At 42.7% G+C, this 120,564-nt stretch overlaps 1 protein-coding gene and 1 long non-coding RNA gene across 6 annotated transcripts; one reads left to right on the top strand and one right to left on the bottom strand.

Annotated features, from left to right (window-relative positions):
• The first annotated feature begins 7,799 nt into the window (after nt 1-7,799).
• Nucleotides 7,800-86,489, top strand: DPY19L3 (dpy-19 like C-mannosyltransferase 3). Of its 5 annotated transcripts, none has more exons than XM_042920550.1 (19): nt 7,800-7,915; nt 11,762-11,850; nt 14,458-14,591; nt 36,892-36,982; nt 42,958-43,079; nt 44,285-44,430; nt 45,901-46,024; nt 47,756-47,890; nt 59,582-59,713; nt 61,101-61,202; nt 62,945-63,018; nt 63,187-63,345; nt 66,199-66,321; nt 66,702-66,813; nt 67,572-67,628; nt 71,493-71,575; nt 79,967-80,099; nt 82,573-82,731; nt 84,353-86,489. In XM_042920550.1, the coding sequence occupies exons 3-19, from the start codon at nt 14,496-14,498 to the stop codon at nt 84,512-84,514; spliced, it is 2,010 nt and encodes a 669-aa protein (XP_042776484.1). In that variant the 5' UTR covers nt 7,800-7,915; nt 11,762-11,850; nt 14,458-14,495; the 3' UTR covers nt 84,515-86,489. The 5 variants fall into 5 exon arrangements, with proteins under 5 accessions (XP_042776484.1, XP_042776483.1, XP_042776480.1 ...); XM_042920549.1 differs by lacking the exon at nt 7,800-7,915 and adding an exon at nt 9,751-9,987; XM_042920546.1 differs by lacking the exon at nt 7,800-7,915 and adding an exon at nt 9,751-9,987 and having other exon boundaries at nt 11,709-11,850.
• LOC122209025 lies at nt 61,212-63,308 on the bottom strand. Its single transcript, XR_006197410.1, has 3 exons — nt 63,237-63,308; nt 62,628-62,720; nt 61,212-62,054 (listed from the first exon to the last, which is right to left on the bottom strand). It is a non-coding gene; the product is annotated as an uncharacterized LOC122209025 (long non-coding RNA).
• Nucleotides 86,490-120,564: the final 34,075 nt, after the last annotated feature.

The raw sequence follows: 120,564 nt of genomic DNA, 5'->3' as shown, positions 1-120,564 counted from the left end.
CCTCATAGAGTTGCGGGGATTAAATGAGATGGTCTACAAAACACTTCGTCAAGTCCTGGCAGTTCTGGACCATGCTTGGTTCCAAGCCATGTGATCCTGAGTAAGGCATTCAAGCATTTTTGATACTCCGTTTCTTCTTCAGTAGAACAGATGGGAATACGTAAGCCCTGTAGGGTTGCTGTGAAAGTTCATAACCATGTGTATATAGGGCCTGGCCGTCTAGGGGCTCAGCAGCGGTTGCTTCAGTTGATGCGTTCTGTGACAACCTTGTTCTTGTTACAACCTTGGAAGGAACCGAAGAACCATCCTGGCTTGTGTCTTGAGGAAGAGCACTCAAAACAAAACATCCTATCCCTCCAAAGACGCCAAAAAAGTCAAAACCTATTTCCCAGTCCCTAGAATATTGTAGACAGGTCACGTCACATCTAAAAGATAGTCCAGCGTTCAAGATGTCAAAACGCGGACGTGGTGGGTGGTCTGGTGGGAAATTCCGAGCTTCCCCGGGTCTTCCAGTAGGAGGCGATATCAACTGTGCTGACAGCACAGGAGCCAAAAATCTGTGCGTCATCTCTGTGATGGGGGATCAAGGGGCGACTGAACAGGCTTCCTGCTGCTGCTGTGGGGGACACGGTGATGGCCACAGTGAAGAAAGGCAAGCCAGAGCTCAGGAAGAAGGTACATCCGGTGGTGTAATTCGACGAGAGTCATACCGGAGAAAAGATGGCATGTTTCTCTAAGGATATCACAGAGATCATAGTAAACAACAAAGGCAAAATGAAGGGATCTGCTATCACAGGACCAGCTGCAAAGGACTGTGAAGACTTGTGCGCCAGGATTGCATCCAATGCTGGCAGCATTGCACGATTTTTTGGTGTATCAAAACAAATTTTTTTTTTAATGGGGTGCATGGGTGGCTCGGTCGGTGAAGCGTCCAACTTCATGTTAGGTCATGATCTCACGGGCCCGCTTCAGGTTCTGTGTCTCCCTCTCCCTCTGCCCCTTTCCTGCTCGTGCTGTTTCTGTCTGTCTCTCAAAAAAAAAAAAAAAAAAAAAAATTTTAATTTGATAAAAATTTTAAATTATTTGCTCCCTCCCCGCCCCCGCGCAAAAAAAAAAAAAAAAAAAATCCATTAAAGGGAAAAGCACAGCGGGGCTCCTGGGTGGCTCAGTCGGTTGAGCATCTAACTTTGGTTTCAGCTCGGGTCCTGATCCCAGTGTCATGGGATCTGTCCCCTGCATCAGACTCTGAGCGGACAAGGAGCCTGCTTGGGATTCTCTCTACCCCCTCTCTCCCCCTTCCTCGCTCTCTCTCAAAACAAAGAGGGGGAAAGTGTATCTCCAGGGTGTGAGTAGAGCTCCAGCCACCAAAACTTAATCCATACCAGTGTTTCAACCTTTTTTTTTTTTCATTATCACCACCCTAAGGAGCCCTTTTTATGGTTTTCCTAATCAGCTCCCCAACCCCTGAAATTTGAATACCTTAGATATACTGTATATCTGTGCTTGATACATAAAAAGGGTAGGATTTTTTTTTCAACCCCTCCCCAGACCAATTGCCTCCCCATGGCGGGGAGGGGGGGTGGGGGGGGTGGGTATTACCACGGAGAATGCATGCTCTTATATGTAAACGACCTGGTTGATGATAGTTGTGGGGAGAGTAAGATACTACGCCCAACTCAGCTTTCTGGTTTCTGGTCCAGACTAAAACTGCAAAAGGTCGTCAAGAGATTTTGATTAAAAACCCTCTCCAAGATGGCTTTATCTGCTCTTCCATCATGTGGGGATCACAAAAGCACTGAATCCACCCAGTACAGTCTACACAGCTGCTGGGGGTCCAGTGAGTCCTGGCTGACAGGCACACCTGTGAATTCTTCTGCATAAGGAGTCCTTCGAGCTGACTTACCAATGTTCATGGGGGGACCCAGGAGGGTCGCAGAAGAACACTTCATGAAAATCCAACCCAGTGCTAGATTAGCCACAATTTAAGGCAGGATAAAATATCTTAGTTTGAGAGTGTTAGAAACATATACATTTCTGGCTCAAACTCCTACTTCTTCCTACAGAAAAAAACAGAACTCCCAAGCCAGACAATACGCTTTGGCATCTGTTGGTAGGAAATCTGTACTTCTAGGAGTTTTAGACACCTGTTGTGTTATGCCTGTTGCAGGGGATGACATTAGAGCAGTCCAAAGGAACAAACTGGGAAGACCAGCCAAGGCCACTGGACTAGAACAGCCAACATCTAGGAATCATCACATTTGGCAAGAAGCTTATGTGATAAAGCATCACCATCTGCTTTAATTGAATAACTTGACTATTCATGTCCTCATTTGAAATATACAAGTACAACATTATTCTAACCATGGAAATTAGAAAAGAAGGTGTAAGGGGATGGGGACCCTGGGCGGCTCAGTCGGTTAAGCGTCCAACTCTTGATTTCGGCTCAGATCATGATCTCACGGTTCGTGGGATTGAGCCCCAGGTCGGGCTATGCACTGACAGCTAGAAGCCTGCTTGGAATTCTCTCTCCCTCTCTCCGCCTTTCCCCTGCTTATAAATGCTCTTTCTCTCTCTCTTTCAAAATAAATAAACTTAAAAAAAAAAGGGGGTGTAGGTAGGAATAACAGACAAGTAGAGCTAAGAGTGTCGGGTATTAAGGCAAATGAAACCAAATTGGTAATGCTTAAACACTGTTAAGTTTAGGGACGCCTGGGTGGCTCAGTCGGTTAAACGTCCAACTTCGGCTCAGGTCATGATCTTACAGCTCGTGCATTTGACCCCTGCGTTGGCCTCTGTTGCTGACAGCTCAGAGCCTGAAGCCTGCTTCAGATTCTGTGTCTCCCTCCCTCTCTCTGCTCCCTCCCCTGCTCATGCTCTCTCTCTCAAAAATCAACATAAAAAAAAAAAATACCGTTAACTTTAAAAGTCAGATAATTGTGCACCTAATCTGCCTATGAATTTCACCATTTTTAATTTGATCTAATTTAATTTTAAGTAGGCTCCACACCCAATGCAGGGCTTGAACTCATGACCCTGAGATCAAGTGACATATTTTACCAACTGAGCCAGCCAAGCACCCCTGAATTCCACTATGTAAACCACTACAAATCTAATACAAAGTTGATCAAAGGAAGAAAAAAAATCAACACTAACAATATTTCATAACGCCTTTTTTAAAGAATCTCACAGGGAAGGACTCCAGTGTAACGTCAATGCCTGTGCAACTCTGTAATGATCTGTGTGCACTGAGGAAGTGGACCCTTGACTCGGCACAGGTTCCCTAAGACGAAGCACACTGAGCCAGGCTCCAAAGGATGATGCAGGCACAGCCTGTCTGCAGCCTCTGGTGTGGGTTGTACATAAGAGGTGTATAGAACAATCCAGTGGAATGCAGGCAGAACATATTAGGACTTCCCTTTGTATTTACCTCAGTTAAATATATGTATGTGTATACATTGACACAGAGAGGACAAACTTTTTTATCTGATAAAGGTATGTCAGCAAAAAGTCTGCTCCTTTATCAAGACACGTGAAAAGCCAACCGTTGTGGACAAGAGGGAAAAACACGAAGTGCATGAGAGCACTGTTAGAAAAACATATGTGGTTGGCCAAACTGTCTCCAAATGCATAGGTGTTCCTATAATAGCATACCCAGTCTTAAAAAGATCTCACTTTGCCCAAACGTTCCTATAAATTTTATACAATTCTAGTAAAAACCTCCATAGATTCTTTGTTGGAAACTGATAAATGGCTGGAGTTCATCTGAGCCAACAGATATGTAAAACTTGCCAAAACATGTGACTTTTTAAGAAGTGTTTATTTTTGAGAGAGAAAGAAAGAGCAGAGGAGAGGCAGAGAAAGAGAGGGAGAGATTGAATCCCCAGCAGGCTCTGGGCTGACAAGCACAGAACCCGATGCAGGGCTCGAACCCACGAACCGTGAGATCATGACCTGCGTCAAAATCAAGAGTCGGATGCTTACCTAACTGAGCCACCCAGATGCCCTGACATGTGTTTAAAAGAAATATACTGGGGGCGCCTGGGTGACTCAGTCAGTTGAGCGTCCGGCTTTGGCTCAGGTCAAGATCTCACAGCTCGTGAGTTCAAGCCCCGCATCAGGCTCTGTGCTGACAGCTCAGAGCCTGGAGCCTGCTTCAGATACTGGGTCTCCCTCTCTCTCTGCTCCTCCCCTGCTCACACTCTGTCTCTCTCTCAAAAATAAATAAAGATTTTTTAAAAAAAATTTTTTTAAAAAGAAAAGAAATATAATAAAGGGGGCACTTGTTCTCGCAAGTATGAAAGGCTTTCTATAAAGAAACAGTAGTTACAAATATGTGGAACTGTTGCACAGAGTTCCTTTTTAAAGTCACTTAAACATAATAGTTAACAAACAGGCCATATACATACAGGAATTAGTATGTGATACAGGTAATTCGAAGAATAATGGGGAAACAGCTGACCAACCAGCCAGAAAGAATTATATCAGACCGCCATCTCACCCCATATTAAAAAGATGCCATATTTTTAAAAACTGGAAGAAAGTATTTTTAAATTTTTACAATCTTGCAGTGAGAAAGGTTTTCCTAAGCATGATGGAAAAACCCAGAAGCTATAAAGGGAAAGGTGATAGATTTGACAATATAAAAATGGAAAAATTGCTGCGTAACAAAAGACACCTGACGAGGCATACAATAAGGAGGAAACCTCTGCAGGGTACTCTGCAGGGTATGTGACAAAAAGTTCATTTCTATAATCTGTAAATACTCCCTTCACATCAAGATTAAATCCATGACTGGTCAAAGAACACAAAAAGACAAATCATAGGAAAAGAAACACAAACAGCCAATAAGCCCGTGATACAACTGTCTCCACCTCACAAATAGCATTTAAATGATACCTCGGGGCACCTGATAGGATACGGGGTGGCTCAGTCGATTAAGTGTTCAACTCGACCTCAGCTCAGGTCTTGATCTCAGAGTCGTGAGTTTGAGCCCCATATGTTGAGCTCTGAGATGGGGGTGAAGCCTACTTAGTAATAATAATAACAAAAGTGAGACCTCACTAGTCACAGAAGATCGGCAATGACTAAAAACATCCGTTGTTGGATTGTTGGCAAAGGCACAAAGAGATAAGCAGTGGAACACGCATTGGTGGACGTGTAGAATCGTTAACCTTTTTGGAAAGTAGTTTGCCAATGTTTATCATAGTATTTTCAAATGTTTATTTTTGAGAGAGAGTGAACACAAGCAGGGGAGGGGAAGAGAGAGGGGGAACAGAGGATCTGAAGTGGGCTCTGCACTGACAGCAACGAGCCCGGCTTGGGGCTCGAACTCACAAACCACGAGATCATGACCTGAGCCAAAGTCGGATGCTCAACCGACTAAGCTACCCAGGTGCCCTATCATAATTTAAAATAGGAATTCTAGCAATTCTACTTCCAGAAATATGTCCTAAAGAATTACATAAATATAAGGATATTCTTGACAGCATTGCTTGTAATAGGATAAAACTAAAAAATAACCTAAATGTCCAATCCGAGGGGAATAGTTAAATAAAATTATGATATATCCATGCAGAGCAATTGTTTTTAGGTTTGTTTATTTATTTATTTACTTAGAGAGAGAGAGCGTGCACAAACGGGAGGGACAGAGAGAAAGAGAGAGAGAGAGAGAGAGAGAGAGAGAGAGAGAGAGAGAATCCCAAGCAGGTTCCACACTGTCAGCACAGAGCCTAACTCAGGGCTTGATCCTACGCCCGTGAGATCGTGACCTGAGCCAAAATCGAGTTGGACACTTTAGCGACTGAGCGACCCAGGCGCCTCCCCCCCGCCCCGCCACAGAAGAATATTACAGGATTGATCACCTATCATTGTGTAACAAAATTACCCCAAAACGGAATGGCTTAAAACAGTAAACATTTCTTTTCCTGTTATTTCCATGTCAGATATTTGGGAGTGGCAGGTGGGCATTTCTGGCTCAGGACATCTCATGAGGCTGCAGTGTCTGAAGGTTGCCCTGGAGCTGGCAGACCCTTCCTGTAAGGTGGCTCACTCACATGGCTGGCAAGGGGGCGCTGGTTGTTGGCCAGAGGCCAGTTGTTGCCCAAGTGGCCTTCTCCACTGGCTGAATGTCCTCACAACGTGGTGGCTGGGGGCCCCTAAGTGACCGATCCAAGAGGGGCTACGGCTGAAACTGGGAAATTTGAAGACTGACTGGCATGTTAGTCAGGTCAGAGAGAGTGCAAGGAGACACTTGCAAAACCTCCAACAGAAATTTAAGAATGGGAAGTAGAGATGAGGCTGGAGAGATAAATGGAGGCCGATTCATGGCAGTAATTCCAAGCTGTGTTAAGGAGCTTGATTTTTATATGAAGCTGGTAAGATCGCTCTGGTTATTACACGGAGGGTGGAATGAATAGACAAGGACAGGGGGCAGGGATGGAGGTCAGGCCATCAGTTAGGAGGCCATTAAAGTGATCCTGACAAGGAATGGTACCTTGGATTAGAAGGGATGGCAATAGAGGGGGAGAAAAATCAGGGAGCTTCCGAGATATTTAGGAAAAAGTCCAATAGGACTCCATGTTTAGATACGTGGATTACACAACAGGAAGGAACCACGTTTGGCTCCTGGGGTTGTGACTTGACCAATCAGGTGAATGGGGCACACGGGATGAAGAGCAGGTTGGGGATTAGAAAAAGTTTTTAATGAGTTTGAGATGCTTACACATGGAAACGTTGAATCATCAGTGGCCACATGGGACCTGGAGGTCAGGGAATATATGCCTGGACATAAAAACGTATGAGCCATCAGGACATTAGTGGACAATGGAGCCATGAACCAGCGAACCGTTGCTTTGAAAAGGAAGAGTTTACAAGAGACTGAAAAGGAATGCCAGAAAGGTTAATAGGAACACCAGGAGTCTATTGTCACAGAAGATACCGCCGTGATCAACAGTGGTCACACCACTAAGCCAAGCAATTTAAAACAGAACACTGTGTATCAGATAGGAAAAAGAGCGCTCTCCCTCGGTCCCAAGGCGGAGTACTTTTATAGGAAGGATGTCAATAGCATCGATGACTTCTGGTGTGGTGCTTCTCCAAGTGTGATGTACAAATAACCTGGGGACTCTAGTAAAATGCAGATTCTGGCTCAGTAGGTCTCAGTAGGGGAGGGCCTGAGAGCCTGAGTTTCTAAGAAAGTCCCCGGCGATACTGATACCCCTGGCCCACATTTTGAATAGCGAGGTTCTGCTGTGGCTTTCAAACTTTACTGAGCACAGACTCACACGGAGAACATTTTAAAACAGATTATTGGACCCCATCCCTACAGATTATGATTCAGTGGGTCTGGGGCAGGATCTGATAATATGCATTTCCAACAACCTCCTTGGAGATGGTGACAGTGATGCCACAGGTCCCCAAGACCACAGTTTGAATTGCACACTTCTACAAGACCACAGCTTAACCACTGCGGGCCACAACAGGGAGAAATCCATATGGATTTCAAGACATAATGCAAACAAGAAGTATTCCTGAACACCACTGGAGTCAGTCCATGACCAGAGCTCATTGAGGGCAGGGCCTGCTAGTTACCCATCACCCCCATGGTTACTGTATCAAAGCTAAGTACTCATCCTTTTTTTTTTTTTTTTTAATATTTTTTAATGTTTATTTTTGACAGCGCAGACGCGTGCACAAGCAGGGGAGGGGCAGAGAGAGGAAGACAGAGGATCCAAAGCAGGCTCTATGCCATCAATAGAGAGCCCAATGCGGGACTCCAACTCATAAACTTCGAGATCATGACCTGAGCTGAAGTTGGACGCTTACCTGACTAAGCTGCTCAGGCGCCCCAGGACTCATTCTTAACTGATTTATTAATTCTGAAGACTTAACCTTCAGCAGTAGATACTTTTTAAAAGTAAGTCTCAAAGCTTTATCTTGCTGGAAAAACCATTTCATTAATACTAAAACAAAGAGCTGATATTGAGGACTGTTTCCTTTACTCAAGGGACATACATTGCACCACAGACACATTCTTCCCCAGAGCACACAATTTTAGAAATACACAATCTTGGAAAAAACCCTATATACAATAAGAAGGGGGAAAATTCGGGGCGCCTGGGTGGCTCAGTCGGTTGAGCGTCCGACTTCAGCTCAGGTCATGATTTCACGGTCCACGAGTTCGAGCCCCGCGTTGGGCTCTGTGCTGACAGCTCAGAGCCTGGAGCCCGTTTCAGATTCTGTGTCTCCCTCTCTCTCTGCCCCTCCCCCGTTCATGCTCTGTCTCTCTCTGTCTCAAAAATAAATAAACGTTAAAAAAATTTTTTTTTTTAAAAAAAGAAGGGGGAAAATTCTATTTAAGGAGGAATCAGGTCACATATGTATTTATTAAGCACCCAAAAGTATTTTATGGAAGGCATCTAAACGCGAAAAAGATGGATTACAAATACAAGCTCTGCTCTCAAGTCTGGAACATCAAAGACACCAGCAACCAAGTTAAAACATGACAAATGCCATCTGAAAAAACAGCTGACACTTATTTTTCTTAAAGCCACCCAGCAGATACCTCAATCCATTCGCACAGAATGTGTGTTTGTTATTAATAGCAACAGACGCACTGAGAAGGAGAAAATACCCAACAGGGGTGACTGACTTCCTGGATAAAATAATTTCGTGTTGGAATTAGCCAGATGGACAGTCTTTTCACAGGTGGAGGACCCAGACGACCATTCCTTAACTTAAACATGTGGCCTGGGCATCTGCTGACAGAAGCTTCATCTACCCTTCTATGCAGTGTGATTAAGAAACGTAGCCAGGTAGGGGCGCGTGGGTGGCTCAGTCTGTGAAAGGTCCCACTTCCGCTCAGGTCAAGGTCTCATGCTTCGTGACTTCCGAGCCCAGAGTCAGGCTCTAAGCCGACAATACGGGGCCTGCTTGGGATTCTCTCTCTCTTTCTCTGCCCCTCCCCTGCTCATGCTCTCTCTCAAAATAAATAAATAACCAAAATTAAAAAAATAAATAAATAAATAAATAAAAAGAAAAGATACCCAGATAAAAGCACAGTACCTGCCCTCAAAAAAGGCTTCACTCTAGTCCTGGAGACCAAGAGAAGCATATCCTTGAAGGCAAGATTAAGGAAGGGGCGCGCCGCCCCCACCCCAACGGTAGGGGTAGCGGGGAGTCGCCGGAGAGGCCAAAGTGTCTCTGCGGGTGCTCTCTACCGCAGTGGAAGCGCCTTCCAAGCACACACCGGCGGCCACTGGGTCCTGGGGGGCTGCCAAGACCTGCAAACAAGGCGCCACAGGCCTGAGACGCTGGAGGCGGGAGAGGCCCGAGCGGTCAACTGCTTCAGTCCGCCAGACCCTTCACCGAGCCCCCCGCATCCACCAGCACCCGGGAGCAGGAAGCTACGGGAACAAGCAAAAGGTTTCGCGGTCTCTTGCAAGCACACCTGAGGCGACCCTTCCTCGGAGACGGGCCCCTCCTCCCCCGGGTGGCCACCTCTCGCTCTGCCCTGGGGCTGGCGGGCGACCCCGCGGCTGAGGAGGGCAGCCGCGTACGCTCGCGGGAGCGCCGCGCGGGTCAGGGGTCTGTGTGCTCGGGGCACGCAGGGGCTGGACGCGGGGCGGGCGGGGCGGACGGGGCTAGCGGAAGTGTGCCGCTTCCTTCCGGCCGGCGCCGCACGAGACTGGGCGGGGCGCCCCTGGAGAGGGCGGGGACTTGAGCTGACGGACGGCTCCCGGGACCTATGGGCGCGCCCGCGGCGGCCCGGCCTCCCTGGCGCGCCCCTTCCTCGGGGCCGCGGACGCCCCCCAGTCCCCCATTTCTCTGGTGTCGCGCAAAGCTCTTTCGCTGCACGGTGGCCGCGGCCTGGTCCTCCCTGTCCTCACGGTGCATCGCGGGCAGTTGCGCGGCCCTCGGCCCTGCACCCCCGGCCGGCCGGCCTCCTTCCCCGCCCGGAGCTGCGCGCCAGGACGGCTGAGGCCGCAGGTCTGTGACTGCGTGTCGGGCCGCGGGCGGAGCGAGGGGACGCGCGGGTGCGAGGCTTCGGCGGCTGGTCGGGCTGCGCCCTGCGTTGCGATGTTCCGCCGAATCAGCCGCAACGACCGGGTGCCTGCGGGTCGTCCCGCCGCGTCGTGCAATCGGGGGGCGCGGCCCGGGCCCCGCGGCGCCCTGGGGCGCCAGGGTGGGGGACGCGGCGCTCGCGGGTCCGCTCGAACGGCGGGGCGGGGGGCGGCAGGTCGGGAGTGAGGAAGTTTGCCGAGGGCGGGGCGGGGCGGCGCTCGCGGACTACTTCGGGCTCCTGCCGCGCGGGCGGAGGGAGGGCCTGGTTGGTGCTGGCCTCCGCGGCCGCACGACTCTGCCGAGCTGGAGCAAGTGTCTGAACTTGGGCGGCCGCTGCCGGCCCCTCGGTGTCCGGTGGGGACACTCGGCGCTGTGAGGCTGGGGTGCGGCGGGAAGCTGAGTGTCGTGCCCTGCAGTGCCCGGTCGCTCTGTGCGTGCTGGTCCTTCCGAGTAGAGGACGAGCGTCGCTCTCACTTCCCTTTTCCAACGTCGAAGATGGCATTCCCTTTGATTATGGGGAAACTTTTGTTTCCCCAGTTGGTGCGATTATCACATTGCCCGACACAGAGTTGGCGCGGAAATGTTTGTTGCCCTTCTGTCCTGACTTGTTAGAGTGTATCCGATGTGGGATATTTATAACTCCTTCCCGAGCCCTTAGGAGGACGTGATTCTTGGCTAAGAATCCAAGTTATCCAGTTGGGGGATAAGTCCATCTAATGAATGCAGTACGGCTTTGCCTAACACTCCCTTTTTCCTGCCTCGCTGGTCCAGATTCATTTTCGGTGCTTGTACTTAACTGTTTTTGCGTCTCACATTTTTTTTTTTTTTTTTTATGAATGAATGAATAAATTGTATAATGTTGGTTGGTTGGATTGTTCTTTCTCTAGAGCAAGGTGGTTATTAATAAACTGCCCAAACAATCGTGTCCGGTAACTGGGCATATTTAATAGTAATTAGTAAAACGCTGTTCATTATTCAGAGAAGTGAAGCAAGATGTTCCTGGGGACCGTCGCCAGCTTACTCACTGCCACCACTCCCTCGCCTCCCACTCACTGCTTCCAAACCAGGCTCCTGCACCCTGCCTTTACTCCCACTGTTGCTCCCTGGGATAGCAGCTGCCCTGATTGGCACACCCCCGCTGCCATCACCACTCAGGCATATTCCTAAAGTTTCCAGTGTGAATTGTTTTAAAGAACGTCGGTATTAAAATTCAGATACCTAAGACGAAACAATATTTCACTTCTTCAGAATCAGGCTATCAACAGATTTACTACCGAATAGTATGGAACCGTGGAACGTAATATAAGACTGCGTAATTATGTGACCAATTGCGTGGTAACTGCAGTGGCTCGGGATGGAGAAAGATCAGCAGTGGCTGGCACAACCGAGAGAGGAGGGTTTCTTGGAGGAAGGGCAGGGGCTTGTCTGGGATGCTTACCTGTGTTCTTAACTCTTAATAATAGGTATTAAGTAAATGTTTGTGTTGTGCCGTGACAGGAGCTTTGAAGGCTGGTAAAGATTTGATGGGAAAGTGGGAGGGCACGCTAAGCCAGGGACGAGGCTCCCAAGTCACAGAGGAGCAGAGCGTGTGGTGGGGAGACGGTACTGGCGTATGGATGGGCAGTTTACTTGTATGTTGTTTGTAGGAGTGGTTGGAAGAACAATGCACGCAAGTCTTTGACACCATGATATCCATCAGGCAAAGAAGAGGAGTAAAAACCACGGAAGTTCCTGAGGATTATGCAGCGCAAGAAGCAAACGTGACGTTGGAAAGTAAATTGCCATCTGGTAGGTGACTTAAATTAAAGCAGCATCTTGGATTGCTATTATTTCTTCAATATTAAAATATCACTCTCCAATAGGGTGCAGATTTGGTGAGCCCTAACATTTGAGGAAACTTGTTCTAATACCCTGATGTTTTAGTTTGACAGATGATTTGACTGCAGTTTGAATGATCCTGGTTTCACAGTTGTGACCAGATAAAAGGTCACAGAGCTCTGATGGAACCCCTTGTTTGTCAGCTGTCTGTGCAGTGGGTTCTGGTTTTGCCAATCTTTGACTTTCTAAAGTAATGCTTTCCCCCATGCTTCAGATTTTAGTCTGTTTCTAATTTTTCTGGTTTGTGTATGCTGTTCACTCTAGACAACATTAGCTTGGGTGACTTTCTCATTTCGTTAAGGTATTGAAAGATGAATCAAACATTTTTTTATTCCTTATTTGAATTCCTGACATTTTCTCCTCTGGTTTGGGAGGGAGTGGTGGTCAGAACTTGGGTAAGTTGTTTACGTAATGCTGAAGATTCTTGCTAAGTGTACATCAAATGACCTTAATTATGAACTTTCCCAGTGTGGAGTTGCTTTCTTAACTAAGCATGGTCAAAGATTTTTAAAAATAAGCATGAGGGGCGCCTGGGTGGCTCAGTCGGTTGAGCGTCCGACTTCGGCTCGGGTCATGATCTCGCGGTCCTTGAGTTCGAGCCCCGCGTCGGGCTGTGGGCTGATGGCTCAGAGCCTGGAGCCTGCTTCCGATTCTGTGTCTCCCTCTTTCTCTGTCCCTCCCCCGTTCATGCTCTGTCTCTCTCTGTCTCAAAAATAAATAAACGTTAAAAAAATTAAAAAAAAAAATAAGCATGAAAAATTCCTTGTCTCTTCACCATTTTGGATATCTGACAGAATTCATATTAACTCAGCCATGTTAATTCTTATCAGCCAGAGCTAGTAATTTGGGGGGAGCAGTTTTATAAAATAAATCTGTACTGAGAAGTCAAACCATTCAACCATCCAATAAATAAGCAGTTTTGGACAAGATAGAGTACTTTCTGAAGACTTACACAATGTAACTTCACGTTTGCCTTTTTATTTTTATACGCTTATTTATTTTGAAAGAGAGAATCTCAAGCATTCTCTGCACTGTCAGCGTAGAGCCTGACATGGGGCTCGGTCCCATGAACCGTGAGATCATGAACTGAGCCGAAATCAAGAGTCACACACTTAACCAACTGTGCCACCCAGGTGCCCCCAAGTTTGCTTTTTTTAAAATTAAAACATAACTTGAGGATTCTTCATTTTACTGAGGCAGTATTTATTCATGTCAGGAAAAAAAAACCCTGAAAACTAAAGAAAAGCAAAAAAAAAAAAAAAAAAGGAAAGGAAAGAAAGAAAGAAAGTATTCCCACAAACAAACCCATCCTGAGACTGTCATCCATGAAACTTGATGTTGCTGTGGAAACGGTGTTCTTGCCTAGGCACACCTTCAAGCAGTCAGGTGGTTTTACAACGTTGGGATCCTGGCTGTTTTGTAATTTGCTACATTTCTTTTATTATGTTCCAATCATGTCACAAGTCAGTCAATGTGTTTTAAAAATGTTACTGGTGTAGTCACTGTGTGGCTATAGCATAACTGATTTAAGAATTCCTGGTTGAATAAGTGGTTTTAAACCTTTCACCTATACGAACAGAACTAGAGTAAATGTTCTTGTGGCCAAATGTTTGTTTAAAACTTTATTTGGGGTTATAGGCCAAGATTTGGAATTGCTGGTCAAATGGTATGCTCGTTTTGGTAGCTTTTCCAACTTCCTGCCCTCTCGTGTTCCAGCGAGCTGCCACGTTATTCTCCTACTGGCAGTGTTTGAAAACTACTCATTTTGTACCCTTGTTAAAACAGCGTTAACGTTTTTAAGCTGTCAAATTGACCAGCATCTAAAAAATTGTAGCCCATTGTTTTGATTTGCATTTCTTTAATACTAATGACTGTGAATATTTTGGTCTGTCTGTGGCCCTTTTTTTTTCCTGTGCATTGCCTGTTTGTCTCTGTAATCTCTTTCCAACTGAAATATTTAGTTTTTTAATCCTGAAGGTGTTCATCCCATATTGAGGATACTTAAGCTTTCTTATACGTGCCATGAATATTTTTTTCCTAGTTTATGTCCTTTAACTTGGATGTTTTTCTCCCGATGGGTTGTTGAATTTTAGGTAGTCAAGCTTTTTGGTAGCTTTTAATGAATAAATCACAAATTATACGTAGATCATCTGAAAGATTTTCTATATCCTAGACCTGCACCCCACTTAACTCCTCCATTTCACAAACTTCACAGTTGAACTACAGTTATTAAACTATGCCAAACACAGACCGTAGGTACTAAGATAACTAAGGTAATGAATAAGCTCACGATTTCTGCCAAAGTGGACAAGTGAGCAATTAGATACCGTCGGGTAAAAACCGTAATGAGGTATGAAAACAGGTCTCCAGAGTCACAGCAAGGAGTTCCTAACTGTCTCCTGGGAATAGAAGCTTCGCCAGTGACAGGCAGTTGGAACTTAGCATACTTGATAGTCTGAAGTGGCACTATTAAATTCTACGTTGTTTACTGACTTAGTTATGTATTTTTTCTGAAAGGTGGTACCAGTAGAAGATTATGGAAGCTTCTGTCACTTATGGTTGGTGGAACCATTGCCCTTTGCATTGGACTTCTTACATCTGTCTACCTGGCCACTTTACATGAAAACGACTTATGGTTTTCTAATATTAAGGTATGGCATCCTATTACTGTTGTATGATTTCCTCATCAGTATCTCCAGTAGTTAAGTGTGTAGATGAAGGACCAAGATAATGCTGCTTTGCTGTAAAGAATCTAACCTCTTAAAAGGTTTGCCTATAGCGTAGAAAGACTTTGTTATTTAAAATAACATCAGGATGTCTGTCATCAGTGAGTTTTCTCATTTCATGAACTTGCTCTAGTTATGGGACAGTAACTCTAAACCAGTATTTTCGCACTGTACGTTGTGAAATTGGTGCAGTAAATCATGAGTAACGTTCGTAATTAAAATAAGATGCAAGAGGATATCATCATATACACTAGGGTTGAGAATTGTTTGTGTCAATTATATGTTGTGTTAATTGTATAACTGTTGTGTTAATTATATGTATGTATGTACAAGCTGGGTCACAGTATATATATATTTTTTTCTGTTGGGCACAATAAAAAAATCAAAAGCCAGTCCTCTAAACCATGGAGTGTTAATCTGGCTCCATAGACGACCTCAGTGTGTTCCTACCTTTCTAATTGTACATGCAGTGGTTAGAGGGTCGGGGAACCATTATTTTCATCACATTCTCAGGAGGGTCTGTGACTTCTTAAACACCAATTTCCTTGTTCTCTTTTTTTCTCTTTTTAAACGTTTCTAGATGTCTTTTAATTTGCCATTGTTTTCAAAACAAGCATATCACTTAAGCAAGGAGACTTTTATATCACCAGGGGTTTTCAATCCAAATATACTTTGTTTTTTTATCCCAAGCGTCATCATCTTTGACCCTGTTTACTATCGTGGCTTCTAATGACTAGTTGTTATAAAGGTAAAATTCACTATCAAAGGTCAAATATTTATAGGTGAATATTCAAAAGAATCAATGCAGAATCTAAAACAGTTCTCGGGGTACCTGGGTGGCTCAGTCAGTTAAGCATCTGACTCTTGATTTCGGCTCAGGTCATGATCTCATAGTTCATGAAATCGTTTTCTGTCTCAGGCTTTGCACTGACAGCATAGAGTCTACTTGGGATTCTCTCTCTCTACCCCTCCCCTGCTCATACACGTGAGCACACGCCCTCTCTCTCTCTCTCAAAATAAATAAACATTACAAAAAATTTTAATAAAAAAAGTAAAACGGTTCTCAAAGAGAGTTTTCCAAAATATTTTGAACTTTGGTTCCATTACTGAAATGAGTCTCCAAAGGGGACTACTTTAGGGGCGCCTGGGTGGCTCAGTCACTTGAGCATCTGACTTCGGCTCAGGTCATGATCTCACTCATGGGTTCGGGCCCCATGTCAGGCTTTGTGCTGATGGCTCGGATCCTGAAACCTGCTTCGGATTCTGTGTCTCCCTCTCTCTCTGCCCCTCCCCTGCTCATGCTCTGTCTCTCTCTCACTCAAAATAAATACTAAAAAATTAAAAAAAAAAGAACAAAAACAAAGAGAACTACTTTGAATGACAAATTTAATTTATACAGATAACTTATAGTATGTTTATTTTAAAAACCTGTTCTTCTTACTCTATAAGTGTAGCGTGTGTCTATGTATATATTTTTATACAAAAATATCATGGTACAAAGAATAATCCTTATCTTTCAGTAACAGTGGGTAGTTTTTCTTGTCAAGAAAAATTTCACTCACCTATATCTCTTTATTTTTTTTATTTGTTTTTTTTTACTGTTTATTTTAAGAGAGAGAGCATGCGCTAGCCAGGGAGAGGCAGAGGGAGAGAGAGAGAGAGAGAGAGAGAGTGAGTCCCAAGCACATTCGATGCTCAAAGCCTAAGCTGAAATCAAGAGTTAGACTCTTAACCAACTGAGCCACCCAGGCGTCCCTCGCCTATATCTCTTTAATAGAGTGCTTATAAACAGATTCCCTATAACTAAACAATCTTATACTTATTTATCAACACCAACATTTTGAATAAAGACTGAAATATCCCTGTGTGGGCATATAGCTAAAATTAAATGTTAGTAACTGTGTAGTAAGTAAGGAGAAGATGCTAAAAGAGGTCACATGGCTTAATTTCAAATTGTAATTTTAGCTCTTTAAAGTTTTTAGGTGGCCTTCCTAGTAACCTTAAATAAATATACCCCATCATCAAGAAACCTGAGCACCCTTGATTTTCCTTTTTATTCTCACCAGGTTAAAGAAGTCATTATACTTTTACCTAGTGCTTATGGAGCACCCCTTCTGTGGGTAGCATTTATTGAAATACCATGGGGAACATGGAAAGAATAACAGAGACTAATGAATTTGCCAGCAGGTTTTCCAGTGTAATAAATTGATCCAGTAAATACATATTAAGCACCTATAGTATACCTGCAGGGACTGCGTTCAGTTGTAGCGATACCTCCAACTGCAACAAGGCCCCTGCCTGCAGGGAGTTCACACCTTGAGGGTACAGGCAAGTTGGCAGACATTACAGCCCATCCAAAATCAATACCTTGCTGGGGAAAGACATTGCGGGAGCACAGAGGAGGGGTAACCTAACCCAATTTTGGACGCTCAGGGAAGGTTTTCTGGAAGAAGTGATGGTTAAGGAGACCTGAAGGATGAGAAAGGTTAACCAGTCAAATTGGGGAGGAGAAGTGAATGTCATAGGGAAGGGACATGTGCAGGAACTTTGAGAGGCAAGAACGTTGAGAGTGTTGAAGGTGTTGGCAGTAGTCAGCCTGACTGGAGAACAGATGGGAAGAGAGAATGTACAGGGATGGTAAACAGAGGTCATGAAGGTACAGCAGTGTCATTGTCTTGGCGTGCTAGAAAGATGGCTCAGGCTGCAGCGTGGAGAGTGGACCTGAGGAGGACAGCACTGCGGGAAGAGGCAACCACCAAGAAAACCCAATTCAGTGGATTCGGTAATACCTGGATGTCAGTAAATGCACGTCATCTGTGCACCAGACACAGGTCTAGGCCCCGAGAAAACAGCCTTTGAATTCTGTTCAAAGAGGAGGGAAGAAACAGGAACCAACAAGAAATAAGTCCTATGGTAGAAACCAAACAGGGTGGTGACACAGTTACGGGGAGGGAAAGCAGACCATTTTGAAGACTAGATATACATCAACACTGAAATCCTAAGAAGAACAGCCAAGCTAAGATCTGTGAAAACGTCCTAAGCAGAGGGAACAACAACTGGAAAAGCCACAAGGTAGGACAGAACTTGTCCAGCCCGAGTATCAGAGAGAAGGCACGTGTGGCCAGAACTCTAGGAGCACAAGGAGAACAGGACCAGAGAGGAAAAGGCCAGATCATGCTGGAGAGAAGTGGATGAACTCAGAGTTTATTAGAAGGTGGATTTAGAAGGATCTATCGATTCATCATTTGTGTGGATGGTGATTGGGAGGAAGGAATCATCAGTGGTGATCTACTTTCTCCCATTAGCAGCTGAATAGTTGGATGGACATACCATTCACTGTGATGATGAACCCTGTTGGGAGGAACAGGTCTGGGCAGTGGAGTAACTTCTGACAAGAGCTACCCAGAGTTAAGCCAGACTTGACCGGCTAAGGGCACTACAACACCACCCTCACTTCAGATACCAGTCACAAGTTTGGGGATCCTCAGGCCACCTGACTTCTGACCATAAGTAGGCTATAAATTTTGGGATACCCACTATCCCCTCAGGTTCAGTAATTCACTAGAATGACTCACAGAACTCAGGAAAGCGTTACACTTACGATGATAGCTTTAATACAACAATGGGATACAAATCAGAATCAGTGAAAGGCAGAGACTCATTGAAAGTCGGCGGTGGGGGGAGGTCCCCAAATTCAGACTTTCCATTGTCCTTTCCTTGTGGAGTCAGGACATGTTGTTCTCCTGGCACGTCAGTGTATGACAGTGTGTTGACTATTGTCAACCAAGAAAGCTCACCTGGGCTCTGGTGTCCAGAGTTTTTACTGGAGTTTTATTATGTAGGTGTGATTGATTGAACCATTTGGCCACAATGTTGAATTCAATCTCCAGCTCCCTCTCCTCCCCAGAGGTTGGGTCGGTGTCAGCTGGCTCCAAGCCCCAACCCTCTGATCACACATTTCTGGTCTTTCTGGCTTGGCCAGCCCCCATCCTGAGTCATCTCCTTAGAACACACTATCAGAGGTGGTCCCGAGGAACCAACTGTGAATGACAAAGATGCTGTTATCACTTGGGAAATTCGAGGATTTATTGGCTACCTCCCAGGAACCAGGGACAAAGGGCAGCCAAATTCTTTAGAGGGGACGGTGAGACAGCAAATGATAATCCATGTTTGGATACGTTATGAGTCACTTTCGAAACAGTCCAAGGAGGGAGATATGGAGTAAAGGGAGCTGGATCTACGGATGTGGAGGCAGGAGTTCCATCTGTGTTGGAAATGGACATTTTCATATTACCAGCTTATAGACGTGTGGGCAAGATTGTTGGAGGAGTGTGCAGAGTGAGAAAGAGACCCTAGGCTAGTTTCTTGTCTCTGCCTCAGATACCATCTGGAAGAAGCTATAAAACAGGAACGTACTCGAATCTAACAGGTTTCTTCCCACCGACACCTCCATCCCCTGAAATGTACAGTTGAGCTCAGTCTTATTGCATCTTCTTCTCTTTATTCAAGCAATGGCTTATAGCACAGACTTGTTTTCTCTGCATCACAAGAGGAATCCTCAGATGTTTCGACTGTTTCGCAAACCTGATGCTACCTCTGCGTGGGCATTTGGCTTGTTTTTCATCTTAGATCACGTAGACCCAGTGCTGTCCAGTGGAACTCTGTGCAGTGAAGGAAATGATCTTTTTCCACACTGTTCAGTACAGTGGCCACGAGCCAAATGGAGCTGCTAAACACTTGATCCGTGGCTGTTGCAACTTAGGAGCTGAATTTTACATTTTACTGAATTTTTAAATGTGTAAACATTTTCTGTGAATAAACCATGAAGCTGGTAGCCATTAATGATCAAAGACATTGCTCAGTCAGAGGAAAGCTCATTTTCCGAGTTTATATATGCCTTTGTAAATTTTACTCCTGTAATTTACACCATTTTCATATTGGGGGATTATGGGAATACTTGAGAAGTGTAAATCTGTTTTCCTTTTGTACTTGTGGGTTATAACTTAAAATTGCTAGGCTACTTTTTTTTTTTTTTAAGTTTATTTATTTGTTTTGAGAGAGAATCCCAAGCAGGCTCTGCACTGACAGTGCAGAGCCTAACGTGGGACTCGAACCCAATGAACCAACTGCGAGATCATGACCTGAGCTGAAATCAGAAGTCAAATGCCTAACTGACTGGGCCACCCAAGTGCCCTGGCTAGGCTAATTTTCATGAAAATACTTTGATCTCTGAATACTTTGAATTCATTGTAATTATTCAGAGAGTAAAAACATTGCTTATAATATAGACAGGGGCACGTGGGTGGCTTAGTTAAGCATCCGGCTCTTGATTTAGGCTGAGGTCATGATCTCACAGTTGTGAGATCGAGCCCCTACGTCAGGCTTTGCACTGAGCAAGCATGAACCAACTCTGTCCCCAAAATAAATAAATAAATATTTAAAAACATATTGAAACAGGCAAATCATAGAGTTTTATTTATGTGTTCAGAATGATTTTTTTTAAGTTTATTTATTTTGAGAGAGAAAGTGTGATGGGAGAGGGGCAGAGAGAGAGAGGTAGAGAATGAGAATCCCAAGCAGGCTTTCCATTGTCGGCACCAAGCCTGACGCAGGGCTCGAACCCAAGAATCACGAGATCATGACCTGAGCCAAAGTCAGATGCTTAACTGGCTCAGCCACCCAGGCGCCCCCAGAATGATATTTTAAATGTTAGTTGCTGATCATAACAGCATTAGTATTTGAATGAAGAAGATGTTGGTTTTAAGTGGTCATAGGAAATGTGTATATACTATCCTTTCGTGGCATATTTTTAAATTTTATTTTTAGTTTTTATTTAAATTCCAGTTAGTTAACATACAGTGTAATATTAGTTTCAGGTGTATGGTATAGTGATTCATCACTTTCATACCAACACCCGGTGCTCATCACAACAAATGTGCTCCTTAATCCCCATCACCTATTTCATTCATCCCCTCCCCTCCCCTCTGGTAACCATCAGTTTCTTCTCCATAGTTAAGAGTCTGTTTCTTGGTTTGCTTCTCTCTTTTTTAACCCCTATGATCATTTGTTTTGTTTCTTAAATTCCACACAGGACTGAAATTATAGGGTATTTATCTTTCTCTGACTTACTTCACTTAGCATAATACCCTCCACCTCCATTCATGTCACTGGAAATGGCAAGACTTGGGTCTCGTTTATGGTTGAGTGATATTCTGTTGTATGTACGCACCACCTCTTCTTATCCATTCCTCAGTCAGTGGACATTTGGGCTCTTTCCATAATCTGGCCATTGTCAGTAATGCTGCTGTAAACAATGGAGTGCATGTGTCCCTTTGAGTTCGTAGTTTTGTATTATTTGTATTATTTGGGGGAAACCCTAATAGTGCAATTGCTAGATCATAGGGTAGTTCTGTTCTTAATTTTTTGAGGAACGTCCATACTGTTTTCCAGAGTGGCAGTTTGCACTCCCACCAGCAGTGCACCGGGGTTCTCCTTTCTCCACATCCTCGCCAGAGCATGTTGTTTCTTGTGTTACTGATTTTAGCCATTCTGACAGGTGTGAGGTGACAGCTCATTGTAGTTTTGGTTTTCTTTGCATATTTTTTAAATTAAAAGTTCTTCTCCTACTGTGTTAACAACTGTGTTCTATTTTCCTTGCTGGGAAATTGAAAGTATAGTTTTTAAAAATAGCTTTTATTGAATGTCTGCTATGTGCTTAGCCCTGTTTTAGGTGCATTTTGAGCATATTTAATCTGGCTGTCTCCAAGGACCAAACATTCTAACTCTAAATTGTCCTTCATTAAAAAAAAATTTTTTTTTGTTAATGTCTATTTATTTTTGAGAGAGAGAGAGAGAGAGACAGAGCATGAGTGGGGGAAGGGCAGACAGAGAGGGAGACACAGAATCTGAAGCAGGCTCCAGGCCCCGAGCTGTCAGCACAGAGCCTGATGCGTGACTCGAACTCATGAACCATGAGATCATGACCTGAGCCGAAGCCGGACACTTAACTGACTGAGCCACCCAGGTGCCCTTCTAAATTGTCCCTTAAATGCAACCTGCTTTTTTGTTGCCCTTTATTATAAACAAAACAAACTAAAAGGGTTCAACGCCCATGCCTTACTTGCTGTGCTACCCTATGGTGCCCAGCACATCATCAGTGCTGAGTGATAGTGGTCTGTTTGGAGTAGTTCACCTCTACAGGTGAGGGAAGCGGTCTAGGCAGGGGGAGGGGGGATGGGGACAACGGCTGTTGTAAAAGATCTGGGCCAGCACTAGAGCGAGCAGGGGGATGCAGCTTTGGGAGCTGCCTTCAGGCAGAGGACACAGAAGTGCTGGCAAGTGGGGAGCCCATCAGTGTGTTTGTCATGATTTGTGTTTAGTAGACGCTGGAGTGAAAATACACATAACACTGATTCCTTTTAGTTTTTGAACATGTATTGTGTTACTTATTGCAAAAACTATATTGTGACAACAACAAAAAACTTTTAAGTAAAAGACATAACTCAGTTTTCATTACCTCATCAAAAACCAGTTTTCAGTTTTCCCTTCCATTCTGCATCTTACATGTGTATATATTTTACTTATTTATGACTCCAACATAGTTTTCAAAATCAGACTTCTCTGATGTTACATCATATGCTTTTTCCATATGTACATAGGTATACCAACTTCCACAATTATTATGGACATGATTGTTTATATAACTCAAAATTAAAAAAAAAATTATACTCTTAGTTATTTCACTAAGCTCCCCAATTTTGGGGTAGATTGTTCCTGTGTGGGTAAAACCCCTAAAATTGTTTGTTAATCAACTTCTTGTTTTAAAGTGGCCGTGTAAAGATGTCCGTTCCTTCTTTCTTTTGAATTACCTCAAAGCAATAAGGAAAATGAAAAAGAGATGGTTATTTTCCAGCTTTGACAGAACTAAGAGTGGTCTCTGATCTGGAACCATAGTGTATGAGGAAGGGCCGCCTAACCACGTGAAACTCAGAGGAGCATGGAAAGGTAGGGAGAGAGGATTTTGGAGGAAGCCTCCAAAGCTGAGTTCTCCAAGGTTACTGGCATATCCTGAGGGGTGAGACCGAGGTCCGCTGTGGAGAACCACGGGGCCAGATGTGAGCAGTAATGATGGAAGCTTTCCTGGAGACGCCCTGGTATGAAAGAGAAGTAAGCTAGGCAGGCTGAAAGGAGTAATCACAGAGACAAGCCATTTTTGTACAAGTGGAGTTTCAGAAGACCCGGATAAAGAGAGAGAACTTGCGTGTTGCACAGCTCTGAGGCTGCCAATCTTGGTTGGCTAAAATGAGGAAAAGACTAAAGAGCTCACTGTTGTAAACCACGCTGAATCACAAGGAAGATTCTCGCTGGCCTGACTTGTGGCCCTGGCCTGTCCCCCACATGAACTTCCTGCAAGAAGTTGGTTTGGTAAGAACTTGCCACATACAGAAGGGAACTAGCACAGGATCTGTACAATGAACCTGGAAGAAAAAAAGGAAGAGAAGAACCAAGAACAAGTGTTGGTGAAGAGCAGTCACCAGAAAAAATTTATAGCAGGGACATGAAAATTGTGACCAAACAGGTCCCATTAAAAACCAGACACAATAGGGGCGCCTGGGTGGCTCAGTCGGTTGAGCATCCGACTTCGGCTCAGGTCATGATCTCACAGCTCGTGAGTTTGAGCCCCACGTCGGGCTCTGTGCTGACAGCTTGGAGCCTGGAGCCTGCTTCAGATTCTGTGTCTCCCTCTCTCTCTGCCCCAACCCACTCGCATTCTGTCTCTGTCTCTCTCAAAAATAAGTAAACATTTAAAAAAAAAAAAAAACAAATAAACAAAAAGAAAAAAAAACAGACACACCTGGGTAGTTCTGTCAGTCAAGCTCCTGATTCTTGATTTTAGTTCAGGACATGATCTTACCTTCGTGAGATGGAGCCCTTCTGTCAGTGCAGAGCCTGCTTGGGATTCAGTCTCTCTTCCTCTCTCCCTGCCTCTCCCCTGCTGATGCTGTCTCTCTGTCTCTGTCTCTCTCTCTCAAAAATAAACAAATAAAAAATAATAATAAGCATTTGCCACCATAGAAGATGGATTCAAAGCAGGGATGTAAGAAAATCTATACCGTCTAGGAAGACAACAGAAAGAACTGAAACGTGAACTGGCAGAACTTAGGCAAGAAGTAGAATCAAAAGATAAAACCGTAACAATGACGACGGTGTTGGAAGCAACACACAGAAGACTAGACCCTGCAGAAGGCACAGAAAGAGAAATGTTGGACTGATAAAAGTAAACAAAATGAAATGGAATTCGTACAGTTACAGTAGTAGGGAGAAGCTGACAGCTGAGGAAGACAGCAGCAAACACACATAATTTGTGTCCCAAAAGAAAAGAACCAAAACAATGAAACAAGGGAGAATCATGTTTAAAGATATAATTCAAGAAAACTTGAAAAATGAAAGATGAATTGAATCTACAAGTTGAGGGGCATCAGGAAAACTTGGCCTCGACAGATCATCAGCAGGGTATAGTTCTGTGAAATTGGTGGCCTTCAACAGTAAGAAATCCCCAGACATCCAAACAAAAGGGAGACAAGTCAGTCTGGCTTCCAACTTTTCCATGGTGACATTTAATGCTTAAAAGATCTTGAATGATGTCTGCAGAAGACAAGAGAATGTGATTTATATGTTTTAATGCAGTCATTCCATCCTGCATAAAGCACCCAACAAACTGTTTTGATTCTGAGAAATCTATTTTTTTTAACACCTGAAGAAATTGTTAGAGGGAAAACTTTACCTGGCCAAGAGATAAAAGGCAAAACAATGGCAGAAGGCCTATCGGTGAAGTACAAACGTATTTAACTGTAGGACTAGCACCAAATATTTATAGACAAAATATATATGATGTAACAATGTAGTAATACTCAGTGATGTTATAACAATGAAATAGTAGCAATAACAATGTAGTAAAAAGAAGAGGAAGGAAAAGAGAAGGTAGAAGATGGTGGAGGTATCCATTTCTTTATTTTTGATAGCTAGAAGTCAAGTTTCATTTAAAAATGATAAGAAACAGATGTATATAAAAGAAAATGCCAAGAAAATATCAAGTAAAATTGGGCAGGGGAGAAATACAAATTTCATGAGATTGTAATCACTCGTTATAGGAACTCAGTAGATACTATCCATAGAAATAAAGAATTAAGTCATCCTTGAAAGTTACAGTTCTAGAGGTAACTCCTACAATAAAAACATAAACCTTCGAAATTAAAAGACACACACAAGCAGACACAGGCAATATAGTAGAGGATTTGTTCTAAAAACTGTGACAGAAAACGTGTTAACACAAAAATGTCAAAATATTTTTGTATAAATAAATATACGTCTGCTTTACTCACCTGATGAAAACTCTGTGTCACAGAGCAAAATCAGATCACTTACTATATGGATAAGATTCTCCCAGAACAGTTTCTTGGATTAGATCTAAGGTGTAGATAAGAACTTATTGAAATACTGCAAAAAAAGGGAAAGAAAGTCTCAGAAAAATGAGGCAAAGAAAGGCAATTTTTCAGTGATAAAGATGCCGACCACAGATAGGACTATCTATGTGTCAAATAACTTAACAAAATTTATAAAGCAAAAGCTACAGGAAATACAAGAAGTAATAGAGAAACCCATTACTATTGAGTTTTAATTCTTAGTCCATAAAAAAAGCAGGTGGTCAAAAATGAGAATATAGAAGACCTAGAGAAAATAGTAAGATCTAATTTATAAATATCTAATGACAGAATGTATGTTCTTTTTAAATATCCACAGAACATTAACTAAAATATTCATATGTTCAGCCCTAGAGAAAAATCTCAGACCCAGAAATAGTATTTCCTTATCACGTTGTGGTAGTGCATAGAGTTGTCTTATTCTCGGCTTTGGGGATAATGGTCATAGACTCACAGTATGCTCTTTTAATTTATTCATTCATTTAAATGAAAACTGGAGATAACTAATTAAGAAGAAAAAGCTCACTTTCTGGAAATGTAAAAATAACTTTATAAATAATTTTTTGTTCACATTAAAACTGAACTTATAGAAATTATAAACAAAATCTAGAAAATGATGAAAACCATGTTTCTGGATTATGGAATACAGCTAAAGCAGTATTCAGAAGAATTTGTAGCTTTAAATATTGTATTATGAAATAAGAATGAGTAAACAAATGAATTCATTATTCCACTTACGTAGTTGGAAAGTAAACAAAATGTAGCAACAGAAGGAAGGATAAAAATAAAATAAGAAATTGATGAGTTAGAAAGTAGGAAAATAATTAATAAATGAGTGATTATTTGGGGAGTAAAAAATAAGAAGGATGAAGATAGGGTAGGGAGTACAAATACCCAAAATAAATACCAGAAATAATTGCAGAGATGATGAAATGTGGGAGCAGAGAAATAACTATGGAGACCAAGAAATAGAAAGGAGCCACGTGGTCTGTTCTGTTTGATTCCGTGCAAATTAGATGAATGGGTGAAATGGATGCTTTTCTAGGATATAAATTGGCAAAACTAGCCCCAGAAAATATAATTATTTCTGCAGATGTGATAGAGAAGACTTAATAAAGAACTACCCATCCTGCACTCCCCAAAACAGCAGACCCTGTTGATTTTATGGAGGAATTTTACCAAACTCTTACTGAAGAACCAAAATATTCCAGTACTATTTCAGCCATTCTAGAACACCAAAGAGAAAGAAAACTTCTAGATTATTTTTATGAGTCAGGCATAACACACCAAAACTGAGGATCAGAATATAACTACAGTCAATTTTTCTTACTCCCAGCAGTTATATTCTAAAAGTCACTGAACACTGAATTAGAGAATACTAGTCATTGCTCCTGGGGAAATCGCGCGCGCGTGTGTGTGTGTGTGTGTGTGTGTGTGTGTGTGTGCGCGCATGCGTGTACGCGTGCATGTGTGTCACACATAGGTCTTAAATTCTAAGAACTCCCGGTAGATTCTGTTTTCTTCATTTTATAAAAGAGAAAATGAGGTTCAGAGTTGTTAAGTGACTTGCCTAAGGCCGTCCCACTAACAGGTACCAGAGTTGGATAGAAACCCCGTCCACCTGGGCGCAGAGCTTCTGACACTGTGCTGCACTGCCCCTTAGCGCAGTCACCTTCGGATCACTTCTGTATGACAGCTGGAGCAAGAGGCAGAGCACAGTTGGGAACCGTGCGCATGAGGCAACTCAAAGTGTCACCGCTCTACACATGACTGCAAAAGCACAGCGAGTACTTTTTGTCAATCTTGTTGTTACAGATTTTAGTTAGTAGGCAGGTTTGCAAATCAGAAATGTGTGAATGATGAGAATCAACTGTATGTAATGTAAGTAATATAAAAAAACAAAGCTCAGGGACTAATCCCACTTATATATATGTTGAACCAAAAATTCTAAATAATACTAATAAAGAGAATCTGGTTGCATGTTCAAAGTAAAACGCTCCTGGGGCGCCTGGGTGGCTCAGTCGGTTGAGCGTCCAGCTTCAGCTCAGGTCACGATCTCATGGTTCGTGAGTTCGAGCCCCGCGTCGGGCTCTGGGCTGATGGCTCAGAGCCTGGAGCCTGCTTCCGATCCTGTGTCTCCCTCTCTCTCTGCCCCTCCCCCATTCATGCTCTGTCTCTCTCTGTCTCAAAAATAAATAAACATTAAAAAAAAATTAAAAAAAAAAAAAACCCAAAGTAAAACGCTCCATGAAAAAGTCATTTTTCTACCAGGAAACTAAAGGCAATTGCTGAGAAATCTAGTAATACACTTGTTTGTTCTGTTAGTACTTCAAAAGATGCAAGAAATGGTATTTGGAAAAAATATAGTATCATTTTCTTTTAACACACGTAACAAAATAAGAATTGGCCAGATGAGCCCATGACATCAATGGAATAAAACACAAAAACCATGTGATTATCTTAAAAGACATTAAAAAAGTATTTAACAGAATTCAACAACTCTTCATTTTTTTTTTTAATGTTTATTTTTGAAAGAGAGAGAGAGTGAGATGGGGAGGGACAGACAGAGAGGGTGATAGAGAATCCGAAGCAGGCTCCACACTGTCAGCTCAAAGCCCAGCGCAGGGCTTGAACCCACGAACTGCAAGATCATGACCTGAGCCAAAGTCAGATGCTCAACCAACTAAGCCACCCAGGAACCCCTCACCAACTCTTCATAATAAAAAACACTCAACAGACTAGAAATAGAAGGGATCTTTAGCTTCAGAAAGGGCGTCTGCCAAAAATCCAACAGCTAACATCATATTTAATGGTGATAAATCAAAAGTTTTCCCCCTAAGATTAGGAACAAGACAAGAATGTCTGCTCTAGCCATTTCTTTTCAGCACTATACTAGAGGCCCTAATCAGGGAAATCGGGCAAGAAAATGAAACAAAAGACCTCCAAATTGGAAAGGAAGAAGTAAAACTGGCTCTGTAGAAAACATGATCTTCTATATAGAACCCACTAAAAAAAAACTATTAGAACTAATAAATGAGTTTATCCAGGTTGCAGGATACAAGATCAATACACAAAAGCTAATTGTATTTTTATACAGTAGCAATGAGCAAACCAAAATTAAATTAACAAGAGTTTCTTTTACAATAGCAACAAGATAATAAGATACTTAGGAATAAATTGAACAAAAGAAGTATAAAATTTAAACCATGTTCATGAATTGGAAGACAAGATTGTTAAGATAGCAATACGCCCCAAGTTGGTGTACAGATTTGACGGATCCCTCTCAAAATGGGATCTTTTTGCAGAAATTGACAAGCTGACCCTAACATTTATATGGAAACTGAAATGACCCAGAATAGCCAAAGCAGTTTTGAAAAAAAATAAAATAAAGTTAGAAGACTCACAACAATAAGCAAGAAAGTGTGGGACTGGCATTAGGGTAGATGAAATAGCATTGAGAGTCCAGAAATAAACCATTACATTTATGACCAATTGATTTTCAACAAAGATGCCAAGACAATTAAATGAAGAAAGAATAGTCTTTGCAACAAGTGATCTGAGGACAAACGGATATTCATGTGTAAAATAAGGAAATTGGGCCCCTTCCTCATACACACACACACACAGATGAACTCAAAGTGGGTCAGAGACCTAAATGTAACTCTGAAGCTTCTAAGAGCACACTGTACACCCTGTATGTTGGCCAATTTGACAGTAAATTATATTTAAAAAAGTAAAATGCAAAGAAAACATGAATAAGTCATCATGGCTTTGGGTTGGGCTCGGCCATCCTAGATACACCAAAAGCACAAGTGACTAAAGGAAAGGAAAAATAGTTACATTGGACTTCTTCAGCATTAGAAAGTTTTGTGCCCCAAAGCATACAATCAAAACGAAAAGACACCACTCAGGGAGAAAATATTTACAGATCATATGCCTGATAAGGGATCTGAATCTGGAATATAGAGAGAACTATAACAATTCACTAATAAAAACACAGCCCAATTTTTTTTTTATGAAAAAAGGACTTGAATAGACATTTTTCAAAAGATGATATACAAATGGCTAAAAAAGCACATGCAAAAAAGATGCTCAACATCATTAGCCTGTCAGGAAGTTCTACTCAAACCCACAATGGGATAACACTTCACATCCACTGGCAGGGCTGTAATAAGAAGACATGTAGTAACAAATGTTGACAAGGATGTGGAGAAATTGGAATGTTTTACAGTGCTGATTGGAATGTAAAATAATGCAACCACTTTGGTAAGCAGTCTAGCAACCCTCAAACAGGGAAACATAGTTCTCAAATGATCTTAGCCGTCCCATTCCTAAGGAAATACCCAAGAAAAAGGAAAACATACCCACACAAAAACTTGTACATGAATACTCATAGCAGCGTTTTTCATAATGGCCCAAAGAGGAAACAACCTCAGTGTCCACTAAGGGAGGAATGGGTAAGTAAAATGTGGTACATCCATACAGTGGAATATTATTTGGCGATTTTGCAATGAGTGATACATGCCGCAGCATTAGAGGAGCCTCGAAAACATGCCGAACGAATGAAATCAGGCCCAAAGGACCACATGTTGTATCATTTCATTTTACGGACTGTCCTGGAGAAGCCAACCTAAAGAGATAGAAAGTAGATTAGTGTTGCCCAGTGCTACAAAGCATGGGGGATTTGTAGGGTGATGACTCCGAGTGGTGATTCTTTTTAGGGGTAATGAAATGGTCTAACATTGATTGTAGTGATGCACGTATAACTTTGTGAGTACAGTAAAAGCCATTGAATTGTACACTTTAAATGGGTGAATGGTATGGTATGTGAATTCTGTCTCGGTAAAACTTAAAAAATAGATGCATCCTTTTTTTTTAATATAGCATGAATACATTTCAGACCAGATGCTAAGACCTTCCCCATTAGGGAAACACTAGAACAGTGCTAGCTATCTAACAGAACTTTCTGTGATGATGAAAAGTTCTTCATGCTGTATTACTAATACTCTAGCCGTTAGCCATTTGTGTTCAAAAACTGAGAAACTGAATTTTTAGTTTTAATTAAATTTAAGTAGGCACATGTGGCTAGAGGCGTATCCCAAGCCAAAGCTGTCTGTTAGTACTATTGTTTAACATTGCTTTGGAGGTACCAGCAATATAAACAGGAGAAGTAAAAAGTATAAAAATTGGGAAGGAGGAGGTAAAATTACTTGTAGGTCATGTCATTATATACCTGGAAACCACAAGAGAATCTGAAAAATTATTACAAGCAAGAAGAAAACTCAGTAGCAGGGACTAAATACACATTTAAATATACAGAAACCAAAATATTTTATTTTAAAACTTGTCAGATTTTTTTTAAAAAAATTTTAATGCTTTTATTTATTCTTGAGACAGAGACAGAGCATGAGCATGGAAGGGGCAGAGAGAGAGGGAGACAGAATCCAAAGCAGGCTGTGGGCTCTGAGCTGTCCGCATAGAGCCTGACGTGGGGCTCGAACTCATGGACCGTGAGATCAAGACCTGAGCTGAAGTCGGATGCTCAACCGACTGAGCCACCCAGGTGCCCCCAAATTTGTCAGTTTTTAAAAGTGCTGCCTGGCAGTCCTGTTACACTTCCTTTGTCCATTAACCCCCCAGCTCTCCTAGACGACCGTTCTAACCTGTTGTTCCCTGCTTTTCCCCCCAGACCTTCCCCAGGGTTACATTGCTTCCTGTTTCACTGTGGAGGGGAACCCACTGCCCTCCTGCGTCCTCTGGCTGGGGTTCTGTCAGGTGAACTGACAAAAGACAGATTAACAAGAGAAAAGCGTACAAATTTACTTCAGACAAGTTTTACGTGACACTAGAACCTTCATAAGGAAATGAAGACGTGAAGAAATGGTTAAACCTGAGCATTTTAATACTAGATTTGACAAAGAGTAGAACGTGGAAAATATCATAGGAAGAAAAGGGGCTGAACTTAGTTAGCAAAGCCTGTTTGTTCAGATTCCTCTCCATGCCCCTCCACCTTCGGAGATAAGGATTTCTTTTCCTCCGGGTAGAGGGAGTGCACCTTTCACAAGACAGTCTTAGGACCTGCTTCAGGGGACCAGGGAGAGGCAGAGAGCCTTCCTGCACCTGCCATTTGTCACATTCCTTCAGCTTAAGATACTCAGTGAGTCAAGGTGCCGTATTTGGAGGTAGCATTTCAGGAACCCTGTCGACTGAGGAAGGAGAAGCAAGCTGAAGAGACCTCCCACGTGCTTCAGCCCCACATCTGCCTGGATCTGTGCCCGTGTGCACCGACTTGTCACCCTGTGGGTGGCATCTGCTCCCCTGCCTTCGGCCAAGTTACATCCCTCTGGCAGTTGAGTCTCTCCTGCCTTCTCCCGTCCTGGGGTCGGGAAGGCTCTTCTGTCCCCATCTTCTCTTTCAGCTACTGTCCGTTGCTCTGCTCACCTTAACACCCAAACACACCCAGAAAGTGTGCAGTCCCACAGTCTCTATTCCTCTCTTCTTAATCTCTATCTTGAGCCCACCCCAGGCAGGCTGCAGCCATGGCACTGCTCTCTAAAAGTTCCTGTCCAGTTTAGTGGTCATGTCTCAGTCCTCATTTTTCCTGGACTCCAGGACGCATGTTCTCCTGGATTTACTCCTCCCTCTCCAGGTGGTTCTTTGGCTCCTTCACAGGCTACCCCTCAGCCTTCTGACCTCTTGTTGGCAGAGAATCCAGGACTTAGCTCTGTACTTTTCGGTCCATTTGTCATTTCTAAGAACAATCTTACCTATAGCTTTAAATACCATCTCTACGCTCATGGCCCCCGAATGTCTGTCCCCTGCTCATACCTTCCCCTGAACTCCAGACTTGTATATACAGCCGCCTGCTTGACCACCTGAGCTGGGATGTCCAACAGGCATTTCGAACTTAACAAGTCCACATCAAACGCCTGACTGTACCTGCCCTCAGGGATTTCTCCTGATACCTCTTCTCTGTACATTGCAGCTTCGTCCTCCGGTGGCTCGGGGCTCCTGCCCTTGAACAGTCCTGGTTCTCTCAAGTGCCCTGTCCGTTTCCCTTTAACAATGTGTAGAATGTGATCACCTCTCACAACCCATATCCCCACCGGGATTATTACAGCAGCTCAGAGCCCTTCACAGTCCAGCTCAGCAGGTCTGAAACCACACTCCTGACCTCCCTCACCTCCCCACACACACACCTAGCTCAGAGTACAAGCCTGGAGTCCTAGTTAGCTAGCAGGACAGGGTGTCCAACCCCATGTTATTTCACACCACTCTACCGTACCGCCCCCGACCTTCCTTGCTCCCTCCACCTCAAACCACGCTGCCTTCCTCATTGTTCTTCAAGGTGTACATGAGCTGTCCTGTGCGACCCACAGGCTCTCCTCCACATGGCTCACTGCCCCGCCTCTTCAGATCTCTGTTCAGTAGTCACTTCATCGGTGCGGCCTTCCCCACCCAACTGCAAGATCACAACACCCAACCCCTCGCCATCCCCCTACTCTGCTTTTTATATTTTACACATTTATTTGTTCTCCCTCTGTTCTAGATTATAAATTCCATGAAGACAAAGATTTGCATCTCCTTTGTTCCCTGCTGAATCTCAGCAAGAGAACGCTTGTCACTTTTTGGTCAGTAGCTGTTTGTTGAATGAATGAATGAATGAGGAAGATAGAGGAAAAAGAGACCAATTAGAAACCCAGAATCCAGTGGGAGCTGGTTTAATAGTTCAGACAGGGGCACCTGGGTGGCCCTGTCAGTTGGGCGTTCGACTCTTGATTTCAGCTCAGGTCATGATCTCATTGTTCGTGGGAAGGAACCCCACATCAGGCTCTGTGCTGACAGCACAGAGCCTGCTTGGGATTCTCTCCCTTCCTCTTTCTCTGACTCTCTCCCTCGTGTGCGTGCTCGCTCTTTCTCTCTTAAAATAAACATTTTAAAAAAATAGTGCAGGCCAAAAGCTCTTCATCCCTTCTAATTGATACCTTTCCTTCAATAATCATTTTCTTTACAAAAATGCATTATTCTTTCTCATTGAAACCTAAACCCCTTGGGGTCGAGGACTAAAGTTTTATACCTTTGTTTCCCCAGCAAAGAAATGTTCAGTGATAAGGAAAAATAATTCTCATTTAGCTAAAAAAACACTCATGTCACTCAATTTTTACCAGTTTTTTTCAGTCTTTTCTTATGCTAATATTTTCCACTGTTATTCTCATATTCGTTTGATGTTACGGAATTTGCATATCTTCCCACTGAATACTCTCACTCAGCAAGGACTCTCTAGAATACGTAGAGTTAACTAGCCAAGTTGTAAGTCCAGGGGTACCAAGAGTGGTGGATGCTTCTGTGTGAGCCCGGTGGGTGCCGGGGGTGCGGGGGGTGTGCTGTCAGCAGTAGCCCAGCCTGTCCCCAGCCTGCCCCCACACGAAGCTCTCAGCCCTAGGGCAAGATCATTCCATTCTGACAGACGGACAGGGGGCTCACCAGACAATGAACAGAGTACATGCCTTAAGAATGTCTGCTAAGGGCATGGTTCCCAGTACGAAACTTCAAGAACAGCTGTCTTATCGTGAGCTACTGTTTCTTGGTGAGATGATTTGTTACCTGCTCCTGAAACAGACTGCATTTGTAAAGTTAGTCTTTCCGTGGCTTCCCCACCACCAGCAGCCTACTCAGTTTGGACACAGTTTTTGTAAACAAAAGTTATTTACATGAAGAGTCTTAAAAACTAACGCGAGGTTTCCTTTGGCAGATGTGGTGTCATTTGCCTAAAAGGCGCTGTTACATTTTGTGTGTTTCTAGGGGACCCAAATCACTCCCTGTGAGCAGTCATTGTTTTAATGCTTTTTCCTTTTAGTATTTTTGTCAAATTACTATATAAACTACTATTAAATGGTTTTCGTTGTACAGCTCCTTAAAAATAACACCGCTTTTGTCTGTTTCTTTCTGTCATTATCTCCAGAAGAAATGTTTTCATTCTCCCGACATCACGTTCCCTGTGGAACTGATGGAAATGAACATATGAAGTATTTGTTCATGTTGCATTCTTTAGAGGGTAACTTGTATTGGTGTACATTTTCATTGGCACAATCCACCAGGCAAAGTGTAAATTGCTGTAAAACTGGAAAAGTGTTTGAATGAGTAAAGCAGATGTTCTCTTAGCATGAAGCAGATGTAAAGCTTGCAAGTGTCTGTCTCATGAAGTATAGCATTTGGTTCCATACAGCTGGTGCCAAGATTACCAATTAATCATGTGTGAATGCTTTTTTACTAATAAGGCCCCCCTCTGTTCCTTACGCTTTCTGGGTATATTAAAGAGAGGGGTGGGGCACAAAAGCTTTCTACCTTTGTACCTGGAGTGGTGGGTTTTTTCTGTTTTTCCATCTTTATGAAGTCACTCTTCCTGTATTCTTGAGCCATGTTGGATATGAAGCCCCCTTCATGTGAGTGATTGATCTGGCTCTCCAGTTTGATTTGGGGATGTAGGTTTGACGTTAAGAGTATTCCATTGAAGACAGCCGTGCTTTGAACACTGAAAGGCAGCTGGAGAGAAGAAACCGAATGTAATTAAACTTTGTGGGTTTTTTCCCTGATATGCATGAACAAAAGCTAACATTTGCTCAGTTAACATCAGTTCACAGCCTCTATGGCTACTTGACCTTGTAGGAGTGTGAACATTGTAGAAACAGGCGATACCAGTTTAGTTTTATGTTATGAAAAGCAATAGAGCAGTTTTTCTCAAAAATTAAAGATGAACAGATTAACATGACTGCTAAGAATCGCCTTTACTGCTGTGAAAGATAACAACACAAATCAGTGGCAAATGCAGAAGCTAAAAGAGCTCCATCACATATTGTCCTTTTTATAAAGCGAGGGTGCCAATGAAAGTGAATTTCAGAACCCGCCTGGTCCTTGTTTTCCATGTTTGATTTCCCCAAGATAAATTTGTTTTCTACAGAAGGAAGCCCAGTAAATAAGGTTTGCTACTCGACCCTCCTCTTGTTTTTTATTTTTTTATTTTTTTTAATGTTTATTTATTTTTGAGAGAGAGACAGCATGAGTGGGGGGAGGGGTGGGAAGAGAGGGAGACACAGAATTCGAAGCAGGCTCCAGGCTCTGAGCTGTCAGCACACAGCCTGACGTGGGGCTCGTACTACCGCGAGATCATGACCTGAGCCGAAGTCAGACGCTCAACCGACTGAGCCACCCAGGAGCCCCTCCTCTTGTTTTTTTAAAGAAGGGTTAACAATGATAAAACATAAGTTTGTTTCTGAAGGTCAATAATTGGACATTTATACTCGGATAACATTTATACTCGGATAATTGATTAATTTATTCATGAATCAATTTGTATATTTTTTAAGGATAGGAGAAATATTTAAAGGGTAGAAGGAGTACATTCAATAATTTCAGGTCTGAAGATAAATAGCTTGGGTGGCTCTTTTCATGAGATGTTTATTATGATTTGAAAAATAGAGATAGGGGAAAACAAAGATGTATTAGAAGCAGCTTATCCTCTAGAACACACCATGTTTCGTGTTTATCATCCTCCCCCAATAAAATTGGGTTTGTGGAATAGGGATCTGTTGCGGTAGGAAGCACATAGATGGAAATACATTTCAGACAGTGTGTGCCAGATTCCAGGACCTGGTTCTTTGAACATTGGTGTAAGAGAATCTATAATGACATAAGTTATAATTTTCATTCACGTACACTGTTTTTTACATATATGAACTACAGTATCTAAGAATAGTAATATGACTAGTCCAATGTCTTCCCCATCCTCCTTACCAGTTGCCTCCGTATTTTGTTAATTTAAATTTTAAATTTCTTGATGGCACCTTACAACCAAATTGACTAATAGGTATCACTTTAAATTTTCAGTTTTACAAAACTGAATATTTCTTGTATCTGTTTCCCTACAAGAGTGTCTTTCCACCAAGGTTATATTTGTCAAACTGAAATTCACATGTAAAAGGTCTGCCTCATTTCACTAAGAGTACCTTATGTTCTTAGAATAAAAAGAAAATTATTAATCTTATGTAATACTGTTAGTTTTTAGGTAGGTGTGTAACGCAATTATAGTTCTTTTCACTTGGGAGATTTTTTTATACTGTCCCTATTTTGATTCTAATATTACATAAGAATTGGTGGTATGGTTTTGTTTTGTTTTTTTTAAGTTTTAATTTGTGTGAAATAAAAGAAAAACCTTAACTCTGAAACATCAATGCAGATGGAATCCGTTGTCTCCATGTTTTAAAATGGTTTGCTATGGGGGTGCCTGGGTGGCTCCGTCGGTTAAGCATCTGACTTCAGCTCAGGTGGTGGTCTCACGGTTTGTGAGTTCAAGCCCCGCGTGGGGCTCTGTGCTAACAGCTCAGAGCCTGGAGCCTGCTTCAGATTCTGAGTCTCCCTCTCTCTCTGCCCCTCCGCCACTTGTCCTCTGTCTCTGAAAAATAAATAAATGTTAAAAAAAAAAATTTAATGGTTTGTTATGGAAAATTTAAACATCTACAAAGGCAGAGAGAATTGTATAATAAACTCCTGTAATACATGCCCAGCTTCAACAATCATCAGCCTTCTATTGTTCTTGTTTGCCCAAATTTCTTAAGATTATATTTTGAGAGGTTTTGTGTGTTTGTTTTCCTTTTAAGTTGTAGTTCTGGATCCCGTTTCTACAGTGACAGTAGATTTAAAAAAACAAACTAGGTCATGTAAACCCAGTAGACCTCACTTTATTTCAGGAAGTGGAGCGAGAGATCTCATTCAGAACAGAATGTGGACTGTATTACTCCTACTACAAGCAAATGCTGCAGGCTCCGACCCTCATGCAAGGTAATTATAGCTGATGACTTTAGTGGGATCTGCTTCACCCCTTCCGCTATTTCCGCCAAACATACTTTTGCACTAAAGCATTTAGAATGCTTTATAGAACTTGGGTAGCTTTTCTGTGAACTTGTGTAGTTTTTCCCTGCCAACATCATCAGTGTTTGGCTCTGGAAGCAGTTATATGATACTTAATGTAACTCTCCTCTCCTCAGCTCTACTCCATCTCTGAATTCATCTGTTTCTGATTTCCTGGTTTTGCTGCTGGTTTTTCTCCTGATCATTTTGGAAAAAGTCTTCGCAGGTGAAGGAGTAGTGTCTAAAAACAGGAAGCGTTTTGGTAATACAAACAAAAATTACAGTTGTCCTTGTCCCCAATGTTCCCATTCAGCCCCTTACCTTGCAGTTGCCATTTTCCCACATTTTCACTGTTTGTAAGTGGTTTAGAGCCCGTACCCGTTACCTTTACTCCATCTAATAGGACCCCAAAGAGGATCTCTCCTGCTTAATCTATGTTTGATATGCTCCACCTGACAGAGACATTTGCTAGGTTTTACTTGGATTCAGATACATTTTTGGCAAGAATTCTTCACAGGTGATGTTTTGTACTTCTCCTAATTTTATTACAGTGGGAGACATGAAATGTTATCTTTCTTTTTGTGCCATAAATATAACCAGTTGGTTCCTATGCAATAAGGCTAATTACCCATCAGCCTTTCACTGAGTGGTTTTAGCAGCCACTGATGCTCACTGCCTATACCCACATTTCAGTAGTTAACAAAAGTGACATTCTGCATTCCTCTTGTATTTGTTAGCTGGAACTCTGTCACTTAAGAAACCTCTTCCTCATCAACTATTTGGTGACCCTGACGTACGGTTTATACAAAAAGGCAGGCTAAGTGCTGATTTTCTTTCCCCATACAGTTGATCTTCGTTATTCATAGAGTCCATATTTCCATACTCACTCACTAACACGTATTTGTGACCCCAGAATCAGTATTTGTGGTGCTTTTGCAGTCATTCGCAGGCTTGTGCAGAGCAGCCAAAAATTTTTATCACCTGACGGGCACGTTCCCAGCTGAGGTCCAACAAGGCGGAGCCCTGCTGTTGTGTTCAGCTCTCATACTATAGCGTCCTGTTCACAGTCCACCTGGGGCCTTGTTTTTTGCATTTTTGTGCTTTTTGTTGGTGATTTTGTGGTTTAAAACGGCCCCCAGCGTAGTGCTAAATCACTGTCTGGAGTTCCTGAGTGCAAGCAGGCTGTGAAGAAGGCACACCGAGAAAACACGTTTGTCAGATAAGCTTTGTTCAGTTATGAGTTAGATACTGTTGGCCATGTGTTCAATGTTAATGAATTGCTAGTATACGTTAAAAGAAGACGTCTTTAAACAGAAACACGTAAATCAAGGTGATATGTCGATCACTTGATGACCAGAGGCTCATAAGAACATAACCCTGTATTTCCTACAGGGCTCAGTATTGCTAATTCAGTTTTCACTGCAACTTAATAGAATGTGACTACTGAGAAAAATGAGTCAGTGAGTTCTCAAAGTTGTGATTTGCTTCTCTAGCATCCTCTAAAGTGGTGGTTCTTATGGAGGGTCAGTTGTGTCCCTAGGAGACATCTGAAATGTGCAGATACATTTTTGGTTGTGACAGCTGGGGTAGATTGAGATCGTGCTACTGGAATGGACGGAACTGCGACAGATATTGCTAAACATCCTACAATGTCCCTAGAACAAAGAATTATCAGGCCCCAACTGTCAAAATACCAATAGTGTTAAAGTTCAGAGTTGCTCTTAAAGGTAAATATGAGTATTTTCTATCACCACAAACTCATTGGTTCCTCCGTTTCATTTCGTCTAAGTCATTTGTTAAGATCTTCCTTCTAGAAAATTCCAAACATATAAAAGGGTAGAGAGACTCCTCTGATGGATTCCCACCTGTCTGTCATCAGCTACCACAGTTACCAACTCACGACCAATCTTGTCTCCTCTCTACCCGCCATCTTCAGGCTGGATTATTTTGGAAAAACCCCAAGACGTCATATTCCGCATTTGTAAATATATCAGTATATTTCTTTAAAGGGTGGCAACCCCTTTCATAAGTATTACCATGTTACCATTATCACACTTAAACAATTGGGAAATTTCTTACTATCAAATACCCAGTGTTCTCATTTTCCTGATTGTCTTGCAGATTTTTAATACAGTTTTCGAGATCCAAATAAAGTCCACACATTGCAGTCATTTGCTCTGTCTCCTTGTTTCCTTTAATCTGTAGGTTTCTTTCCATCTTTTTTTCTTGTAATTTTTTGTTGAAACCCCAGATTCATTTGTCTGATAGTTTTTCACTTTCTGGATATTGCAGGAGCCCCGTGGTGTCATTTCATGATTCTCTGTTGCCTGTATCTCCTATGAATTGGTAGTTGGGTCTGGAGGCGTGCTCAGGTCCAGGTTCTGTCAAACACGTGGTGCCCACTTCCGCATCGGGGACATAATGTGCACCATCTCTTTTAGGGTTTAGACTGATCCAATGCTAAGTTCTCATTTAGCCTTTCCTCTGATGGGTTAGCACCATTCGTGACCATTACCTAAAGCTGTTAACTTCATAAGGACAGTAATATTTGAATTCTATATTTCCTTCCATCATTATCAGATGGAATTCATCTCTAGAGAACAATGAATTCTCATCAACTGTTTGGTAACTCAGAATTTCAGTTCCTAAAGAAAAGGTTGGATTGCTCCTTTCCCTGTGTTTTAGAATGAGTTGCCCTCTTGCATCCGCTAAAGGTTTTGCTTTTTATATATCATCAGAAAGCATGGGTTTTTAACATCTTTGATGTGTTTCGATCTTTTGCATTATTCTTCTTATTGAAATTGTCCAATCTTTGGTCAGCGGGATGCCCTTCAGATTGGCTGCTGTCTTTTTGACAACATTCCAGGAGTCGTTGAAAACTCCCTCGCTTTTTGGCATGACAAGATATTTCTTATCCACTCGTGTATCTCCACCCTGACCTAGGATCCACCATTTCTCCAAGGAACTCAGTTCTCTTTAGTGGCTATTTAGAGCCCACAGTTTGGATCGATGGTAGGGATACTTTTTACTACTAGATTGGTCCTTGTTTCCAGTCCTTTTTAGTGAGAAGAGGCAGGAGATGTGAATTTTTTTTCCTAGAAGAAAATAGGAATATAGTTATTTTCAGTTCAAAGTTAGTATAACAGGGTTTTTACTTTTTTTGATTTTATATTTGTATCTCTTTCTCCTTAAGTTGAAAATTTTGGTTTTTTACAATATTAGCATTATCATTTAGCTGTTGTGTACAACTGTGCATATACACGCAGTGTGTATACACACACACACACACACAACAATACTTTCAGTGCAGCAGTAATTATGTTGCTTCTAATATGATTACCTGAAAACAATTCAGGCTGTCTTTGTAGTTCTTTTTGTCCTTAAGATAAAACCAACTACGTGTGTATGTCTATGTGTGTGTATATGTATATATATATATATATATATATATATATATATATATATATATATAATTTTTTTTTCACGTTCCTCTGTCATTGGAAAGAGTTCTTTCTGTGTGACCAAGCCACCAACTTAATAGGTTTGTTTTATATTTCTTTTGTTTTTTCCAGGATTGTTTTGTAAAAAAATTTTATTTTGGTTTTTTATACTTCTAAAAAAAGTTTATTTTACATGGTTCCAAAGTCAAACAGTAAAACAGGAAGCATTCAGGGAGGTGTCCTTCCCCCCCTGCCCCTTCCATCTTATTTCCTTCTACACTCTTTAAGTAACCATTTTTTTTTAGATTTTGTTTTATTCTTCTACTATCAGTATTTTTCCCCTAGTCTCAGTATTTTTAATATAAACAAATACTTTATATATTCATATATCTCCTTTATTGCTGTATACACTGTTCTCCTTTTTTTGCTTTTTCATTTGTCAAAAATCTTGATCACGCTATAATATAACATGAAGATACTCCTAATTCTTTTTGTAATTGCATAGTACTCCGTTTGTGTGGATAACCATAGTTTATTCAGGTAGCTTTCTTGTCTTCATCTGCTCAGGCTGCCATAACAAAATACCATGGACTGGGTGGCTTAAAAAAACTAATTTAGCTTCCTAGAGTTCTGGAAGCAGGAAGTCTGAGGTTAGAGTTCCAATCCTGGTTCTGGTGAAGAGTCTCTTCTTGGCTTGCAGCTAGCCACCTGTCGCTGCACCCTCACGTGGAAGACAGAGAGCCAGCTCTGGTGTCTCTTCCCACAAGGTCACTAGTCCCGTCACGAGGGCCCCACTGTCATGACCTTGTCTAACCCTAATTACCTCCCAAAGGCCACACTTGCAAATACCATCACGTTAGGGGTTAGGGCTTCAGCTTATGAGTTCTGGTGGGACACAGACACTCAGTCTGTAGCACACCTCTGTTAGTCTGGCAAGACTGCCATAACAGACCAGGTGGCTTAAACAACACAAATTGATTTTCTCTCAGGTCTGAAGGCTGAAGTCCAAGATCAAGGTACTGCCAGGGTTGGTTTCTGGTAAAGCCTCTCTTCCTGGCTTGTAGATGGCCACCTTCTTGCCATGTCCTCACTTGGCCTTTCCCCTGTATGTGTGCACAGAGAAAGCAAAAGAGCTCTCTCTTGTCTGTTCCTCTTCTGAGGACACCAGTCCTATCATATTATGGCCCTATCCTTATGACGTCTCTTAACCTTCATTACCTCCTTATAGACCCTATCCAAATACGCATTGGGTTTGGGCCTTAATACAGAAATTTGGAGGGATACAGTTCAGTCCAGAACACCTCCTGCTGATGGACATCTGGTTGCTTCTGATCTTTTACTTTTAAAGAGGGCACTGCAGGAATGATCTGAGGCCTGTGTTCTTTTGTGTTTTTGCCAGTCTGTCTTTAGGACTGATTTCTAGGCCAGATCAAAAGGTAAATGCACATGTAATTTTGCTTGGTGGTGCTAAAATTGTTTTCCCGACTGTAGTGTATGAGAGACCTTACTTCCTTAGAACCACACTGAGTATGTCGTCAGACTTCTTTTTTTAAGTTTTTTTTTTTGAGAAAGAGCGTGCCGGGGAGGGGGAGAGAGAGCCGGAGAGAGAGAATCCCAAACAGGACCCAGTGCAGGGCTCCATCTCACGAATCATGAGATCAGGACCTGAGCCGAGATCAAGAGTCAGACGCTTAAAATGACTGAGCCACCCAGGTGCCCCTGTTGTCAGACTGAATTTTTTTTCCAAGCTGATAGGTGAGAAATGGTATCTCAGTGTAGTGTTAATTTGCACTTACAGTAGGAGCAAGGTTGAGCGTCTTTTCATATGTGTAAGGACTATATGCATATTTTCTTCTATGAACTATCTCTTCATGCCTTCTATTAATTACTCAGCTTGGTTGCAGTGGTATATGACCTCGATATAGCCATAGAATTCTGCAACAACAGGTTTATCTCTTGCTTTTATTATCCAGCCCCCGTTTGGAACCTGCTGTTGTCATGACAGAGGGAAATAGCCACACTGCTGGTGGAAACATGCATCATCTTTTATTAAAAGATGTCACATCCTCTCACATGCCATTGGTCAGAGCAAGTCAAATGGCCAAACCTATCCCAGGGAAGCGGGGGAGGCTACTTACACCCCCAAAAGAGGTATTGTAGGCCTCATGGCAGGAGGACAGAGCAGGGATATAAAATCCTCTTGCCTACATTATTATAAAAGAACATAGGAGCTTTTCTTTTTCATTGTATGCACGAGAATTATAATTTACCTATGTTTGTGTAAACACGTAAACGTCCATCTAATATACAGTAAGCTCTTTGAGGGTGGGACTGTGTTTTTTGCTTACTATTATATCCCCAATGCCTAGCACATTCTCTGGCACACACTAAAGAATCTATGGATGGTTTTAAATGAATGAATAATTTATAATTATTTTTTCCTGATCTTTCAAATATCAACCTTAGGTTTTCATGGCTTAATATATGATAACAAAACTGAGTCTATGAGGACAATTAACCTTCTTCAACGAATGAATATTTACCAAGAAGTTTTTCTCAGTATTTTATATAGAGTTCTACCCATACAGGTATGTTATGTTCTGTGACACTGAATTGTTAATATCACATGAAAGTCAAAATCTGCTATCTTAAGTTGAAACGTTCACATATGTTATTCTGATCTTCAGCTGGCTTGGTAAAAAAGCAACAGTATCCCAATGTTCTCCAGATATGTTGTGAACTTTGCTTTTTACTTGTTTTTATAAGGTATTTTTTACATAGATACTTCCTGGCTTATCATATATGTGTGCAGTCTAGAGACTGGTACATACTTTCATTTAGAAACATGTAATCAGTCACTCCTCAGTTATCCTTGAAATTTAAAAACTGGAAATTAGCAAATCACAATGACCGCTTCGTGTGAATAAGGCAATCCTGGGCAAAGGTAGACGTACAGTTTGTCTAAAGAAAGAAGCCAGAGGGGCGCCTGGGTGGCTCAGTCGGTTAAGTGGCCGACTTCGGCTCAGGTCATGATCTCACGGTCCATGAGTTCAAGCCCCGCGTCGGGCTCTGTGCTGAAAGCTCAGAGCCTAGAGCCCGTTTCGGATTGTGTGTCTCCCTCTCTCTCTGACCCTCCCCTGCTCATGCTCTATCTCTCTCTGTCTCAAAAATAAATAAACGTTAAAAAAAAAAAAAAAAAAAAAGAATGAAGCCAGAGCCCTCAAGGGCTCCTTTCCCTCTTCTACTCTGCTGGGGGGATGAAAGTCTGCCTGCCAACACACTTTTGCACAAAAAGGACTGATGATGTATGTTTATTGCTTGTAATTAACAGCAAGATTCCAAATATTACATTTCCAGTGTCATATATTTTTCCAATTTTTTTTTTAAGTAGGCTCCACGTCCAATTTAGGGCTTAAATTTGTGACCCTGAGATTAAGAGTCAACATGCTCTGGGGCATCTGGGCGGGTCAGTCAGTTAAGTGGCCAGCTCTTGCTTTTGGCTCAGGTCATGATCTCACGGTTCATGAGATTGAGCCCCACGTCAGGCTCCAATGCTGACATCACAGAGCCTGCTTGGGATATTTTCTCTCCCTCTCTCTCTCTCTCTCTCTCTTTCTCTATTCTCTCAAATAAATAAATAAATAAACATCAAAAAAATAAATTAAAAAAAAAAGAGTCGCATTGCTCTGTTGACCGAGCCAGCCAGGCACCCCTCTAGTATCATATTTTTTAAGTGACAGTGAAAAGGATTAGGGCTTCCGTAACAAATATTTTTTCTTGTTCCTTTCTTCAGAAATATTTAGAGCCAGTTTATTTTTATATTTACACCTTGTTTGGACTGCAGGCGATCTATGTCACAGCCCTTTACATAACCAGCTGGCTCCTTAGTGGCACGTGGCTGTCAGGACTGCTGGCAGCTTTCTGGTATGTCACGAATAGGTGAGTTGGAATCCGTTTTCCCATCTCCCTTTTGAAGACGTAAGTTAAAACACAGTTACCTCATTTCCAGTTCAAAGGAAGTTGTTCTGGCACATTTGTTTACGTAGGAGTATTTTCTCTTTGGTTTACGTAGTGCTGTGTACTTGTCTTCTTTAGCAAGGTAGAAAGTTCTTCTTATGTATATTTCCAGCTGAGAAACAGAACGTTGAATTATAGGTCAGGAGAATCACCATGATAATTCCAGTCCTATTACAGTTTGATGTGTGATCAATATTTCTCCGGCCACATATCTCATCTCTTAAAGACGTTTAATGATATCTTTACTGTTAACCTTAATAGGGCTGTGTGTCGCTCATAATTAACAAAGCATAAAGGACTGTTCAGATGCAGGAAGTTCTTATGTTACGTAGTTAATATCTATCATTCTAAATACAAGAACACTAAATAGCACTTTTTAAAAAACATAGTCAAGATGTATTGATTAATTTCCTGATCTACAGTAGCAACACCAATGCTCAGTACGAACGTTAAAAGCACAAGTTCTAATATTGATTTACTTTATAATCCTAAGCAAATTACTTTTTAATATAACCTTATTGAGTGCTTACTGTATGCCAACCACTTTACAAAATGCTTTATTTATATTCTTTTAACAACCCTATAGGGTAGATACTATTAACATTTTAGAGATGAGAAAATTAAAGCTTAAAAGGTTAAGCTTACACACACACACACACACACACACACACACACAAACACACATATTACTTACAAAGTTAAGATGTGCGTATTTATATACTGATAAAGTCATACACACATACACCCAGCTAAGTCTCGGTCAGAATTCAAATGCAGGGTATGAAACACCCAAGAGTATACCGCCTCTTAACATTTTAACATATTATTCCTGCTATGAGTAAATGAAAGGCAAGTTTGTTGTTCTCTTAAAGTAAATAAAAGACATGTATTGAGTGCCCAGTATGTGTGGAGATGCTTTTGGTACTGGGTAACCAAAAGTGAAAGCTCAACTGTACTTGCCCTCTGGCGGTTTCCGTTCCAGAGGGACAAGAGGCTCTTTCAAAAATTATTATCAGTGACAAATTTAAGATTCAGATTTAAGCACTAGAGAAACACGGAGAGGGAGAATGCAAAACAATGCCAGTTTGCACTAATGAAGTTGGAAGGAAATAAACGTGCGAGGCAGTTAGGCATGGGGTTTGGAATCACCACCGTGGATTGGACCCCAGTTCCACCACTTAGCTAGCTGCATACCTGGGGACAGGTTCCTTGCATTTTCCCAGTGCAACTTGGTATTACAGGGATGATAATGATGAGGACATATCATTACTGTCGAGAACTGACAACCAGAATCTAAGTATAGTTAACGTCCTATATCTTTCCCTTTAGGAAACCTTTCAGCTAATTATAGTAAAAATGATTCCTTTGGCCATTTGTGTTTGCTCTGTACAGGATAGATACTACGAGAGTTGAGTTTACCATCCCCTTGAGAGAGAATTGGGCTCTGCCATTCTTTGCTATTCAGATAGCGGCAATTACATATTTCCTGAGACCAAACTTACGGCCTCTTTCTGAGGTAAGTTTTTATAATACTTTATATATATTTTTAATTCTCCAGTTTTGTCTCAGAAACTTCGAAAGATGTGACATGCATAGTGTCACACTGCACGGGAATAGTTCTTATTGCGTGACCAGTTTTTAACTTGAGTTAAACGAAGTTTCCTCTTCCTGAGCCCTCTCCTACTTTGCAAAGAAAATGTTTTCCTTTTTGATGTTAAAAATGTACTCTACATAATCTGCCCTTAAATAGCTGCAGCAAACCCACACACAATGTCTGCGAAACTGTCAGAGTCCTGAAGCCGGTGCTCTTGAGATGTGAGTTGGAGCATTAGCGCCTCCATAAGACTGTGGGGTACACGTTCCCTATGTGGATGTTTCTATGCACAGTGTACACATTCCTTATGTGGATGTTTCTATGCACAGTGTACATGTTCTTTATGTAACTATTTCCGTGCACAGTGTACACATTCCTTACGTGGATGTTTCTATGCACAGTGTACACATTCCTTATGTGGATATTTCCATGCACAGTGTACACGTTCTTTATGTAACTATTTCCGTGCACAGTGTACACGTTCCTTACGTGGATGTTTCTATGCACAGTGTACACGTTCCTTATATGAATGTTTCTGTGCACAGTGTACATATTCCTTATGTGGATATTTCCGTGCACAGTGTACACGTTCCTTACGTGGATGTTTCTGTGCACAGTGTACACATTCCTTACGTGGATGTTTCCGTGCACAGTGTACACGTTCCTTATGTAACTATTTCCGTGCACAGTGTACACGTTCCTTATGTGGATGTTTCCATGCACAGTGTACACGTTCCTTATATGAATGTTTCTATGCACAGTGTACATATTCCTTATGTGGATATTTCCATGCACAGTGTACACGTTCCTTATGTAACTCTTTCCGTGCACAGTGTACACGTTCCTTGCGTGGATGTTTCCATGCACAGTGTACACGTTCCTTATGTAACTATTTCCGTGCACAGTGTACACGTTCCTTATGTAACTCTTTCCGTGCACAGTGTACATGTTCCTTACGTGGATGTTTCCGTGCACAGTGTACATGTTCCTTATATGAATGTTTCTATGCACAGTGTACATATTCCTTATGTGGATATTTCCGTGCACAGTGTACACGTTCCTTATGTAACTCTTTCCGTGCACAGTGTACACGTTCCTTGCGTGGATGTTTCCATGCACAGTGTACACGTTCCTTATGTAACTATTTCCGTGCACAGTGTACACGTTCCTTATGTGGATGTTTCCGTGCACAGTGTATACATTCCTTATGTAACTATTTCCGTGCACAGTATACACGTTCCTTGCGTGGATGTTTCCGTGCACAGTGTACACGTTCCTTATATGAATGTTTCTATGCACAGTGTACATATTCCTTATGTGGATGTTTCCGTGCACAGTGTACACGTTCCTTATGTAACTATTTCCGTGCACAGTGGACACGTTCCTTACGTGGATGTTTCTATGCACAGTGTATACGTTCCTTGCGTGGATGTTTCCGTGCACAGTGTACACGTTCCTTATGTGAATGTTTCCGTGCACAGTGTCACTTTAGGACAGTTAGAGCTCAAATAACAAGTGCAAGGGTTTTCAGAGCAACAGTTTATGGTTTTTCTATTTGGTTTACATAGACATTGGCTGCTTTTGAGAAAACTTATCTGCAAGGCTTTTTCTTCCTAGAGACATGTAAATTATACTCAGGTTTTCTTTTTACAGAGGCTGACACTTCTTGCCATTTTCGTATCAACTTTTCTCTTTAGTCTGACATGGCAATTTAATCAGTTTATGATGCTGATGCAAGCATTAGTGCTGTTCACACTGGACTCCCTGGACATGCTGCCGGCAGCGAAGGTGAGCCGCGCTTTCTCCTCTCGGTGGGGACAGTCGTCATTTAGCGCCGTAGGTCATAGCGCGAGCTCCAGAGGTGCACATGCTTAGCAGTGAAGTTGAAGCTGCTTCTTCGCTACAGTATAAATCTGCTGTGGCCAACTGAAGTTGAGTAATCTGTGCAGCCTTGTTTGACCAGCTTAACTTTTATTCTGTCTCGATCAATTGTCCTTTGTAGAGATGACTTAAATTTTAAAATAGAAGCTAGCTCTTATAAAATGTCTTATGATATACTGCCTTTTCCCCCCAAGGAAATCAGTGGGTAGGCAACACCTTTCTGTGGTACTTCGTAAAATTTTCATAGTCACGTTTAACAAGCGTGGGAATCCCTGCTGCCTGGCCAGAGGTCACATAGGAAACACCAATTTTAAGGAAGCCGTTGTTTGTCTCACCATGTGTGACGGCGGGTATGCGCCGCTATTATTTCATTGCAAGGTGTTTTTCACGTGCAGAAATGTGCTTTAATGTATTGTGTATGTTTTAAAATTTGTTCATCATTAGTAAAGTAACAGTAACTAAGTATTCTCCCAGTGTAATAAAATATTCTCTCCAAGTCTAAGGCAGCAGTAGAGTTGAATACAGAAGAGTCGTGTTCATTTATTCCATGTCCAGAGAGACGCAGCGGTCTTTAGAGACTGACTGAATCTGAATTAGGAAACATTAAAGCCAGCCAGCAAGTGGACATTGTCCTTGGCAGCTAGGACAGGATAGGCACGACTGGGCGTCACCACCCACGTAAGACATTGTCCCATCCGCAAGGGTGTTGCTACAGCCTGGGAGATACAGAGACAGCTAGACCAACTAGATGTCTGTATGTCTGCAATGTTAATTTGTAGTAATAGGGAGTGCTGAAGTCTAGAAGAAGGTTCTTTTCAGGCCAGAAAGTTTCCACAGAAATGGGAGGCTAGGGCCAGGCCACAAATGAGAAGAGTAGAATTTGGATGGAGTGTGAGGGGGCAGGTTATAAAGGTAAAATACAGGAGGGAAAGCAAGTCGGTGGAGCAAAGGTAAAGCAGTGTTTGTGTGTGGAAAGTACGTGTACGTGATACTAAATCATGGTTATAGAGCTCCACGTGCCTCAAAAAGCCTCGTGTACAAGTGAAGTGAGTCTGTTTATATTTGCTTTTCCTGTTTTGTAACCTGTGTACTTTGGTCATGGTGACCTGTAGGCTCCGGGGAAGGGGTGCCTGGTGCCTCTGTTCCTCCTGGGCCGCATTCCTAGGCCAGCTGGTCTGCCTTTCTCCCTTTGTACGTAATACCACGTTTCCTCCCTTTCCAGCAAGTACTTTTCAAAAGAACTCTGTACATTTTCATATAAAAAATAAATACGTTGAGCTATTTTGAAAACAAATACATAAAATTTTCTGTAGTGTAATTTCACAGAAAAGCCTAAAAATGTGCTTTCCCTTTCACTGACACTTTCACTTCTAGAGATTTATCCTTAGGAAATAATCAACCATGTCCATTTAAGTTGTGCCGTAATAAGAAAACCCTAGCTGGAAACAGTCTAAGTCAATGGCAATAGAATATTGTTAAATAAATATGGTATATTAGTGCAACAGAGTATTACATAACCTTTATTTTCCCTGTCTTGTTTTTAAAAGTAAAACACATATAGGGAAAGTGAGAAAAGTTCCTATACATCCAAGTATTAGCAATCAGCTGTGTGATTGATGTTCTTAAATTCCTTTTGTCCTTTAAATCTTTTTAATTTTTCTGTAAAGAACACGTGTTTCTTTTTCTGTTTTCTTTTAAACTAGAAAACAGAATAAAAGATACAGTTTTGACACAGTTTTGACGTGCGCACACACACACAAAACCAAAGAATAACAGTTAATTTATGTCTTATTTGGTTCTAAACTTTTGTCATTGAAACTGTGTCAATGTTAGTGGTGGTCATTGTAAGTATGAAAATTTAAGGAGGAGCAGCTTAGTAAGGAAAGAATCCTGAGTTGCAAAACCAAGCTGCTTTTATCAAGTATGAAAATAACTAGCTCTTTAAATTTCGGCAAGTGGTTTAACTTCTTGCAGCCTCAGTGTCTTTATAAATTGGAATCACTGATCTCTAATCATGCCAAATGGGAGAGTCAGAATAGTTGGGAGAGAAAAAGGTAATGCAGATTCAGAGCCTGATGTGGTGACAAGAAAGAGTAGCCTCTTCAGTGTGTGTCATCTTTTCATGGTCGATGGAAAGAAAGAAACTCTCTAACCATCAAAAGCTCAAGTTTCACTTAGGTATGTGTATAGGCTTTGAAACTATAGAGCAGAACAGTAGATGGTATTATAAAGCATATACTTTTTTATATTAAAGCCGAAGAATATGGAGGCTGATAAAGTTTTATTAACCCATTGTGAAAACAACAAGACGCATTCATGATCACTACCTAAGAAGAAATTTTAAAGGACTCCATGTGGTTCCAGACAAGATGGAGTAAATGCACTCCCCTCTATTCCTCCCACTAAGTACAACTAAAAGCCCTGGACAATATATATAAAAGAAACATGAGAAGATTTTAAGGGGCAAAGAAAAGAAAGCAGGCTGCTTAGAGCCCCGGCGACTGGAAGAAGAACGTGGCAGTGGGGTCCTTGGATTTTCCTTTTGCCTCATGTATCCCAGAGTAGGTGCTGGAAAAGTCAGCAACCAGGAAACCCCAATGGACTCAATCAAAAGTCCCAAGATAAGCCAAAGGACCAGAAAAGGGGAGGCGGGATATCTCTAGCAAGATAGAAAACCTTTAGACATTGATTGTGTACTTAGCCTAACACCACGGAAAAAGCTTCACTCTCACCTCCATCGGCAGAAGTTCAGTGGGGAAGCTGGACTTCCGCCCTCGCCCAGCTGTAACAAGATAGTCCTCACTTCCTGCTGGGGCTATGTCAGAAGAAATCTATTGGGGAGGCAGCGCTTTCACTGTCTCCCAGAAGCGTCAGTGAGGGCCACATCCAGTGGTTAGTGAGATATCCCTTCCCCTCATCCAGTAGTAGTGACATATCCCTTCCTCTTCCTGACAGGATGGTGTCGGAAAAGACCAACAGGGAAGCCAGAGTTTTAACCACCATAAGCCTTGGGGCACCTGGGTGGCTCGGTCGGTTGGACGTCTATGACTCTTGATTTCTGTTCAGGTCATGATCTCACCATTTGTGAGTTTAAGCTCCGCATCAAGCTCTGTGCTGACAGTGCAGAGACTGCTTGGGATTCTCTCTCTCTCCTTCTATCTCTGTTCCTCCCCAACTTGTGCTCCCTCTCTCTCTCTCTCTCAAATATATAAATGTGAAAAAAACATTTTTTTTAAAAGTAACAAACCTCCTTCGCTCCCTTCACCCTCCCCCGACCCCCAACAGTGTCAGCGAAGGGCCATGTGAGGAGCAGTGTGGAGGCGTCCCTTCCCTTCCCAGCCAGGATGGTATCAGCAGAAGCCTTGTAGGGAGCCTAAAGTTTCATCATCTCCCAGCCATGAGACACCCCTCTCCCCTGTCTCCCAAAAGTCAACAGAGGCCAAGTGGAAAACCTAGATCTAACCCCATCTGGAAATAATGAGACTGCATCCTTCTTCCCCGACTGGCATGGCACAGAGGACGCCTCCTGATACAGAAACTTAAATAAGATCCAGAGTCCAGTAACATAATACAGTGCAATTGAAGATCGCTTCTTATACTAAGAACTGGGAAAATCTCTCTTGAGTGAAAAGAAACAATCACCAGATCTCAACACCAACACACAGAAGTTGGATTATCTCACGAGGAATTTAAAGCAGCCATTATAAAAAATTTTCATTGAGCACATACAAACACTTGAAACAAATTAAAAATATAAACTCGCAACATACAGAAGATACAAATAAGGAGCATATAAGAAATTTTTTTGCGGAAAAACTCCAGTAATGAAAATTTAAAAACTCAGTAGATGGGCCCAACAGCAAAATGGAGTGGTCAGAAGAAAGAACCAATGAGGGGCACTTGGGTGGCTCAGTTGGTTAAGCGCCCGACTTCGGCTCAGTTCATGATCTCCTAGCTCGTGGATTCGAGCCCCACATCAGGTTCTGTGCTGACAGCTCAGAGCCTAAAGCCTACTTCAGATTCTGTGTGTGTCTCTCTCTCTGCCCCTCCCCTGCTCATGCTCTGTCTATCTCTGTCTCTTAAAAATAAATAAACATTAAAAAAAATTTATTTAAGAAGAAAGAACCAGTGAACTTGAAGATAGAACAGGTTAGAAATTACCTAATTTGAACAAGAGAAAATAGAGTGGGAAAAAAAAAAAGAGCAGCCTCAGGTTCCTGTGGGACTATAACAGAAACTCTAATATTCTTCTAATCAAAATCCCCAAAGGAGAGATCGAGTGTAAGACTGAAAAAAAGTATTTGAAAAAGTACTTTTTGAAGGTGTTTGAGAATTTCCCAAATTTCACAAAAGATGGAAACTTACAGAATCAAGAAGCTGAGCTAATGTCAAATAGGATAAACCCAAACAAATACATGCCAAGACACATAACAATCAAACTTCTGAAGACTAAAGATAAAGAGGGGTGCCTGAGTGGCAGAGTCAGTTAAGCATCCAACTCTTGGTCTCAGCTCAGGTCTTGATCTCAGAGTCATTAGTTCAAGCCCGGCATTGGGTTCCACACTGGGCATGAAGCTTACTTTAAAAAAATAAAAATAAATAAATAAATAAATAAGATAAAATAACATTAAATAAAAAAAAAATAAATAAATAAATAAATATGAAATCTTAAAAGCAGAGAAAAACAATACTTATCCAAAGGGGAAAACTAAGTCGAGTGACAGCAGGTTTCTCATCAGAAACAATGGTGCTGAAAGAAAAGAATGGTTAACCCAGAATCCTATGCCCAGCAAAAATATCCTTCACAGAAGGAGGAGAAATGAAAACATTCTCAGATGAAGGAAAAGAGTTTGTTGCTCATGGAACTACCCTAAAAAATGGCTAAAAGAAGTTCTTGAAACAGGAAATGATAAAGAAGAAATGTTGGGACATCAGGAACAAAGAAAAGGCAAAAGAGTAAAACTATTAATAAATGAAACAGACTTGCCATCTCCTCTTGAGTTTTCTAATGTATGTTTGATGGCTGAAGCAAAAATTACAATGTTGAATGTGGTTCTCATTGTATGTAGAGGAAATATCTAAGATAATTGTGTTATAAATGGGAAGAAAAAAGGGATTTAAGTAAAGTTTCTAAACTTGATTCAAACTGGTAAAATAGCCACACCAGTAGACTGTGGTAAGTTATGAATGTATAATGTAATAACCCAGAACGACCATTAAAAAATCTGTACAAAAAGATAAATTCAAAAATACTATAAATAAATAAAAATGGAATTCTAAGAATGTTCAAGTAACCAACAGGAAGGTAAGAAAAAGAAAACAGATGAAAAACAGTGAGCAAACAGAAAACAAAATGACAGGTACGACCTAACAAATCAATAATTACATTAAAGATAAATGATCTAACTACAACTACTTAAAGACAGAGATCGGTAGAGTGGGTTAAAGAAGCACAAGAACTTATTTCAAACACAGCATTAAGAAGATTGAAAGTAAAAGAAATTCGGAAAGATAACACTATGCAAACATTAATCAAAAGAAAGTAGTAGTAGTATGTTAATATGAGATAAAGTAGGTGTCAGAGCAGAGAAAATTACCAGGACAAAAGGGTTATTATAACAAAAGGGTTAATCTACCAAGAAGACATAGCAATCCTAAATATGTGTGCACCGAACAGTAGAGCTACAAAATATGTGAAGCAAAAACTGGCAGCCGAAAGGAGAACTAGACAAATCCACAAATAAGTTGAGGACCTCAACACCCCTCTTTCAACAACTGATAAAACAGAAAATCATTAAGGATATAGTACTTAACACCATCAAGGAACAGGATGTAATCAACATTTATAGAACACCACACCCAATAACAGCAGAAGAGCCAATGGATTGAATCAATAGAGTCAAACTAGAAATCAGTACAGAAAGGTTAAAAAAAAAATTCTAATACTTAGAAACTAAACAACACACTTCTAAATAACCTATGGGTCAAAGAACGTCAATACCTATGGTCTCAAAGCCTTGAGATGACACTGAACTCAGTGACAAAAGGCAACCTTGTTGTATCAAACCTTGTAGGATACAGCTAAAGCAGCAATAAAGAGAAATGTATCACATTAGAAAAGAGAAAACATCTGAAATCAGTAATCTAAGCTCCCACCTTAAGAAATTAGAAAAAGAAGAGCAAAATAAACCTGAGACAAGCAAAAGGAAGAAAATAATAAAAGCAGAAATCAGTGAAATTGAAACATAAAAGCAATAGAGAAAATCAGTGAAATAAAAAGCTAGTTCTTGGGGTGCCTGGCTGGCTCAGTTGGTGTAGTATGCAACTCTGAATCTTGGGGTTGTGGGTTCAGGCCCCACGCTAGGTGTAGAGATTATTTTAAAAAAATAAAATCTTAAAAGCTAGTTCTTTCAAAAGCAAAATTACAAACCTCTAGCCAGACCTCATAATGGCCTGGAGCATTAGAAACTCAATCTCAACTCATTTTGATACCAAAGTTTGAGTCTCTGTTCTAGCCTGTATTAGAGCATAGTTAGTTAAGAGCACAGATTCTGGAACCGGACCACCTAGGTTTGAGCGAGTTGATATACTTGAGTCATTTAGAACAAAACTGCCTGGTATTTTATGACTGTTACACAAATGTTAACCATGGCTAATTCAAAATGATTATGGAGAGGGGCACCTGGGTGGCTCAGTCAGTTAAGTGTCTGACTTCAGCTCAGGTCACGATCTCGCAGTTCGTGAGTTCTAGTCCTGCGTCAGGCTCTGTGCTTACAGCTCAGAGCCTGGAGCCTGCTTCTGTGTGTGTGTCTCTCTCTGCCTCTCCCCCACTCATGCTCTGTCTGTCTCAAAAATAAACATTAAAAAATTTTTTTTTTAAATGATTATAGAGAGCAGGAGCAAGACCCACTGAAGAAAATTCCAGTTACTCTACATAGAAAGAATATATTACTGCTACCTCGTTTCTAAACTCTACTGGACTAATAAAATCTGAGAACAAACATCAGATCTACCACTGATAATTTAGGACTTTCTAATATGCAATACTACTCAACGTTACATTCTGGCGGCTCACTAGCAATGTTTCTTACGAACCTTGAATAGCATTACATTTATAAAACCATACAACCTTGTTGTAACACAAACTTCTTTTTTCTAGAAGTATGCCTATTTGACCCAAAAACTGGCAACACCAGAAAACACCATAACTCAAAAAGGCAAACAAAAAATTGTTTTATTTTTTTTAAATGTATTCGTGAGTGATTTGTTATCCTTAAAGAGGATAATGAGAAAAATATTTGCACTCCAGTAGGAAAGAGAGCAAAAAATACAAATACTTCCTAGAAGGAAAAGCAGCAAAAAGAATAAAATACTTTGATATAACTTGAAAAAAAGAATTGCAAACTTTCTTCTACACTGCAAACTACAAAACATTGAAAGTTTTAAAGACCAACATAAGTTAGAAGGATACCCATGTTTATGGATTGGAAGGCTTACTATTTTTAAAATGACAGTACTCCTAAATTGATGTACACATTCAACACAATTTCTCTCAGAATCCCAGGTGATTTTTTTTTTTTTTGGCAGAAATTGACAAGCCAATCTTAAAATTCATGGGAAAACCCAAGGGACCCAGAATAGTTGAAGCAGCCATGAAAAAGAGGAATAGAGTTGGGAGACTCACACTTTCCAATTTCAGAACTTATTTTCAAGCTACAGCAATTGAGACAGTGTGATACTGGTAGGAGGACAGACATAAATCAGTGGAATAAAATTGAAAGACCAGAAATAAGTCTTCACCAAAAATAAACAGTCAATTGATTTTCAACAAGGGAGCCAAGATAATTATGGAGAAAGAATAATCTTTTCAGCAAATGGTGCTGGAATAACTGGATATCCACATGTGAAAGAATTAAGTCAGATCCCTCCCCCCAATCCCCCCCCATACAATAATTAACTCAAAGTACAGCAAAGACCTACTTTAAGAGCTAAAGCTATAAAACATAGAGAAGACAGGAAAAATTCTTCATGACCTTGGAGTAGGCCAAGCCTTCTTACAAGGATCAGCACCAAAAGCATGAGTGACTAAAGAAAAACATGGGTTAAGCGGCCGACTTCGGCTCAGGTCATGATCTCGCGGTCCGTGAGTTCAAGCCCCGCATCGGGCTCTGTGCTGACAGCTCAGAGCCTGGAGCCTGTTTCAGATTCTGTGTCTCCCTCTCTCTCTGCCCCTCCCCCGTTCATGCTCTGTCTCTCCCTGTCTCAAAAAATAAATAAATAAAAAAGGTTAAAAAAAATAAAAAAAAGAAAAACATGGGTGAATTGGACTTCATCAAACTTAAAAACTTTTGTGTTTCAAAACAAATCATCAAAGTGAAAAGACAGCTCACAAAATGGGAGAGAATATTTGCAAATCCTCTATCTGATAATGCACTTCCAGGATATATAAAGAACTCTTTCAGCTCTTTCAATAATAAATACGGGCAAAAGATTGGATAGACAATTCGAGAAGATACGTAAATGTCCAGTAAGCACATGAAAAGATGCTCAGCATCATTACTCACTAGGGAAATAAGTCAAAACCAAAATAAGATACACTTTCACCCCCACTCAGATGGCTAAAATCTAAAAACAACAACAAAGACAGATGATAAGCGTTGGCAAGGATGTGAAGATGTTAGAACTCTCATTGCTGGAGGGATATATAGAAGGGTGCAGCCTCTTTGGAAAACAACTTAGCAGTGGCTCACGTGTTAAACGTAGAGTTGCCACGCGATCAGCAATTCCACTGCTAGGTAACATACCCAAGAGCAATGAAAACCTATATCCGCATAAAAATTTGTACATGAATGTTCATAGCAGCGTGATTCAGAATGGCCAGAAAGTGGAAACTACCAAAATGCCCATCACTTGATGAATGGGGTAAACAAAATGTGGTACAACGGAATATTATTCAACTGTCAAAATTTAGAATGAAGCACTGATACATGCTACAACATGAAGGAACCTTGAAAAAACACTGTGCTACGAAGCCAGTCACACAAAAACAAATATTGTGTGGTTCCACTTATATGGAATGTCAAAATATGCCAATCCTTAGAGGCAGAAAGTAGATTGGTGTTGGATAGGAATGATGGGAAGGAAATAAGGAGTGAGGACCTACAAAAAAAAAAAAAAAAAAGGAGTTACAGCTAATGGCTGTGGAATTTGGGGGGACTGGGGAGATGATGAGGATATCTTAAAATTAGATTTTGGTGATGTTTGCACAACTGTTAATACTAAAAGTCAGGAATTGTACACTTTAAAAAGGTGAATTTTATGGCATGTGAATTATATCTCAATAAAGCTATTAAAAAAGAATAACTATTCCTTCGCTATCTAGTAATTGTACTTTTAGGAATCTGTCCTAAGGAAATGCATTCATTCATTTGTCCCTCCAATATTTATTGAGTGTCACTGTCCTAGTGGGTGTTGTTTTAGGTGCTAGCTATACAACAATGAACAAATTAAGGAGCTACGGAAGCCTCCCCACCCCCACACCTTATCCACGTTTTCAGCTATGTGAGGTCAGCCACGGTGAGAAGCAGATAATCCACCTCTGACCTATAGCCAGAATGACAGTAGTAGCCTGATTCAATGTCACATGCCTGCATCACTCACCTTACTTCATTCATCTCATCACGTAGGCATTTTATCATATCACAAGAAAAAGGGTGAGTGCAGTATAAGAAGGTATTTTGAGAGAGACTACATTCCCATAAATCTTGTACGGTATATTGTTACAATGGTTCTATTTATTTTATTATTGGTCACTGTTGTTAATCTCTTACTGTGTCTAATTTATAAGTTAAACTTTATCATCGTGTACAGGAGAAAACATACTATGTATCCATCCATTCGGCGCCTTCATGGTTTCAGGCGCGACTAGGCAGGAGCCCACTGGGATCTTGGAACAGATCCCTCGCAGATAAGGGTGGAGGAGTGTAATCAGATACAATGATTTGAGGACTTTTTCAAAAGGATGTTCGTAATAACATTAACTTCAACAATAATAAAAAGCTGGGAACAAATGATCCACTGGCAGACAAATTACGGCATATGGTAGAATGTTATGTAACCATTTAAAATTAAGTTTTCACAGAACAGTCATTGATGTGAGAAAATGATACAATATAACGTGAAATAAGGAAAATGCCACATGAAATATCCTACCACCACTATGAAATCAATATTATCTCTGTAGGTAATGATGTTGGATTTTGATTTTAGAGCCCACTTTTCTATCCATTATTGTTTCTTTTTTTATGTTTTCCTAAATCTCCTATAATGAAATATTGTGCCTTTATAATCCTAAAATCCACATTTCTGTGAACAACCAAGCAAAAGCGCTGAACCGTTGCAGGTGTTGCCTTCTAAATGTTTGTTATAGGTTTGTTTCCTTTGAAGTTAAGAAAACAAAGCTATGAGGGAAATCTGGTTTGCTGCTGAATGAAAGTGGGATTTTTCATATGCCGATATGAATATGGAATTGTCCAATCTCAAAGAGGAGAGAAAGTATCAACTCGTTATTAGAGGCTGTCAGTTTTTCTTTGTGGCATATTTTCTGTGTTCAAGTTGGTGGAGTTTTGCTTCTTTCAGTATCCACCTGTCAACAATTCTTATACACCGAGAGCTGTCGTTAGCGAGTGCTCATCATGTGCTAGGCATTTTAAAACAGTACCACATCCGGTCCTTCTGCCAGGCCTCACGGCAACTCTGAGGAAGGTGTAAACATCCCTCTTTTGCACATGAACCAGTTCCAGCACATGAAGGTCACACAGCTGGTTTATGTCAGAATCCGCAAGCTAGCACAGGTGCTATTGACCCCAGTTGTGGGTTTTTTTTTTTTTTTTAATGTTTATTTATTTTTGAGAGGGAGACAGAGCATGAGCGAGAGGGACAGACCCAGAATCCAAAGCAGGCTCCAGGCTCTGAGCTGTCAGGACAGAGCCCGACGTGGGGCTCGAACCTGCCGACTGCGAAATCACAACCTGAGTGCAAGTGAGACGCTTAACTCACTGAGCCACCCAGGCGCCCCGACCCCAGTCGTGTTCTTGACTGCTGCGCTGTGCCACCTGCTAGAGACCCCCCGAAGTGGAAAGTCGAAGGCCTTGCTCCAGGAGGGCTTTTCAGCCTGATGGAATCAGGTGCACACACAGAAAAAAGGAAGCAATAGGATAGTCTGGAGTGTGGAAAATTCGGAAATAAGAGAACACCAGAAGATTCTGTACATAGTAACTGTAAGAGAATTTAGAAGGAAATTGCGGACTGCATTTGCCCATTTCCAGAATATGTTTATGCCATTGTCTGCTTCCTCCACTTCATATTATCTGTTTGTTTCCTCTTTAACTAATGTTACAAGGTTTAAAATGCAGTATATTAAAAGGTAAATAAGCAGTATGTGTATGATTTTGGTTTTTAGATGGAATTGCTTGAAGCTAGGTGTGCTTTCTGCTTCATTTGTAACTTGAAATGTATCCAGCCGGCTAGTTGCCCACGTGCCAGCATGCGGTAGGCTTCTGATCAAGTCTTTAACCACCTAATCTTTGCTTGTTGCAGGCGACATGGCTGTATGGCATACAAATGACAGGCTTGCTCTTGGTGTGCATTCTTCAGTTTTTTAATTCTATGATTCTTGGATCATTGCTGATCAGTTTTAATCTTTCAGTATTAATTGCAAGAAAACTTCAGGTAGGACATTGTTTTTGTCCTTTAAGCAAACTCTTTTTTAAATTGTGTGGTTGCTTGGGCCTTATTTTTATACAGCACACAAAGGAAAATTTATGACCAGATTCCCACTGAAAAGCACCGGACCCATTATTTTTTGTTTTGGTTTGGTTTTTGGTTTTGTTTGTTTGTTTGTTTGTTTTTATGTGCACGGTGTAGCATCTCTGTTGTCAAGCTTTCTGATGTGCCACCCCTTGTTTTGACATTTACTTTTGTCTTAGAGAATGGGAATCTCAGTTCAGGGATTAGCCAGAGATGCTTATTTGAATGCATGCCATTGATTTAAACCTGAAACAAAGAAGAAAAACTTTTTTACTTCTGGTGTGTGTGAATTCAAGAGTAAGAAGAACCTGTTGCTTGGGGACATATGTTCATCCCAGTGTCTTTCGAGTTGCTGGATACCTTATTATTGGTGACACAGTAGCACTACTCCCTACCGCATCGTTCCGTATCGTGGTATTGATTTTTAAGTGAATTTAGATTAACTCTGAGAATTTTGAGAATCTAGATACATACATTCAGAAATAAGGGGACATTCCTGGAGTGTCACATTTGAAAACATTGACCTGATATTTTGGTTTTATTAAAGAATTCAAATCTCTTAAAGTTACATGAGATTTAATTTGTTTTTCTTCACATAATGTCACAAGGCCTGTTTTCTTTTTCATAAGCATATGAGAAACATTTCTCATAAGTACTTTTATATCAAGAAGCTGTTTTACTTTCTGCTTTAGGAAGAAAATATCCTGTCATGGACAAGCTGTCACAAAGATTTTTTTAAAAAGGCTTCAGTTGATGATCTAAAACAATAGTTCTCATTCATCCTTCTAACTTTAGTTATAAATAAACATCATGCCTATTTAATTCTTCAAAATTATTAGTTATTATTATATTTGATGATCTGTAAAGTTAATCTGACAGTTATAAGAAAACTATTATAAAGAGTACAATTTATCTTTTATTATACTGGTAGGTCTTTAATTTGCTGTGTCGTCTGTGATACATGAATTAATGGTTAAATGACCACGAGATTTGTTCAGTCAGTGTATCCTGAGTACCTTCTGGCACACTCCATACTCTAGTTGCAAAGGTCTAAAAAAAAAAAAAAAAAAAAAAAAAGACTAGGACAGTTTTCTGATATTATGAAGCTTTATATTAAGGGATTCATTTACATTTATATTAGACATTTACAAGCATTAAGATAGTATATAACCTCGTGAAAAGTAGGTGATATTTTCCACATATTTTCCCAGTATGTTGCATGATCTCATGTTTTAAATCCTTAAGTAATCTCATCTTAAATGTCTCTGAAGTAATTTAAGAATTAAGACTCAGCTGTTTTCATTTCTAGAAAAATCTGAAAACTGGAAGCTTCCTTAATAGGCTGGGGAAACTATTATTACATTTATTTGCAGTTTTATGCTTGACACTTTTTCTCAACAACATTATTAAGGTAGGTTAATAAAATGACATTTAATTTATGAATTAAAGTTACCTAAAGAATGACCAGTTCTCCTTTTAACAAGCTCAGTTTTTACTTTGTTTCTGAAACAGTTATTCTCTATCTCAGTCATTGATTTCTGCTCATTTTTTAAATATGTTCTAACTTGAACTCACTTTTTGAGTCACTACACTTTTTAAAAGCTCAACTTTAAAGGCATTAAACGAGTGTCTCTCTAATTGTAAAAAATTCTACTTTTTAGAGAGCGTTTTCTTGCACTATGGTACAAAGAAAAAGATGACATGATTTTCACTGGGTTAAGTTGATAGATGAACAGGCAGGGCGCCTGGCTGTCTCAGTTGGTGAAGCGTGCAACTCTTGGTCTCGGGGTCGTCAGTTCGAGCCCCACGGTAGGTATAGAAGATTACTTAAAACAAAAGAAAAGAAGAGAGAGAAACTAGCTTTACTGTTGGAACCACAGTGATTTATTGAAACGATTTTGCCCCTCCTGGCAGGCTGGTTTCAGGGCAGGAGACATCCGCATGTACGTTGGCAGTCCCTCTTCCTGTCTGTTGACTCTCAGAGACTCTCACTCATCTGGCCACATTAAACACTTCCACTCCAGGTCCTTGTCGCTAGTTCTTAAACCCCACACAGTTCAGTACTTATCAAAAGCTTACTTGAGCTGAGCAATCAGCGTTTCCGAAAGATTGGCTGAAAGATACGCAGTTCACCCATTCCCCCGCTCGAGACATTTAGTCATCCGTGCCTGAGTGAAGCCAGTAGAGCGCTGCATGCCTGGACCATTGATTCTTGACTTCCCAAAGAATACCATCTATTGAGTCATACTTGATGTCTTGCCAGCTACATACAATGAGAGGAATTAGAAAAAATTTGTCTTTGAGACTCCTGCTGTTTTTACCGTACCCATGGGGAAAATTTCTCTTGAGTCTCAGTTTTAGGAGTGTTAGGATCTGTTTTGAGCAACTAGTTTGTTTTAATCTTATGACCTGTGCTTTTATCTCCCTCTGCATTTGCTAGTAGAATGTGTAAGCCCAGATTTGCAGCTCATCTCTAGCAAATGTATTTTATGTACTAACCTCACTTCTGGATTCATCTTACTTTCTTTTCTGTCTTCATTTTCCTTTTGATAGAATTTCTTGACTGATTTATGTTATATGGATTTTTGTAAAGCGTATGTTAAAAATAAAATGATGTGAATTAAAATCCTAATCACTAATGATATGCGCTGGTATTTGTTCACTCTGGGGGCCACCACTGAGCCTTCAGTTGTCATTGTGTGAATGAGTCTTCTATCAATTGTGTCTCCAGACGGAGACCCCAAAGCCAGAGAGGCCCTGTGGGCTCTATACCTGTTTGAGGTCTCAGATCATCAAATTATTGGTTTTCTGATTAAAAAAAAAAAATTGTACTCACCTGGCTTCAGCCATCTCCTCCCTGAGACCAAAGAAGCTCATCTTTTATCTATTTTACGTGTTGAACTTCTTTATAAGGTTGAAAAAAGTGATTCTGCTTATAAAAAGGGGGGGGGGGGGATGAAGGAGTGTAAAAGTCACTGTGTTAGAATTCCTCATTTCTGACAACTATTGAGAACATTTGCTATAAACACACACACGCACACACACACGCAGTCCTGTGAAACTGGACACCAGATGTATGTATTCATTGGGAAATTATCAGGAAATCATGCATGAGGCACTAATAGTAATTTTCATTTTCTCCCTCCCTGATAGAAAATTCTTAATCTGAAGTCAGACGAACACATATTTAAATTTCTGAAGGCAAAATTTGGGTTTGGAGCAACAAGGTATGGCTGAATTTAAAATTTATGTTTGCTTTTTTATATTAAATCAGCAGGGACTTTCAAACTTCATAGTGCCTTGAACTATTAATTCCAGGCTCATTTTGAGGAAAAATGTGTGGTTTACTTCTCTTGTTTTGAATTTAATATTTTGCCTTTTCATTTGTTCCCTAGAGATTTCGATGCAAATCTGTATCTCTGTGAAGAAGCATTTGGCCTCTTACCTTTTAATACATTTGGAAGGCTCTCAGATACTCTCCTTTTTTACGCTTACATATTTGTTCTGTCCATCACAGTGATGGCAGCGTTAGCAGTCGCCTTCCATAATCTCAGGTATGGCGTGTTTCGGAAGCCTATGCTGTGCTTTAACGAACTTGCTCTCTGTTGCCGAAAAAGTGCTCCGTTGAAAATCAATCTATCAGACACAGATGCGGTATTGTGCAGCTGAAAGGGGGGACGTAGCCAGTTTAGATTGGACTCCACTCAGTCATTAACGATGGACCAGCTAAGACATAGCAAAAAGGCAGTACCGAGCAGACTGTCCCCTTTGAGCCCTTCCCGTATGCCCCTTTCTATAGACACAGGATACTCAGAGGACTTACTCTACAGGGTTTGTGGGAAGTAAATAAGTTAAAATGACATACAGTGCTTAGAATGGTGCCTCACGCCTGGAACATTCTGTGCATTTTATATGTCATTAGCTCGTATTACTATTAATGACTCATAGTCTCTCTTTGGTTCTCATTGTTAGTTTTCCTGTTGTTTTTCTGCCTTTCTTGGTCTAGCTGCCTTTTTTATTTCTCATGAAGTATCAAGAGTTAACTGTTGTTTTGTTGCATGTTGTTAAAGGGCTTGTAAAGTTGGAGTCCACCAAAGTCTTCAGCAATAATTGGCTGTTTCTAAAAACTTAACATGTCTACTAATCTGCTAAAAGAAAGAGCCAGGGAGTATAAAGACTTTTTAAAAACGTGTGGAATACCTACCTGCAAGGCTGATGGAGGGCTTTTGCATTTACTGTCCATGTTAAATTGAAAGAAAATTAAGTGTAAGAAATTGAAGCTGCTGTCATTTGTGAAAACTTAATGAAGCTCAGAAGGAAGCCCTTTTTCTCCATAGTTATCTTGCCAATTAAGGTGCTGGTGGGCTGTGATTCGCAGCCACCGGAGAGCTGTGCTGGAGAAGGGCATTAAAATGAGTCCAGATCAGTTGAGATGTTTTATGATTATTAAGAGAGTGAAGCAACATTGAACCATGAAAATACTTCATTGACTATAAACTATTTTAGTATCTTTCAGAAGTGTTCTTAGCCTGATCTCTAGCCCAAGATAAAATCCAGCCCTGTGAAAATAGATGGAAATTATTCTAGACAGCGTAATTTAATATTATTCCAGACACGCCAAGTGTCGGCAGGACTCTAGACTGCATGCAAAGCAGGAAGTTGAGTTGGCCTGCAGTATTTTGTGAAAATGTCTGCCATGCTCAGTGTGAATCTAGGAGCCGTCTCTGCAGGCTGACTTGGTGTATGATTGTGGGTAAGGTTTTAGAACATCCTCATCTACCACGTAGGGGTATTAGAACCTTATTAGAGGAAAAGTACTACATTAATTAAAGTAATTTAAGAATAATGGTATCTTAAGATGAACTTCTAAGTAATTTGAAGGATATTTTATCGATGCCAAGTATTTAAAATATTTCCACCATCTCAATACTAGGAAGGATGATACTGTTCTGTTCACGCAACACATCTGTGTTGGTGTAAAGGCTACGACTGAAAAGGAATTAACTCATGGGCTCTATATTCATGGGATTAATATGAGCTTTCCAGCTTGGCCAGGGAGATGGGGAGAGGTGTTGCAGAATTCTCTCAGGTATCAGGGGAAAATGAGAACATATGTTCTTGTCTGGAGCAACCTTTTAGTAGCAACATAGAAGCCAGGGTTTGGGTTGTAATATATGACACCTAAGTAAAGATTACTACCAGTGGTGAAAATTACCTTAGAATACCAGTTTAATTTTCATACGTATCTAGGGTGGTTGAAAGGATTTCTAGGGAAGAATAGTTTTCTAGTTACATGGAAGCCTCCTACGTATCCAGGTGTGTTGGATTTTATGAAGGCTAAGTGGGGCCTTTACAAGGTATTGCTTTTATCTGAAACTGATGGCACTTCCTGTTGTTTCCTTATGCCCTTGACAACACACTGGACGACATCCGAACCCACTCGTCCATCTCAGCATCTCTAAAGTGGGGACCACCAGAGACGACAGTATGTGCCTCCCCGGTGTGACCCAGTTTAGAGTACAGCAGGTCCCCCATGGAGTATTCTTGCCAAAATAAAACTGACTCTAATAATTAACCTCTAGATCTAATTATAAGTTTATAAGCAGGGTGGGCATAGAGAAACGTATTAAACACCACCACAAGGAGAAAATCAGCCAAATCCAGAAGGTGGAAGTAGTTACAGGACAAATGACATTTCTTTCAGCCAATAAACAGCCTCAAAGCAGAGGATCCTTGTTTTGACTGAGAGATAACTTAAAGAGACGTTGATGAAATGCAGTGTGAAAGCTTAGGGTCCTGATTCAAAGAAACCACCTGAAAAAAGCAATGGCAGTACGTGGGAAATAGAATACAAAGTGGGTGTTACGTGATGAGGAATTATTGTTAATATTATGGGTGTAATTATTTTAACGTAGCCATGTTTGATTTAAAAAAAATCACGTCAGACATCTGTAATGAGGTATTGATAGGTTAAAATGTGATCATTTGTTCATAAAGGAACTGAATTCCAAGTTTATGGACACATTTTTATTTTTTCTTATTTATGAAAACTTACAAAATACTAGCAACTCATGAAATACCTTTAAAGATATCTTTATCTTTTTGACTCCAGAAGACTATTTTTTCTATTTTCTTATAAAGGGTTGAAGTACTCTAAATTTTTCCTTACAATGTAATTTGTTAAATTTTAGCTAGTGATGCATTTTAACACTTTTAGCTTCATAAATTCAAAATTGATTAATGCTGACTCATTTTGTCTTAGAGCAATAATACATTTCTAAATATATGAAGAGATAAGTTTCTAAATACATTTGTATATATATGAAGGTGTAAATCTTTTAAAAAGATTTACCTAACTTACAGTTATGTATCCAGTTTCAATTTTGTACGTGTTCTGTTTTATTCAGTGATTCTGCAAATCAACAATCCATGGGTCAAATGGGAAAGTGCACGATCATCCTGAAACCAGAAACTGCCTACAACTTAATACATACCATTCTGTTTGGATTCTTGGCATTGAGTACGATGAGGTATTTTGTCTTATCTGTTTGCTTGATTAATGTTTTTATTTGACCATTCTTTACCTGACATATTTTAGCAATGTAACTTGGAAACTGACGGGCATCTTCATTGATAATTATGGTTGCCATAAAATTTTTCTTGTTTGCTACCTTTTCCAGTACAAAATATTATTAATAACCACTTTTTTCCTAATTACCCAGATTGATCTATTTTTACCTATATGATGGTTCTCAAAAGGCAGTGAAACTCGTAACTGATCCTTTGGCAGACGGTTCCTGCACAGTCTTAGTTAGATTTTCCTGTCCCAGACGGTACAACTGTCTCACACCGCGGGTCTGTCCACGGCTGGCTGGCACTTGTTGATCTTTGCCTGTTTCTTTTCCTACAGAATGAAGTACCTCTGGACGTCACACATGTGTGTGTTTGCATCGTTTGGCTTATGCAGCCCTGAAATATGGGAGTTACTCCTGAAGTTGATCCATCTTTATAACCCAAAGAGGGTCAGTGCTATTATCCCTTTTAGTTTTATGACTTTCAGGATTTCTTTCCTACCAATTATTGTTGTTTTCAGTAGTTGCCCCTACATCAGTCCAGTGAAACAGATACTAAAATTTGAGGCAGAAAATAGATAACTGGCACCTTATGGTTTTCTCCCGTCTAAGTACTAACCAGGCCCAACCCTGCTTAGCTTCCAAGATCAGACGAGATCGGTCGCATTCAGGCTGGTGTGGCCGTAGACCTTAGGATTTTCTAAGGAGTTATTTCTAAAATAGTTTTATTCTTAATTTTATTTTTTAAATTATTTATTTTTTCCCAAACCATTGGTTAGATTTGCTTATTATACTGAATTTGGAAATACTGTAAAGCACACAAGGAAAAATTACAAATCATCAAGAACTCCATTATCCAGTTATCACTATTATTATAATAAATTATCCTTAAAACAAATATTAATAACGGGGGATAGGAAAACACAAATATGAATAAGCATATGGTTATGGTTAATAGCCTATAACTGCAGTTTTGAATTGTTCTCCCGTGTGAACTCACAAGGTGGCAATAGAGTAGAAGCTACAAGTATCTCATGAGTGATTGGGACCCTTACGTTAACCCCGTTGTCTGGCATAGTGGAGACTCATGCTCCGTGAAATCACATTTTTGTTGCTTTAAAAAGAATGGGTCCTATGTTTACAGAACAAAACTGTAAGGCCAAAGTGTTCAAAATACCTGTGATCTAAATAATGTCTTTCTTATATAGATATGTATAATGCGATATTCAGTACCGATATTAATACTGCTGTATCTGGGCTATAAGGTAAGACTGATTTTCCTCATTGTTGCCATTAATCAGTTTAGCAGAATAATTGCTTTGACTCTGTACTCTGTATGTTACTGGCAAATAGAATGGTTTGTGGAGGTTACAGACCTCTCCTTGGCTTCTTATGAAGCCACCTGGCATTGATAGGAAAACCCATCTATTTCTCAAATAGTATTTAACAAGTAAAAACACTGTAGCAAAAACGACTACAGGTTAATTTTTCTGATTAACTTTGGTTTTGACTTACTATTCCGCTGATGCAAATTCCGAAAGATGTTTTCAGACCTATGTTGAGGTAAATTAAGTAGAAAAATAATTCCCTGTTACCTGCTTTAGAGAGAGTAAGAGATCCTAAAATGCATCTTACTTTAACCTACATATTTTATTAGATGCTTAAAATCACTTTGTAAGAGGCTGGGCATATGTAAGTAAGTACAGTCCCAGACTAGCCTCGTTATCTGTCCTTCAGTTTCAATAGGAAATAAGGAAATTCCTCATATTCTCAGTTGAGTAACTCCTGAAATAGCTTTAACTGTGCTTCAGTTCTGAGAATCCTTCGTAAGAGACAGGGAGTCACCAGTCAGATGGACGATTTGGTGACTCTTGACGCATCTTTAAGATTTAGAGGCTTGAATCAGTACCTGGGCAGGGAGCCCAGACTACGCCATCCAACTGAGCTTTTACCCTCTCTTTTTAAACAATCTTACACATATTCTTAAGTTTAGATTTTTTCCTTCAAATTTGGTTTTATGTCAGAACGAACAGTAGATCTCATCCTCTACTGTGTATCGCCCCTCATTTGGGAGGGAGTCTCAAGGGAGGAGGGGGCTCAGCCACGGGGAGGATTAGCGATTGCAGCTCAGCTTCGGGTTTGGCTTATACTTTCATGTAAGATTTTACTCAAAGCCAGAGGTTTTAGGCTAAAAATAGTATGTGATAATCACACTCTTGGATGATTCTACTGTAAATATTTCAAAAAATCATGCTCTATCATGTTCCTATCCATCAAGACATTTATTGTCATAGGCAGAGCACTGTGCTAACTCAGATACTGGAAAACCTAGAAATAGGTTATTTCTACCACCCTGCCCCTGGGAATTTTCTTGCTCTGATGTAAATAAATGAAACTTCTTTAAAACATCTGGAAAGCAAAAACGGAAGATTAAGTAGAATTTATGTTTAATAAGGAATGAGGTAACTTCCCCTCTGCACGTTGGTTCTGGGTGATAAACCCCCTCCTCCCAGAGAAGACAGAGCTCACCACGTTTCTGGTCTCACGCTAAAGACGTATGCACACAGTAGCAGTCTTTTTTCCACAGCCTCTCTGTGTAGGCTGAGTTCTTCCATGTCTCAGCTATGTATTTGGAATTGTGTTCATTTTTTACAGCTATTTGAGGACTTCAGTCTCTTGTTCTTGGTAAAACAGGAAGGGCATTCTAGAAGAAACAAACTACGCTATATGGCATTGGGTCTCAAAGTGTGGTCCCCAGACAAGCAACATCAGCATCACCTGGGAACTTGTTAGAAATACAGATGTTTGGGTCCCACTCCAGACCAGACCTACCGAATCAGAACCTCTAGAGTGGAGTCCAGAAATGTGTTTCCCTGGCCCTCCAGGTGGCACTTACACACAGGACAGGGCTTCCCTGGACTAATGACATTTTGGCTAGGTAATTCCTTGTCATAGGGGGCTGTCCTGTGTGTTGTAGGATGTTTAGCAACATCCCTAATTTCGACCCCCTAGATGCCAATGGCACTTCTCTCCTGTTGGGACAATCAAAAACCTCCAGACATTGCAAAACATCCCTCTGGGGGTGGGGCAAAATCCCTCTCCCCACCTCTCTTGAAAACCATTACTATAGAAAAACCAGTGAGAGCACCAAAAAAGCCATCATTTCCAGGAAGTCTATGTTGATATTCTTTGAGTGAGAGAGTTAGTAACTCGGAAGAATCCTTCCGAAGACTTGCCTAGAACCAGCGTAGCCCTTCTCAGTATCGGACTTCAGGAGAAATCTTCATGCGTCCAGCTTCCACGGTACAAAACCGTTGAGATATTCCAACCTCTCCACATTTAAAATCACAAAGAAAATAAAGGTGTTATGTATATTGAGAATTACCCCGAAACTGAATCTGTTTTCCAACTATTGAACAGATTTACTGATAAGTAAAATGAACTCCTCTACTTCGAAGCCTCATTTGAGTTTCACAGAACAATTGTAATGAGGATTTCAGATTTCCTTGTCCATAGTAGCAATCTTGCTATATGTCTCTTTAGGACAATCCTATTTAAAAGGGAAAAGCATGCACTTCACTCTAAAATCAGGAGTTATTATTATGCTCACGTTGATTAATTTATTTGCATCGCTGAATTCTCACAGTATTGCTAGTCATTTAGAAACAGCATTTAGTTAATTTGACACTTTCACACTGTTTAAGAAGTCTGCCACAAGACAATGTTACTAGATTTTAACATTTTCAGAATTAACAACAGCAACTTTCAAGCTAGAAAAATATCTACTATCCATTGAATTGATAGATTTTAAAATATGTTTTATACCCACATAATTTGGACCTATCATTAAAAAGTTGGTATTCTATTGATTATCCAAATTAATAGGGATAATTGAAATATTACAAAGGTATCATTGAATCACTATGATTACATCTCTTCTAAAACTTTGAGACAGTAGTGCTGTCTTGGTTTTCCATCACCAACAGTTTTCCGGGTTCACCCACCCACAACACTAGATGAGAATGAGCAGTAAAAATGGCCAAAGATGAGATGATAAGAAAGTGACAGGGCTGACAACACAGCCTCCAAGCAGTCAGGTTTCACTCGGGTTCTAGTTAGTGGTTCCTAAATAAAATTCCTGTATTTTCAAAATTAATGAAGCACGGGCACTTTGTCATTGGCCTTCTTCCAACATGGGAGTTCTGCTGTTCACCTTAGGACGTATGTAGATTATCGAGGCTTCTTAGCCGATTATCATTCGATACGGCAGTGAACATTTAATTAATTGTTGGATTAAATAGGGAATTATGGTAGAAAAGCAGTAAGCTCAGAGCGTGGTGTTCGCACTCTGCTTCCCCTTCACTACCTTGAGTTGAGTAGGAGGCACCAGTGGCATAAAATGTTCCTGATTTCCTGGAGAGTCCTACTTTCAAATATTCTTCTCTCCCATTGTACCTGTAATTATATTAAAATATGCCAGGCTATCCTGGATTTGGATTTGGAGTCAGGTTTCAGGCCATAGCTCTACCAGTCCGTGAGCTGGTCAAGTCGGGCTACCTCTCCAGCCAGCGTCTCCACACCAACAAAATGAACCGTGAACAGCAGTAGGGATGGTGCCCGCTTGCGTCCACTTCCTCCCTGGGTAACTGTGGGGATGAGAGGAGATTCTGTCCCAGAGCGTTTCTGCAGCTCTAACGTGGCGCTGTCTTGTAAGGCACCTTCCGCATCGAAGGGTAGATTGCATGATGGAAGATCTATTTTTCTAACATACCGGGAACCTTCTCGCGGTTGCCATTTCCTGTCCTATCCAAATGAATGTTTCACTAGATACTAACACCACATACAACAGGTTTTTTATTAGAGTAAAATAAAAGCTCATTGTAAAAAGTTGACAACCCCTCTAGCCCTGATTAGCTTTGGCTCAGAATAACTCGGGGAACGTTTTTCGGACTTTGGCTGGCTTCTGCTAGGAGGGTCCACTGCCGCGGAGAAGTCGTTCAGATGCTGCGGTTGCGTGTTTATTTAGTTCACAGGCTATATGCCGTTTGTCCCCTTTCGTTTTAATCTTAGTGACAGTTGTGGGTGTGGGGGTGGATTTTGTTTTTGTTTTGTTTTGTTTTTAATTTCAGTTCTGGCCAGGAATGATGGATGAACTCTCCGAGTTGAGAGAATTCTATGATCCAGATACAGTGGAGCTGATGAACTGGATTAAGTAAGAGGATTTTTTTTTAACCTTTAAAATTTAAAGTGCCTTTTAAGAGTCACCATAGACCTCATTTGGTGTTTTCTTTTTTTCTGAAATCTAACTGTGAAGATACATTCATTTCTGAGTTTTTCTTTAAAGCTCTATATTTGGAAATAATTTCTCCCCATTCAAGAAATATTCCCTGTAACCACAAACTCCGGAAGAAGAGACAATACCTGTAAGGAGAGGAAGTCAGAGCTGGAGGATGCTCCCCAGGCCACTGGCAGCAGTGGAAAGGAAGCTTCGTAGTCTAGGCCAATTTTACCTTTAGCGTGTCTTCCATTTTGGTACCATTCAGATTTTCTGTTACTGCTGACACATGAAAGTATTCTTTCCTTGTTAATCATTGAAAAGTTATACCGTAAACGACGGAGTCCTACTAGCTGCGTGCACATTTGATTTCAACGAAGCACACTGCCCGAGCCCAGGCCTAAAGAAAACTAAAAATCCAGACTCTTTCTCTCTTGAACATCGTCCCGTTTAGCATTCTCTTGGTGCCTACTGTTGCCTGCGTTCTGTTGCTTTGCCCCAGCACTCAGTGTCAGCGTGAAAGTCATGTGTTCGAAAGCTTTGTTAATGGAACCTGCCTCCCACCGGAAATAAACTTTGTTACCCAGAGCAGCATTCCTGTGCCCTGTAGTACTGCATTTCCCTACTTTGTAACCAAAAAGCAGCAGTGTGATTATTCATATGTAAATAGACGTCGCAAATCTTGTGTGACATATTCTGAAGGCATCGGCGGTATCGTCTCCATCACTTAGGGTTTTAGTAGCCATATTGGCACTTGCTCATGACTAATGTTTACTAACCAGTACAGTTTAGCACCGCTTGTGTATTAAGAGATGGTAAACGTTTGATAGCTTCGGTCTCTTGAGTGCAATACATGGATTTTATAGAGATTTATGTCTAAAATATATATGTGGCTTTGGTCCCAATGTCGGACTGGCTTTGACTAGATGCAGTGAGTATAATTTTTCATGTACTTCCAGTGCTGAGATTACTAAGCAGTGCTTTGTCTTTATTTATTTATTTAACTTTAAATCACGGCAGACAATTATAGAGTAAATAATTCCTTCCGTATTTATTGTGTATGGGAAAAGAGGGTTATTCGTGTAAAGAAAAGCTAATTACTTTTGCATTAACTATAGTCACCCGGAAATTTATGGCACGTACCTGTGAAGGTGAGGCTGGTGGTGTTCTGGTTTCAAAGTCACACTATTGATCGGAAGAGCGCAGGGCGCCCCCTCCTGGTAGAGCCCTGAAGCTGGCGGGCCTGCCTCGGTCATTCCTGTGAGCAGCCCGCCTCCGCTCCCTGGTCCCTGGGGAATGAATGGAGCCTCGGTAAGAACGTGTCCTGGCGGAGGCCAGGCGGTCCGTGGCAGTGTCAGGCTGCTGCGCTTACTACAGTGCCTGTGTCTCCGTGCTTGTCCTCAGGCAAGATTACTTACAGTGACATTTCTGGTTCTGAGAGATGGCAGACGAGAGGTTATATTCCGAGTGCAAAGAAGACAGTCTGTTAGTCTGTTACTTCTCTCCTTTGCGAAAGCGATCTTTGTTCCTTACTTTATCATCCTCCTACTAACATGGTCCTCTCCCTGTATGGAAACACGTTCTTTCTACTTTTTAAAAAATCCTCAGCAACTGGAAAGCTTTGTATTGTTCCAAAATATTGGCCCCATTGTGATCTAATCTTGCTCGTTTTCCCTTAAAATTCTTCAAATCTTAATTATCGTTTTTGTAAAAATAGCTGCTGGGCATGTTTGTGAAATAAGCTTAAGTGATGATGAATATATGCCAAAATTGGGCCTAGTTAGACGCAAAATGTATTTGTTGAAATCAACATTGAAATCAGCTCTGGTCTGTAGCCTTCGGTTCCAAACACAAGGGAAAACACACTTCATATTCTTTGAACTCGCCTTGATTTCTTCTGTTTCTGAAACGTAACATATGACCTTCCGCTTCCATTTTACTACTCTGATGAGTCACCTGTGCCCGGGACACTAGCAGGTCTGAGCTGTGCTGGAAGCAGGCTGTGGCCGAAGGATGGCATGGACTGTACCTGGGAGTCGGTCTGAAGTTGTCTGAGGGCAGCCGGCAGAGCTCCGGCGGGGACTCGGCCCCCTTCTTCCCACGTCGTCTGCTGCTGTTCTCGGACAGCCGGCACAGGGGCGCCACGTCTGTCTTTCGTCAGGGAGGTCATGGCAGCGCGTACGGGGCGGGATGTAGCTTCCGTCACAGGACGGCTGCGGGACGAGTCGGGATGAGAAGCCGTGACCTACAGGAACCCTCGGGGACACCTCAAGTGACCCTCCATGATGGCACAGGGCCCCTCCTCTGTGAAGTGTTGAGAAGAAGCCTACCCAGCACGTCCCGGTCTCTGTTCTGTATACTTGATGCTGGGGCAAACCACACGCCTGCCTTACGCATCACCGTTGTGCTCCGGGACACGGGGCCTCCGTTTGGAGATCAGGGCTGGCCGAGTATTCACTTGGGCTTCTCGGGCTTGGAGGATGAATCGAAAGATTCCATCTCAGCAGGAGTTAGTTATTTCCTCCTCTTCTGGAGGGGCTCGGTTATGACCCTTTATTGGCTGACCAGACAGCCTCCGGGGAAGATAAAGGGCATGGCTTTAGGACACCACATATTAATAGGAGAGGGGCCGTTCTGAAGGGATTCGGTTTCTGAGAGACTGTCTAACACCTTAATGCGTCAAGTTATATCTGAACTTGAACTTACTGATACGATTTAACAGATACTTACTGAGCACCAACGACACATAGGACATCACGTGGCCGCCCACTCTCACCACCTCTCCGCTAGAGTTGAGTCTCATCTCAGCACTGCTGTCTTCATGCCTGTTTTCCATATTCTTACTGTTGACTCCAGTTTAAGGTTTTTAGAGCCTTATCAGGTTTCAACTGAAAACTTTTTTATATTAGTAATAGAAATGTCCTCTCTTTAGTTCCTTCGAGATTTCACTGTAAGTAGAAAACTAATAGAACTTTGAGAGTCGATCCCTCGTTAATCAGTGAGGACATTGTGTTGAAGTCAGCCCCAGAATCTTCCCTGGGAGAACCAGGAGGCCGCTTATACCCCGATCCTTCCTCGGGGCCGGCCTGTGTGCTCCCCTGGCCGCCTGCCCTCCGCACGGCACTCACTGCCGCATGCTCGCTTCCCAGCAGATTGAGGGTCTCCCAAACGCAGAGATTAAAAACACGATTGATTGATTGATTGATTGATTTTAGTTTCTGGCAGCTCTTTCGGCAAGACCCAGGTGGTACTTGCTGTGCCGTGTGTGTGACTAGGAAGCACTTTTACTTCCACGAGGCCAAACGCCACGGCCGTGGTGCTTCAGACCTCGTTCCTTTGTGACCCGTAAGTGTTTCATTCTTGCTCCTGAAATTCTTCTTTGACGTTGTGCAATGAAGACACTCCCGCAGATTTGAATATTCTGAGATGTGACATTTTAACCATGGGGCTTTAGAAGATTTTTCACTAACGGTAGTCCCTTTTCAGTGATGAAGCCTGCATGTGCAATATATTCTCAATGGGACTGAGAAAATGGACCACACTTCCTTAGCATTTTATCAAAGCAGAAAGAATTACTGTGTATCTTAAGTATGATGAAGGTTAAGTTGAGACCTTAAATGCCTATAAGCCTCTTTTATATTTAATGAATCATTTTGTGGTATTTGCATAATTCTATAAATTTTTGAGGGGTAGATAAAGCAAATGTTCGCACATTATATTCTAATGCTCAGTTTACCCATTAGTTCAACAGTAATTAACTTGTTGAAGCTTAGAGCTTCAAAAGTAAATGAGATTATTTGTTCAAAATGCCATCAGGTCTTCCCGGAATGACATTTAAATTATGTAATGTAAATCCGTTTGACCTGTGAGTCCTTGTCATTATTTAGTGACATTTCTTGCAGAATAAATTGTTTGCAGGTTGGGCAGCCCGCTATAGAGCTTGGCAGAGGGCTATAAAAACAAATTATCCTTTCATTTTATACATCATTTGTTCAAACATTGGTAAAAATTGCTTTGTTTTTCTATAATAGAGAAGTGTCATTCAATGGTTAAAAGCACATTAGCTGTTTTAGACACAGACCACAGACTGTGTCAGCAGAAGTATCTGTGAAGGCAGAATACCCAGCATTACACCTGTCATACTGCATATTTTAAGTTAAGGACAAAAAAATGCCTTTTCCCTTTGCCTGCTGAGTTCACCACAGAAAATATAAACCATGGTGAAGCTAGCTAGGTTTTTAAAGTTCAGAAAACGTGTGATTGTTTTTCCTTTTGTTCCACTTTGCTTGTTTGTTTTGCTTTGCATTGGCTTCATGGGTAAACTTGAATCTTTAAAATGTGAAATGTCCCAGGTTTGCAATGGGGCTAGCTTATGAAACCAAGTCACTAGAAGAGAGCAAATAAACATCGTTTCTGCTATGCTCGGAAGTCCCTGGTTTTCAAGGAAGTATTACTTCTAGCTCATTTTATAGGCATTGGGGTACTTGTATTTGCTGCTTTAAAGTAAAACCAAGGGGGTGCCTGAGTGGCTCAGTCGGTTGAGCGCCCGACTTTGGTTCAGGTCGTGATCTTGCAGTTTGTGAGTTCGAGCCCCGCGTCGGGGTCTGTGCTGACGGCTCAGAGCCTAGAGCTTGCTTCAGATTCTGTCTCCCCTTCTCTTTGCCCCTCCCATGTTCATGCTCTGTCTCTCTCTGTTTCTCAATAATAAACAAATTTTTAAAGTTTAAAAAAAATAAATAAAACCAAGGAAAGACTGCTAACAGGCCACAGGATTGTTGTGCCAGCGGCTGAGACAGATTCCTTTACTTTTAAACTTTCTGACTCTTTGCTAATGAGGCCAAACTTAAAACACATCACAGAAGGGGCGCCTGGGTGGCTCGGTCAGTTAAGCGTCCGACTTCGGCTCAGGTCATGATCTCGTGGTTCGTGAGTTCAAGCCCCTCATCGGGCTCTGTGCTGACAGCTCAGAGCCTGAAGCCTGTTTCCGATTCTGTGTCTCCCTCTCTCTCTCCGACCCTCCCCCGTTCTTGCTCTGTCTCTCTCTGTCTCAAAAATAAATAAACGTTTAAAAAAACACACACACACATCACAGAAGAATGTGGTTTAGTTCATTTTTCTCTCCGTGCCTCTGAGCAGTCCTGCGGCACGTGGCTGCACCGCTGTGGGGGCGGGGCGCTCCAGTGCTCCCTGAGCACCCAGTGGGGAGAGGCGGGATTTGCCAGGGTGAGCCAAGTCTGTTGTGTTTCGTTCCCAGGATCGCCCAAGGCCCACAGAGAGCACTAGTAAATATGTGCTAGACTAATGACTGGTTTATATGGAAGTGTCTGCCTATAGTGGGAGCTGAGTCTGGCTCTATTAGCTTATTAGCTAGAAGGCTTCTTGAAGCCAGGTTACCATCATACCACGTTTGCCAGCCCAGCACACAGTAGGCCCGCAGCAATAGATTTTGACTGAATAAAGAATAGCTTTGTAGCTTCCCAGCAAGCAGTTCAGGACTTTGGACATTTTAAACCTTTGAGAACTATGTAATTCATCCAAGTAGTACGATTATAGTCTAGGAAGGGAGATGAAACCTGGGTCATTAGCCATGAATAGATAAGAGATCAGTCCTAGATCACTCATCTGTGTCTGCCACAGTTATAAAATATATACTAGAAACAGCTCTGTGCATCTCCCTGACTCTGGCTCCTGTTCTAATTCGAAACGGGGATGTTAAGACAGTCTCGAGATCTGGATGGATGTTATCAGCTCAGCGGCCAGATTTGTCATCTGTGTACAAAGACCAGTTGGGCACTCTTTAGGCAGTAAGACTGTAAGCCAGGACAGCTCACCCACAGCTCGCCCTCGCCTCTACCCTGTGCTCTGCCAGACGTGGAGACCAGACTTCGTATCTTCAGTTCAGAGGCCCCAGAGACAGCCACTTTTGGGCATTATTTAATATGGGATATGATTATATTATTTATTGTGGTGGAATGGTTTAAGCCAGTTAAGAGTATACAAAAGAAAAGAAGACTGGCTTGGGAAAATGATGACACTTTTCTTTAATTAATATTTGTCCATACTTATTCTTTAGCAATTCTTTTTTTTTTTTTTAAGTTTTCCATTATTTTTTTTTTCTTGTTTTTTTTTAGTTTATTTATTTATTTTGAGGGAGAAAAAGAGAGAGAGAGAATCCCAAGCAGGCTTTGTGCTGTTAGCACAGAGCCTGATGTGGGGCTTGAACTCACAAACTGAGAGCATGGCCTGAGCCGAAACCAAGAGTTGGACATTTAACCCACTGAGCCATCCAGATGCCCTTTTTCTTTTTAAATTTTCATTTAAATCCGTATCGGTATTGGTTTCAGTATTGCTATTGGTTTCAGGAGTAGAATTCAGTGATTCATCACTCACAACACCCAGTGCTCATCACAAGTGCCCTCCTTGATGTCCATCACCCATCTAGCCCGTCCCCCAGCCACCTCCCTCGGTTTGTTCTCGAGCACCCCTCGGTTTGTTCCCCATTGTTAGGAGTGTCTTATGGTTTGTTTCCATTAGGGACTCTTTTGCAAGTCTGGCGCGCGGTGATGAGGGTGGCTCAGGGTAGGCGGCCCAGACTAAGTGCTTAGTAAGTGTCAGTTGAATTAAACTAAATATTTGTAGAATCTCCCACTAAGGAATGCTACACCTTCACATGTTGTCATTGAAACCCGCCTGTCCCACCCACCACATGGGACAGAAGTCCAGAGTTCCCTGTAAATCGCCAGCTCAAGGGGACAGGGCAAACATTCGTTTGTTCTTGCACTCTTGGGTCTGCTTGTTGGAACGATGACCACCCACCCAGCAGTCAGGCTCACTGAAAACCTGGTTCTGTGCTAGTCCACACTCTAGCCTCTGGCGTCCATAAGGGAGGACGCAGGTCACACGTCGTTCCTGTTGCCCATCGTCCTTCTGTCCACGTCTTGTCACTTGAGAAAGCCCATTGAAATCCAAGTGAGAGGGTCATTGGTAGAAAATCTGAGTTCTTCAAGTAAGTTGTGAGCGTTACAACTTGAACTGTAGGATGTACCGTAAGGCCTTTGTCAGATGGCGTTCACACTCTGGTCTTAGCATTGCACTGAAGGAAATAGAACATCCGCATGTGATGCGGGAATATGATGGCGGCTTCTCTTAGAAACTTAGCACCAGGGTAAGTTTCTGCCCTGATCTCCCAAAACGCAAGGAGAACAGCCTGCTCTGTCTTTCTCTAGAGTATTTCAAGTTTTAATAATTTCAGTGAGACTTCTTCTCGAAATTATCTGCGTCCTTTACCTCCCCCTGGCAAGCTCAGGCTGCTCTTTTCTTAGCACGGGCAGGGCTCGCGGGGCCCCCAGTGGCCCCCGCAGGAAGCAGTGTGCTGAGCAGTCTGCACAAAGGCGCTCGGGGTCGTCCCGGGGAACTGACACCTCGTTGATTTGCAAGACACTCCAAAAAATGGAAGGGAATTAAAATCAACCACTAAGATTCTTTTCTTTCAGGGGGAAAAGGAAAAAGGAGTTCACTGGAATCAGGGACTCTTTCCTTGATCCTCTGTCAGTGTCCATCACACCCCACAGGGAGGCAGGGAATCGCAGCTTGGTGGCACTTAGCAGGGTCATGATTTAATGATACGAGAGTGCCCGTATTCCTCCAGATTCCTCAGACTTTCATAATCAGGGCCAAGGAGAGGAGTATGGGAAATGCTTGTGTTTCCACATCAGAAACAGTGTACGTCCCCATACTGAGTAATAAATTATTTGCCTTTTCAAAATCTTCTGTGTTCTTTTGTTTCTACTGATTCTGTTTTTTTTTTTTTTTTTTTTTTTTTTCTGGAAAGCTATTTATAATATCTGTGATCTTTTTTCTTGTTTCAAATGAAAACGGTTGGAATTGACTCATGATTAGCTGCAGTTTCTGGCTTTATAATTTGTTTTACTCTAGGCAGCCCTTTAGTTAAGTTTAATACAGAACAGGATGACAGTCTTGTAAGTTCTTTTTTGTCAGAATCTGACCCTCTGGAGCAAGAGAGGGAGAGGATTATGGGATTTAGCCCAGAAGGCTTAGAGCCAGGAGATGCCCACATCCTAAGCCCATTCATTATAAGGGTAAACCCATCAAAACAGTAAATTAGAAGTTTCCTAACCATTGTCAAAAACAGACAGGAGAAGCTTCATGAAACAGTTTGAAGGCAAATGTCAAGCAGCCTCCTGTGTTTTTCCCAAAGTCTCAGCCCTTCCTGACGCAGCTGGGTGATTCTGGGAACATGATGTTATTTTCTTGTTGTCTTTGAGGAAATCTTAGCGGTGGAGTTAATTCAGACTCTGAATCTTCTAGCTCCAACACCCCAAGAAAGGCCGTGTTTGCCGGGAGCATGCAGTTGCTGGCCGGAGTTAAGCTGTGCACAGGAAGGACCTTAACCAACCACCCGCACTACGAAGACAACAGCCTGAGAGAGCGGACCAAAGCGGTGAGGGCTCATGGCTTCTGGGGGGCCAGCAGTGGCTTGCTGTCATGTGTATGTTGTCAGGGGCAGTCGGACCTGAAGGCCACAGGCCCTTATCTCCTGAGTCTGCCCTGCCCCCCACATCCATTAAAGGCAACATATATATTCCTCTGGATTAAAATAACAAGAGAAACGGCTTGAGATGTACAGAAAAGACCATTTAAGAACAGAACCCTCAGAGCTTTTGAATTAGGGAAAGAAAAGGAGTAGAGACACGCTAGTAACTTGTTTTACGGACCATTGTGTGTGTGTGTGTGTGTGTGTGTGTGTGTGTATTAGTTGGTAATATAGCTACATAGTTCAAATTTCAAAATAAAAGGGAACTTAGTGAAAAGTCTACATCCCACCCTCTCCCAGCTACTGTCTCCCCTCACAGGAGACAAATGCTTTGTTGTGTATCTTTCCACAGGCATTTTGTGCATATACAAATGTACACACACTGTATTCACATTCTTTCCCCCTCTTTTACAAAAGAACATACTAAATCTTGGTTTCTTTGGCATTTCATATACTTCGCAGCTCATTCCATAGCAGTTATTTTTTTTAACTAGTCACTTCCTTTTTTTTAAATTTTATATTTTAGAGAGTGAGCGTGAGTGGGAGAGAGGGGCAGAGGGAGAGACAGAATCTTAAGTGCAGAACCCAGCACAGAGCTTGATCTCACGACCACGAGATCATAACCTGAGCCGAAATTGAGAGTTGGATGCTCAACTGACTGAGCCACCAGGCGCCCCCCCCCATATCTGTTATTGACAGCATTGTATTTTTGAATCTACAAAAATTTTGTTATGCAGACATAGCATATTTTATTTAACCATTTAGGTTGTTTCCCTGTCTTTTGTAATGATGTAAACAATGTTCCAAATGGTAAACTTGTATGCGTATCACTGTGCACAAATACAAGTGTTTGTTTGTACATCAGATTCTTAGAGATGAACTTGTGGGACAGAAAGTACGGGCATTTGTAATTGAGCTAGACAGATAGTCCTAAGTTGCCCTCTGTACAGATTATACCACATACATTCCAGTCAGCAGTGCAGAGAGGTACCCCTTTCCCCCAGTCCTCTCCAGCAGTGGGCTCAAACTTTTTCATGTTTTATGTCAGTCACTTCATAATCTTAGCGGCTGAAAAGTTGCTGAAAAGTCTTGTTTTGGCAGGAGATTTAACTAGCCTAAAAGCAAATGATTTTTTACTAAGTCCCCTGTTTTTTATGAGAATCATCTGAACCTAGATTCCTACTAAAATGGGGATTTTTCAGTTGGTGCAAGTACCTGAGATCGCCCCAGGTTAGCTGGAGGAAGCAGGGAGGGCACCGGCTCCACAGAACCGGAGTCCAGGCGGGAGGTGGCTGGTGCGGCTCAGACTTGGCAGAAGGTGCAGAAGGGACATGTCAGGCACACGGGGGCTCCTCCTCGCCCCCCCCCCCTCCGATATCCAGCCCTTGTCTAGGGACTGAGTTTTGTGCTCTAACCAAACACATCCTTAAGGTCCTGGTGCCCTTCTTCAGTCATGACCTTCAAATCCTGGGAATGGCTTTGGTGTGAGGCCGCTGCTAAACTACAGCGAGGATGGCCTCTGGCTTCAAGTCACAGAAGGAGACCACCTCCTGGCATTTCACCTATCGGTACAGGCACGCTGGCCCTCAGGGCCCAGTCTCTTTGGTCAGAAACGCGTCATTAGACATCAGTGTGCAGGGAAGGAGTCGGCACCCCTGTCCGTCCCCCCGCCCACATGCACACACGTGCGCACACACACACACACACACACACACACACTCTGCAGTCACTTAAGGTATGTGACGCTGGTGATGAACAGGGAGGAGGCACCTCCCACTGAACTGCCACTGGTGCTGCAGGTTGTTCGTGCTCCAGGAAGCGTGAGAGCGAAGCACGGGGTCTCCTGGTCAAGCCGGGGGCAGCCTAGCACCGAGGACCCTATGGCGGTGCTCTTCTCCAACTGCCATTGTCAGAAGCTGAGGATCCTTACAAGTAGAGGTGCCCCCAAGCTGTACCGTCATGCCTGATGGACCTTTTCGTGCAAAGAACCCTTTTTTAAACGTAGAGATTGTGTCTTCTTTACTCCACTGTTTATTTACCTCAGGGAAGCATCCTTAGAACAGGCATCTACGGATACATAGCTCCCAACAATACATTCTAAATCCAGATCTGTTTGGTGTCTAAAGCCCAATGTATTCAGCATGACTCACTCTCTTCTTCCCAAAGCTGAGTGATTGTGACTTGCATTCTTTTGGGAATTTCCCCCACACAACCCAGGACTGCGGAGGAGGGAGTGGCCTGCACGGGAAGAGGTCGGGGAACTGGGTGTCGGGTCTTAGCCATAACCCCTGTGGGACGTCACCTTATTAGATACTCGTCCACTGACTTCCTGGCAGTTGGGTGGTATTTTTCGCTATTCCACTCTCATCTCGTTTCGCAGGTTTATCAGATCTACGCAAAGAGGTCTCCGGAGGACGTGCACGCCCTCCTGAGGTCCTTCGGCGCTGACTATGTCATCCTGGAAGACAGCATCTGCTACGAGCGAAGACACCAGCGGGGCTGCCGGCTGCGGGACCTGCTGGACATCGCCAACGGGCACGTAAGCGTGTCCCCTCGCCCCGTGCGGGGCTCCCGGAGTGTTGGGGGGGGGGGGTCCAGTCTCACTCTCTGTACGTTAGAGAATGATGTCGGGAATCAGCTCACCATCTTCACAGCATCCCACACAATTCCCGGCTCTGGCGCATCAGTGACAGCCGTGCGGGCCGGGCCAGGGGACAGATAGGGGGGTTCAGACCCCAACTTCTCGTTAAATAGAACAACTCTGTCTTTAGCTGATTCGTATCATGAGGCTATGTATAAAACTCATTTTTAAAGGTTTTGCCGTTAAAAGCAGAACCCTCTTAACACCACTGCCCCAGAGCATTGTTTTGGCTGGCACGTGAATATGACCGTGACAGCAGGGCCCCCATCTCCCCTTCCAGGCACCGCTCCCGCCAGTGTCCCCTTTGCCCACTGGCACCATGCCACCAAGATGGCTTTCTGCGGCCAAGTCTTCCAGAGCAGAAGAACAAGCTATTGCTCCCTCCAGCCTTCTGAGAAAAATGTTCTCGGACCTATGCCAGGCCTCAGATTAGCACAAGCAGAAGCTTTTCACCCTGTAGAGGTGCTGTAATTATTTGGTATAAAAGCTGATAGATATTTAAGAAACAAGTGAGGGAAGAAAAACTTGACTGTGCAGATTTTGAGATTCAGGACACTTAAGATCTCCTCTCTCAGCAAATCTCAAGTCTGTGGTATTATTGACTGTTCTCCCCATGCTGTACAGTCGGGCCTCAGAACTCATTCACCTTGTAACTGCAGGTTTGTTCCTTTAAGGAACATGAATTTTTTTTTAATTTTTTTTTTTTAAACGCTTATTTATTTTTGAGACAGAGAGAGACAGAGCATGAACAGGGGAGGGGCAGAGAGAGAGGGAGACACAGAATCTGAAACAGGCTCCAGGCTCCGAGCTGTCAGCACAGAGCCCAACGCGGGGCTCGACGGCCCATGAGATCATGACCTGAGCCGAAGTCGGACGCTTAACCGACCAAGCCACCCAGGCGCCCCGGAACATGGATGTTTTAATTAACTTGATGGTGGTGATCATTTGACCATGTCCATGTGTATCAGATCATCATGAATATATACAGTTTTGTCTGTCAGCTATGCCTCGGTAAAGCTTGGCAGGGGGTGGCGGGGACAAACATGAGATTCAGATTTTTGCCGGAGGAAAGTAACTGTCCCTAACCATCTTGAATTCACAGGAGGTAAAGACTAAAGACGCGCATTTAAATCTTGATTTGTGTGTAACTTTTTCTAACGAGGCCACCTACTGAGTTGGAGGATTTCCTCTGGTCATAGTCATTCTTCTCAGTTTTTTATTCTTGTGAGAGCCACAGCGTGTTACATTCCTAAGAACAAGGGGACCCAAGTTCTGCTTCTGGCTTTGCCATTAGAGGGGATGCTCCTGTGGCAGAACTCCCCTCTCCAGCTGTGGTTTACACTTCCGCAGGGGAAAGAGGTGGGCCACATCGTCTCGAAACAGCCACTGACATTGAAATTGGACGATTTACGCTCACCTAACGTACCACTCTCAGAGGAGCCCCGTCACCTGTTCCTTCTTCTCTTCTCAATATAATTATTTTTTTCCCAAATTGTATTCGGTTTTGTTTTGGCTTTAGATGATGGATGGCCCAGGAGAGAACGATCCTGATTTGAAACTCGCAGGCCACCCTCGCTTCTGCGAAGAGATAAAGAGAAACCTGCCGCCCTACACGGCATACTTCACCAGAGTGTTCCAGAACAAAACGTTCCATGTTTACAAGCTCTCTAGAAACAAGTAGCCGAGCTCTTCAGTCAATCTCTATTTTTGATATGTGAAACTCCATCCTAATGAAACTCAACAGGTAACATTTCATCTGTCGTTAGGTAGCCTGTACCACAAAGCTGTGATATAAGTAAGTTGTAGGGATGTTTACACAAGCGTTACCGTCCTGGGAAGTATCTCACACAAGCTTCAGTCTTTTTTATCTTGTTTCATTAATGTTCTGTAGCCTAAACATTCTCCACTTTCTAAGAGTGGTCTGGAAGTTTTGCTGGTGGGGAGAACAGGAAGTGTTCCACGGGAGCCTGGACAGACACCCCTCTTGTTGGAAATCAAGAGGCTCTTCAGGATTTGACTGAGCTGATTGACTTCAGACAGCTACGATTGAATTGAATCAACGGGATGCATAACGCAATTCTTTAATGTCGTTTCCCTAGCAAAGAACACCTGGTGGGTTTTTAAAAGCCCTCGATCGCCCTGTTTCACCTAAAAACTTTTATAATGTTTTCCGACTGTCATGCTTTTAATATTTTTTTTTAATCACGTTGGGTCTTTGTATATATACCTAAAACCTTGTGTTGTGCCGTGTCTGAAATGTAATGTTTCGCACTTCAGCGTATGCATCCTGTCTGTGTGTGTCTGTCTGTGTCTGTATGCGCATGTGGGTGCATGTTTTAATGCCGGATACAGAAAAGTGTGGCAAATTCCTTATTGTAAGTCCTTAAAGGAGCAAAAATGTTACGTAGCCAAGCAGAATTTGTTACTGTTTAGTGTTATTTTAAAACCTATTGATACTACTTAACCTATCCTGCAAGTAAGAAAATTTTTCTTCATTTCTTACTCATTTAAATTTACTGGGTTTGCAAAATTTTGTAAACTTTTTGTTTTTAGCCTTTGTATTTTTTACAGCATAGAACCTTGCAAAGTCTGAATATTTTTAAAAGGTTATATCTTAACTAATTCACTAATACAATATTTTTGGCAGAGAGCATTTTCATACCAAATTTGATTTGTGGTCTCCAATCTTGCTGTGAGGGCCCAGGTAGTGTGATTCTTTTTCTTACTCAAAGGTAACCAAGTGCCTCTAAGTCATGCTTATTTGTAAACAACAAAGAGATTATGTATACCTGTTCAAAAATTTTTTGATAATTGCTTTTATAATTAATTTCTAATGATGGGGACATGTAAAAGTTGCTGATAAAAGCATATTGCATGTTTAATTAAATCAAGATGGCTAATGAAATTAACTTTCTCCCCTGTACTTGCCAGTTGGAAATGATTTAAAGGTTTCTCCTTGCAGTTGTATTGAAGTAAATTACCCTCGGCATCAAGATAGATCTATCGCATGTTTAAATGATGTTCTATTGAGTTACTATTATTAAACAGTATTCAAAAAGAAATTTTACACTGTCATGTTGGACTCAAGGATACTCAGCTTTTTTAATCAAAACTTATTTAAATAAAAAAAATGACACTGGCTGGGTTACTAAATTATGCAGCTGAAACTCCTGAATTATGTCTTTCCTGTATCCCTTAATAAGGTTGGAGACCACTGCAGTTTAGGATAATACAATAATAAAACACTTTAATCAGTACTAAAACTTTAATTAAGCCAGTAATGATGCATGCCCGGTGTGGCTGACAGCATGGGTCAGTACATCCTTCAGCGAGTGCCTTACTCTTAATTGAAAGGAAGCACATGTAAGGTACATGTTAGACTATGTAGTTTTGTTTTTAAAGTCCTCTGTTACCTTCCAGATATGTTTCAGTTTTATTTTAAATGTTTCTATATGCGTTCATCTAAGCATTTGGGTATGTGCAGTTTCAGTATAAGAAACACGTACTTCAATTTTTATGCTTCTCCTCACCGCCGTGATGGCACACAGTAATCTTTTTCTCACAGTCTACGTGCCATTGTTGCCAAAACATAGTGTTCAGTCTTCTGTGAAAAAAAATAAAGTGCCAAAAAAAAAAAAAAAAAAAAGGTCTTGCAAGACAGAATCCATACATATGCTCTTTCCAAGACACTGTGACCTTGTAGAGTTGACATTTTTATGTCCTGATGACCAAATCTGCCAACAAATCATGTTAAATCTTCTTAGTGCTCATCAGTTGTCTCTTTTATGACCTTCTCGTTGGAGTCCACGGGAGGAAAGAGGAAAAGTGACTGACTCCTGGCTCTCTACCAGGCCAAAGCACGTCACCTGGGGCCGTCCTCGCTCCCCGCCGTGCAGATCTCAGTGGCTCTGTTAATATTTGGTAATAGCCTCATACTGTGGCTGGTGTTCATGGGTAGAATAACCACTTGATCTTGCTTCGGAGTTAGCATTCGGAAGAACGTCTACGTACAATAAGTGCTCTTAATCATCCTCTACTTAACGTGACTCACCGGACTCCCCGACGGACTCCATCCCTCCCGTAAGCTGACTGCCCAGGCTGCTGCCCAGTGTCCGCCCACGGCATGTGCTCCGTCCCGTGAGCTCTGTGCCCGTACGCAGCTTCTCTGCAAGTTCTACTTCCTGCTGTGAGTACACAGTTCAACACAAACCTAGGAGATACGGGTGTGGAAAAGAAAGGGTTATTTCTGTGAAATTTAACTTGAATGCTTTGGTAAGATTTGATAAAGGTTGAGTTGCTAGTCAAAATTGCTCTTAAATACATTAGGCATGGTTGGAAAAATTATAAAATATTGGGAAAACGTAAAATTCAAGGACATTTCTAAGCTTAGGTTGCTTTATCGATTTAAGTACTTATTCCACCTTTAAAAATATCTAGACTGATCAGAAGGTGTTAAATGTACCCAAATCATATTGGTGTGATTTATTCAAGAATAGAGCTGCAGTCGTTGAACCCCTATTGCAAAGGAAAGGCCTTGGCTTCCCAGCAGAAGGTTAGTAAATGAGTGGACAATTACACATTTAAAATGATGATTCCCTGCATAAATCTACTTACTTCATTAAATGACTGATCCTGATCACAGTGGCTAACACAGATTCTACTATAGTTGAAAGGTTACAGTCACTTTTATTACAGACTTAAAAAATAGGGATTAATTTCAGATATATTAGCCAGAAGCATAATTAGGTGTTTATCTAGGCCATTTGTTGTCCACTTAAAGATGATTTTCTTGAACTTTGTGAGGTCAACCAGATGTGCGTGTGTGCGTGTGCGTGTGTGTGTTTGGGGCAGGTGCCGCCAGATGGCAAAGACATGCGTAATATTTCATCCAGTCTGCATCTTTACTTCATGATTAACTAAAAATGTTTATTCTGATTCCATATGAACTTAGTTTAAGATGTACCAGTTTTAGCTCATCTTTGGCCAAAACCTCCCTGAGTTAACATAGAAATATTCCTTTTTTTTTTAAATTTCATTCAAACCTTGGGATTGTTAGGAAGATATTAAAATGTTCTCAGATCACGTATGTTGGTTAGTATTCTCCCAAAGGCTTTATATATGACAACCTTTTGGCCTAGAAGAGAGTGCTTATCTGCTGATGGAAAAAAGCTTTTAAGATGAGAGTGTCTTGCTGTGTTGTGGCAATTGATTTTCTGTATTTAACATCCTAAGGGTAAAATCTTACAAAGAGCCTTTATAATTTGTTGTACTGAGTTGTACGGAGATTATATACTAAATAAAGCTCTTTTAAAATACACAAGATGAGTGTTTTTCCTTTCTTTGAAGGTCAGAAACCAAGGAACCAGCTTATTGAAGTGTATTAAATATATGCTAAATGGAGTCTAGTCACTGGACGATGTGGCAAGGTCTCGACTGGACTTGCTAATGTGGAAGGAGTTTATTTTTTCATGGAATTTGGTTTCATAGCTGCTTACTTGTTTTACTTGAACCTCAGGGTTATAGTTTAGATTTCTAAAGAGAAGGCTGCTGTCAGCAGAATTTATCCTCAAAGAGATAAATGCTGTTTGTTTTCATTTTTGAATCACGTGTACTTCTTGATTAAATTGTCAATCTTTAGTAATTCGGGAAGATTGGTGGTAGTCCATTTTGGTCAGAGTTTATAGACAACAAATGTGCTTGACTGTTACACTGTCCAGAGCAGATACTGAAATTCCAAACAAATAGAGAGGCCAGTACACTTCCAAATAGAAGAAACTGTCAGTGGGGCCTCAAATACTCTGTGCTGACTCTTAGAAAGCTCTTAAGCTATTGAGTACACCCCGTGGGAATGGCCTCTAGCACCGGAAGTGCTACCAACGGTACAGATAAGTGAGAGACTCAGGATCCGAGTGAACGGAGCAAGTGTAATGTTGGCACGTGACACCAGGCACGCAGCAGTCGAAATGCTGTTTCTCTCGCCTCTTCTTTCAAAAGCGGTATCTGAAACTCATCTCAAACCTTTTCATCTAATTTAATACTTAGCCATTTGCTTTATAGGATTGTTTTTCAAAGTGCAGATAGAACTATAGTGTAATGTGAAATCAGCTTAGTGGGTTGCAACCAGCATCAGAAGCTTGAGAGAAAGAAAAGAAAGGGAGAGGAGAAGGGGAAGGCACAGTCCATGTGGAAAGTGTAAGGACTGCTTTGTGAAGTAGTTGTTTGTTTTTTTAATTTTCTTAACGTTTATATATTTTTGAGAGAGAGACAAAGTGCGAGCGGGGGAGGAGCAGAGAGAGAGGGAGACACAGACTACAAAGCAGGCTCCAGGCTCTGAGCTGTCAGCACAGAGCCCAATCTGGGGCTTGAACCCATGAACCGCGAGGTCACGACCCGAGCTGAAGTCGGACGCTTAACCGACTGAGCCACCCAGGAGCCCCAGTAGTTGTTTGTTACATGTGAAAGCATTATTGTACTGAGGTGCCAAATAAAATGTATTTCTTACTGATTGAAAGCCACACCCTTACAGCACAGAGTAATCTGAGAGGATTGCATCTTGAATTTGGCTCTGTCCTTGAATTTGGCTCTGTCCTTGTCCCCCCAACTCTAGTAAACCCTTCGAACAGTGATGATATTGAAGAAGTATTATATATTTTTAGGTGTGAAATGGACATTGTTATTTTCTGAAAGTCCTTATCTTTTAGAATATATGCAGCCATACCTTGGAGATACTCTGGGTTGGGGTCCAGACCACCACAATAAAGTGAACATTGCAATAAAGCAAGTCAAATAAATTTTTTGGTTTCCTACTGCATATAAATGTTAAGTTTACATCGTACTGTAGTCTACTAAATGTGCAACAGTATTATGTCTAAGAAGGCAGTGCAATCTGAACTTTCATCAAGTCCTACTCATTGATCACAGATCATTATAAAAAATACGATGAAAAGTTTTTAATATTGCAAGAATTATCAACGTGACACAGAGACACAAAGTGAGCAAATGCTGTTGGAAAAATGGTGCCAATAGAATTGCCCAAAGCAGGGTTGCCACAAACCTTCAATTTGTTAAAAAAAAAAAAAAAAAAAAAAGTATCTGCAAAGTGCAATAAAGCAAGCTCAATAAAATGAGGTGGGCCTATACTCAAATATTCACAGATTGAAAAGACTAATAAACACCTGGTAAATCTGATTAAGAAAGATAAAAAATATATGATTTAAGAATGTGAAAGGAGGGGCACCTGGGTGGCTCAGTTAAGTGACTCTTGGGTTCCAGCTCAGGTCATGATCTCAAGGTTCATACGGTCCATGAGATCGAACCCCACATCAGGCCCTGTGCTGACAGCGCAGAGCCTGCTTGAGATTCTCTCCCTCCCTCTCTCCCTGCCCCTCCCCGGCTCTTGCTCTCTCAAAAGTAAATACACATTAAAAAAAAAAAAAAAATGTGTAAGAAGATACAATCCCAGAATCAGAACTGTAAAAGAATTATATGAAATAATGTCTGCAATTCTGTGGCAAAAAATGAATCGGTAGCAGAATTACTTGAATTACTGTAGTGGCAGGAGGCCAGGAGCTCCTGGAGGCCACATCTCTTCATTCAGTTTACACATGGCTGGTTTCCTCTGAGGCCTTTCACTTGAGTAAATCACACCCCCCCAGGATAATCCCCACTTCTATTAAAATCAACGGACTTGGGACCTGAATTACATCATCAGCAAACTCCCTTCATTTTTGCCATACAGTGTAACACAATCATGAGAATGACATCCATCATAGTCACAGGACCCACTCCTCTTCAAGGGGAGGAGATTATATAGAGCATGTTACCGGGGGGAGCGGGGGGAATGTTGGGGGCCATCTTAGGATGCTGCCTACCAGAAAGTTAAAAAGAAAACTAGGGTCTAGCCAAAACTGAGCATTTGATAGCACCTAACCCAGGACTACAAACTTATGAGAAGGGAGGCACACAGGGGAGTGCCAATCTCACCCTGGCTTTCTTCCTTGGAGTCTTTCAAGCCATGGCACGAGGAAATGGAGCTCAAGCAGAGAGTGGCAAATGGATTGGAGTTCACAGCTAAGATGGCTGGGATCTGGTGGGATTTGGTAGGAGCTGGAGGAGCAGGGCACCAGGGAGGAGGGAGTTGCAGGAAAAAAAAAAAAAATCCGAGAAGTTCCCTTCAGGTCCTCCGGTAATTCCTAACCTTCACATGTGTGGCTTAGCAGAGAAGCTGAACAGAGGTTTCAGAGGTTCCACGGTGCTGAGGAAACATTAGAATTGTGGTCCAACCAGTGTGGAGAGATTATGGTGAACCTCTCTAGCCAGTGAACTGACACACCAGAAAGGCTATACCTTACCCTAGGAATAGAAGCTGTTATCCTGCCTGTCAAAAGCAAATGTAAGACAGCCTTGAAGGGTGATAAGCTAATCACCTCAAGTTATCTCTATGTTTCCAAATATATAATATATAGCACTCAATCAAAAACAACAAGGAATATGTGCTTTGCAGATACTGTCTGATTTCGGCTCAGGTCATGATCTCATGGTTTATGAATTCGAGCCCCACATCAGGCTCCCTGTTGTCAGCACAGAGACTGCTCTGGTCATCTGTCCCCCTTTCTCTCTGCCCCTCCCCCACTAGCACTCTCTCTCCCAAAAATAAACATTAAAAAACATTATAAAAAAACAGGAATAATAAAAAAACAAGACAAACAATTGAAATAGAAACAGCCACAGTCTAATCAGATATTGGAGATTAAAGCACAGACTGTAAAATAACTACAACTTACTATATTTAAGAAATTAAATGACAGAATTGAGGTGAACTGAAAACCATGAAAAAATAACAAAATGGAAATACTAAAACTGAAAAGCGTAATAAATTGGAGCATCTGGGTGGTTCAGTCAGTGAAGCATCTGACTTTGGCTCAGGTCATGAGCTGGTTCATGAGTTCAAGTCCCGCATGGGACCCTGCACTGACAGAGCTGAGCCTGCTTGGGATTCTCTCTCTCTCCCTCTCTCTCTCTCTGCCCCTCCCACACTTTTGCATGTGCACTCTCTCTCAAATAAACTTTGAAAAAAGTAATAAGTTAATCAGTAATAGCAAATTAGATGCAGCCGAAGAGAGAATTGATCAACTGGACAATAGGTTAGAAGAAAATATGCAGACCAAAGCCTGGGAGGAAAAGATGAAAATGGAAAGAGCATGAGTTGTATTAGAGCATGTCACTTTATCCTGGAAGTGTAACCGAAGTCCCACAAGGGAAGGAAAGAGAATGGATCTATATGACTTTGGGCAAGCTACTTATACTCAGCTCCAGTTTCTTTTTTTTTGCAAATGCAAGTGCAGTAATAATCTACAAATGGGGTTCAATGAGTGGATTGAATGAGCTAACACTTAAAACACTAGGCCCAATACTTTGCCCGTGGTAAGTACAGTAGTGGGAGCCATAGGATATCATCATTGTCCTCCTTATCATCAAAATTAGAACGTCAAGGAAAACTGAAGAGCAAACTTATATGAGTCATACAGATACTAAAGGGCCCTTAGTAATTTTATGTGAACTGTTCTTGCTGTAGAAAAGATATTAAAAAATAAATAAAACCCTTTACAGGCTTAGAAGATTAACAAGAACAGTTTGTCAGGAAACCAACTTCTCAGTAATCTTTCAGGTATGTATTTACATCACAAAGAGAGATGTGTCTGTGTCTGCGTGTGTATATGGGGGGGGGGGGGGGCGGGGAAGCCATGGACAAAGACTAAAGCTGTTGACTGAATGGTTTTGGAAGAGACGTTATCATTGTTGAAGATAAATGTCAAAACCCTGCCAAGATACACATATAAAGAACGTAGAAGCATCTGATCTGCTTTAGGGAAGAGAAAGAATAAAATAACGTGATTTCAGGGCTGGCACAGTAATTAGAGCAGCAGTGTGCTAATTAGGGCTCATACATTTAATGAAACTATTAGCATTTCCTCCTGTGAGAAAAGGCGGATTTTCTTCCCCAGGAAATGACACCTGTAAACAATTATCTCTCTTATCATTGCTATTAAGATTATTTACATAAGTTGTGCTCATTTAGCATTCACTGCTGTTAATTATTTTTTTTACAACACCTGATCTCATAGTAGATTCCCTCTGGCTAGAGAAGTACTTTGGGATTATTGATAATTAATGGTGTAGGACAAATAGTTAAGACCATTATAGGGGACCTACCGTCCAATTATTTTGCTCTTTGTGGGCAGCATTTTTGTTTCTTTAATACAGTATGTTTCAGAATCTGAGTATCTGTAAGAGCCTGGTGAATGACAAACATCACAAACACAACCCTCCCTGTGTCATTCAGCTCAGCGATTCCTTCCAGGAGAACTTACAGAGCACCTACTCTACAGAAGGGTGAGACCGGAGAATAGGAAAGGCCCTGGCTATAAACACAAATTTTAAAATTTCTGTCATTGTATTGAATACAAATGTTGTGGTGACGTGTTTTGACAGAGTTCTAAAAACTCCTCTAAGAGAAAAAGAAAGGATGTGCCAGTTAGGAATTTTCACGTTGGGAGTTCCAGAATACCTAACTCAAATTGGTTAAAATCATAAAAGGATTTATTAGCATGTTTCACTATTTTTTTAGGCCTTCAGGTGAGACTTAATCTAATGTCCGACTGACTGAATTCATTCACGCGATATTTATTGAGACCTCTAGGCCCTGGGAACACATCAGTGTACAAGAGAGACAAGGTCCATAGGCTCATTGAACTCACGTTTTAGTGGAGGATACAGACAACAAACACATAAGAAAACGCCAAATGTTTGAAGGGAATTAAAATAAGGCACTGTGACAGAGTGTAACTCAGTGGTTACTTGGTTCTAAGTGCTCAGAAAGCCTTCCCGACCTTTGGGCTCTAAGCTGACTGGCAAGAAGGACGTCGCCATGCTAAAACCCGAGGGGAGAAGGGTTGCAAGTAAGTGGGAGGAGCTTGGTGCAATTAAGGGTCAGAAATAAGAATATGGGGAAGGGAGAGAGGAGTCGAAGTATGCAGAAGTCAGACCACGTGTGCCTCAGTAAATAGGTTGAATTTTACTCCAAATGCGATAGAACAACACATTTTGGAGGATTTTGAGCAGAGTAGTGGCATTATTTATGTTTCATAAAACATGGCGGTGGATGCTGTATTCATTCATTTTCTATTGCTGCCATATCAAATACCAAAAGCTCCTGTGCTAAGACATTACAGATATATTGTCTCTCCGTCTCGTAGCCAGAAGTCAGCATGGCTCAGCTGTGTCTCTGCCCGGAGTCTTATGAGGAGGAAAACTAGCCCCGCTCTGAGGACTGGGGGGATGAGTCTACTTCCAGCCTCATTCAGGTCACTGGCAGAACTCAGTTCTAGGTGTTTGTGGAGCCAAGGTTCTCGTTTCTTTGCTGTCTCTCAGCTGGGGACCATCCTTAGTTCCTAGAAGCCTTCCCGGGGTCCTGGCACACAGCCCTCGACCTCTCAGACCAGCAACAGGGATCGGGTACCCACCTGCTGCACCTCTCCTTACCCCCCCCCCCACCCCGCTGTATCTTTTTAAGTACAGCTGGGAGAAGTTCTCCACTTTTAAGGGCATGTAGCATTAGATTGGACCCACCAACAAAGACGGGGTGATCTCCTCATCTCAAGGTTTGTAACCTTTGTCACATCTGCAAAGACCCTTCTCCCAAGTAACATGACAGAGTCACAGGTTCTGGAGATTCGGAAGTGGAGATTGGGGACGGGGACAGATTCAGCCTCCCACAGATGCTGTGTGGAAATTAGACTTGGGTGGGCAGAGGTAAGATTGCATTAAGGGTCTCTCAGTCATCCAAGTAAAAGGTTATGGTTTGGGGAGCAGAATGGTAGGGGCGGAGAAGGAAGAGAACCAGGGTTGATAGAACTTGCTAGAGGGTTATACACTGGGAATAAGGGAAAGTGAGATCAAGGGTAACACCTCGATTTGTTTTAACTTGGGTAACTGGGTATATGATGGTAGTGCCTTTTCTTGAGATGGAGAGGATTGGCCTGGGAGTCATTGGTGTTCAACAAGTATTTCTGGTTCTCTCTTCCTTCCTCTTTCTGGTTGAATGTGAACTTATGACTAGTTCTGGCCAATGAGATGTGTCACTTCTGGTCAGAATGGCTCAAAATCCTCAAGATTCTTTCTCTCCCAGATGGTGGCTGCTTCTCCATCAGCCTGGGTCCTGGAGGAAGGGTGACGTGGAACAGAGAACTTCCTGCTAACTTGCATTCAACATGCAATTTAAACATTAACCTCTGTTTTAAGTAACTGAGATTCAAGACTGTTTGTTATTGTACCTCAACCTTGCTTATCCTGACCTAACATATGGAGGAGGAGCCGGCCTTTTTACAGGAACAGGAATCAAGTGTTATGAATTTGCATGTTAAACTTGAGATGTTGGGGCGCTGGGTGGCTCAGTCAGTTGGTTCCATCAAGTACCCCCGTTACCCTTCCGATAAATTGCTTCTTTGACTCTTGATTTTGACTCACGTCGTGATCCCAGGTTCATGGGATCGAGCCCCACATCGGGCCCTGCACTGACCGTGGCGTCAGCTTAGGATTCTCTCTCCCCCTCTCTCTCTCCCCTTGCCCTTTTTCCCTTCTCTCTCACTCTCTCAAAATTAAAAGAAGAAGAAAGGTGAGATGCTTAATCAACAGTGTGTCCAGGACGTGTGTGTGTCTCTGCCCAGTTCACTGCTCTGCTTCAGTGAGTATTAACATACTCCCTCCATTCTCATAGACTTGTTCCTGTTTCTAGAATAGCTGCCAGCTGCTCTCAAGGTCTATATGCTCCATGGTCCGGGTTCAGAGGGGAGAGAGCGTACTTCCCAGATAACTCAAAGGTCTCAGAGAATCTTTCTGACGTGACCTCCTTCATGTGTCCACCTTACGGCCAATCACTAAGACCACGAGGATGAGTTATGTTGACAATTTAGGCCAATTTCTCCCTCTGGAGTTGAATGTGAGGCCAACCCCATGTAAACCACATGGCTAGGAAAACCAGAGTATTATTGGGAACAGAGAAGGTGGGAATTGATGCTGGAAATGCACGTCCCATTTTCAAGTTCCTGTTACAGGTCTGGCACCATCCTTGGTACTTTGCATGTATCATTTTGTTGGTAATCCCATCCTTCATGGAATCCATGTGAACACTGGTAATCTCAGCCAAAATTGACAGAGATGCCATGCACGTAGCCTTTATTCGCCCACAGATTTATCTTGACAAGCTCAAGGTAGAAGCTGTGAAAATAAGTAATTTTTCTCCCACTGTCATGACTGTAACAGCCCTATGGAGACCCTGCAAACCCAGGGCCTGCCCGTCTGTAGCAAGTGTGTGTTGCCTGCATGGCCCATATCTCCTTCCCAAAGAGTTTGTCCCCTCAGCCTCTGCCTAATAGGCAAGAGACCACATTCGTGATCCCTGCCCACAGCTGTCTTCCCCAAAGAATCTTAGCCAGATTCTTCTTTTGGCCTTTCGCATAAGACTTAAGGACCCTGATCACTCTCTGGTGGCGACATGCATTACCAAATCACAAGACTGGAGCAGCTGTGTGCATGCCAAAGCAAACAAAGCCAGCCTGCTGAATGCGAGAAGCAGACACAAAGAAGTAGTGAGAAGAAGCCATGTGTCGTTCCCTACCCACCCCCCAGAAGAAAGAGAACTCCAAAGTTGCACACTCCCAGCACCTACTCACATCCCCTTCTGAGGCTGGCCTCCCTCACTGTTCCTGGGTTCCGTGAAGCACCCGTTACCTTTCCAATACACTATTTCTTTGACTTGACCTAGTGTGAGTGTCCATTCTTTATAACCAAATGATCCCTGATGAAGACACTAATGAAGGCCAAGAGGTCTCACGAGTCTGGTTTTCTTGAGGCAGGCATCTTTTTTTCATGTTCTTTATTCTCATAACACCCTTTCCACCTGTTTCTCATGGCACTTACCACCCTGAATGCTGGTCAATTACACGCGTTTCTACCCTTCTCCCTGTGCTGTCAACTTCCTGAGGACAGGGCTATTTCTTTTTCATCTTCAAGTTCCCAATGGACGCTTAGAACGAGTGTGTCATAAAGGTTTGTTGCATTGGATTCTGCGGTGGAGGTAAGGGTCATCTGATTAAATAATATTCAGTGAGCTATAGTCAGCCGACTCCTCCCAGGGAGAGAAACGGAATGAGAGCATGAGCCATGATGCCTGGCAAGCTAACTTTCCTTTTTCGCTACCACCTGAAGAAACTGATCCACCATACGTTCCAAGAGGATTGTACGACATGGAAGTTCCACTCAAAAATTATCCAGGCATTCAAGCCAACAGTCGGCAAAAATAACCAACCCTGCTGGTGACAGCCTATCTATCCACTTAAATAGGAGATCTATTATGTCATGATTGGGTGCACGGCTCTAATATTTATTAATTAGGCCAAATTTAATTTTTATATTTTATATACTTATATATACTTATATAATTACTTATTTCTTTATTATTTCTTATTTGTGGTCAGTTGTTGAGAAAGGTGTTAGAAGCTCCCATTGTGATTATGGATTTGCATATTTCTTGGCTTAGTCCCATTAATTTGCTTTATACGTCTTGAAGCAAAGCTATTGGATACATTAAGATTTAGAATTGCTATTACTTAATGGTGGACAAACCTCTTTAACATTGTGAAATGCTCCACTTAATGTCTGAGGAGTGCTTACTGCCTTAGCTCACTTGGTCTGACATTAGCAGAGCCATACCAGTAGTCTGCATGTAGAAATATACATATTTCTACCCTTCTTCCTGGAACTCTTCTGTATTCCTATATTTGTGGTATGTCTCATAAACATGTAGCTGGAGGGGATCTCCATTCTGATTATTTTTTCCCTTTAATAGGAGTGGTAGGTCTGTTTAGATTTTAATGTAATCATGGATTGATACATTGGGGGTACCAACTTTGATCACTTAATTAAGGTTGCCCAATTACTTACTATATAGTTATTAATTACAAGAGGATCAGTAGTTAAGTGGTGTGTGGAGACAGATTTTGAGATCAAAACCCCTGTGCTTCGCCAAGCCCCGCTCCTCCTACTAGATTTACCACCCATCACTGATCTTATTACTGCCATGTTCACATTCTCCCAGATTTGAACAGTGGGAGTCCTTCAAGCTGGCTCTCGTGTCTTTTTTACATCATTTATCTTAGCCTTTCCTCTCTTTCCGGTACAAGACCTCCCATGCTTATTTCGTATGTTCCTTTCTCTAGCCCTGTAATCAACCATTTCTCCAAGAAGCCCTCACCATTTTAGTGGGAAATAATATTTAGAAATCGAAATCTGAATGCTAGATGGCTCACTGCTATGAAGTGTCCTGGGGTTCTAGGCATCTTGGTGGACGATGTGAGGAAATTGACAGAGACATACATCCAAGCACAAGAACATTTGTATACGTGTATGCATCCACATGGATACATACATGCATATACACACACATATGCACACACCTAAGTTTGCGTTGATGCAACTCCACAAGATTCTTCCTTGACTTCTCTAAATAAAAAATCTCTATTTGTATCTCCCTATTTCCACATCAGGAACCCTGGCTCCCAATACTATCAATTCAAAATCACACAAAATAGGGGCACCTGGCTGGCTCAGCACAGCAGATGACTCTTGATCTCAGGGTCATGAGTTCGAGCCCCATGTTGGGTGTAGAGACTACTTTAAAAAATTTTTGGTGGTGGGGGGCTCAGTTGGGTGTCTGACTCTTCATTTTGGCTGAGGTCATAATCCCAGGATCGTGGGATCAAGCCCCGCATCAGGCTCTGTGCTCAGCAGCGTGGAGCCCACTTGAGATTCTCTCTCTTTCCCTCTGCCCCTCTCTCCCACTCGTGCTCTCTCTCTCTCTCTAAAATAGAAAAAAATATTTTTAATGTCTTTTTTAAAAAGTCACAAAATAGTTTCATAATTGCTATCCTTATAAATCATTATGAAAATCACACCTACTAGGGGCACCTGGGTGGCTCAGTCAGTTGAGCGTCCGACTTCGGCTCAGGTCGTGATCTCACAGTTTGTGGGTTCGAGCCCTATATCGGGCTCTGTGCTGACCGCTTGCTAGGCGCCTGGAGCCTGCTTCAGATTCTGTGTCTCCTTCTCTCTCCGCCCCTCCCCCGCTCACGCTTTGTCTCACTCTGTTTCTCAAAAATAAATAAATGTAAAAAAAAAAAAAAAGATCACACCTACTCAAAAGAGTTCAATATTTTGCATTTCTTTTTTTTTTAAAGTTTACTTATTTATTTTTCAGAGAGAGAGAGAGAGAGAGAACACAGCAGGGGAGGGGCAGAGAGAGAGGGAGACACAGAATCGGAAGTAGGCTCCAGGCTCCGAGCTGTCAGCACAGAGCCTGACACGGGCTCAAACTCATGAACCGCGAGATCATGACCTGAGCTGAAGTCGGACACTTAACCGACTGAGCCACCAGGGCACCCCTGCATTTCTTTTATTATTTCTTCTTATCCTTTTTTTTTTTTTTTGAAGTGAGGGTGTATAGTCAAAGTACTATGTTTAAATGTTAACTTGAATTAATTCTACTCCCCCCACTTCATCTAATTATTTAATATTGAGAACATTAAAAGTCAAAAACAATCAAAACAGTATACTCAGAAAAGCGTCAGTCCCTCCATTACCCCTTCCGTTCCACTCTGCCCTCCTTGTACACAATCCATTTTACAAATTTCTGGTTTATCCTTTGTTTCTTTTTGCAAAAACAAGTAGATGCATGTATATTTTCTTATTTTCCATTTTTCTTTCCACAAAGTAAGTATGTATTCTTTTGCACTTTTCTTTTTGTGTACCCAGTATATCCTAGAAATCATCCCGTATCTTCTCAGATTTTACTCATTCTTTTTAATAGCTGTTTAGTCAAATTAAACTCATTAACATTTACTGATATGTTTTGTCTAATGCTCTCATGTTGTTTTGTTATTACTGTGTGGATCGTATTTACTGTGTTTCATTATGTGGTGTGTCAGCTTCTCTCTAAGATTATTTTCTATATTTAGGAAAACTTGCGTTCGGGTCCCCTGGTTACCTTGGTGTTTGTACCTTTGGTGCTGTTTATTAGGCATAAGTGAGAAAAACTCATGGAACTTTTGCTATCCAGTACCTCAGTTTTAAAGATTTGTGTCGGGGCGCCTGGGTGGCTCAGTCAGTTGAGCGTCTGACTCTGGATCTCAGCTCAGGTCATGATTCCAGGGGTCATGGGATCGAGCCCCATGTCAGGCTCCACACTGGGCATGGAACCTGCCTAGATTCTCTCTCTGCCCCTCTACCCTGCTCACGCGCGCTCTCTCTCTCCCTAAAAAATAAAAAAATAAAGATACATGTTGATTCTCACCCATTATCTACTCGCCAATCAGTGATCACATCCTACTTTTCCCTTTCTTCTTTCTCTTCCAATATTTAGCTGTTGGTCTTTCTACTTTGCCATAACATATTCCATTTACTGCTCTTTCTCCGCCCATGTCTCCACCTGTTGTAAGGTTCTTATAATCCACCTGAAGTGATACAGTATTATTTGAAGGTGTAAAGATGCATAGTGTAAACCTTAGAGCAATTTCTCTCTCCCTCTCGATAGACAGATGATATAGATAGATGATAGACGGATGGATGCAGACGTAGCTATGCACCGTACTTTGAGAATCAGTGTCTTCATAAAATTGCATTTGTTATTAACAACCTCTGCAGAGGGTTCTAATCCCACAGAGGCAGCAGGAGGAATCTGCGAACCTGCTGCTCAGTGACACGGGCATAACTGGGAACATTATTTTTAAAAACCAACCTTTTAAAGTCTTACCTGTATCTTAAGGAGATTATCTTAAGGGCCTACAGAAAACAAAGATTCATTCGAGAAAATCTATTGAAACTGTGCGTTTGAGCCACAGCCGGTTCCCCCTCCTCCCTCCCAGTTCAGAGTGACAGAAGCCGCTCCAGGCAGGTGCCGCCAAGACCGCGGGGCCCCTTGTCCTCCGGCTCCCTTCCTGCCGCGTGTCTTTCCAGGAGGGGCAGCTCACCAGGATTTCTCACCTGCAGCCCCAGTGACAGGTTGCAGAGTTGAAGTTCCAGGCAAGCGTGGCCAAGAGGGTGGAGGCTCAGGACGGCACACAAAACGCCAGGCCCTGTTTATAGGCAGAGGTTCCATACCAGGAAGGGCAGGCTGGGAAGACCAGAAGCTACTCCCCTTACCCGGTGTCCTGCTCCTAACGCAGGGGTGTCACTCAGAAGTGGGCCGCTCTCTCTCTGCCTCCCAGTCCCACCACCCAGCGCACACGCGCCTCGGTGTTTACCCAGATGTGTCGGCAACTTATGTCCACGCACAAACCTGTGCGTGGAAGTTTCCAGCAGCTATATTCGTAGTTGCCAAAACCCGGAAGCAACCGACACCAAATGTGGCACATCCAGCCAATGGAAGACTATTCAGCGCTAAGAAGTGAACTGTTGGGGTGCCTGGCTGGCTGCATCAGTAGAGCACGTGACTTGTAATCTCAGGGTGGCGATTTCAAGTCCCATGTTGCTCGTGGAGGGAGGCTTCTTAAAAAGGAGGGGCACCTGGGTGGCTCGGTCAGTTCAGCATTTGACTCTTGGTTTTGGCTCAGGTCATGATCTCACAGTTCATGAGTTGGAGCCCCACATCAGGCTCCATGCTGACAGTGGACTGAGATCTCTCTCTTTCTCTCCCTCTCTCTTTGCCCTTCTCCTGCTCGTGCTCTCTCTCTCTCTCTCTCTCTGTCTAAAAATAAAATAAAATTGGGACACCTGGATGGCTCAGTCAGTTAAGCATTCGACTTCGGCTCAGGGCATGATCTCGTGGTTCGTGGGTTCGAGCCCCACGTTGGGCTCTGTGCTGACAGCTCAGAGCCTGGAGCCTGCTTCGGATTCAGTGTCTCCCTCTCTTTCTGCCCCTCCCCAGCTCGTGCTCTGTCTCTCTCTCAAAAATAAATAAACATCAAAAAATTAAAGAAAATGAAAAAAAAAAAAAAGAAATGAGTTATCAAGCCATAAAAAACATGGAGGAACTTTAATGCACATTACTAAGAAAAAGAAGCCAGTCTTAAAAGGTTACATACTGTATGATTCCAACTATATGACATTCTGGAAAAGGCAAAACTACGGAAACAGCAAAAGGGATCCGTGTTTGCCAGAAAGCAGGTGGGGAGGAAGGATGAATAGGAAGAACACAGGGAATGTTTAGGGCAGTGAGACTCCTGCATGATGCCGTAATGGTGGATACTTGTCATTACACATTTGTCCAAACCCACAAATGCACAACACCAAGACTGAACCCCAACGTAAACTATGGACTCAGGATGATCCCTGGGTGGTGGTGATGTGTCGGTATAGGTTCACCTTGTGTAACAAGCGCACCTCTCTGGTGGGGGATGTTGACGGCTGACGAAGCCGGGGGGGCGGGGGGGACGGTGTTAGGGGGAGGGGGTGCTGGCCAGGGGAGGCGCATATGGGAAATCTGTACTTTCTGTTCACTTTCACCATGAACCTCAAACGGCTCGAAAAAAGTGAAGTCTATTTTTTTTTTTAAGTTAAATGAAAATCAGTCATTAACAGACTGAGCTCAAAACTAACAAAGAAAATAAAATGCACGGTACTGGAACCTGATAGGTAACAGCAAAAACTATGAAACATTAAGAATTACTGCCATCCATGCTCAGTTTGAGTTCTTCCAGATTGGCAGTATTTTATTTACTTATTTTTTATTTTTTTTTTAACGTTTTTATTTATTTTTGAGACAGAGAGAGACAGAGCATGAACGGGGGAGGGGCAGAGAGAGAGGGAGACACAGAATCGGAAGCAGGCTCCAGGCCCTGAGCCATCAGCCCAGAGCCCGACGCGGGGCTCGAACTCACGGACCGCGAGATCGTGACCTGAGCTGAAGTCGGACGCTTAACCGACTGCGCCACCCAGGCGCCCCTGGATTGGCAGTATTTTAAAGGATTCAGCATATTAGCTGAGATTTCGACATAAATCATTAGCCCATTAATAACCTAATCTTTTAGGGTAATATGGAAACTCAGCGTGTGATATTTTAAGAATTCTAACACAAAACAAGTAGTGAGTCGTCTGGAAAATCTAAGCTGCCTTCTGACTACCAAGAATCTAACAGTACTTGTTACATTAAGATATTTGAAATTAGGTTTCCCTTCACATATATAATGCACTCCCTCAAAGTTATAATGCACATTATTTGCTAATATTTTCTAATATTATCCCAAGAGATTTGGAGGAAGGCAACGCAATGGTGAAGGATTCTGCCCTGCGTGATCTCTTGCCAGCAAGGTCCCGGTGACCTTGGGCACACTATCTGTGTCTCAGTTTCCTGAATTGTAAATAGATTAGATCAATAGTCTCATCCCATAAGGTTTTTGAAAGGATTAAATTAGTTAATAATTTAAAGCTCCTAGAACAGTGCCAGGCACGGACTAAGCACCTAATAAATATTTATTGCTGTTATTAATGCAATTTTGACACTTCTTAAAAGGCAGCCTGGCTCGTGTGATTATTCTTTTCACACTATGGTATAAAATGTTTACCCCTCATGTGGCTGAACCGTCCATTCATAGACACTTCTGCCTGCCCCCCCTTCCTACTCCACGACCACTCTGAAGCGCCTCGCGCCATTAGTGCAGAGCAAATCTGACTTCCCAGAGCACTGGCCACCACGGGAACCCTCCGAGCCTGGCCCCATCCGAGAGCACTTCCACGGGCCAACCCCTCCACCTGTGATTACCTTCCCTCTCACTTGCCGGCTCCTTCCCCCGCTGCACTCACCTCTGCTCAGACACCGCCGCCTTCTGGGAGAGGCCCGCCCTGCTCAGCCCAAGTCGGCCCCCTGCCATGGCTCAGCGCCTACGAGTCCGCTTGGCTTGTTCTATTTTCTATTTCCTCTTCTAGAATGTAAGTTTCAGCAGGCCAAGGACTTTGTCTTGTTCACTGCTCTTTTGTCTGTTTCCGGATCCCACTGTGGGCTGTCCTGGCCCTCGAGGACACAAGACCGCCCCCCCTCACTTTATCCCTTATTCTCCTTTTCTTTTTAGCACGCATTACCATCTTGCTTCCTGAGAGCTATTTTCCATGCCCCATGCTAGAATGGTGTCCAGAATGCCTGGCACCGGTTAGTCACTCCATAGTACTTCTTGATGAATAAAGAGGGTCTGGTACATAATAGGTCCTCAGCGAATGTGCTGAATGAATAGATGTCCCTAAAGAGGTCACGGAAGGACTAAGGGGGCTGTATTTCCCGTGGCCCACCAAGGCAGAGCAGAAGTTCCCGTTAGAAAAAACTTAATAGCAACCCACGATATCTGACATGGCAAGCTGGTTCGACCCGAAAGCCACGATGGCTAAGCGCATATGGAATCTCCTTACAGCCGAGAAATCCGATTGTGTTACACTTTGTCTCACTTTGCACAACCACTTCAAGTCTCCCTCTTTTTTTTTAAACTTAATTTTATTTTAAGTAAACTCTACCCCCAACATGGGGCTCAAACTCACGACCCTGAGATCAAGAGCCACAAGGCCTATCGACTGAGCCAGCCAGGCACCCTTCAAGTCTCCCCTCTTTAAACTTCTAGCCACCACCGCCGCCCCCCTGCCCCCACTCCATCCTACACTCCCAGGAGATAAAACTGTGTAGCAGTTATCTACTGCTGTGTAACAAATGACCCTAAAACTTAGTGGCTTAATGCATAAAAATCACCTTGTCGTCTCATAGTTTCTGTCCTTCACGAGCCCAGGCCTGGATTAGCTGGACGCCCCCCGCCAAGGGCTCACGAGGTTTCAGCCAAGCTGTTGGGGTCCGTGGTCTCCGCCGAAGGTCTCTTCTGGGGCAGGATCCTCTTCTGCGCTCGATCCCATGGTGTTTGGCAGTCTTGCGCTCCTTGCAGGCTGCTGGCGAGAAGTCGCCCTCAGTTCCTCGCCGTGTGAGCCTTTCCACAGGGCAGCTTACGACACGGCGGCTGGCTTTCCTCAAGCGCACATGCACGTGACAGAGTCGGAGACAGAAGCCCCCGCCTTGTAGATTACCTGCCGTCGGAAGTGGCAGCCATTACCCTCCCACACTGTATTTGGTGAGACCAAGTCACTAGGTGCAGCCCACACTCCAGGGAGGGATCAGACGGGCCCACAGCGCCCGGAGGCCTCACTGGGGGCCTCCCACGCCTCACTTCCTATTTCACAGAAAAGACAGGAGCCTCGGCCCGAGAACGTTCTCCTCTCCTCCTTGCTCCTCTGCACCACCAACCTACTGTGCTTTCCTCCTGCGGCAAGAGCTGCCCTTCCTTCCACCTGTGGCGCGGTTCCCGTTTGAATCCTTCCTCTCAGGACGCCGGCATAATCGATTATCCCTCTTTTGTTACACGGTCAGCCCCTCACGTCAGCTGGGATCTTCTCCGTCAGCTTTTCCACGTGCTCATGACTCTTCCCGCGGAAACAAACAAACAGAAACCGCAAACCAATCTAAACCCTCACTTATCCTCTGTCTCCAACATCTATCTCTTTCGAACCTTTATTTAATGGTCCGAATGTCCTCTCTCTCCCCCCAGAGGGCCTGCCTGTTGTCACTTTCAAACCGCTGCAAGATGGCAGCATTACTTGACCAGCAGAGATCTTGCTGGTGTCACCGACTTTATGAGATCTAGTGACCATTTTAAATCTTTGTGTTCTCTTGTGTTTTGTTTTTTGTTTTGTTTTGTTTTGTTTGAGAGAGAGAGAGAGAGAGAGAGAGAGTGGACGCGAGGCAGAAAGAGGGAGACACAGAATCCTAAGCAGGCTCCAGGCTCTGAGCTGTCAGCACAGAGCCCAGGCTCGAACCCACCAACGGTGAGATCGTGACCTGAGCCGAAGTCACACGTGTAACCAACTGGGCCACCCAGGTGCCCCGTGTTCTCTTCATTTAAAACGCTGGCACCATTCCATCCTTTCTGAAACACCCCTTCCCTTCTATTTCTAAGACCATGCTATTCTGCGTCTTCTTACCTCTCTGGCCTCCCCTTCTCCAGCTCTTGTGCAGGTGCATTTTCTACTACTCACTCCTTCACATGTTGGAGTCCTTCAGGCCGTGGTCCTAGGACCTCCCTTCTCACTCTGCGTTTCCTCTCCCTTGGTGCCCTTCCACATCCTGGCTCACAGACTGGCTGCTCCAGCCCAGACTTGCATCCGTACTGGCCCATTTGACGTCTCTTCCCTGATGTCTCAACATTTCAAGTTCGACATTTCCAAAACCAAGCTCATTATTTCTTCCACCAACCTGCTTCTTTTTCAGTGTTCTCTAGTGTATAGTGTATTGTTTCCTGGGGCCGTTGTAACAAAGCTACGAATTTGGTGGCTTAAAACAATAGGAGTTTATTCCCTGATGGCTTCAGAGGACAGAAGTCTGAAATCAAGCCTCCTTCCACAGGCTAGATCGGGGCGGGGGGGACAATCCTTCCTTGCCTCCTCCCACTGCAGGTGGCTCCAGCGTGCTCTCGGCCTACAGCTGCTCCTTCCATCATCACATGACTTTCTCCTCTCCTCCTTACATGTCTCAAATCTCCTTCTTCCTTCCTCATAGAAGGACCTGGGAAAACCCAGGAGGATCTCATCTTAAGATCCTAACTTGGGGCACCTGGGTGGCTCAGTCGGTTGAGTGTGCGACTTCGGCTCAGGTCATGATCTCACGGCTGGTGGTTCGAGCCCCATGTCAGGCTCTGTGCTGACAGCTCAGAGCCTGGAGCCTGCTTCAGATTCTGGGTCTCCCTCTCTCTCTGCCCCCCTCCCGCTCATGCTCTGTCTCTGTCTCTCTCTCAAAAATAAACATTCAAAAAAAAAAAAATTAAGATCCTAACTTAATTACACCTGCAAAGACCTTTTGTCCAAATGAGATCCCATTCACGGGTCACATGCAACCCACCGCGTCCAGCTCTGTGAATGGTGCCTTCTTCATCCATCCTTTTGTCTAAGCCAGAAACCATATGACCATCCTTGTTCCCAGGATCCAATGTACCCATAAGTCATTTTCCTTCCTCTGCATCTCTGGTATCCATCCACTTCTCCCTCTTTCCCACAACTTAGAATCCTCTTTACCAGACTAGTATCCCCTCTTGCCTGGAGTTCCTACAGCAGCCTTCTGTCTGTCTGCACCTACTCCTGAGTCCACCATCCAGCCTCCACACTGCAGAGCTGTTTCTAAATGCAAATCTGATCACGCTCCCTCTCCAGCTTCTTCTCCAACCTTTCACTGCTCTTAGGAACATGGTCTTTATTAAAAACCACATGCAGGGGCACCCGGGTGGCTCAGTCAGTTGGGTGTCCAACTTGGGCTCAGGTCATGATCTCCAGGCTCGTGAGTTCCAGGCCCACGTCAGCCTGTGCTGACAACTCAGAGCCTGGAGCCCACTTCGTATTCTGTGTCTCCTTCTCTCTCTGCCCCTCCCTCGATTGTGCTCTTCTCTCTCACTTTCAAAAATAAATAAACATTAAAAAATTTTTTTAAACCACATGCAGTAAGAGCATCGACCTTACAGAGTGAAGCCTTTAAGAAGACGGTGCGTAGCAGGCAAAGAAACATTTTGTAGGGCAGCTGAGAGGAGTCACTACAAAAATTGATGACTTTGAACTTGGCCGGCTCCACACCCAACAATGGACTACACCATGACCTTACTCAGCCCCTTCTGTAGTCTACAAGAAAACCATCCCTGGACACTGATGTGCTAAAAAGCATTTGCCTTCCTTCAACACTCATCATGTAGTAAATGATGGCTGGGGTCCCCTCAGGGTGACGCCAGCAGAATTTAAACTCGACACGTGTGCTTTCCGCCCCCTCCTCCCCATCACTTCTTATAACTCTTCTGCTGTAACACCTGAATGGGAGCTGTCCGAATGGCTTCAAAATGAAGTGCCTCTAAGTTACCAACTTTTATATTCCTTGTCACCGCAAAGCAGCCTATTCCAATTTATGTTCTAATAATAGCTAAGTGGAGACCTTACAGGTCCAACGGAAGCAAATCTCAAGCATAAAATATATGACGTCCACCAATCATACACCAGCTTCTGGGTATCCACAGTGTGTTCACCACTGTGCGAATTCCACTCTGGCGAGGGTCTGGGCCCCAAAACGGGGAAATGGAGAGCAAGGTAATCTTATACAAGTGGAATGTTCCCTTCACAATTTCTATGTCTTCAGGATAGAGTTGATTCTGCTGCAGAAGCAAACAACCCTCAACTCTCAGTGACTTAAAGCGACAAATGGTTATTTCCCATTCTTGCTACATATCCAGCAGGTTGACTACTTTCCGTCATGCTGTCCCTCCTCCTAGACCAGTCGATGAAAAGGTCCTGTGGGGATGTGGCTGGTCACTTTGGTAGAGGGAGAGGGGCTTCGGGGTGGGGGGGGCTTACACTAGGAATAAATGCTCTGCCCATGTTTCTTCTGCTCACAACTCATTGGCCAGAATAGTGCCACGGCCCCATTCAACCACCAGGGGGCCCCAAAGTGCACCTTACAGTGTGCCTGGAAAGGGGGAGATGTGGAATCCAAAAGTTCCATCCAATCAAGTCCAGAACCTACGCGTGGTGCACAGGAATTTCTAAGTTGGGTCAAAAGAGGCACTGTCTCCATCCAGAGAATTAGGAACTAAACACCAGGTTCTCCATCTCATCTCCAAAGTTATTCCTTCACTCTCGGTATATAAAGATAGAACAGCCACAGGCTGACGGAAATCAACACACCCTCCGGGAGGAGAAAAATGGAGAGCACTCAGGCACTAATTCTATTTCCTCTTCTCTGTTGTATTTACTGCATTTAACATTCACATGGCATCATTTATCTGCCAGGGATCCCTCTAAGCACCGTACATATATTAACTGATTTAATCCTCACCACAACTCTATGACAAAGGTGCTATTATAAATCCCATTTTCAGATGAGAAAACTCAACCACTTCCTTTGTTCAAGGGCCCGCAGCTAGTCCGGGCTGGAGCTGGGGTTCCCACTCAAGCGGCCTGACTCCAGAGTCCGCCGTTAACCATTAAGCTGCAGTGCCTTTGCAAGACATCTGCATCTTTCGAGATTCCTTTACGAGTACAAATTCTGAATTAAACTTGCAACCTCTGAGCGGGGAGATGTTTGTTATAAGAAGAACGTCTTAGCCTTGAAGGGAACAGATTTGTCATTGGAATCACCATTCCCTACTACTCCTTCCTGCCGTTGTCTCCACCCAGGACGAGCTGGTCGGACGCTCGGACCTCTCACAGAGGGGTCTCGCTGTCGGCTGGAACACAGATGGAACATTCCTGCTCTTTGCGGTCGGAGAGCCCCCACGTAGGGAGCACAGGCTGCACTGGTGTGTTGCCGGCAGAGTAAAATGACCGCAAAGGCGCGCGCACTGGCATGAGTAGAAATGGAAATGGAAATTCTGGATCCAAACCAGGAAGTCGGTTTTGAAGACAGACCTCATACGTAGCCCTTGGTTGCTGGCTTCAAAGGCACGAGCACAGTGCTGCCTGAGCCCACGCTGTCGTCCAAGGGAAGGAAGCCAGGGAGAAGTCAGAGCCAGCATGCAGAGAGGAGGTGGAGTGAGAGAATCCTAGCTGCATTTGTGACTCAGGTTCCAGTCCCACCTGGGGACCCCCACAGGGTGGTGAACCCTTTCCTTCTAAAGTTCCTTCAAGCTGGAATTCTTCCCCTTGCCATCAAAATGGTAGCTATACCACAATTCAGTTAACCGATCTTTCAATTTTTCTAATGATTTTGCTCATGCAAATAATGCTTGAAAAACTTTCTTGTTCTTTGAGCATGATTGACTACATCAAGAGCATGATCCCAAAAGTAGAATTGCTCTCTAATTTTTTTTAATGTTTGTTTGTTTGTTTGTTTGTTTGTTTGTTTTGAGAATGAGCAAGCAGGGAAGGGGCAGAGAGAGAAAGAGAATCCCAAGCAGGCTCCGTACCGTCAGCGGAGAGCCTGATACAGAGCTAGATCTTACAGACCACGAGATCATGATCTGAGCCCATATTAAGTGCTGGACACCTAACTGACTGAGCCACCCAGGTGCCCCCACCATCATGTACTTTCGGGCACCAAACAACAGCATTGGAATGTGTGAAGAAAATCCACAAGGAGACAGTGGAGAGCGATGAGGATAGCAGCAGACAGGGACAATTTATCTCTCTCAAAACCAGTCAGGCCGAGTACATAAATGCATATGAAGATGGAGAAGCGATTTTCTTCTATTATTTCTACATATGTGGAAGGAACTTCTTAAAGTTTATGATTGTCTAAAATTAGGGTTTGACGGGAGCCTGGCTGGCTCAGTCGGTAGAGCCTGTGACTCTTGATGTCGGGGTTGTGAGTTCGAGCCCCACGTTGGGTGCAGAGATTATTTAAAAATAAAATCTTTAAAAATTTTTTGATTTAATAAAATAAAATTAGGGGTAGGTATGAAAAAGTCAACGCATATTTATTAGCTTTCAAAACCAACTACTAGCTTTGGATTCCCTGCTCTGGCATGAATGTTTGTGTCCTCCCAGATTCCTGTGCTGCAATCCTAGCCCCCCGAGATTAAGGTATTAGTAGATGAGAACTTTGGGAGGTGATTAAGTCATCAGGGTGGAGCCCCCATGAGTGGGATCCGGGTTCTTATCAAAGGGACATCCAAGAGCTCCCCAGCCCCTCCAACCATGTGGGGACACAGGGAGAAGAGAGCCTTCACCCAGCCATGCTGGTGCGCTCACCTCAGATTTCCAGCCTCCAGAACTGTGACCAAAAACATGTCTGTTGTTTATAAACTACCCAGTATGTGGTACTTTGCTATGACAGCCTAAACAGACAAGACATTCCCCTCCTAGAAAAAGCAAAGAGGCTAAGCTCTTCCCATTCTCTCTCCTTCCACTACTCCTGACGGCACCAGCAGGGAATTTTGTGATCTCTTCTGCTTCTTGAATTAAGTGACAGAATGTCAAACTGGTAACATTTTCATAGGAGACGCCGGTTTATGGCCATGACCGCCAGTCATGTTAACCTAATCATTTTGTTTATTTCTACTCAAGCCTCACCACAAACTTCATTCTCCAAATTCATAAGTTCTTTATTTTGATTCCTCTTCTAATATGTATTCCATCAACGCAAGCATGTCGTTCAAGGAGCATCTGCGAGTTGCCAGCTCGAAGGCCTTCCCCCGCCGCAGTCTGCAGATGACGGTTCCATCCTCTTCTGGCATCTTGAGTTTCGGAGGGAAGTCTGAAGCCCGCCGGAAATTCCCCACGACGAGCTGACCTTATCCTGCCCTGATGCTTACAGAATTTGCGCTGGGCCCGATGGCTTTATGCTGATTTGTCTCATTACAGGAAGAGAATCCTTTCTAGTGTGCAAACTACGTTCCTTCCTTCCGTCTTATCTGTACGTTTGGTTTTGCTACACGTGTCCTGCTCTGTCCAGGAAAATCTAGGGCTGTTGTCTCATCACATCAGCTTCTAGGCCGGCCACCCATACGCAGGCCCCGCCTTGGCCCCTTGCCCTTCCTGGGTTTCCCCCCCATCCCCGTGGCAGCCGCACAGATGTGATTCCGAGGCGCTCCCGAGGCAGTTTTCACCTCATAAAGCTACCCCCCCTCCCAACTCATTCTCCAAGATCGCTTTCCTTCTCTCTCTGCTGTTTGATGCTCTTGTATTGTTCCCTCTCTTGTTTGAACTCCTGCTACACAAACGCGTGTGCCTTGCTTAATTTCTTGGAGGGTTTGGGGAGGTTTCATCTCAGTGTCTCTTCAGTCGTGTGATCTAATTCCTGTTCAAGGGTGCGTCCTCAATCTGCACTCCCCGCCCCCATTTTCGTAACATGCATGCCTACGTCCCACGCGGGGTCCTTTCTGGTCCTCGCGGAACAGGTGGCTCTATCTGCACCTGCCCCAGAACCGCATGACATCGTCACCCTTCTTTCCCCGATAACCACAGCACTGTTTTCCCTCTTCCGGAAGAAAGAGAGGTGAAGAACTAGCTACGGGCCACTGACAATGAAATAGCTGTTCATTCCTTCTGCTGCCGGAGCACGGGCGCGGGGGACGAGGAGTGGCCTGGAGCGACGGTCGGCGGTGACCTGCGAGTGCCGCCTGCAGATGTTTCCACTGTTCTCTGATATTTCAGGCATTTCTCTCTTTGGGGGAAGCAGAGCAACTCTGCAGGTGTCCCCAGAACGTGGTAAAGGCTGAGAGCCCTGGCCTGGTTATCTGATGCGGCCTTACAGATCCCCCCAGTACTGAAGTGCACTGAACAACTATTTATTTCTATGTCTTGCAGTCTGTGGGCTGACTGAGCTCAGCTGCCTGGTCCTCCAGCCCCACGCTGCTGCATGAGGTGATGTCTCGGGCCGGCATCTTGTGAGGACTTCTCCACTCGCGTGTCTGGCAAACCTGGGCCAGGATGGCTACGGCAGCGAGGCGCTGGTGGGGCACTTCTCTCTCCAAGTGGCCGAGAGGCTCCACGTGGCTCATGGGCTTTCTGGCCGTTCGGCGGTCTCTGAGTAGTTGGACTAACATGCAAACCGGCTTCCCGCCTGAGCAAGATCTCTAAAAAGCACAGGTTGGCTTTTGGACTGATCACCTGAAGGGTTCCTGTCCTTGATGTGCCAGTGACCCAAACTGGGGTGACAGGGATTGGAGGGATGTGACAGTTGATGGTTGGACAGGACCCTTCTCCCTCTGTCCTGGGGCTGCCAAAGAGGGGCAGGGCGCTCTGGGGATGTGGGTCATGGTGAACCTGCACTTGTCAAACTTAAAAGTGGACAGAAACCACCTGGTGGTTTTTGACAAATGCAGAGTGTCATATATCGACCCACTACCATTACAGTGTCACACGGAAGAGTGTCACGCCCTAAAAATCCCCTGCGCTTCACCCGCCCCACCCCCGACTCGAACCCCTGGCAACCACCGATCTGCTCACCATTTCCATAGCTTTGCTTCTTTCAGAACGTCACACAATTGGGCTCATTCGGTATGTAGCCTTTGCAGACTGTCTTCTCTCAGCGATAAGCCTTTAAGATTCAGCCACAGCTTTGTCCGCTGGATAGTACGTTCCCTTTTACTGGTGAACAGAAAGGATCCCAAGTGGGTTGCTTCCAGTTTTGAGTGATTATGATTACAGTGTGCTATAAACATCAGTGGGCCAGCCTCTGTGTGGGCAACCATTCTCGAGTCATTGGGGAAACACCTAGCAGCACGATTACTGGATCGTATGGTCCATGTTGCTTTGTTTTTGTTTTTTGTAAATTCTGTAGGATTTTCTTTTCTTTTTTTTAATGTTTATTTATTTTTGAGACAGAGAGAGACAGAGCATGAACAGGGGAAGGTCAGAGAGACAGGGAGACACAGAATCTGAAGCAGGCTCCAGGCTCTGAGCTGTCAGCACAGAGCCCGACGCGGGGCTCGAACTCACGGACTCAGAGATCATGACCTGAGCTGAAGTCAGACGCTTAACCGACTGAGCCATCCAGGCGCCCCTGTAGGGTTTTCTACATAGACAACCATATCATGTGTGAATAAAGATCATCTCATATCTTCCTTTCCAATCTGTATCCTTTTTTCCATTTGGGTCTTACTGCACTAGCTAGGACTTCCAATATGCTGTAGAACAGGAGTGATGAATGAGGTACCCTTGCCCTGTTCCCCATTTTAAGGGGGCAGGTGTCCAGTTTCTCCAGCGTCATAAGTATCATGTCATCTGTAGGTTTTTTGGTAGATGTCTTTCATCAGGGGGAGGGAGTTATCCTCTACTAATTTGCTGAGAATTTTCATCATGAAAGGGTGTTAGATTTTGTGAAATGCTTTTTCTGCATCTGTGGATATGATCACATGATTTTGTTTTCTTTAGACTCTCGATATGGCAAATACCGTTGATTTACTGTCAAATGTGGAACCAGCCTTGCATACCTGGAGTAAGCCCCCCTTCGTTGTGCCGTATAACTTTTTTTATTTATCGCTGAATTTGACTTGCTAATATCTGGTTAAGGATTTTTAAGTCCATAAGCATGAGAAATATTGGCCTACAGTTTTCCTGTTTTGTAATGTTTCACCTGGTTTATTTTGTTTTGTTTTCGAATGAGCTCAAGCGGGGGAGGGGCAGAAGGAGAGGGAGAGAGAGAATCTTACGCAGACTCCATGCCTAGTGCAAAGCCCAACTTGGGGCTCAGTTTCACAACTGTAAGATCATGATCTGAGCCAAAATCAAGAGTCAGACACTTAAGCAACTAAGCCACCCAGGCTCCGCAGACCTGGTTTTGATATTAAGTTAATGCTGGCCTCGTAGAATGAATTACAGTGTTTCCACTACTTCTGTATTCTGGAAGAGATTGTTGAAAACTGGTATCATTTCTTCCTTAAATGTTTGGTAGAATTCACTAGTGAAATTTTAGACCAGCTGAAATTAGTGAACACATCAGTGAAGAAAGATACTAACACACAATACTAATACGCTAACACACGTAAAGTCTCAATTAAATTAATGTTCCCTATGACCTTAACAGGACAGGAAGGAGGAAGTAAAAGCTTCCAAGAGTCGTAGCTTGAAAGAGGGAACAATATGGATACTGGTGAATTTAATAATTCTCTTGGATCATGGATCCCAAGGAAGCCCAGATCACCAAGGGAGAGGTTGTCTGCACAGTCTTCTGTTGAATGAGACAGTCATACTGAAAGCCTAAAGCGCTACGGAGACATCGGCCCCTGGCACAAAATCTTCTTAAAGTTAAACCAAGAGTATGCACATGAATGTGCCCAGTCAGGTGAGCTCTGCAGCATTGGGAGTTATTCAGTATGAGCCCCATCTGTCATGCCCTCTGTTTCTAGACCAGGTTCATGCTCTAAATCTTGAACTGAGCACGGGACAGAGCCCAGCCCTGTCCTACCTCAGCCACCTCCCATACTGCACATAGAAATAGCCAAGCAACCCGGAAAAAAACCTTCCACAAGGTTTTTTTCCTAATTCTTAGTGACATGGGGCCATCTTCTTCCTATCAAATCATGATTTAAAAACATATGAAAAAAAATGTTTTAAACATAGGTCAGTAAAACCTGATAAGTTGCTAAACATAGAATTTCTGGATCTGATGTATCATAAAACCTTAGCACAGCCATAAAGTAGTACAGAAAAGGGTAGTGTGATGGTAAATTTTATCTGTCAACTTTGAATTTCCAGTTTGTAAAAGGATTTATAGCTTCATAATCACCAAACAGGTGAAGCACTTGTAAGACAAAAAAAGTTGACCTGGTTAAGATTTTAAAATTAAGTCCTTTTCTTTTGGCCAACATTCCAACATGGAACAATAAATGGAAAAGACCTTGATTGTAAGATTTCTTTTTTTTTTTTCTTTTTGGCACAAAATTCTCTTAAGTTCTTAGTCTCTGTATAAGATGGACCTGAATTGGCTCTATAGAGTTTTAGCTGAATAATTAACATAGAATTCAGTTTCCTATTTGTAATAAGATTGAAAAAGATAAGTAAATCAGGCCTGTGACCATTTTACCCCAAAATGCAATTTCTTCATTATAAGGAACCAAACACAAAGGAAGTTAAAGAACTTCTTTAATAAAAGCACTGAACTGCCACCAGTCTAATAGACTATTAGAGTCTAGATGAAGATGGAAAATTGCCTAATAAAAATTGCAATTTGCATAGATTTGCCCCATAATTACAAAACTTATTAAGCTCCATTTTGCAGATACTATAATGGAGTTCACCTTTCATTTAATGCGATTTGTGATCACTGACTACTGCAGGCAGCAAACGTGGGTAAAATCAAATCCATAATTACATTTTTGGTTCATATGTGAAAGACTGAAATATTCATTAGCTGAGATATATACTATTTGTTAAAATTAAGTAGAATGAAAAATTCTGGAAAGGGTTTTACCCAGTCCTTTAAATACCTTTTCCAGGGCTTGTGGTCCATCGAGGGTGCAAGGTAAGGTTCTGGAGGTTAGAAAACAAGAAGAAACACTCGGTTTGGGTCTAAATTCATTCAGTCTGGTTCAGTACAGTAAAGGTTTATTAAAATCCTCCCATATATGTGGCCCTGACTGAATTAAGCAGTAGCCTAAGTGCCTAATGCCTGGTTCATGGTCAACCCCATAACCACCAACTGGCGAGGATGAGACCCCCGCCCAACCCCGAGAACCGGGTCTTCCTCCCTGGGGCCACGCCCCCTCTCCATGTGACTTCGTGGCTCCTCCCATCAAGCGGTGGGGTCTATTTTTCCACCACTGAGTAGGCTGGTTTTGCAAGCTTGGCTGATGGAATGCAGCAGCTGTAGGGGGAGGGGGCGGTGGGGAAATGCCTTGCAGCTTCCTCTTCAATTCTTGGGACGCTCCTGCTGCCACGTGAGCAAGTCTGCAAGAGACTCCCAAGCGACGCGGGACCCAGTGGAGCGAGACCCCCGCTGACAGCCAACACCGAGGCCCCAGCCGCTGAGGAGGCCATCTGGGACCCTCCAGCTGCCAGAGAACTATAGCACGTGGGAAAGCCCCGGTGACACCGGGAGAAGAATCCCCCCTCTGAACGCAGCCGACCCCTGGAACTATGAGAAATAGTAAGTCATAGTGTTGGGGGCTGGTTTGTGAAGCCGCCCTGGTAACTGACACCATCCCATAATGCCCGGTTTCCAGGAGAGAGTCTCTGTGGTAGGAGAAACCACCACACTGGGTGTGACTATCAAGAATAATTTATGGGGGCGCACGGGTGGCTCAGTCCGTTAAACATCTGACTTCGGCTCAGGTCATGATCGCATGATTCCTGAGTCTGAGCCCCATAGCGGGCTCTCTTCTGTCAGCATAGAGCCCACTTCGGATCCTCTGTCCCCCTCTCTGCCCCAACCCCGCTCACTCTGTCTCTCAAAATGAATAAATAAACTTAAAAAAAAAAAAAAAAGAATATGGGCGCCTGGGTGGCTCAGTGGTTGAGCGCCCCGCTTCGGCTCAGCTCACGATCTCATGGTTGGTGCTGTGCTGACGGCTCAGAGCCTGGAGCCTGCTTCAGATTCTGTCTCCCTCTCTCTCTGCCCCTCCCCTGCTCACGCTCTGCCTCTCTGTCTCAAAAATAAACATTAAGACAAATTTAAAATAAGTAAATAAAAATTTAAAAAGAATAATCTCTGAAAGCACAAATGTGCCTCTTTCTCTTTTTATTTTTGCCCTAGTAATTATTGCTGCTAGTTCTCATAAAGTATCTCATTCTCTCCCTAAGTTACAATAACCTCTATGATTATAAAGATTTCTAGGACAAAGCAACACACTTTTTTTCTCTTTTTTTATGTTTATGAGGTGTCACATGTTTATTGCTGTTCGCAGATGGGGTCATACACCGAGCGCGCGCTCCTGGGCCCCCTCTACTGAGGACTCTGTAGAAGAAGCCTCTCTTTGGTTTGGGAACTGGGTGACACAGTTTCTCTTCTAGCTCTAAGGCCACATACTCTTCAGTGTCACTTTCGTTGATGTCCTTACAGCAACCCGGTTCGATCATCTCGTTCTGCCAGGGGATGGAGACAGAGCCTGTAGCAAATTGGCCACAGAAAGTATCATCCGCGGAGTCCAGGTGGACTCGTCTGACCGTGGAGGTCTGGTCCATTTCCACGACATCCCTGCCATTCGGGCAGAATGAATTTCAGGGTGTTTGTTTACCCTGGTGAAGTCCTGCAGAGCCGTCTTAGAGAACTTCCACACGGGTACACAGTTGACCCTTAATGCAGATTTGAACAGCATGGGTCCATCCTACTAGGATTTTTTTCTTTTCTTTCTTTCTTTTTTTTCCATTCAGTTTTGAGAGACAGCGAAAGACAGAGGACAAGCGGGGGAGGGACAGGGAGAGAGGGAGACACAGAATCCGAAGCAGGCTCCGGGCTCTGAGCTGTCGGCACAGAGCCCGACGCGGGGCTGGAACCCACGAACTGCGAACTGCGAGATCACGACCTGAGCTGAAGTCGGCCACTTAACCGACTGAACCACCCAGGCGCCCCCGGATTTTTTTAAATAAATACGGTACAGTCCTGTAAATGCATTTCCTTTCTGTTCTTTATGATCTTCTTAACATTTTCTTCAGCTCACCTTATTGTCATAATACAGTATGTAACATACGCAATATGTGTACGTGGACTGTTTATGCCTCATCGGTGAGGCTTCCAGTCAACAGTAGGCGATTAGCAGTTACGTGCGGGGGAGCCACAAGTCCTACGTGGATTTGCAACCGCATGAGGGTCAGAGCCCTGCCCCCGTGTTGTTCAAGGACCGACTGCACTTCCAACCTGGCTGTAAACACGAGGCGCATTCTCAAATACACCAGTTGCTTGATACTTTGATGGGTTAATTTATAATGACCTAAAAACCACTGATATTTGTCTGAATGTTCTCTTGGGGCTGGTGCTGGGTCAGCTGAGAATCCCTCTCCCTTCAGAAAGTCTTTGGTGCCTGGCTGCCTTGGCTGCTGGCTCCCCTTCCGTCCCACCAGTCCTGTAGGCTCTGAGCACCCAAAGTCCTCTCAGGTAAGATTAAAGGGGGGATTTATTTTTAAGCACTATGAAAGCTACTCAAAACTTGAAAATAGATGAAAGAGATTTGCTAGATGTCCTTCTATTGCCTTTCTGTTGAACTTGACTATTTTACAGCTCTGCTCGGGCAGATGTGAACTCAGAGACTTTTCTCAGTTAGATACGCAAATAATTGCCGACCAGTGGAAAAATCATCCCAGGGGATATGGCTATGGCCCAGTAAGAAATTAACCAGATAACTATCTAAACCAGCAATCCTACCCTAATTCCGTTATTAAAATCGCCCAGGGGAGCCTGGGTGGCTCAATCAGTTAAGAGTCGGTCCGACTCTTGATCAGCCCAGGTCTCGATTTCAGGGTTGTGAGTTCAAGCCCTATGTTGGGCTCCACGCTGGGCATGGAGCCTACCTTAAAAGAAAGAAAAGAAAAGAGAGAGAGAGAGAAAGAAAGAAAAAGAAAGAAAGAAAATGCCTAAAGTACCTGGTTCCTCAAATGCACTTTGAGTCACTTTTAGCATCTTCCTGGTCCCTACACTAACTAAGGTGTTAAAGAAAATCTTTGACACTGTTCTTTTTACTGTTATTCTATTATTTGATCTTCCATAAATGATATGTTAACATATGGTGAAAATGGGTATCAGACAACCCAAGGATGGGAGGAACCACTCTGCCTCCAGAAGCAGCCTCTGTCTGGGTCGCTCTGGGACATCATGTCTGTCTGTCTCTCCCTGTGGTCCCCACACCTGCTGCCGTCTCCCCTGGGAAGAATGGCTCCCTCCACACCCTTATGGAAAATGGCCATCCACGGCTCTCCGGTTTGCATGTTCTCGATTTCCAGGAAGAGCCCAGACTGACCTGAGCCACAGAATCTTAAATTCACTTCCAGGAGGGAGGCTGTGTCCTCTCCAGTTCTACTCCAGCCTGTGGCCTGTGACGACTGGAAGATGAGGACACTGCTGTCCCTGCCTGTGCATTACGACATACGGGAGTGGACCTCCCCCCAGAGCAGCAGAGGCACCCCAGAGCTCTCTCTCTCTGCCCATGCCCCAGAGCCAGGCCCGAGTACAGAATGGGACAGGGACCAAGACTGTGTTGAAATGCCATTCATTCCCCTTTATTGCTGTGGTTCATGCCCCTTCACCAATGACAGTGCTTTCTCTTTCTTTTTCTTGATTAGCATTGCCAAAATTTGAGTCCTTTTTATCTTTTCCAGAGAACCATTCCCTGTATTAAAAATTCTACTCTTGGGCACCTGGCTGGCTCCATCACTGAAGCATGTGACTCTTGATTTCGGGGTTGTAGGTTCAAGCTCCATGTTGGGTGTGGAGACTGCTTTAAAAAAATAAAATCTTAGGGGCGCCTGGGTGGCTCAGTCAGTTCTAAGTGTCCGACTCTTGATTTCAATGCAGGTCATGATCTCACGGTTCATGTGTTTGAGCCCCACGTCGGGCAGAGCCTGCTTGGGCTTCCCTCTCTCCCTCTCTCTGCCCTTCCCCACTCACGCTGTCTCTGTCTCTCTCAAAGTAAATAAAAAAAAAAAAAACTTTAAAATTAAAAAGTAAAGAAAAAATAAAGAAAATCTTTAAAAAAAAATTCTACTCTAGTTCTTTAATCTCTCCTTCTCTCGCTTTGTCTCCAGTAGTTACCTTTGTATTCTTCTTGGCTTTAGTGCTTTCCTAGGCTTTTGTTGAATCGTTCATTGATTTTCACCCTTTCTTGCCTGATAATGGAGACCTTTCATTCTCTTACTCAGAGCTAAGTGTTGGCCGCACTTCTCCTAGGTCTGGGGGCTCCGTGCTTTCCATGTTCCTAACTTCTCTACAGGAGCCCCTAACTGCTTGTTGGCAGAGGTTAACCCTTGTTTGTTTAACTTCCAGGTCTTGAATTTTTTTAGTAAACTTTTTGTAATTGATTGCTAGTTTTATTACATCATTGTGAGAACATGTGCCCTGTCCTGCTCCCGCTGTGTGGAACTGGGGAGTTTCATGGGTTCTGAGGCAAGAAGGTGATTATGCACAGGGCACAAAGTCTGTGGCTCTGTAAGTCAGACTATTATGAAGCCTCGGACTCTGTTTTTTTGTTTTTTGTTTTTGTTTTGTTTTGTTTTGTTTTGAGAGAGAGAGAGAGAGTGTGTGAGCGGGGGAGAGGGACAGAG

Source organism: Panthera leo, chromosome E2 (assembly GCF_018350215.1).
Source record: "Panthera leo isolate Ple1 chromosome E2, P.leo_Ple1_pat1.1, whole genome shotgun sequence".
NCBI classification, from domain to species: Eukaryota; Metazoa; Chordata; class Mammalia; order Carnivora; family Felidae; genus Panthera; species Panthera leo.
The sequence above is the reverse complement of the archived record's forward strand: the minus strand, read 5'-3'. Positions and strand labels throughout refer to the sequence as shown.

Coding starts and splice junctions, on each gene's coding strand:
- DPY19L3 (XM_042920546.1), top strand. CDS start 11,748: ATGATATCCATCAGGCAAAGAAGAGGAGTAAAAACCACGGAAGTTCCT. Junction 67,629..71,492: donor TGCTGTATCTGGGCTATAAG/GTAAGACTGATT, acceptor TTTTAATTTCAG/TTCTGGCCAGGAATGATGGA. Junction 71,576..79,966: donor GAGCTGATGAACTGGATTAA/GTAAGAGGATTT, acceptor TGAATCTTCTAG/CTCCAACACCCCAAGAAAGG.